The sequence below is a fragment of the Sus scrofa genome, chromosome 5, assembly GCF_000003025.6.
Source record: "Sus scrofa isolate TJ Tabasco breed Duroc chromosome 5, Sscrofa11.1, whole genome shotgun sequence".
NCBI classification, from domain to species: domain Eukaryota; kingdom Metazoa; phylum Chordata; class Mammalia; order Artiodactyla; family Suidae; genus Sus; species Sus scrofa.
The window spans coordinates 57,346,207-57,475,551 of record NC_010447.5 but is presented as its reverse complement, the minus strand read 5'-3'; the positions used below and the strand labels follow the sequence as shown (position 1 = coordinate 57,475,551).

The window sequence follows — 129,345 nt, the reverse complement described above, 5'->3', positions numbered from 1 at the left end:
GACTAACTATAATATTTGAAGTGAGAATATAGTGGCTGACAGATAGCAGTGTTCAAATGTTAGTAAACATAAGATAGTCCTCCCTCTGCCATGTACTAACTGTACCCCTGTATTCATTTTCTATTGAACAAATTACCATTAACTTAGTGCCTTAAAACAACATTAATTTGTTATCTAACAATTCCGGAAGTCAGAAGTCTGACACAGGTCTCACTGGATTAAAATTGAGGATCCAGCAGGGCTGTGCTCCTTTTGGGGGCTGTAGAGGAGAATACAGTTGATTGTCCTTTGCAGCTTTTAGAGGCTCCCTTCCTCCTTCCTCAAAGCCACCGATGGTGGGTTGAGTCAGCATCTCTCTCGCCCTGCTTCTGTCATTGTCACATGTCTTTCTCTGACTCCAGCCAAGGAAGGTTCTCTGCTTTTAAGGACCTATGTGATTAGATGGGACCTGCCTGGACAATCAAGGCTAATTTCCACATGGGAAGGTCCTCTACTAATTCATACCTGTCAAGTCCCTTCTGCCAAGTAAGGTGACATAGTCACTGGTTCGCAGTAATGAGGACCATCATTCTGCCTACCACAGTATCCTTGAATGCATTTTCTTTGAGTCAATTCATTAACAGTAAATTGGACATATATGATCGAGAGGCTTACCTTGAGAGATTTATGAATATTTAATGCATAATTTTTATTTGAGAGTAACAATACCACAATGAATAAGATTTCTTGCCTTTATCCTATAGCCATATGAGAAACAAAAACTGATTATCGAAACTGTAAACAAAAATTCTATCAATTCTAATATTCTGATAAAATTTTTACTTTTTCTTTTTTTCCTGCACTTGTCTTTTACCTCATTGATTACCTTTCACTTTAGTGCTTTACTGATAGCACTTACATTCCAAATTCAAATTCCTGGTATTACTTCGGAAATAGACCACAATAGCTACCACATATTTTAAGTAAAATATCTCATTTTCCAACTGTTCTACCCCAAAAGTTTTTTGAAATTTTATATGATTCCTAGATATTAAAACTTGATAATGAGGTTAATTCCATATTCTAAGATTCTTAAAAGCCACAGTTTATTGAGCTAGTCCTAAAATAAACTAATGCTATAATTCAGAAGCATATATATATATATATAATATACCTATATATATATAGGTACGTTATGCTTCTCCATTAGGCATATAGACACCAGTTCTGCTCAGTGCATCAGATATCAGGGATAACCAATATGTATTATACTTTAATCTGCTACATTCATACAATATAAAGCAATACTTCAGAATTTTGATTTTTTTTTTTTAGCCACACTCACTGCATGCAGAAGTTCCTGGGCCAGTGTTAGAACCTATGCCACAGCTGTAACCAGAGCTACAGTAGCGAAAACGTTAGATCCTTAACCCACTGAGCCATGAGGTAACTCCCAGAATTTGGATTTTTACGGTCAAAAATATCGAAGTTTAACCCTTGCTCTGTTGTTATTTACTAGCTGAACAGCCTTGGGAAAGTTCTACCATATATAAACTTCATTTCTTCACCTGTTAAATGGTGGCAATATCTTATAGGTTTGATTTGAGGATTATATAATGTATGAAACATATTTATCCCAATATCTAACACACAGGAAGCACTCAGTATTTTATTTTGTATTCAGCTGTATTTTATTTTGTCTTCAGCTTTCCAAATGGCTGATATAAAGAAAGTGGGAAAGGGGAATAATTTAGATTTATAGTAATAAATGACTTCCTATGTGAAGTCCCAAAGACACTTATAGGTAGCTTACATTGTGAGTAAATTTTAAAAATATGTATAAATGATTTCCAAGTGTTTCCTTTTGTTTTCCCCATCAAAGTCTATTTCAGGAGTTCCTGTCCTGGCGCAGTGGTTAACGAATCCAACTAGGAACCATGAGGTTTCGGGTTTGGTCCCTGCCCTTGCTCAGTGGGTTAACGATCCGGCGTTGCCGTGAGCTGTGGTGTAGGTCGCAGACGCGGCTCGGATCCCGCGTTGCTGTGGCTCTGGCGCAGGCCAGTGGCTACAGCTCTGTTTTGACCCCTAGCCTGGGAATCTCCATATGCTGCGGGAGCGGCCCAAAGAAATAGCAAAAAGACAAAAAAAAAAAAAAAAAAAAAAAGAAAGTCTATTTCAGCTTTCCTTTATCAGTTTCTTCCTTTTACTGCCCACCAAAAGAAAAGCCTGTCACTTTTAGATTTGTCCTTTGAGCTTTCATAACTCAGAATCTGGGGAAATGGGCAAATGGGAGGAGAAAGAATGGGATATTTTTTTTTTTAAGGAGCTGCGCAGAAATGTACCAGATGAGCTCTACTAGGAGTAAAAAGAAGAAAGAGGATTTTAAAATGTACTATTGTGGATTATGTATTCACTTCAAGATATTAAGAAACATAATAAGTCATTACTTTGAAATTAGGTTTTAGTTAAAAACATTCATTTGCTATATGGAAAATTGGGATACGCTGAGGTCACAAAACAGTAGGTATTGAGAAAGGAAAAGACTGAAAGAAAGAGTGAATATGAATAGGGAAAGGGAAGGAGAAGGCAAATTGCTTATTTCCAAATTCTGACTGAGGTTGGTCAAACTCTGCAATGTGAGCTGGCGCAGTCCATATTCAACTGTTCAGAGTTCATGTTCAAGGTCATATTTTAGGCAAGGCAAAAACCACAGATCAATTTACTAACCTCAGATTTTAAAGAATCTTAACAACTGGTTTATTTTGGGTCCCGTGGAAACAAATGACTGGCTTTGCCAAAGGGACTTTTTTAAGCAGGCTGCTTTGGCTCTGTGGTCACATCTAGAATCAAGGATCAAAACCAATCCTGATTGTGACTGAATGGATGCAGACGTGTAAAATAAAAAGTGATATTTTCATCTTGGACAGAGATCACAGATTATGTGCTCCTGAGGTTTAAATTTTGGCTTTGTCATTGGGTTATCATTCTCGTTCTGGAATTTTAAGTTGTCCCTTTTATTTTCACTCTTTTCTGAGAACAATGGCAATTTTCCTCCAGAGGCTGATTTTGTATTCAAGCAGCCAATATCTGATGTCTCCTGTTTGTGATCAGGTACTCAGACACCAGTTTGATTTTTTTAAGCTCCTGGTCGCATCCTCAGAAGCTCATTAACATAGAAGGTAGAAGCCATGGTATCTAAAAATCAAGAGAACTATTTTTTTTTTTTTTTTTACATTTTCAGCTTAATACACATATTGCAAATTAGTATAAAGCTTTTAGAAGAGCTTGTCCTCAGGGCTAAGGAAACCAAAATCAAACAATGCAAGGCTCCTATGGTTAAATGAATGATCATTTGGTTCACAAGACTGACAAAAGCATAAATCTCTACCACGCAAGTTGAAAAGTGATCATTGTAAACCAAGTAATCTGTGAATACAAAGAAGGAAAAGGTGAAAGGTCAGTGAAACATGCATTAAAAAGATGATATTTGGAGTTCCCATTGTGGCGCAGTGGTTAACGAATCCGACTAGGAACCATGAGGTTGCGGGTTCGGTCCCTGCCCTTGCTCAGTGGGTTAAGGATCTGGCGTTGCCATGAGCTGTGGTGTTAGGTTGCAGACGAGGCTCGGATCCAAGTTGCTATGTCTATGGAGTAGGCTGGCGGCTACAGCTCCGATTGGACCCCTAGCCTGGGAACCTCCATATGCCGTGGGAGCTGCCCAAGAAATGGCAGGGAGACAAAAAAAAAAAAAAAAAAGATGATATTTAAGCTGAATCCTTAAGATTAGGTTGTATTTGTTTTTAATACTGTCTATAGCTTATTTTTCTTATCCTGAAAGTTATGCATATGCAGGTTGTCTGACAAACACCAAAACCAGTCCTCTGCAATCCAGTAAAAGACAAAGGCATTAGCATTTTATTTTAAGTTTTTTCTTTTTATGCATAGTTTTTACATGGTTGAGAATTATCTGAATTATTTATATCCCATTTATCTTTTTTAAAATGTCACAAGCATTTTCATATTTTTAAAAATTTTGTCAGTAATATTTAATGTCTATGTAAACTGCACTTGCCTATACTATAATGTTAAACAAATGTCTTATTCCTGGGTATGTAATGACTTCCTTTTTTTTTTTTTTCTTTTGTTTGTTTTTTGTTGTTGTTATGAGACTTAGTGCAATTACCTTAATACCTTTGGCATTAAGTCCTTGCTGCATTTTCTTCCAGTAGTTTTCTGGAATTAGACTCTTGAGTGTAAACACTTGAAGGCATAAAGGGACAGGGACAGAAATAATGTTCTAGGTACAAGGAGCAGCATAATCACAGGCAGACTGTTTCCTGGTTGTGAAAATGACTGTGGAAATATAAATTTAATATAGAAAGATATCTGTGAAATGCAGAGATGATTTTCCACAGAGGTCATATGTTATGTGAATACAGGGTCCTCTATGTATGAAAACAAAAACAGAGCAGGAGCCTGCGAGCATGTTTTAAATTATAAACAACCTTATGAATCCCTGAATGTAGAAACAGAGATGAGATGTCTCCAAAAGAGAAAGAGGAAATTTACAGCTAGTCTGGGTGGGCAAAGGGTTGTAAATTATAAGTAAAAAATGATTTTAAGTTGAGACAGTCTATTAGTTATGTGACTTGCTAATAGAGGGACTCTAGACAGCTAAACACAGTGTAGCCAGAGATGCTGATTCAAAAATCATGAAAGGAAAAGCTGATGGTGAGGCACTGGACAAACAAAATTTATACAGAGAAACTAAAAAAGATCTTATTTTTCTAGGGGTGAAATGGGGTCTGGAAAGGGCCCTAGAGGCCACTAATTTTGGTTAGAACAGAAGGATCACAGGAAGAACCTTGGGAGGAATTTCTGGAGTGCTTTTATAGGGAGCTGAGCTTGGCTGCTGAGTGACAAGAAACCTCTTCAAATCTCACAAGGATATTTTCACCAGGTCAGGAATCACTGGTGTGGCCCACCCAGTCACAAAGGATAGAAAGTTGAGAATCCTTGTCTACTAGCTGGTGATGGCCATAATAGAGGAAACACCAAGCTAGGCTATGTTCTTTAGCCAGACATGGTCCCGTTCTACCTCTGGGTGACAGCAGCAAAGAGAAACACATCTGTCAGCATATTAGCAGTTTCACACAGAGCTCCATTTTATTTGCTTCCATGTTTAGAAACAAACACACACCCAGGGCTACATCCCCATTCTCCTAGAACTAGAACCACGCTTTCTTATATGGAAACCAGTGCATGTCATCTGGGAGCAGCTGATCTTTCCTCTAGCCAGACGGGTTAACAGCAAACACAGTTGTGAGCAATTAGAGTTCCCAAGAGATGGGGCACAGTGAATGGATTGAGGATGGGTCTAATGCGCATGTTAGGACCATCAAGGTCTATGGAAGTTTTTCCCAGTTGGAAACGAGAGACTTCGTTAGAAGCTCTGTTTCATTGTCTCCAGGAGTTCTACAAATGACCCAGGTGCTTTTGTCAAAGGTCTTATAACTCTAAGAACATTGGAGAGCTCTGCCTCTTGCACAGTAATGTGAAAGTGTGGCATATCCTTTTGTAGGGTGCCAGAAAATGGTTACAATTTAAACATACTTCCCCATCTCACAGGAGTCACCAATTCTTCAGAAACCGTCTGGTGAATGTTCTCTTGTGGCACATTGGGTTAAGGATCTGGTGTTGTCATTGCACTGGCTCGGGTCATTGCTGTGGCATGGGTTCAATCCCTTGCTGGGAAACTTCCACATGCAGCAGGTGCAACTCCCCCCCAAAAATGTCTTGGGTACGCTGATGTATATAATGATCACTTAGGGCGCTGGTTAAAATGCAGATTTCTCAGCTCTGCTCCTATATATTCTGGTTTAATAGGTCTGGAGTCGGTCCAGCATTTAAATTTTAAACGTGCTTCCCACATGGCTCTATTTTAAGTGTTCCATGGGTCATTATTTTGAGAAGTGCTGCTCTAGGGAATAGGGTGTTCAGCTGTGTCAGGATGGCCCAGGGATGTTTACAGTGCCCCCAGAACACACACACCAGCCTATGAGCTGTGTAAAGATGGGATATAGTACGTGGCTGTTAGTGTGGCTCCAATAGGTTTTGACTAAGACATTTCCAGGAGAAACAGCTTTTTACTTATGGGTTTAGATCTCCCCCACTGCCACGATTCACCTTTGATTCTTTTGCAAGACATGATTTGCAACTTGGAAGTAACATTGGGTACATTGGTGGTCCAGTGTAGCTTAGTTTTAGTTCATGAAGAATTCAGACACAGCAATATGGTTTGTTGACAGGTGCCCAGTAGTTAGGGTTGGTGAGAAGAGTTCCAATCTGTTTCAATTGCTCATGATATTTTATGGTCATGATCTGATCAATTCTCACTTGTCCAGCATACTTTTTGTTTCCCACTCTGAGCTGTGATTTAAATGGATTGTTTCTGGCCAAGGTGGAGGTTGGTTGGTTCACTTTAATTAATTTTAGCTGGAAAGAGAATCACAGCAGCATATCTCCTGTTGGGATTTTTTTGTCATTGTCCCTGAGATACCTGGATGGGTAGGGCTTTGCCTACTTTGTTCTCACATATCCTTTGATTATATTCCTTTTGTCCCAGAGAAGCTTTCATTTGGCACATTGATTGACTTGGATGCATCATATTGACTATCAACTTGGGATTAGAGTAATAAAGCCAAGCCAGCAAAACTAGAGACCTACTTTTTGCAGAAAGCCAATATGGATGTGAAATGTCCCAATTTTCCTTTGAAAAATAGTTTGATAAAGATTGCATTAAATCTCAGTTTGCCTATTAAATGTCTTAATTTTTTCATATTTCTGTTTTTACCCTCAGGGCTAGTAGAATGAGTTGGCTAGAAAAACAACAAAGTGAGAATTTTAAAATTCAAGTTTTAAATGATATCATTTGGCTTAGGGACAACAGCTGAGCAGATGAATGGAAGCTGGATGCCCCTTCTCCTGAGAGAAATGAAGAAGAACCAGCATATTACTGGTTTGGCTGTGGTTGCTGAGTTTATTATATGTTTGCACTGCTGACTTAAGTACTTTATACATTGAAAAATGCAGCAACAGACAAGAATTGCTCTTTAATCTATAAAATATGCCCTGTCTTTAGCTTGGCAATAAAAATTAGCAGGTGGTACCACTTTATTCAGCAGATAAAGCCTGGAAAATTTGTTTGCAAGTTAAATTCTTATTTTAAAGAATCCTTAGCATTCCCATTGTGGCGGAATGGGATCCACAGAGTCTTGGGAGCGCTGGGACACAGGTTCAATCCCTGGCCTGGCACTGTGGATTAAGGATCCAGTTTTGCTGCAGCAGTTGTGGCTTAGGTCGCAACTATGGCTCAGATCTGAACCCTGGCCTGGGAACTCCTTATTGCCACTGTAGGGCAGGACCCCCCTCCCAAAAGAAAAAAAAAAGGCAAAGAATCATGTATTAAATTTTTTGGAGGTGGACAATTTTTAAGGGCAACTCTGTAGTGATTATTTTTTAAGGTAAAGCCAGTAATTATTTCTATAAATTCAATTCCTAATGTTTCCATTTTAAAACAGTATGTATATTGGGGCCAGGAGAATGTACCCTGTGTTCCAATCCCACTGCTATTTCATTACTTTACATTGCTGAGCATTGTATTAAATGATTTCTTAAGAACACATTCATGTTTAAAATTTTATGATTCTACTTTCAATTTTCTAGTGAATGGATTTGTTGAAAATAAAGGAGGATTGAGACTCAATAGATGCTAAACTGTTTTAAAGCTGCAGCATCCAATATAGTAGCCACTAAACACACGTGGCTGTGGAACTCAAAATATGCTTGGTCCAAATTGAGATGTGATATAAGTGTAAAGTAAACAGTGAATTTCAAAGATTTAATAGAAAAATGTGAAATACTTGATGAATTAATAATTTCTTGATGATTGTATGTTGCAATGATTATATATTGGATATATCAGGTTAAATAAAATATATTAAGATGAATTTTTCATGTGTTTAAGTACAAACCTTTTACATTTAAATGCTTTAAATTCAGACAATTCTAATAAATTTAAGGTAGAAAATTGGAACTTCCATATCTGGCTCATATTGTTTTCATTGCACAGGACTATTCTAAAAATAGAGCCTACAAAGGAACCCTCCTAACTAGCAGGTAACTCTCCATTACTGATGGAACACCTCAATGATGTAGAAGAAATTCTTTGAAGGTGTGATGAAAAATTTATTTCCTAAAGTATAGTTCATTGAACATTAGTTCTGTAAGGTGCATTACCATAGCTAAGTGAGTTGAGCCAACTAGTACTCATTCACAACATTCATTAGCATAATACTAACGCCTAAATGAATAAATTAATAATGCTTTTCTGATATTAACGTACTGCTTTCCAATCATTTGAAACATAGTCCTCTTTTTTTAAAAAGGACAACTACTAGTAGTCTATAGACTCAAGAAATCTGTTATTGTGAAAAGATTGTTGGATTAGATGGTCACCCAGTTCCTTTTGTTCCTTGAATGTTTACATGAACTGTACTTGTTTCTGTGTATACTAGCTTCTTTTCTAAAAAATCCTTTCCTTATTTTTCATAAAATATTTCCTTTCAGTTTTCTAGGCTATTTGAAATATCACCAGTTAGATATGTTTAGGTTACCAGTCATCCTCTCAAAAAATTCCTGATTTGCCCCATTCCCCAAAGAAGGGATGTGTAGTGAAGGGTTCAAAGGACAGGAAGACACTTGAATCTGTGGGAGAAATAAGAGGATGTTAAAAAATTATATATCCTTTTTGAAACATTATGTTTAATATATTTCTCACCAAAAAAAGTGCTATGTTATGGGTTAATAGGTGGCTGTGGACAAGTTGGGGAACCTAAATGTGATTTATAACCCTGTTTTCCAGAGAAATTGCATTCAGCATCCCAAAAAGCCAATTTACAAGCAAATGTTAGGAATATAAATTGTAGTTGGACACTTCCATTGTATAGATTGATTCAGAAGCTCAGGGGACAGAAGCAATCAATATCCTGTATTTGTTTCAATGCCCTACCTTGCTTTTCTCAATAAGCACTTTGTTGCTCATAACAGTGAGAAGATGGAGAGCATGATACAACAAAAGTTTTTATAACAATGTTTACAGTATCTCATTAATCACAAAGGAGCATCAAGAAGGTATCAACATCACTTTCCTAGATTACTAAATTATCAGGTTTTATTACTATAAGTACTCCTTCATAGAATAAACCAAATTATTTTCTTCTCTCATAAATAATACAAAGATTACACAGACACATATCCATATGCACGTTTCCAAACTCAATAAACCCATTCACTCATGCTTCCTAAGGAAAAATAAAATAATCTTCGGATTCACAAGAGAACAGGATGACACATTTACTTGCAATGGGTCTCTAGTAATTAGAGGTACTTCAGGTCAAGGAACCTGAAATGACCTCAGAGCATGGAGTATTTAAATTAAGCTGTTGTTGAAAAACTACTGATACTTTATTAAGAGTGGAAAAGATGAAAATCAAGCCTATTCTGAGATATTGAACATTTGTTTTAAATAGATTTTGGGATGACTTTCTTTGACATGCTCTCCTTGCTGAATTCGCAACTGAGAGCTATGTTTCTTTTTCTGTTCAGCATTTTTGAGATGTAATTCACATACAATACATCAATGTTAAGTTTACAAATTGAATGAACTTTAGAAAGTGTATCTAGTCATATAATTACGATAGCAATCATAATATCAGATAGTGCCGTTACCCTAGAATCCTAATATCAGATTGAGCCCCTCTGTGGTCTCTTCTTACTTGCTACATTCAGATTCTGATGAACACTGATGTTTTCCTTTATAGAATTTTGTATTGATAGAATCACCATATGTAGTATCTTGTGTCTGGCTTCTTAGCATAGTGCTATGAGAATCATCCAATTGTTTTGCATTGTGTAGACATACCATTTGTTTACGCATTCATTCATTGATGGGAAGCTGAGTTATTGCCAGTCTTTTGGCAATTATGAATAAAGCTACCATAAATGTCAGCAGACAGGTCTTTATGTAGACATCGATTTTCAGTTGTCTTTGGGACATACTTAGGAAAAGGATTGCTGAGTTGTATGTTAAACATGTTTAACTTCATAATTAACTGTCAGAGAGTTTTCCAAAAACCCTGTACCATTCTGTATTCCCACTGGCTATGTAAGAGAGTTCCAGGATGTAGACATCCTCACCAATATGTGCATTGTCAGTCTTTTTTGAATTTTAGCCATTATGCTCGGTGTGTAGTGGTGATACATTTGTGGTTTTAACTTACATTTCCCTAGTCTCTAGTATGTTGAGTATATTTTCATGTAATTACCTGGCATTTGTCTTATCATGTAATTATCTGTTAATTATATGCCAGTTTTCTTTGGTGAGTTATCCAAAACTTTTGCTCAATATTTTAAACAGATTAGTTGTCTTGTTATTGAGTTCTAAAAGTTCTTTATATATTCTAGATATACTTTCTTAGTAAGGTATTTGTTGCTGCTGTGGTGTGGGTTTGATCCTTGACCCAGAAACTTTCACATGCCGCAGGTGCAGCCCCCCCACCCCCAAAAAAGGTTTTAGCTCAGACAACTGAATTCAGCTTTACTCTGATTAAATTTGGACAAATGAACTGGCTACTTTCTTATCAAAGAGGGCATAGGCCAATTTCAGCTTGGTTTGTACCATATTTATAATGCAAGATGTTGTGTGTATGTATATGTAAATATTACACATATTTAAAAGAAAGGTCTTGATTAATGGGTCCCTTCCCTCAGTTCTGTGAGATACATGAGTATAAACACAACATATAGAAAAAAGTTTTTAGACTCTTGAAAGAAAAGCAGTTACAAATAGCAAATGTTGTGACAGTAGCATGGTGATAACAGCTCTTTATTTTTATTCAAGAGCACATAGGTTTCTGTCACTAAAATACAGTTTAAAAAAACCTTGTTTATAGTCTTCATTTGTGGAGAAGCCTGAGGCATGAGAGGAATAACTAATTTATATTTGTGCAGTCTCATGTTCTTCTGTAATTACCAGTTGGGACTTTGGCCAGTGGTTGTACGTTTAAACAGGTCTGGATTTGTAAGTCTATATCTAAGGAAGTTGCTGATGTTGGTGACTGAATTTCGCTTCCTTAATGTTTGACCTAGATGGCATCCAGGTATCACACTACATCTCGTTAGGAGCTGGATCTTAATAGGAACTGGCTGAGCTTCATTCTCAAGTAAAATATGAGAGAATGAAGGAGACTGCATGAGTAGAAGATGACATTTTTAAAACCATTTAACTCCATTTTAATTTTCCCTACCCTGTCTAAATGGACATTACTGAAAATGAATCACAGCTATATTACCTAGTTGGGTTGATATGAAGCTACCTAAACTGGCAATTTTATGAATTGTCAATGCTTTTTCTTACTTCCAAACCCCTTATCCTTTTTCTTTCGCTTAATCCCTTCTCTCTGCTTCACTTCCCTTTTATTCCTGAAGAACGATATGTGGGACTCTCTAAACTCTTTTCCTTACCACACTTACCATCACTTTTCATGTCTCCATATTTCAGCTTCATTCTGCTCCTTTTTCCTAGATATTTTTACTATCTTTCTTTCCTGGGTAACTTGTCTCTACAGTTGAGCCTTGATCAATACAGCTTTGAACAGGGCGGGTCCACTTATATGCAGATTTTTTTCAATAAATATATTGGAAAATTTTTTTGGATAGTTGTGACATTTTGAAAAAACTTGCATCAAAAAAACCCACATAGCCTATAAATATCAAAACAATCAAGAAGAAGTTAGGTATGTCATGAATGCCTAAAACCCGTGTAGATACTAGTATATCCTTATTTAGGCATTAGGTGAGTGTCTATACATAGACATAAGGTGAGTGATGTTTAATATAAAATTAATAATGTGTTAGCTTTCTTTCCATTTTTTATTTCATTTTATGACTTTGTTTTCAAAGAATTACATTACCATACAGTATATCTCTTTATTATAATTGAAGAAACTGTATATTAGTCTATCTTCACGGGTATATTTTTTTTAATTTAATGTTTCCAATACTGTATTATGAATGCCATAAAATTTTATAATGATTTATTCAGTAGTGTAAGGCTATGCTGCTAGGAAGCAACGGTATTGATTATACTAGGCTACAGCAAAGCAATCATATTGCTGTTTCTTCGTTATTGGTGCATGAATTGTTATACCTGTAAATAAATGAATGAATTTCTTTTTCACATTTTTGATATCTAGTGTTAGTGGTACATATAACAGCTACAATGTTTTGTATCATATAAGACTGTTGATGTAGGTACTGATGATTCTTCTTGTAAACACAATGTGAACTTACAGTATTGTAAATATATTTTCTCTTCCTTATGATTTTCTTAATAATAATTTATTTCCTCTAGCTTACTTTATGTAAGAATGCAGTTCATAATCCATATAATATACAAAATATGAGTTAATTGACTATTTTATTGGTAAGGCTTCTGGTCAACAGTAGGATATTGCTAACGTTTGGAGGAGTCTATAAAAGTGCCTAAAATACCACCTAAAAATATTAGCTACTATTATGAACAAGTACTTATTTTCTGTATCACGGTCACTGATTCATCAACTCTGCAATCCAAGTCTTTCCCAAAGTCTCTCCTAAAATGACAAACTTTTCATGTTATCACAAGAAAAACTGCCCAAATATGATGGAATGTGAAAATTATGCTTTTTATTGTATTCACATAAAATAGTTACACTGAGTCGTCCAAATGCATTGGTGAATTAAAGCCTCCAACTCTTACAAATTTTTATACATATATCTATGCATTTATAAATACACATATATGTAAAAGATATATATTTTTTCTAAAATAAAGTGCCCAAATTTTGATATATGGGGCCATAGTAGGGAAAAAAGAATCATAAAGCTTTATTAGTTATAGACTGTACTTTCACAATATAGGAATCTGTTTTATACACATTTATTCAGGTATAGTGAACTTTAATCATTCCTTCTTTTCTGAATCCTCCTAACAAATTAATTTATCCAAAATATTAGAAGTCATGTTGCCAACTTAACAAATCAGTGGCTAATTCTTCTTACTGTGCCTGGCACAGAGCCTGGACTCCCCAACGGAAGGGTAGTTAAGTTTTACTCTTAACTTACCTGTTTTTTGGAATGTTGTCTTTCTGCTAAGATGATAATCAGAGAAAGAAATGAACTAGACACTTCTGATTCTAAATCCTCTATTAGCATTCAATAAAATCAGCATTTGGTGCAAAGATTCCTATTGTCTTTACATCAGCCTGGGCTTGGTGAGAAATGGCCCAGCAAGGTTTGAATTGAAGGGTCCTGCTGCCTTTGCTATATATAATTAAATCTTTCTGGAGCCATAGAGAATGAGGGTACAATGATCAACAGACCATAGAAATATTGAAATGAAACTCTCTAGGACAATGTAAAACTTTGAGGATGTGTTTGAATTTAAGAGCAAAACAAGGGTTAAAGAAAAACTAGATAATTTAAGATAGTTCAGGAAATCCTCACTTCAAATAGGAACTAAGGCTCTATTCCCCAGTCCAACATCTCCGCTACTCTTCCTGTGTTTTTACTGCATCCTCTATTATTTTGGACTTTTGCAATGATCATTTGTAGACTATGACAAAGAAGGGAATTTAAAAATGCCTCTGAAAAGACTTCAACCTATTGAAGCAAAGTGGAGATGGCTACGAAGAGCTTAATATGAACCCAGCCATTTCAGAATCTGGTGATTACATGTTCAAGCTACAACAGAGCATATTTTATTCAAGCAGGCATAAGAAAGATTGTCAGCACTGAAACTGCATTGAAACACTCTCTAACTTCCCAACATATGGGAGGCTGAGACCAGACATTTCTGAGAGTCGCAACAAGGAATGGAATATTTTCTTATTTGGGGGGTGAAAAGGGCAAAAGGGCAAGAAAGTGTTTCCAATTACCAGACCCACCTGAACAGGACCTTCACAAGGACAGAGCTGCCTAACTGCTGATTTTAGTGAGCATCTTGTTAATGGCTTGCTTGACATGTGTGGTGGAGCTGCGTCGCCTTGTCTTGCCCTGGACCATCTTCCGGCGTCGTACCTCTCGACACAGCTCGTAGAATATCTCTGTGATGTTCCCTTCTCCGGTGCAGGCAGAACATTCATAAAAAGCACATGCCAATTCTGTGGCCAGCTTCTCCCCTTCTTCTGTACTAACCTGTCTAGAGTGGTCCAAGTCAGCCTTGTTTCCAACCAAGATGAGAGTCACATTCTTGGGCTTTTTGATCTCATCTAGGATGTTCTTAAGTGGCAGCACTTCTTCAAAACTTCCTCGGTCAGTAATGTCATAGACCAGCACAAAGCCTTCCCCCCATCGCATGTGTCCTTCCCTCTGAATGGTGTCTTCCTGTTGGCACGGAAAAAATAGCAGTTGAGAGACCTGGAAGTAATTGCAATGTATAGATGCTGCAAATGTTAACGATGATCCCTTAATGACTATTCTTTATGTTCAGTGTCATTAACATTTCTTGGTGGTCTCCCTGTACAGGCTTACCTTCTCAACCAGTTTTGAATAGAAGCATTGCTTAGGAGACTAGACATTTTCTAACTGCATAGAACCTTTCTGCTTCTCATTTTTTCTTGCCACATCATTAAATCTGTAATTCCAAGAATTTAAAGAAATTATCCTCTTAGTTGAGCACATTGCCTCTGTGGTTTTTCATTACAATTGAATTGGCAAATAGGTAATAAGACAAGTTGACCTTACCCATTCTCTAGACATCAGAATTAGAGGCATGGCTTAATGAAATGATTTTGGTTTTGTTTTGTTGTTGCTGTTGTTTTAATATTCTCTCTTCAGATTATAGAAGATTATAGACAATTAGCCACTAGGGCAGAAAAACAGTGAAAATTGTGTAGAGAATTAAACTCAAAGCCAGGGGGGTTTGGCTTTTTTTTTTTAGCTCAACACCCCCCCAAATATTATGTAGTCTTATTGATACTCATTTGAAGTGATACTCAAAAGGGTGATCACTCCTTCCTAAGGTAGCATGTGTGATTTGAAAATGCATAGCCTTTGTAGGCTCAAATGACTTCTGTAGGCATCTGTTTCCCTGCTGTTTCTTTCTGTAGAATCGGTGCTGGGTGATAGGTGAGAGCATATGTAGGAAGGGGATAGTGATGAGAAGGAAAATATATAATTAGCTGTCAGAATATTCCTTTGATTACTTTAAATTCAAATCTTCTTGGGATCCCAAGTAGCTGAAAAGTACCATGAAATCCTTCAGCTTCGTAACTCAATACTTGCGGTCATTCCTATTCTTGGGAATCAAATATATTTATGAACCTGCTTATAATTTCACAACTGACTGGCTGCAAAGCAAATTTACATTAGTTTCCTTTTTAAACAAGTTACTGTTATTCAATGATGTGGCTCAAATTTTCAATTGGATTTGGTGAGGCTTGAAAAGAATATTAGAGAAGATATTCCTAAAATAAAGTACTGGAAAAAGATTTTGAAGTCATATAAGTTTAGAATATAATATATAGTAAATTTCTTAAAGAAATTCATATAGTCAGTTTATACATAAGCATATTAAAGACTGAGAACTTCTGCAGTAAAGATAACTGTTTATCAGAGCATTCCAAAACATTTATCCATGAAAACATATTAATATCTTGCATCTCCCCAAAATATAGGTAGGCAATTCTATTCTAGATGATATCATGTGAGTTTTATGGTATTTTCAAAACCCCCTTGGAGTACTGTGTAATTTATGTAAGGATGCATACACAGGCTATTACAAATATGTTAATATATAAAGTAATTAGGTAATTAAATAAAAAGTCTTAGTTAATTGTAGGAAAGTGTTTTAATTTTGTTCAGATTGTGCAGGTCCCTTTTTTATTTGATCCATAAAATGTTTGAGCAGAATTCTTTATTCACCTGACCAGCTGTATCTAGTATCTCCATGGTGACAACTTCATCATCAATGGTTGCTTGGTGTCGATAGGTTGATTCTGGGGGAATGAGCAAAAGAAGAAGGTAAAAATGTAAATACATGCATGATTTAATTCGATCCTTAAAATTACAAATTAGGCTGTCTGTTTTTAGAGCATAAGGGAACGTGCATCCTAGGAAAGAGAGGGTGGATGTGGAAGAATGTGCCATCTGTATACTCTTAGGGCTTCTGGAAGTAACAGGTTCCAACATGCAGACACACATGTTCAAGATACATTATAAGAGAGTCTTTTTGCCTCTTATTTTATTCTCCTATGATGCCAGCATCTTGATGCTCTCTTCCTTCTAAAATGAAGCCTCCATATCTGAAAATGAAAAAATGATTCCCACAAGTGCATTTTACCTTGATACTCCTAAAAATCTAGTTTCTGGAATATGTTATTTTCTGTTCTTGACAAGATGGCAGATAGACAGGAGGTGTTCATTTCTATCTAGACCTCAAGCCTAGAAAAGTAATAAACATTAAAGAGAAGCAGATGGCTGTCCATGTAAAAAATGACTAAAGTTATGAGGAACTCTCGGGGCAGTAGAAGGAGGTTGGACCCCAGGGTCTGGGGGTTGTGAGGAATAGTTACCCAAAGTAGAGGAGGGCTGGGCAGCATGGAAGGGAGATGGAACAAAGTAGAATTCTCTTGTTCATGTTATCTCTTCAAGGTGGAAAAATGACAGCAGCTCAGTACCAGCTAGAGGCTGGTAGGTTAATGTCAGAGTAACCCCCAACTCTGCTAGAGTGAGGAGAAGTTAGTAGAGGCAAGAGCACTAGGTGACTCTGAGTGTGCCCTTGACATGAAATGGAAACCAGAGGTTAACACCTGGTGCTGCTTTATATGAAAACTGGAACTATTGACATAAAGCACTCAATAAATGATTGACTGAGTTGACAAAGTTCAGGTTGAAGAACTCTCCCAGAAAGTACTAGTAAATGATAAAAAAGAAGGAAAATGTGAAAGCAAAATATAAGAGATACAGATAACAAATAGACATACTTTATAAAATGAGCCTCAATGAGAGAATAAAATACAAAGAAGCATAGTTGAGGTTATAGTGAGTGAGAATTACCGAGGGTGAGAGGCATTGAACAACTTCAGATCAAAAGTACTAACAGGACACACAAGGAAAAAGTCCCATATCTCAACCTATTACAACCAACTGTAAGGATATCAATGACAAAGAGGAAAAATTTAAGGGATCTAGAAGAAAAAAAAAATATAACCTACAAAAGTGTGTGACTACTGATGGACTTCTCATCGGCAAAACTGAATTCGAGATCCTAATGGAGTCAAAGCAGCAAAACTACACCAAGAGCAATCCAGAATTACAATTCTAGAAAATATCAATATATGAGGGTGGAGGTGAGGGAAGAGACCAAAGGCAGTTTTGAGTGGGCTGGTTTACTTGTCTTATCCCAAATAATGACATAATAAAAAGAAAGACTAGAAAAAGATGAGTCTCCAACTCAACAAATTAGAAGAGGAAAACAGAATAAATCCAAGAAGATATGAGGAAAGAAGTAAAAGAGAAAACACCAGAAAATAATTAGATAAAGTTAACAAAACCAAAAAGTATGGTGCTTGAAAAGTTTTTTAAAAAGAGGTGAATGGGGGAGAGGTAAAAATCTGGCAATACTGACTAGTAAATTAAGAGAAAATGTGCCATCAAATAAAATTTAGCATAAAAAGAGGAAATAATTACACAGTCTGATCAAGTAAAAATAAAATAACATTATGAATTGTATGCCAAACACATTTCAAACCCTCCTAAATTCTGTAAGAAAAAAATGCACATGGAAACAATCCAAATGTCCATAGACAGATGATTAGATTAGGAAGATGTAGTATAAATACACAATGGAATACTACTTAGCCATAAAAAAACCACAAAATAATGCCATTTGCAGCAACACGGGTGAAACTAGAGACTCTCATACTGAGTGAAGTAAGTCAGAAAGAGAAAGATAAATATCATATGATATCACTTATATCTGGAATCTAATATATTGAAATGAACCTTTCCACAGAAAAGAAAATCATGGACTTGGAGAATAGACTTGTGGTTGCCAAGGGGGAGGGGGAGGGAGTGGGACGGATGGGATGCTTGGAGTTAATAGATGCAGACTATTGCCTTTGGAATGGATTAGCAATGAGATCCTGCTGTGTAGCACTGAGAACTATGTCTGATCACTTATGATGGAGCATGATAATGAGAGAAAAAAGAATGTATACTTGTATGTGTAACTGGGTCATCATGCTATACAGTAGAAAATTGATGGAGCACTGTAAACTAGCTATAACGGAAAAAAAAATCATTATATAAAGCCAAAAAAAAAAAAAAGAAAAAAATGCACATATTGGTGCGGAGAGAAATAGAACTTAAAGAGATCAATAGCCAGGAAAGAAATAAAAATGAGAGTTGTAGATTTCTCCTTACCATAAAAAACTACACCCAACAGCTTTATAGGAGACTTCTATTAAATATTAAGAAAGCTGTTCTAGGGATTAAAAAAAAAAAAGCATAGCTACCCATTACATGAATTCCAACAAGAAGTGTTACAAAATTAAAAAGAAAAGAAAAAAAAATGTAAATGCATTTCATTCTTGAATAGAGATTCAAAAATTCTAAATAAGATATTACCCAATTGCATCCAACAGTGTAATAAGAAAAGTACTTCATGATCCAAAGGAGTTTATTTTAGGAACACAGAGTATTTATAACTATCAATGCAATCAATGCACTAAAAGTCTAAAGAAAACAAATCACATGATTACCTCTATAGCATGATAAAATGTATACAAATTTAAAATATATACATATGTGGAAAAATACTTTTTTCAAAAGATATGTAATAGCTAGCACATACTGCTTACCATTCGAACACAAGTTATTTTAAATGCTTTACTTATGTTAATTCATTTCATCCTTACAAGCATATCATGCAGTATGTGTTACCATCAGCTCCACTTTGCATAAAGACGCTGAGGTACAAGAAGATTAAAGAAGTTGCTGAAAATCCCACAGGTAAATGGTACAGTTGAGAGTAGAACCCAGGAAGACTACCTTTAGGAATTCAGGCTTTGAACCACTTCGCTAAGTATCAACCATAATAGATTATGTACCCATGGGAAATAGGAGGGTGGTGGTGTCAGAATAGGGGATGCAGGAAAAATAATGTGAAATAATATGCAAGCTTCACATACACATGGCATGGTGCCAGGAAAAGAGCTGCATGATGAACTTAAGTATTAACTCAACTAACTCAATTATTTGCACCTAAAGTACCCAACTCACTAACCAGTCAACTAACTACATAAACCTAGAAATTTTGTTCCCATCAGGGTAGCCAGGGAGCCAGTGCTTTAATTTTTTCCTCCCTGTCTATCTCAGGTTTCCTACCTTCAGATCATCAACTATTTTATGGTCCTTTTCTAACAACAGTTTTGTGTTACTTTGCTGTAAATCAAATATCCTACCTAGAAACCACAGGGAGGAAGCTTAATTAAGTACCACAACTGGCTTTCTACTTGTCATCAGCACTGTGTAAGGATTATTGACACAAGTGGCACATTGTGGGTGGATTTTCCGAAAAATAAAATTTGAAAGTCAGAGAAATTGGCATAGCATTGTAAATCAACTATACTTTGATAAAAAAATTTTAAAAATCAGGTTGTGTTTGTTGGGTTTGTTTTTTCAGACACCACATCTAAGTGATAAAATACAGTGTTTGTCTTTGTCTATCTGACTTATTTCACTCAGCATAATACCCACCAGGTCCATCAATGTTATGGCAAATAGCTAGATTTAATTCTTTTTTATGGCTAAGTTATAGTCCATTGTTTGTATATGTGTGTGTATATTTATATATAAGGTTACACACACACACACACATATATATGTATATATCTCACATCTTCTTATCCGTTCATCTGTCGATGGACATTTAGGTTGCTTCTACATTTTGGCTATTGTCAGTAAGTGTACAGCACAGGGAGTATAGCCAATATTTTACAAGGGCTCTCTATAGTGTGTAATTTATAAAATACCAGATGACTATGTTGTATACCTGAAACTAATGCAATATTTTAAATCACTATTTTTCACTTTGGGAAAAGAAAATGAGATTATGTTCCACATAATAAGTGTATTTTACATTATTGTCATTCTCTGGTACTATGTAACCCTTACACAGTATGGGCAACAATTCTCAATTCTAGTCCATTCCATCTCCTTTCTCTTTTATGTTAGATGGGTGATTATTGCTTTGTATAACTGAACGTGTTAAAATATCATTTATAGCCACTACTCATGTATAAGCGCTCTCTCAATTATCTCCTTTTCATCTTCGATGCTCCAGGCCTGAACAGGAAAGGCCCAGAGGGCAGCACCCATGCCAGGATCCACACCCTTTTTGTTTCTCCCTCTACTGTTCTGCAGTGACCTTTGTTCTGCTTTCCCTTTTTAAAGGACTGGCTTTAGCCCTGGAGCCTGGAAAACAGAATTCTGGGCTCTGGTCCATCTCTTTGCACCAAAAGTTGTCTGACAGACGGGGACATTTTTCTCAGTTGCTTCCATGATAAATAGGCTATGTATTTCAACCACAGAAGGCCACAGTAGGGGGGAAATAAAATATAATGAAAATGGTATGAAGTTGTGTGATTCTTTGGCTGTTTGTTAACTGAAACGAATGATGAAAGGCAGGAAATGAGGGAATGTCAGCCACAGACAGAGCGGAGGGTGGTAGCAGGGATTTCATCTAAGCTGAATACTGGTTTTATGCCATTTGGAGCATTTATTTTCTTTAAGCCTCTTCTCTCATTAGGAACCCATGTCTATGTGTAAAACAGTGGAAGTATTGCTTACAGAAGCAAAACCCTATACATCCATGTGTTAGGTTTCCCGAATATAATTCTAAAAAATGTACTAAGTTCTTTTGGAATGAAATTCTACTAGCCATTCTAAAACTTGAGATAAAATGTGTATGTGTTTGGAGGGTAAAAACACTTTCTTTTTGTTCATACCAACAGAAAATAATGATTTTTAAGTCTTCCCTGTTTTTTTTTTTTTTTTTTTTTTAAGGTTGGGGGATGATTATTTAAGAGCTACTTCAGAATGAAACAAATATTGTATACTGTAAGATCAATATTAATTTCAAGATGGAATTAGGCATATTAAATGTACGTATATTAAATGTATATCTGAAGTTCACCGCATGATTTAAAACCTGCATTTAGTACCATTTATGAATAGAAGTATATTTTGTATACTAAGAGAAATTGATGCTCAAAGGGTTGTTTTGTATGACTAATCCCTTTACTAATTTAGCTCTTTTGCAAATTTCAACATATTAATATAGAAAACTAGCCAGTACAGTAACAATAAGAGTCAGTAATGTTGATTTATGCTGGAGTGGGAACTGTCCTGACTTGAGTTCTGTTGCTAGTCTAACCATGAACTAGCCATATAATCTTGGATAAATTTACTTCATTGGACTTGTTGCCTTGTTTGCCAAATGACAATCTCAAAGTTCCTTGCTGTGCCAATATCAAATAGTTCTGTGAGCTGGCAAAGCACCTCTGCTTTAATATCCAATTGAGAGAAGGTGTTCTGGGTGTTTCCCTCTCTTAGTAGGAGCCTTTCCAAGCAGAGGGAACTGTAAAATAGGCAGGAAGAACCAATCACAAAATCAAAGTGCCAGTGGGTCCAAGTGTCTCCGATTCCTACCCTCACTATAGTCTGAGCCTTTACTAACCAAACAGAGACACCATAATACATTCAAACACAGAGTAGGGTGCCTCTTATGTAGTAGCAGTGGTGACAAATGCTGGAACGAGGTCTCTCACTTCCTCTACAAATGCTCCCAACACACACAAAACTGTACATGATCTAAGCCTCTGTCTGTATTCTCTGCCAGGATCAGCATTTTCTGAGGGTAATATGAATGATTCTTGAAGGCAGAGATTCAGTTCCTTCTTTTGGAATCTAATCAAAACACCGAAGTTGTCATTCTGCAACCAGAACCTTGCTGCTACCGCCATCCATCAGGGGAATTTCCTGGTTAGATGGTCCAGGTCCCAAATCTTATAGGTATCAGTGAAAGTTTTCAAGTACAATTCATAGATCAGCTCTTCCCTCTAACAAAGATTTCACTGGTCCATGGGAAAATGAGAAAAATGTAAGGAAAACTGAAATTGTCCAATGTTTAAGGTTGAATTTTTCTTAGACCATATTCTTCAAAACACTTGAATATTAAAAATATCTCCTTCTTTTAGGAAATGTAACTGCGAGTAGAATGTGAGTTTAATTCTCCTGCACCCTCTGACACTTGTATCCCTAATTGGTATTCCTATGATAATTCCTTCCCTTAAAAAAAAAAAAATTCTAAACGCTTGGGACTCACTAGCTATTATAGTAGAAAGCATGTTCTTTATAAAATTATTTCAGAGCAATACATATGCCAATGTTAACATTTTGAATGATGTTCATTGCCTTCAGCTTCTCTGTAACAATAATTCTGTTACAGGTTGAAAAACAGCCCCATGCCTTTAAGGAAGGCTCTGAATTCAGAATTCAAAAACGTTTTTTGCAAATATGCCACTTTGCTTTCTAAGTTAGCTTTCCCTTGGGGTGTTGGGTTTTTTTGTTTGTTTGGGGTTTTTAAAGCTTTATTGAAGTATAGTTGATTTACAATATTGTAATGATTTCTGCTCTATGACAAAGTGATTCAGTAATATATACACACAATCTATTCTCTTTCAGATTCTTTCCCCACATAGACTATCACAGAATATTGGGTAGAGTTCTCTGTGCTCTAGAATAGGTGTGGTGGTTTTGAAACTCAACAATAGCATGAGGTTTTATGCCCAGGAAATGCTTGGTTCATCTTGAATCAAATGGATTGGGAGCTCCTGCAGGCCAGAACATTAGTGACTTCTGGTACTCCTGTGCACACACACCTACACACATACATCAGGTTTCCAGGGTGACTGAATGAAAGCATCACTTGGGAGTGAGTCATCTGTCTGATACTCCTGCATCTGAGGAGAGCTCTTGTTGCCTAGCAGCTGTAGTCCTTTTGGAGCAGCACAGTACAAGGTCACTGAATAAAGTTTCATTGTTCTTTGTGAAGGAAGCCTGAATTACAAATAAGTGATGCAGGAGATTTCTATTAATAGCAGTCATTTTTCCGAGGGAATAAAACCAAAGGGAAAATGGCTCACCTAAGACTAATTAAAATGTAACATTTAGTTATCGGAACATATCCAGAGAGGGTTCAAAAATTTTATGAGATGATTTTTTATAAGCTTCATCTTTCGTTGAGATATACTGGTACAGCTACATAAAATTAGTATTTTTCTATTAAACTCCCATAAATCATTAAGATTCTCAGGCGCTATAATCTTTATAAGGCTTACATAAGGAATAAAAATATGAGGAGGGTAAGCATGTGGTTAGGTGGGCAAACAATAGATAATGAATGATTTTTTTTATTAACCAAGTGCCTTTTTTTTTTTTTGGTCTTTTTAGGGCTGTACTTGTGGCATATGGACATTCCCAGGCTAAGGGTCAAATCCGAGCTGCAGCTGCTAGCCTATGTCACAGCAACACAACATCCAAGCCATGTTTTTGACTTACACCACAGCTCACAGCAACACCGGATGCTTAACCCACTGAGTGGGGCGAGGGATCGAACCCACATCCTTATGGATACTAGTTGGGTTCATTATGGCTGAGCCACAATGGGAACTATTTTTTATTTTTTGACTGTACCCATCATATGCGGAAGTTCTCAGACCAGGAAAGGAACCTGTGCCACTGCAGTGACAACCTTAATCACTAGACCACCAGAGAACTCCCCCAAGTGCACTTTTAGATCCAAACACATCATTTTAAGATTAGATTGTGGCTATATTAAAAACATGTCAGAATTATTGATGTCGAAAAACTTTTTATTTAAAAGCAAAAACAGAGAACTAAAGATAAATGAAGAGACTTGCTATTCCTTAGATTAAAAGATTGAATATCATAAAGATGTGAATCTTCTCAAAGTAATTTATAGTTTTAATGTAATTCCAATGGAAATTATGTCATGTTATAATAGAGTTTTAAAAATTGAGCTGGAAAAATAAAACTAGAGACAGTAGCCAACATAATTGTGTAAAAAAGGAAAGCAGGAAGGCTTTCCCTATTGGGTATCAACATGTTCTAAAAAACATAAAATTGTCAAAAGTGTGTGGTACTGGTGTTGGATGTGAAAAGCAAATCTAGAACCACATCCTTGTCTAAATGATCCCATGTATTAAAAAGAGGCAGCATAGGAAGTAGTGGGTAGAGGTGGGGATTATTTAGTAAATAACAGGGGGATAGCTGGTTAACCACTTGGAAAAAATGTTGGGTGTTCACCTTGTACTTCTCACTAAAATAAATTCCATAGATTAAAAAGTTAAAAATTAAATAAAACATAAGATCACTTTCTAGCCCCTTCCCTGTACAGTTTCCCTTCATATCACTATTTGACATCTATTTATTTGTTTATTGACTCTTCTCTCTTCATTAGACAGTAAGTTCAACAAAAGCCCATGCTTTCTCCTTCTATTGATTTATCTTCAGCACCTAGAAAAATCTGACACATAGGAAGCATTCAACATGTATTTGTTGGATGAATGAGTAAAATCAAGGGAAAAGAGCAACTCCCTTTTAAGCTAAATGTGTATAACTTTGTAGTGATTCTCAAAGACAAAACCCAAAACACAAATCAGCAGTCATCTTTGACCGTTTTATCGTTCTGAGTAAGGCTAGCTCTGACCAGGACATGGGGCCTGGTAATGAAATCATGCATGTCTTTTCCTCTTCCTCTGGATTTCAAAGTTGGTGGCTGTTCCAAAACCAACTGGGGTACTGAAGCAAGACAACCAAACACTCACAGGCTTAATTCAGAGTCAAAGCTTAATTTGGAACCCATGGATTTTCAGTGTGATTTTGAAGATGAGAACTAAATAGATTACTAGGAAGTACGCTGCTTCAGACTATGGAAAATACACGAGACGAATACTTTATCCATCAGCATTGTGGCTACTTTCAGATCCACAGATACCAATTTTTGCTGCTTCTTTTTAATTTAAAATTTTTTAAAATTTTTTATTATTATTATTTTTTTCATTTTATCTTTTTGCTTTTTAAGGTGCACCTGCAGCATATGGAAGTTTCCAAGCTAGGGGTCAAATCAGAGCTATAGCTGCTGGCCTATGTCACAGCCACAGCAATGCTGGATCTGAGCCATGTCTGCAACCTATGCCACAGCTCATGGCAATGCTGGCAATGCTGAGTGAGGAGGCCAGGGATCCAACCCATATCCTAATGGATCCTAGTCAGGTTCGTTAACTGCTCAGCCACAAAGGGAACTCCCTCTTTTTTATTTTAAAAATGGCTTACATCAGATTCATAGGAGAGAAGAGGAGGAGACACATAGTTTATTTATACGTCTTCCCAAAATGGGCATTCACAAGTTTTGTGTTTTATTCTCTTCTCTGTTGCCATTTTCTCCTACACCAAATTAGCCATGTCCACTGCATCTTTTTTTTTGTCTTTCTGTCTTTTCTAGGTCGGCACCCGTGGATATATAGGTTCCCAGGCCAGAGGTCTAATTGGAGCTATAGCTGCCGGCCTACAGCACAGCCACAGCAATGTAGGATCCGAGCCATGTCTGCAACCTACACCACAGCTCATGGCAACACTGGATCCTTAACCCACTGAGCAAGGCCAGGGATCAAACCCGCAACCTCATGGTTCTGAGTCAGATTTGTTAACCACTGAGCCGAGACAGGAACTCCCACTGTATCTTCTTTCTCCCATTAGAATTTCCTAATGGAAGAGCATCAAGCTGTATCCACTTCTTTCTTGGCTCCAGTTTGACCTGGTTTTTTTGTCTATGCATTAAAATCTGGCAGGGTTCTAAGGCAGATGTGGCCTGCAACCACACATCCATCTTTTTACAGGACTTCACACGATTTGATAAAGCACTTCCCAAACAGCTGCGGGATGCTTAAAAATGTTGCCACAGAAAATACCATTTTCTCTTTTGGGTCGTAAACTTTGACTGGAGAGGAAGATGAAACAAAATTTGACCTACCGAGGGTGGGATCATATTCCCAGATGAACCGTTTGGTCAAAAATCGCACTACAAGAGCTGTGGGGAAAAAAAGAACAACATTTCAATCCGATTTGTTAATTTTCTCATTGTTCTTACCTTTATCAGGAAAGAGAAAGAGAAATAATCCATACAAGTATATGTATTTTATATGTCCTTGCATATAAGCCTAATGTATTTATTTATGTTTATTCAAATATTTAAAAATTTTTATATTGTGGCCTAAAAATTCGTGTAATGTTTTAATGGTTTATTGTGCACTAATGAACAGCTTAGATTTGTTAAAAACATCATAATGTAAACATGCTCACATATGCAATTTTTAGTAAAACAATGAATTAAGCCATAAAGCAGCACAATATGGATGTCTAAAATTTGAACTTTGATCATGATTGATAAAGGTGAGTTAAAATGTCACAATTTTTATGGTAGTGAAAAGATACTTGTATTACAAAAAACCTCTGAAAATTAAGGATTTTATTAGTGATTCATTAAAGTTCTTCAAAAGTAAGGGTGATTAAGAACTTCCAGGCAGGGTCAGGATCTGGAACCATGCTAAGCATGTCACCTCATGATCTCCTCAATCAGCACTTCACCCCATAAGGCAGGTAACAGGATTGACCTCCTTCTTCAGAAAAAGAACCTGAGGTTCTGAGAGGTTAACTCATTTAACTAAGCTCACCTAGCTAGTTAGTGGCTGAGTCAGGATTTGAATCCAAAAGGGTTTCCAAAGCCTATAATTTATCCATTGTCTAAACTGAATTTAAGACCTAGCTCATTTGGATAATATTTAATAGAAGGTGAGTCAGAGAAAGAGCAAGGCTGAGACAGGTGAATTCTACTTGTCCTTAAAAACTGATGGGACCCAGGCTGAACATTTTTCTATACTTGTATTGTAATTGAAAACAATGGGTTTTTTAATCTTTAGAAATTCTTTTTGGAAAAGAGTCTCACAGACACTTTAAAAACAGAATGAGTTTTCACTGTGGCTCAACAGCTTAAGAACCTCACATAGTATCAGTGAGGATGTGGGTTCGATCCCTGGTCTCAGTGGGTTAAGGATCTGGTGTTGCCTCAAGCTGCAGTGTAGGTCACAGCCATGGCTGTGGCTTAGGCTGGCAGCTGCAGCTCTGATTGGACCCCTAGCCTGGGAACTTCCATATATTGCAAGTGTGGCCATTAAAAAAGAAAAAAAAAGAGAATGAAGCTTTGGACCCTTTCCCTGGAAAAATGTACAGTTTAGCATGTAATTTCAGCAGGCTCAGTGGCCCTCTGAAGACCCTTGATGGTCCTCCCGGGATCTTATTGACCGTAACTAAAGAATCAATATCAAAACTGTTTATTAGGGTAGTTTTATTTTTGCTGAAATGCCCTGTGGGTAGTAGTCTAAAGATATTTCTTGAAGAAACAAGACTAGTTAGTTGAAAGTTACCGGAGGTCTCTCTGTCGATTGCCTCCACTAGAATCAACAGAAGTCTACACCCTCTACCGCAGGGGCTTATGTGAGAGATCACAGCACAAATGACCATGAAAGCCTCATACAACAGACCACAACTATATGTGGCTTGGCTGGAGACTGAAAGCAGCAATGTTCTTTCCAATTACAGAGTGTGAGGCTGGATTTAAGCCAAAATGTTTGCAGTGCCTAAAGGAGCAAGGCCACTGACCCTATGATACTTCCCACAGTGAACGTACTTGTGGTTTTATCTTCAATTTGCATTCTGTCACTGCTCACTCTCTTGAGACTGAGTCTTTTTTGTTGTTGTTGCATGTAAGAAGTAGCCAGTGCTAAGCAGATATTTTTCTCTTTTTAAATTGCCAGTGTTAGTAAATTGAACTGCCTGCCTGGAGGATTCAAAGAGTTTCATCTTTGGTTAGAATATGGAGTTTTAACTCCCAAGGTTGTGACCTAGAAAAATTCATTTATTTGGCATCTTCAAGCAACTGAGCTTTTAAAATTAACAAAATTTTTTACATAACTGAAGTGTGAAGCACTCCGTTCCCAGACCATTCAAGCCTTAATTATTTCTCTTTATAACTCTTTCTGAAATGTTTTAGAAACGCCTTTCAAAACGAGGATACTGAATATAACCAAATCATTTTTAAATGTCTGGATTTTAGTTAAGAATCTTGATTAGGGCCCTGAATAGTTATATGGCAATACTTTTAGAGGCTGTAGAGTGGTCGAGGCGAAACAATTCCAGAGGGCTAGGGCTTTTGACTATTTTTAGTTTCGGATTATATAGATATATTTTTCATATACACATATATAATTTTTTCCTCCCTCAAATACCATGGCTTTCTCTTTTTGCCTTCGTTCTTGAGCCCACCTCTAATAACCTATCTGCCCATCTACTTGGTTACTTTTTACTATTCCAATGACTGATAAGCCATATTAACAAGCTTGTTAGAATTTTGTCTTAATATTGGAGTAAATTAGCTCCAGGGTTTGGTTCTAAGGAACTTGTTCTATGAATATAAAAATGATTCAGGTACACTTTGAGAGACTATTTTCTTGTTGATAACTTCTTCCCGCTGACTTCTGGGTTATTGGCTCAGTTTCTTACAGTTACTTTCCAAAGAGCAGTGCTGCTGGGCTTAATCAATGAAATCAATTTACACATTTTTGGTATTCTTTTTAAGAGACCCACATCCTATGTAAGGGTTATTTTAACAATAGAATCACACATTTTTCAAAAAATTCAATCTACTTCAAATGCAGTAAAAAACATCAAAACTTCCTTTAAAAAACTGACGTCACATATTAATTCTTTGAAAACATGTTTTTTTCTCTTTCTCACAGATTATTCATGGAAAAGGCAAATACATTTTATATATTTTTAAGTTTTCAGTAATATAATGCAAAATTATTAGTTTAAAGAGTGAAAATAATTTTACATCTGTGGAAACGATATCTGCTAAAGGCTTTCTCATTATGTAAAGTGGCTGGGGTACTTAAGTGACGGTCACCATTTACTGATGTAATTATAAAATTCACCAGTGTTATTAGCCTCCAATTTTATTACAATTTTATTATGAAATGCAATTTTCATTTTCTTACCACGTCTCATCTTCTCCACCATGGCCACTTTCATTACATGGTTTCACCTCTTCCTCAGCAGTGTCCCTGCTTTAACTACATTCCCCAGAACTCCCTTAAACCACTCTTCACACAGCAGCCAGTGATTCTGTTAAAACTTAAACCGTCTCTCACATCTATTCCCCTAATTCTCTCTGCCCTCACTTCATTGAATAAATATTTATCTAGTGCCTTTTCTGCACCAGGTTCTGTTTTAGGTGTTTATAATAATCCAGTAAACAATTCAGACAAAGAGCTCTGAACTTATCAAGCTTATATTCTACTAGGAGGAGATAGATTAAAAAATAAAAATAATAAGTAAATTATATGGTCTGTTAGAGATGATAAGTGTGATGGCATAAGAGAGGAAGATCAAGGGGATTCAGCATAGGAAGATAAGGGTGTGAGAGCTAAGATAGGGTGACCAGGGTCATTCTTATTGAGAAGGTGATGAAGAAAGAGATGAGGAAAGATATGGGAAGGGAACAGTGTTGCAGGAAGAGGGAACAGCCAGTGCAAAGCCTTAAAGCAGGAATGTGTACTTGATATACTCAAGGAACATTAAGCAAACCAGTATGGCTAAAGCAGAATAGTAAGTTAGTAGTTGATTAGATTAGTTCCTGTCAGTCAGCCTTCCCCTTCCATAATGCTACCACCACCACCACTACCAGCATCCCCCCTACTACTAATAGTAATTATTTAAACAAGAAAATGCTCCTTTGTTATTATCATTATTGTTACTATTTTACTCAATTCTTCCTTTGGAATGTATATTCCTTAAGGGTATGGTATCTGTTTTATTCATTACTGTTTTCTAGTGTTAGAACAGTGTCTGGCACAGACTTCAAAATATTTGTTGAATAGGTGGAAAAGAGGTACCAATTCATGTCACTGTTCACTCTTCTTAACAGTTAAATAACAACCAGGCATTGAGAAAATAAGCAGAAAAATTAACTCAAGAAAATTTTCAATAGAACAACGCTATAATGTTTTTCTAAAAAGTGATATAAATATATAATCTGAATTGCTTATTTTACAATCCTTATACAAATTATACTTCTTTAAGTTTATTAAAACTATAATATATGGGTAGTAATATCACCCTTGGGCTCAGAGTTGATTTTTAAAAATTTAAAAATTTAAAAATTTTTACTTTTTGGCCACATCCATGGCAAGCAGAAGTTCCCGGGCCACGGATCAAACCTGAGCTACAGCAGTGACAACACTGCGTCCTTAACTGCTAGGCCAACAGGGAACTCCCAGAGTTGATTCTTTTGCTGCTTCTGGATCCTCACATACTTCTGCAACATGAATTTCAATCACTTCCCACAGCACTCCTTACATCACTGCACCAGACTGATGGTTCTGCTTATGAACATCATGCATATTCATCTCTTAATGCCTCTGATCCTGTTGTTACTGCTGGCTTGAAAGTCCTTATTCAACTAATAAAATCCTAATCATCCCTCAAAGTGTAGTTCAAATATAACTTCCTCTTTGAAACCTTTCCTTTCTTCCTTTCTTTTTTATTTTTTATGTATTTATTTTTATACATCTCATTTATAATGATTTTTATTTTTTCCATTATAGCTGGTTTACAGTGTTCTGTCAATTTTCTACTGTACAGCAAGGTGACCCAGTTACACATACATGTATACATTCTTTTTTCTCACATTATCATGCTCCATCATAAGTGACTAGACATAGTTCCCAGTACTATACCAGTTAGTGAATCACCATGTAACAAATATATCCCAAAACTCAGTAGCATATAACAAACAGCAATCATTATGGGAAAATTATCATGTGCTTATAGAACTGTGGCCAACTGATTGTTTTGGAAAAAATCCAGCTTAAAGGCGTTTTAAATGGCTACCTTAGAATTTTTAGGATATGAAAAGAATTTCTGTATCAATTAAGAGTACTTTAAGAAATATTATTTTTCACCTGCACATTTTTACTACCTTTTGATCTTGCCTTGACCCTGATAACACACCCACTGAAAACCCTTGACTTCGTATATGCTCTAAGATGATGCTTATCATCTCCTACATTATATCATAACAAAAAATTATTACAAAAATATGTTAAGTGAGACATATGGCTTTCATTCTGTAATCTGCAGGTCTTTCATAAAAAACATATTTACTTCTAAAAACTTTTTAATAACTTTCCACAAGAGTCTACTAGTTTAGAATACTTATTTCACAGAGTTTTAATTATTGTGTAAAAAAGAAATGAAAGTTTTTGTTATAGGCAAAGAAGGCAAATGGCTAATGTCAGCACAATCAGAGTCCATTCTGGGCTGTAAAGATATTCACCACCTGTTATCTGAATTATTTTTCTCATTTGTTTACAAGCAGATCCTCCAATGTCTTATAGAAATGTTAAGGCTTAAAAACTATGAAGAGACATTATAATAAACTTACACAGTATCCTAAATGTGAAACTTCTCAAAATTATGATGCATAGAAGACAATCTCTTTTTTCCTTTTTTTTTTCCCCCTTCCTACTTCATTATAGTACTTAGAGTATAACTACTCGGCCAGAAAAAAACAAAAAAACATGCAGCAATGGTGTATTATTACCAGGGTTCAATAGGTGAAAAAAATCAATCCTAAATTGCTTTCAGTTTAAATTTTATGATCTCTGGGGAAAATGTCAAAATAAATAAAGTATTTGAAAAACAATGAAAAAAGAGAAGGATGAGAGAGTCTAATATCACCTGGGAATTGATTTCTCACTTCAGTAAGCACAACCTCAATTTTAATAATATTGCAAAAATTATAGTGGGAAAATAATTCAAAAAGAATGCAGTTCTGTTGGTATTGCCATCCACTTCCATAAACGGAGTGTGTGCTCTTAGGTGTGCTTTAGCTCCGGTGCTGTGCTATACCATTCCTTGTATATCTTTACTCTTCATTGCCCCACAACATAGCGTATACATATGTGCATGTGTGTATGGATACCCTGTGTATACACACGTGTGTACATCAAGGAAGAAAGTGAAGCTTGGGTTGTTTACATCTCTTCTTGAAAGATGTGCCATCTTGCCTGCCACCAGGAACCACTTTCTTTCAATGTGTTACCCTCACTCATTTAGTGGTACCACTGCTTTTTGCTGATGAGGAATTTGCCACCTGGAAGCTGAAGAGTCTTATCAGTGTATTCCTCTACTGTTACGAAACTCTTACTTTGAAAAATTTGAACTTTGTATGTATTTTGCATATAGGGTCCATTTTGAAGAAAATGTATTGTTTAATCACCCAACACTGCTTTTGTGATGACAAAAGGGATCAAAACCCTGGTCAAAATAAAGACTTAAAACATCTCTACAAAAAAATGACTTTCTAGACATAACACTTCTTTTATTGGTTCCATGTGGAACACTGACCCTACTCCTTTAATTCTGTAATCTGTGGTGGACTAACACACAGACAGTGCAATCATCCTCATGTTATAATTTGGCTTCATTTTAATATGGTTGGCAGTATGTTTCTTTAAGTGTGCCTTCAGGGCTTATTATTATTATTTTAAATATAATGCAGAGATCATTACTTATTTTGGGTGCTCCATAAATAATTTCCGGCTGATTTCTTTTTTAACTTTGCAACCTGGACAGTCCAAAGAAGCTAAAAACTAGTCAGCATAGTAAGTAGGTAATCCAGAACAGAACTAAATCAAAGAAATGGAAAAAAAAGATGGATTTAGAATACAGTAGACTCATAGATAATACTGTTCACCAGAGAACATTTCTACTAGTGAAGAACCACCTTAACTTCTAAGTCTTCCTTGATCTTCCCAAGCCATTAATCACTTCCCCAGGTGATGTAAAACTGTCATTTGTCTCTTCTCTATTATAGAACAGGCACAATTGCCTTGTAAAATACTCATTTGCATTCCCATATGTCTTACAAATTCCGAGTGATCTGAGGTCAGAGGTTAAGCCTTGTTCATCTCTATCTCCCATGGCTGGCGTACTGTCTGACATATGATACATCCTCCATAAATATTTTTAAAATGAATGAGGAAATGATTAGAATCTGAATAAACTCTTTGCCCCCCCCCACATCACTATTGTACTCAGGTCTGTACTCCAGTGTGTTTTTATTATTTGAAAACATGTTCTTTACAGCAGAACTTCCATTGAATATGTCACTATTTCTCAGGTTCAATACCTAGTTCAGAGGTCTATTGAAAACCTGATTGGTCAACTCACAGGACCCCACAGGCCCCTTCTCTTGGGCCAGAGAGAACCACTACCCTTGACCTCTTACTACTATCAGCCCTAAATTTAACCCCAAACTTTCAGTAGTCATTAACTTCAGAGAAATAAGAATTAACTTACAAAAAATAGAGTGAATTCTACCCTAAATCTGTAGAGATGGTTTACTGCTGAATAAACTAATTTTGTGGAATGAAGTACCCATTTAATAACCATATTAGGTGTTGGATTAGAGTGTATATCATCTTAGAAAATACCATTAGGTAAATTTTAGTTATGACTTAAGTAAAAATACTAATGGGCCTCTGGAATGCTGTCAAAAGGGGAGTTTGAATACTGACTATAAGCTTACTTATTTCTCATAAATACTCTCAAAAGTGTTCCTATGTCTACACATGAGAAACCTGAACTGAAAGCTGAATATACCTATTTTGCAGAGCTGTCAAGTGAATAACTAGATTAAATTTGCTTACTTTATGCTGGAGGGGCTGTGGAGAAAAGGGAACTCCCCTGCACAGTTGGTGGGAATGTAAACTGGTACAGCCACTATGGAGAACAGTTTGGAGATACCTTAGAAATCTATACATAGAACTTCCATATGACCCCGCAATCCCACTCTTGGGCATCTATCTGGACAAAACTCTACTTAAAAGAGACACATGCACCCGCATGTTCATTGCAGCACTATTCACAATAGCCAGGACATGGAAACAATCCAAATGTCCATCAACAGATGATTGGATTCGGAAGATGTGGTGTATATATATACACAATGGAATACTACCCAGCCATAAAAAAGAATGACATAATGCCATTTGCAGCAACATGGATGGAACTAGAGAATCTCATACTGAGTGAAATGAGCCAGAAAGACAAAGACAAATACCATATGATATCACTTATAACTGGAATCTAATATCCAGCACAAATGAACATCTCCTCAGAAAAGAAAATCATGGACTTGGAGAAAAGACTTGTGGCTGCCTGATGGGAGAGGGAGGGAGTGGGAGGGATCAGGAGCTTGGGCTTATCAGACACAAGTTGGAAGAGATTTACAAGGAGATCCTGCTGAGTAGCATTGAGAACTTTGTCTAGATACTCATGTTGCAACAGAACAAAGGGTGGGGAAAAAAATGTAATTGTAATGTATACATGTAAGGATAACTTGATCCCCTTGCTGTACAGTGGGAAAATAAAATTAAATTTAAAAAAATTTGCTTACTTTAAAAAACTCATGCTTTTTGGAGTTCCCGTGGTGGCGCAGTGGTTAACGAATCTGACTGGGAACCGTGAGGTTGCAGGTTCGATCCCTGCCCTTGCTCACTGGGTTAACGATCCAGCGTTGCCGTGAGCTGTGGTGTAGGTCGCAGACGCAGCTCGGATCCTGTGTTGCTGTGGTTTTGGCGTAGGCCGGTGGCTACAGCTCCTATTAGACCTTTAGCCTGGGAACCTCCCATATGCCACGGGAGCAGCCCAAGAAATGGCAAAAAGACAAAAAAAAAAAAAAAGAATTCATGCTTTTTATAATATCCAACATTTACTACTACATTTTGCTATTTCTATGGATATATTTAATTCTGAATGGTGGAACTTGTTTTTCATACGAGCTTACATCTTACAAAGAGGCATGTTTTGAACAGTGCATTTTGTGTTCGTGACTAGAGTTTTTTCATCATAAGTGGAGGGAATATCCATGACCAGAAACCATGGCAACACAGAAAGAGAATATGAATTTCAGGATGCAAGAAGGGAATTTTATATAAATACGATTTTGGTTTTTCTCTTGAAAAGGTCTTCAAAGATGAGGCAAAAGAGGAAAACAAGGATGTGCTGACATAGACACAAAGTGGTGCGTGACAGTAACTACTTTCTTACTGGTTTCCTCAGTCCATTAACATTTCCTTCTAGCAACACAAACTCCAGTGTCAGGAACCATTTTAGGCAGGGAAGAAGACAGCAAAGAGAATAAGACAAAATTCCTAATCTTGAGGAGCTGAGAAGGTGCACATTTGAATGTTCCAGGAAAAAAAAAAAAAAGCACGTGAATAATTTCAAATATTATCTAGTTTAAGCGCTGTTATGATGGCACGATATAAGAAGGGAGGTCAGATTGAGGTAAGTCTAATTGACTTAAGTGCCTCAGAGGGAGAAAACCTAGTGTTTTCTGGAAAAGAAAGTATACTAGACAAAATCAGAGTAATATATATAGTCAACTGCTGCTATTCCAAGGGGTTTGGCTAAAATATGAGGAAGTTCAGTTTTACCTTCTTCCCTTTCTCACTGGGAGCTCTATCATCCTTGTATCAAGTCAAAGCCTCCGAATCAAATTTCCCTCTTCCCCCATCCCCCTGCATCTGACACTTCTGGTCTTTTGTGCCTTATTCCTGAGCTTCTCTTCAACCACCAACCCCCAAGTTCATGTCCTTCCTTTTAGCAGTCTACTCTTTCTATAATTACACCAGCATCTTCCGAGAAACATGGGCCATTGTGCCTCAGATCAAGGAGTGATCTACGGACATCTCAGCATGGCACCTTGGTCTAGAAGGACATGCAGGGGCCAGCACAGCTCTTTGATGTTTTCACTTAACAGCCACAAGAGATGGTGGAAACCAAGAATGTGGCATTTTTGGAATTACAGGACCCCTAGTTGAGGGGGCTAAAAGCTCTTTCTAGACTGAGAAGCTTAACTGAAAGGGGATGGAAATAGGCTTGACTGCAAAAGAGATGTCAAAAAGGCACCAGCAAATTGTGTGACCTAAAATGTCAGATCTTAAGGAGAGGAGCTCAGAGCAAAGCAGTAGTCAGAGTTCACAGAGATATAACGATATTGAAATTTAATCACTTTCAAATGCTTCCCCATTTGGCTCTCTCATTAAATCTGTTTCTCCTCCCTACACGTATGAGATTTAGACACATTTATTTAAGCAATAAGTATTTATTGATCACTGTGCTAGACACCAAAGAAAGCAAGACTGAGGATTCCCTAAGATAGATCTCTGCAATGACTTCATATTAGACCTAAATTATGAGCTGAATCATGGATGAGTTGAAGTTTGCTAGCTGAGGGAGAGCATTGCAAGCAAAGAGCTTCATGTTCAAAGGCCTAGACATGGGAGACCCTGGTTCATTTAGCAATTACATGAGGCTCAGGGTAGGCTGACTGATGTGTGGGTGGAACTATGTGGGGAGTAGTGTGTGAGGTTCTCCAGATTTCAAATCCCATATAAAGGAGCTTATATATCAGATTAAGGAGCTTGGATCTTATGTTAAAGTCTATGGGTACACAGAGATTCTGAGTAGGGGGTTGGCTTAATTTGAGCTGGTTACCTATAGAAATTATTCAGTGATTAGATCTAGAGAGGGATTGGTCCATGTGGAATAAAATCTGGGGATAGCATTATTCTCTGAGGCAGAATATAATGGGGAGATGAGTTAAGAGCAATAAGGCTGAACTTGAACATGTTGAAATAAAACATTAGTGAAAACATCCAAGTAGAGAAGTACCATCTATCCCTCCCTCCACTCATCTCTATCCATCCATCCATCCATTCATTTATCTTCCATCCTCCTATTTATCCACCCATCTATCATACGATCAACATACAGTTACTGAATGTCTGTCATGTCCCAGTCACTGCTAAGCACTGTCCCATAAGGCAGCTAACATCACAGCATGAAACTGGAGAGGGTGATGACTGCCAAAGTGATACTTTATAGTAGCTGGACAATGCAATGGGCATGGTTAAGATGCCCCAAGTAGACAGTTTAAAGTAAGAAAAGAGGCCTTAGCACAAAACTCTATTTTCTGTCTCATCTCATAGTAACCTCTCTTGCTTCCTACATTATCCTCCATCTCAGTGCCTTAAAATTTCTAGCTGAACTAAAAAACTTAACAGATCAAGACAGGGAACAAGCATTTGTTCATATAGGGACTTACTATATAACATAGGGAACTGTACTCAATATTTTGTAATAACCTATATGGGAAAATAATCTGAAAAAGAATGTGTGTGTGTGTGTGTGTTTGTGTGTGGGTGTGTCACAGAGTCGCTTTGCTGTATACCTGAAACTAACCCAGCATTGTAAATCAACTAAATGCCAATATAAATTTTTAAAAAATCTGTTCATACAGCTACTGCTTCTGAAGCAGTCCCATCCCCCATGCCCTACCTCACCTGCTCCTTGCTTTATTTCCTGTGATGGTTAAAATAAATTGACATAAAAACATTTAGGCCTCATAAAAACATGGAAATTGAGCAATTTGATGGAAATTTTAAATTAGTGCAATGTAAAAGTGGGTGCTTTATAAAGCCATAAGTTCAAATGAGAAGTAAATTAGTTCCAGATGGTGGTCTGGGGATTGCTTTTAAATTAATGTTTGTTTAAGACTGAACATTTTGACTTGTCCTGCAGTTTGACAAAAATATCACTCTGAGAAAGAGTTACAGAATTAATGTCAGTTCTCTGAGCAAGGAATTTCTTAAAGATAAATGGTGTATTCTCCAAGAATTATTAGGGAAATGCTTTTGTATCTGAAAACCTAGCCTCAGAGTCTAGCTTCAGTGCATTTTAAGTCTTGAAAATTGACTTATTTTGCTGTGGAATGGTAAAGTTAGGATTTGGTACTGACATTATGGCTTTAGGATGACAAATGAGAATGGGAAAAATGGCAGGACCATGACTTATAATTCCTAACATGTTTGATATGGAGTAGGGGTTTGAGAATGCTTATAAAGAAGGCAAAATCAAGGGAAAAAAAACTTTATTTTAAATTAAAATTTAACTTGTATGATTGAATAACAATAAATTCTTCCTGAATTTAAATTGAAAGTAAAAACAGGAAAAAATAAAATTTGAAATATGGTAACCAACTGATTTGGTTTTGTCTTTTTGTTTGTATTTGAAAATCAATAAGTCAAAAGCTATAGGTACTGTGCCCAGGGATTCATACCAGGTTATTTTATTTTATTTTATTTTATTTTTTTCAGGGCCATACCCGTGGCATATGGAAGTTCCCAGGCTAGGGGTCAAATCAGAGCTGCAGCTGCCAGCCACAGCCACAGCCACAGCAATGCCAGATCCCAAGCCACAGCTTGTGGCAATGGCGAATCCTTAAGCAACTGAGTGGGGCCAGGGATCTAACCTGAATCCTCATGGACACTAGTCAGGTTTGCTTCCGCTGAGCAACAATGGAACTTCTCAAATCAGTTTATACAAGTTGAAAAGTATTATTCATTTTAATTATGAGTAATGCTTAAGAAATAAATTTCTGAAATTAATTAACAAGCTAGTTTTAAATTTATGATTTGTCATTATTTTCATTAAAAATAGTATTTTATACCAAGGCATTATATTTAAATAGAAGTATCTGTATTGCGTTAAGCAGTTTTCTAAATCTTTCAAGGGATTGGATATAAAATTTGAATTTTTAATTTTTACCTTTTTCTGGAAGAGGAAAACATGTGGTGTTAGTATCCGAACTCCTTTTCTTATGCTGATATTACTAGAATACAGAAGACACCAGCAACTGGAAACATATGAATGTGTTGGGGCATAAAAATGATTCAGAGTGACTCAGTATCCCAGACAAGCAGAGAAATATCTCCTATGATCCCCACTGAATGCCCTCTTTTATAAAGAACCAAGGATCTTACAAGTTACTCTGTTCACAACGGCCTCTGCTCCAGACTCATTTTACGTCCTGTCTATACGGGTACAAAAAGATTTAAGAGGCTGTGCTTATGCCTCTTGTCTGAAGGGATTTATCTCTAGCAGTGGGGTGTCTCCATTTGTAGCCTCCTCCCTTTCTGCTGTCTTCATAACCTCATAAAAACAAAAACAAAAACAAACGTGGGATCTCAAAAAGTCGCAGCGTGTATGGTGAAGGAGATCCTGAAAGAGTAAGGGTGTAAGTGAGAGGAATTGTGAGAGAGTGGCTGGAAAAGTCCCCCATTATAAACAGCTTATAAGCTGAGCTAAGACACTCCTAATTAGGCTTAAGATGATCAGAAGCTATTAAAGTATTAGAAACACATAGATGACACGATCATCTTTTTGTTTTATAAAGGCCACTGCTGCTTTAGTACCAAGATGACCTGGGAGGATGTAAGTAAGGCTGGAAACAGGAGGACTAGCTAAGAAGCTATTCTTGAACTACAGAAGGAAAAATAAAAAGTTAGGCAAAATGGCTGCTTCTCCACTTCTATCCACCCATAAATGTGTCAAGTCATAATTGGAATTATATAGCACGTGGCTTTTTCAGTCTGACCTCTTTCGCTTGGCAGTGTGCATTTAAATTATGTCATGTCCTGACTTGAGAACTTATTTCTTTTTTGTGGGTTTTTTTTTTCTTTCTTTTTTTTTTTTTGGTCTTTTTAGGGCCACACCCATGGCATATGGAAGTTCCCAGGCTAAGGGCTGAATCAGCTGCCAGCCTACACTACAGCCACAGCAATGCCGGATCTGAGCTGCCTCTGTGACCTTCACCACAGCTCATGGCAATGCCCGATCCTTAACCTACTGAGTGAGGCCAGGGATCGAACCCATATCCTTGTGGATACTAGTTGGGTTCATTACCACTGAGCCACAAATGGGAACTCCCAAGATCTATTCGACTGATCACTAACTGAAGAACTTCTTGGAGGCTTCCAATATTGAGCAATTATATTTTGGGCATAAATATTTGCATGAAGGTAATTTAAGTAGACCTAATTATTCAGATAGGTTGGGTGAATACTTAGCAACATGATTGCTGGGTTATGGTAAGACTACATTTAGTTTATAAGAAACTGCCAAACTGTTTTCCTCAAAATGACTGTACCATTTTGCATTCCTACCAGAAATGAATGAATGTTTTCTTGTTCTATATCCTTGTCAGAATTTAGTACTGTCAAATTTATTTTTATTTTTAATTTTCACCATCCTATTAGGTGTGCATTGTTACCCCGCTGTTCTTTTCTTGTAATTCTCTAATGACAAATAAGGTTGGGAATCTTTTCATGTCATCATTTGCCATCCATATGTCTTCTTTGGTGAGATGTCTATTCAGATTTTTGGCATAAAAAAAAAAAAAAAGACTGGATTTTTTTTTTTTTTTTTTTTTTTTTTTGGTCTTTTTGCCTTCCTAGGGCCGCTCCCACGGCATATGGAGGTTCCCAGGCTAGGGGTCGAATTGGAGCTGTAGCTGCCAGCCTACGTCAGAGCCACAGCAACGTGGGATCCAAGCCATGTCTGCAACCTACACCACAGCTCATGGCAATGCCGGATCCTTAACCCACTGAGCAAGGCTAGGGATCAAACCCGCAACCTCATGGTTTCCTAGTCAGATTCGTTAACCACTGCGCCACGACAAGAACTCCAGACTAGATTTTTTTAGAGCTGTTTTAGGTCTTTTGCCTTGTCATCTTCCCCTCTTTCCTAACTGTGGGCAACCATGAATCTTTTCACTGTCTCCATAGTTTTGCCTTTTTCCAGAATGTCATATAGATGGAATCATATCTTATATAGCCCACTCATCATTGTGTTTGAAGATACCATTGTTAATCACACAAATTTAGTGATATGTTCAGCTACTGTTTAGCAGTGGACCTAATACAGTTTGCATGTATAGACTAGAACAAGATGACAGAAAGTAGTAAAATGAAAGTGGGGAACAATGTGGTGAAGCATTTATTCAAGTGTTGTTTTTTAAGCAGAGGATTTCTTGGAGTTTTTCCCTATTCTTTTTTCCCCTTTAAGTTAGATCTTGACCTTAACTTTCCCAAGGGAAGGAAAGCCAGAGCACAAATACAAAGAGAAACCAGATAGTTATTCCCGGATTTTATCATTCCAGGGGCCAAGATTTTGGGCATTAACAATTAGATTCTAGCCAGAACCCCTTGTCTATACCAACCCCCAAACACCCCATCCTTACATGCCTGAGATAAGTGCTCTTTCTGGGAGACCAGTGCCTTACCCATGAGGTGACTGGGGCTTCACAAGCACCCTTTCTAGACTAGGATGAGAGAGGCCCGAGAGAAAAGTACGTGAGAGAAATTCTGATGAGGACCTATATCTCTTAGACTGAGCCAGAGATGTTGAAAAAGTGCCACAGGAGCCCCTAATTACCTTTAGGAGGGTTAGAATAAGGGGAGACCTCTCCTCCACAGCCTGTCTTGGTCCTCAAAGCCCTCTCCAAATGCCTGGTAGTGAAGAAGGAACAGTAGGAGCAGCCCATGAGATGAGTAGGCAGATGGAGCTCAAAGAGGGTTACAGAGCCACTGGAGGACCCCCCAAGGGACATCCAAAACCTTGCTCCATGGCCCTGAAATGCCAGAGGTGTGCCATCAGGAGCCAGTGGGCCTGAGCATGTCCTGTAGTCTGACAAGGGGATTTCAACAGCAGATGTGTTCAAGTTCATCAGTGGGTGGCACCACAGAGGGATGACCTTGCCTGAATCCCAGTGCCAGCAGAAGCCTGCAGGGACAAACATCGAACTTCTGATGCTCAATGGAAGCCCACGTCTCTTATACCTCATACCAGTAGACACAGAGGTGACAGCAAAAACCTACAGCGGACCATGAGCCCACTAAGAAAAATCTGAAGCTTCAGACTAAACTCATAAATAATTGACTATATTAAGTTTATATTGGAACACAGAGTAAGCCTTGAGATTGAAGTTAGGTTGTTTTCGAAAAATGTATGCCGTCCGCATGAGCCCACAATTACACAGAAGTGTGTTTATAGGTTCTTTGGGAGAAATTGTGGTATAGGGAAATAAAATACACTATACTTGAAATGGCCAGAATTGGACTTGAGTCCCACCTCTGCTACATTTCCAAGAATTTCAGGCAAGGTAATTATGATCTCGGAGCTCTAGTGCTCTTATTTGTAAAATGAGAACAAGGAAATATACCTTATGAGACTGCTGTGATTATAAAATGCCACAGTATAGCCACAAGTTTTTTAAAAAACCATAAATGTTCTAAAATAAAGGAGAAAGAAACAGACACCAGATTGATGCTGCAATGTACCAGACTTCTTATATTATGGTAAATATATTATGTATTTTATGTTATATTGAATATATTATATGTAGTAACCATATTATGTTATGTTATGCTATGTTTTTTTGTGTTACGTTATGCTATGCTATGCTGTGCTATGTTAGATGTTACGTTATGTTATGCATGTTATTATTCCTGGCTTGCCCGGCAGAGTCTTATTTTACTGCTATTGCCTTGGCATAATTTTAAAAAATGCCCCTTTTCCTCTCAAAAATAATTTTGGTTTCAATGATAAATTACATGGTCACCCTGTATATACTTTTCATACAAGCTCCTTGCATGGAAAGGAGGTATTTTTATTTTCTTTTCATAAAGTTTAAATGGCTCGAGCAATTTACCTACACTCTCACAGTAGGTTATGCTGCTTTATCAGCAATCAAATCTAAGCCCACCCCCTTGAAAGGTCAGGCTATTTTATCTACTCTTCCATCATTTAAGGTGCACTATTACTCTCTTGATTTGTTTTAGAACTACATGCCTGTAAACTGAAGCAATTTCTCTAAGGCATAGAGGATGGAGCCCACTTAGACTGACAGCAGCAAGTAAAGAGCGCAGCGAAGGCTAATTCTTGAATTCCTGAGCAGGCAGCTTCTCAGATCCTGTTTACCTTTAGGGATTTGGCCTTTGCATTCAGTTGGCAAGCAGTATAAAAACATGCAGATTAGCTTTAAGCAAATCAAGTTAGAAATATGACATTAACAACCTCTCGCATAAGTTTTATTTTTCTTCTGGTTTTTGTCAACTATTCTTAAAAGAAAATCTCCATCTCCCTCAAAGCGGCCTTTTCCTTGGTATTCTAAAGCTTTTAATTGTGTCCAGTTGTAAATCTAATTTGGTGAAACTTCAAAAAAAAAAAAAAAAGAAAGAAAAAGGGGGGTATGTTTGCTTCAGTTAAGCCTGGAGTGAGTTTCATTGCCAGATCTCATTTTAACAAAATGAATTCACCATCCCTTGGTAAACACTGGATGAAAGTTATAATCATACTGGTGACCAGAAAGACTCTCCGACTTTGGTTTACAGCCTTCTGTGACCTTAAGTTAATATTATAAATCAAAAAGATGAAAATCTGGGTCTGAAAATGAACTTTATTCATACTGTAAAATTTGCTCTAAGCAAAAGAAGTATTTTGTAACCTTTTTTTAACTAAAACTGTGTCTTTACAAGTCAGACAGGGTGAATATTTGGGGGAATGGTCTTTAGTTAATTCCAGCTGAAATAATCTGAATAATGATGGAGGAAAAATGGAATCACTTCGTAACCGTAATTGTGCAGATACATTTGTTTTTCAGAATGGCAAGTGCATAAATTAGCATCCTTTTATATTGATAAAAGACAGGGGAAATTGAAACTTTAAAAAAAAGTACATGAACATGTAGAACCTGTATCTCAAGTTATACCCACTGACCCAGAATACCTCTCTCAAGATGTGACGAACTGTTTAGCAGAATTCAACGTCAAACAGAGAATTGCTCTAGCATGATGAACAGAACACAAGATCTAAATGCATTAGAAGGTAGATTGTCAGAAAGTCATACATTAAAATGCTGAACAAGAAAAGAGAGACCACTGAATTGATTTCCATTTGGGAAAAATGTATGTTTCATAAAATTGGGACTAATCCTTCTCTCATATCTATAAAAATGAGTCTCCAGATTCAGAGAGCATGTCCACGCATCTTGATAGATACCAGTAGTCTGTGAACATGAAATATGTCAAACATACATGTAAAGTACATCCGATTCCCTCAGAAAAACATGGAGGCGTATCCAGATCTGGCATCTCCTCTCTTGGAGAGAGTGGTTAGGTAGATCCAAGAAAACACTGCAAAAGTTGAAAGCATTTGCACAACCTAGGGAGTGAGTAGAATATCTTCTTAGATAATTGAAGTGAGAGAAAAAAGCCAGAGGGAGAAGTTTTCCAGAAGACAAGGTTACAGGTGTATTCAAAACAAACTGTAAGTGAATTGTAGGTTACAAAGCCAAAGGACAGAAAGCTGGGCACACTGGCCATTTTGGGGACTCTTTGGATTCCCAAAAGGACAGCTGAAAATGCTAATTGGGATAAAACAAAAAGTGAATAAAGAATGTAGAGACCAAAACCCAAAACGATCTTAAAAATCCAGCTAATGATGGGGAATGCTAGTCATGGTATGCTTTAGGGAACCTCCTGTTTCTGGAAGGATATAGAGCTGAGTGCTGCAAGAATCAAACCTAAAGACACTGGAAAAATGCTCTAGGATGTCAGGACAAAAAACTTCGTAAGAATTAATCTAGGAGTTCCCGTCGTGGCGCAGTGGTTAACGAATCCGACTAGGAACCATGAGGTTGCGGGTTCGGTCCCTGCCCTTGCTCAGTGGGTTAACGATCCGGCGTTCCGTGAGCTGTGGTGTAGGTTGCAGACGCAGCTCGGATCCCGCCGTTGCTGTGGCTCTGGCATAGGCCAGTGGCTATGGCTCCGATTTGACCCCTAGCCTGGGAACCTCCATAGGCCGAGGGAGCGGCCCAAGAAATAGCAACAACAACAACAACGAAAGACAAAAGACAAAAGACAAAAAAAAAAAAAAAAAAAAAAAAGAATTAATCTAAATGTAAGGAAAAAGCTTTACTTGATAAGTCAGCCACTGATGCCAAGGGCAGAAGTTCTAAGGGGACATGGAGTGAATCAGAGAAAGTCACTTCTATCAAAACTGCAGATTCCATAGAGATGTTTAAATACTCCAACGTTAATGCGTCTGTTTAGCTTTGAAATTTTGGTCTCAGCAATACATATCAATGCTCTGGACAATGATTCCATTAAATTCATTAGTGGCCCTTTAACTGTTCATATTGTCCTTAATAGCGACTGAGAACAACAAGGCAGCGTGTGTTTATTTGTTCTATGCTACAACATTGAAAAATGTCTCCCCTGTTTCATTATCTCCTCCCAGGCTTTCATTATCTAAGTTGAATTCCGATACTTTTTTCTTAGCATTTCTTCAAAATATTAAAATGTCTCATTATTACTTAAAACATAGACATGCCTCCATATCTATTATGGAAAAAAGAAACTTCATACTAGGCATTGTTGGATGGGGAGGGGGATGAAACACAGAACTTATATCCCAGGACTTTGCAGTTCTGATGGGGAGATAATTGTTCACTGACCATAGTACAGGGCCGAATGTTCCCAGTGTTACTTGTCAGCAGGGCAGAGTTCTGCTCAGAGATTTAACACTAATGGAAGAACTGCCACTTTTAATAATTTATTCCAAAGAATGTTTTGAACAAATACAGAGAGAGAGAGAGAGATGTACCTAGATGATTCATATATCAATATTTAGTCTATCTCTACTGAATAAATAGCTATTTATTTGATTGTGCCAATGTGTCAATCACTCTGTTCTTGAATTTGGAGTTAACAGGAAATAAAATATTTAAAAGAAAGTATTTAGGAGTTCCTGTTGTGATTCAGTAGGTTAAGAACCTTATATAGTCTCCGTGGGGATGCAAGTTCAATTCCTGGCCTAGCTCAAGTTAAGGAGCTGGTGTTGCCATGGCTGTGGCTGTGCTGTAAGCCAGCAGCTGCAGATCCAGTCCGACCCCCTAGCCCAGGAACTTTCATATGCCTCAGGTGTGGCCATAAAAAGAAAAAAAAAAAGATATTTGGGGCCAGACTACAGACCGTCTCTATCCCCTTCTGTGCCTGTGACAGACATTACTAATAGATCACAGTGTACTTTGCTCTGTACTCTCACCATGGTCTTATGATCCTTCCTTTTTGACATATTGTTCCTGAGAGCTGCTACCAACTGATTGAGGTGGCATGAGATGAGTGCATTTTATCATCCAGGATATAGGCTCTTGTTCTAATGCTGTGCTCCCCAGGATTGTCATCGTCTGTGGACTGCTATGGGCAATGTAGGGAAGGCAGTGCAGGTGGAAATCCAAGGCTTCTCAGTTTTGCTTCTGCCACAGCAGCTCTTCTGGTTAACATTTTGCACTTCAGCATAAGATTTCTTTGGGGCAAAGAATTTGCTACTAAGAAGTTGAAAACTATTAAGACTTCCTAATGTGGTCCCTTTCTGTTTTTGTACAATCTCCCTAATGAATAAGGACAAGATCCCTGATATTGAACAGCTGCTTCTGTGTGAAACACAGAGTTTATGGATGACTATAGAATAAAGACTATATACACTTCCCAGCACAACAGCAAACTATCTAGTTCTTAACCCACTGAGCCACAATGGGAACGCCTAAATTTCCTTTTTTTTTTTGTCTTTTGTCTTTTTAGGGCTGTAGCCGCAGCATATGGAGGTTCCTAGGCTAGGGGTCAAATCGGAGCTACAGCTGCTGGCCTACACCACAGCCAGAGCAATGTGGGATCCGAGCCGTGTCTGCAACCTACACCACAGCTCAAGGCAACGCCAGATCCTTAAGCCATTGAGCAAGGTCAGGGATTGAACCCGCAACCTCATGGTTACCAGTTGGGTTCGTTAACTACTGAGCCACTATGGGAACTCCCTAAATTTCTTGATATTTCATTCATATTATAGTACTTATGTCAAAAAATGAGTCATTTCTATTGGGTTAGTCAATTTAAACTCCTGTGCTTTAGGAGCAAATGATTATAAACTGATTTTATTTTTCAAATCAAAAAATGATTTAGGAGTTCCTGTTGTGGCTCAGCATTAATGAACCCAACTAGTATCCATGAGGACATGGGTTCAATCCTGGCCCCACTCAGTGGGTTGAGAATCCAATGTTTCCAAGAGCTGTGGTATAGGTCACAGATGTGGCTTGGCTCTGGAATTGCTGTGGCTATGGCTATGACTGACAGCTGCAGCTCTGATTCGACCCCTAGCCTGGGAACTTAAATATGCCACAGGTGAGGCCCCCCCCCAAAAAAAATTTAGATCAAACTATCTTTTGTTCTAATGGTTTTAAAAATAAAAAGTGGCCTCAAATTCTCTTATATAGGTTACAATTTGACTCTCTAAGAAGTGTAAATTGCTACAATTATTTCAGAAAAGTATATGATAATAAATACTAAAGCTAAAAATGTGCTTACTCTATGACTGGACAATTCCGTTCCCAGGGATTCATGCAATGGAAAGACATACATATGTTCACTGAAAATCATGATCAAGCATTATCATAGCAGCAGTATTCATATTGGCCCCAAGCTGGAAATCTTCCAAATGTTCAAGAATAGAATGGATACATTGTGATGTGTTGATGGATATAACACTACATAGTAATGAAAGTGAAGGAACAACTTGAATAAATCTTGCAAACATAAAATTAAGTGAGTGAAGTCAAACACAAAAAGGTTGCCCTGTATACTTCCACCAATATACAGTTGAAAAACAGGCAAACCAATGTATGTGTTGGAAATAAGCTTGGAAGTGACCACTGGAGGCATCAGTGTCTGAATGCAAGTACAGTGACAATTTCGAGGACCTGGCAAAGTCATAGTGCTGATGCTGTAGGTGATTTTGCTTGTGAAAATTCGCACAGCTTTAAGTTTATGATTTTTGTATATATACACACATACACACACACATATATAATACTCCAATAAAAATTAAAGAAACAAAGTAATAGATAACCCACCACATCCAAAAAAAGATGGTGAGCTCAGGCTTTATTGACAGTCAGATCCAGCTAGGATTTGGGCTCTACAGGTAACCTGCCATGTGATTTTGACAAGCCATTAAGGCTTTCTGCTTCATTTTCCTTATCTGAAACAAGGAAAAGAATATCTAACTCATGGGATTGTTATGAGGGTTCAATGATATAATAACAAAAAGAACTTAGTATAATGTCTAACATGTCATCACAAAATAGTCATAATAAAAGCTAACAGTGAAAGAGTGCTCCCCGTGTGTCCAGTTCTGTTCCAGGGACTTAATTTTCTCCTAAACATCATGGGGCAGAGCTTCTGTCTGACAAAGGAGGAAACGATAATATAGACTTTAGCCTCATCCAAGATCACACAGCTATTAAGGGGAAAAGCCAGAATTAAAATTCAGTGGGGCTACATACTTAACTACTGAATTATAGTGTAATAAGAACTCAATAAATGGTAGTTATTACCATTACAAGAACAAATCCTAGCAGAGATGTGGGAGGGTATAGGGAAGAATTGAGTTTGGGCTAAATTGCTATTCTCCAGGAGACAAAGGGCAACTCTAGGGTTAGGCTTCAAAATTTCTGCTAAATAAATAAATGGCTGCTATTATTATTATGCAACTGCCAGATCTAATTTGAGACAGAAAATGAAAGTAAACAAATGCAACATTATCCTTGCACTTTATAAATTGAGAAAACAGCTGCAAGGAAGGTTAATGACACGCTCACCCTCAGTCCATGACATCCTGTTCCCTTAGGATATGCACCCCAGGGAAGCAGGCTACCTTGTCAGACTACATCTAAAATCTGTCTTGGCTTTGGTGGAATTCCAGGTGATTTTTTTCCTGTCTTTTCATCGTTGTCTATAATGAACATACTTTATTTCACAGTGGAAAATTCACTTTAAAAATAAAATGAAGTGCAAACAAAAACCAATCTCTGTACAGCAATAAGAACCACATGTCTTTTAAATGGAAAACATGCTGATTTTTTCTTTGTTTCTTGGAAGCAGCTTGCCAGATGCACAGTCCACAGCTTTGAACCGTTTACATAAACACACCCATGCCAAGGGTTTGCACGCAACAGTTAAATTGCACCCTTGTTGACATCTGAATGGGTAAAAACTGGAAGGGTAAAAACTGGTATTCACTTCAGTTGAATTCACTATCTCTTACAAACCACACGCCAGAAACATTTGTGGTAGACTGTAACATCCCAAGACACTTTGAAAGAAAAGCCTATTAGGGCTGAGATGGGGGAAAGTGCTAAGTGGTAGCAAAAGCTACAAATCCTTCAGGTGAAGTGCAATGTCCACAAATTGAGGGATGCGAGATGATTGTTACCATCCACCAGAGGGCACTATCTGTATATACAAAACTTTCTCAGGAACATCCCCCTCACCACCCCACCCCCCTGCCCCCAATTCTAAGCAGAGAAAGTTGATGGGATTAGGTCAACAAAATTCCACTTTTACTCTGTTTGCTCTTTCTGCGTAAATCAGGTAAGGTTTCTTCTCTCCTTACGAAAGGATCGACGGACTACGGATTATCCTTACTGTTACGACCCCCTTAAATCGCTGTCATCGTTTGATTGCAAAAATGTCATTTTATGATAAACATTGAGTGTTTCCCATGTGCTAAGTCCTGAGCTTGTCACCATGGTGGTATAATTAACTATGAGACACCCCTCTTGTCAGCAGATTGGCGATAAATAGCTTCTAAGAAAACTACGAAGCACGTGAAATAACCTAGGACTGTGAAATATAGAAGGTTAATGCTATTTTGTTTTGCACTGCTAAATGCTATTGTTCAGTGATGGGAATATTGGCCACAGTCATTTTGGAAAATGACTGAGGGAAGCACAGAAGGTTGTGCCACTAGAAGAGGCAGAAAGGAAAGCAGAAACCAGCATTAGCAAAGTCATAGAAGTAGAAATTTCATTCTTAATGAAAATTAATGCCTTTCATTTAATATCTCTGGTTGTCTACACTGATTTAGAAAACTGTAAAACAACCAGTCCACCTGCCTTAGAGACCAAGTGATACATCTGTCCCACCTACTGTAATAGGTGGGCTTTTCATATTTTCTGAAGCTGTTATCTATAGCGTTTTATTTTCCCAGAGAGAGTAGACTCTAAAGCAAGCCACCTCTTAGAGGCTGAAGTTCTCACTGTGTCCTGCCTGATCCTGTACACAGTAGGGATTTTGCTCCAAGAACAAAGAACACATGATACCACACCATTTGTTCCACTGAAATTCAGATCACGTAGCCAGGCCCTGGGAGTGAAGTTTAACACTGACAACTTGATTTGAGAAAACCAATCCAGCTGGAACACCTCTCTGTGGTTTTCCATGTCCTAGGAATAGAAATTTGCTATGAACAAATACATTTTTAAAAAGTTAATTTTCCCATAGTATTAGGAATTTAATGGAACTTTTTTTTATTGGAACCAGATCTACACACATGCTCTTAGGTACTAAAGCCTAATACAATAACATTATTATTGGGGAAAGAAAAAGGATTCTTTTGTCATAGTAACTTTTCAAAGATAACACTGCTTTTTCCTTATATTGAATTATCCACTGTTTATGTTATGCTACTTAGGAAAGTGTTATTTTCTTGGTAAATTAATATGTGTGGACAAGCATTTACTCACCACACGTCAACATAACCTCCTTATAAGTCATCACTCTTAATATTTATGGTCTAAGAATGAGGTAGTTCGGGTGAGTCACAGATTTATACTTAGCCCAGAGATTAAAGAAAAAAAATTAACACTACAATTTCCCTTAAGTAATGGAAAAAATGTGACTGGTTACACATTTATTTTCTGGGTCAGTATTTTTCCAGCCATTCCACAGAGCTCTAGGGTCACCCAAGTTTTCCTTAGGTTTTCTTGAAAGGAAGAATGGGGGGAGTTGTGATGGGTGTTTCATTTTAAATTTGATTACAATTGTATGCTACTTTAAGAGAATACAGCTAATCTCTGTGAAGGTTACTGTCTTGGATGACAAAAAATAGGAAGCAGTGGTACAGCCTTTGAAGGGTTCAAATGAATGAAACTGAATTAAATTTCCCAAAATAGCAGGGCCCCAGACATGAACTTGACTTACAAAAGAGATCCTTTGCCCCACTCTGTAAACATTTGCTTATCCAGCATAAAAGAAGGAGCATCTAGTGCTTATAAATGAAGGGAATGAAACAAAATTCAGAAAAATACCAACAAGGCCTATGAGAAAATAATAGAGAACCACATTCCTCTGGACAACATAGAAATAATTGAATAGCATTGATAACTTATAGACACAATTTGTGGTGCATTACTTTTGACCTCCTATCCTCCAAATAAGACATCCAGAATAAATTAACTACCTGAAGGCACACTATAGGACTCACATAAATTTTACCAATAAGTATAAACTATTTGGTGATTTTTCAAGATAGATTTTGCTATGGGTGGAATTAATAGTGATATTGAAGTCCTAACTGCCAGTGCCTTTGAAATGTGACCTTATTTAGAAATAGGGTCTTTGGAAATGATCAAGTTAAAATGAGGTCATTAGTGTGGGCCCGCATCCAATATGACCACATTCTCATAAAAAGGAGACATTTGGATACAGAGACAGAGGGAAGATAATGTGAAGACACAAAGGGAACATCATCTACCAGCCAAGGAATGCCTGAAGCTACCAGAAGCTAGGAGAGAGAGGCTGGAACAGATTCTCCCTGACTGCCCTCAGAAGGAACCCACCGTCCTGCTGACATCTTGATTTAATGTCCTGCCTCCAGAGCTGTAAGATAACACGTTTCTGTTGTCTGAGACACTTAATTTGTGATGCTTTGTTGTGGCAGCCCTCAGAAACAAATACAGATATATATTCCTGACATCTGTCTTTTGGTTTGCCATTTACCATGGAGTCTCTCTGGCAATCAACAGAGCACAGAAGTTGCATCCAGATTGCCTTACATTGGACCACCCGATCCGGTTTGGGACCATCTCACAACACCGTTCACATAAGGCAAGCTCTTTTGAATACCGGCCAGAGCAGAGCAATCTGGAGGGTGAATGTGTTGTAAAAACCCACATAGTGTGTTAGGAAGTCAGGCAGATTCTATTTTGATTATTGCGCCTCATGAAGGAAGCAGTGGCCCCAATAACTAGAAAAGAATCAGGGGTAGATTGTGTTTCATTGTCTTCAAGGAAAATTTGGCCAAATACCTGGAGTAGTGTGATTCAAGAGAATTCTGCAGAATGTAAAAAACATTGGAATTACAAGCCATCGTGGACATCCAGTGGTGGCCAAGTGCACAGCAAGTCTTCAGGTGCTCTCATAATTTAGCAGCTCATTGGCCCCCTGCCCAACAGGGCAATAAGCAAGTTAAAATTTGCCTCTGTCAAAGTCAGAAATCATGTTTATGAACATTACCTCTGATATCCCTTATGTTAGATAAAGACTTAAAAACACTTATGCAAACAGGATTCTTTTTTTTTTTTTTTGGTTTTTCTTTTTAGGGCTACACTGTGGTGTTGGAAGTTCCCAGGCTAGAGTTTGAATCAGAGCTGCAGCTGAAGGTCTATGCCACAGCCAGGGTGATGCTGGATTGGAGCCACATCTGACACCTATGCTGCAGATTGTGGCACCCTGGATCCTTAACACAACCGAGCGAAGCCAATGATCAAATCCCATCTTCATGGATACTAGTCAGGTTCTTAACCTGGTGAGTCACAACGGGAACTCCTAGAGAAGCCAATCTAAATGCGATTATAGAATCATACATTTTTATATTTTGAAATATAAGTTACATGTGCTTAGGCATGTAGACACTGATGTCACACTGTCTTGATCTTTGCCTCACAAAGATACTTGGAAAAAATATTGAACAGTACATGTATAAGATGATCAGTTATGATGAGAAACTCAGCTAAGACATATTCATACTGAAAAAAAAAAAAAGACCTAACAAGGAAACCTAGATAAAGACTATATAAAGCAAGCAATTACCAAAAAAAGGAAAGGGAGTAGGCATGGTATAAGAATATATAAGGTAATATAATACCACTAATTTTTTTTCATCTTTCATTTTCCAGGAAGGGTCTATGATGCATTGTAACTATCAGAAAAATATGCATGCACACCTGGTACCACCTGTGTAGGTGTGATCAGAATCCACCTATTAGAAAATAAAGGATTAAAAAACATGAAATTAGAGAAAATGACACATAAAAGGACAACTTTGGTTTCCAGCAAAGTAAATATATAGCTAAGTTGATCAACCCTCCAGCATAGTCCTCCTGGGCTGTGTTTTCACAGGAAAATGAGGGTGGAGAGAATCACAAAAGTCTTGGCTCCAATCCACCCCCGCAGCCTGCTAACACAAGCCCTGCTCCCCAGAGCACTCGGGTTGTACTGGAGCTGCTCCCAGAAGAGCTGCTTTCATTAAAATTGAGTAGGAAGGAGTAGAGGCAGTGGGGTTGGGTAGAAGGATCACTGCTCTACCTCAGGGGACCTGTGAGGGGTTGGGGCTAGAGGCGGGGGAGGTTGCTGAAGCCCTGGGTAGGGCGGGCTTGGGAGTACCTAGCAATTATCTTGTTCTAGCACTTAGAGTTTTTCTCCATTCCTGGGGTCACTGCAATGCCCCAGGGGACTCTGAAAGCAGGCAGTTGTTAAGCTAGGGTATCCCCTACTCAGGCTAGGATGGGGTTTATGCTGCAGAGCAGAACTCCTAACCATTTTTGTACTGTGGGCCATTTTGGCATAGCTCCTAAATCAATTTTAAGAGTACTATTTTAAAATATATAATAGAAAAAGTATAATTACAGGAGATGCCTGGTGACCTAGCAGTTAAGGATCCAGCATTGTCACTGCTGTGGTGTGGGTTCTATCCCTGGCCTAGGAACTGTCGCATGACTCAAGTATGGCCAAAAAATATATATACATTATATATATATACACACACACACACTCTCTCTCTCTCTCACATTATATATATATAGTATAATATATATACACACACATTATATTACTTATATATACAACATATATGTGTTGAAATGCACTGTTAAACTATTTTAAAATATTGATATACTGTTTTAAAAGTATTTCTAAACAAATTTATGATATAGCAATTACATGCCTCTTTGTTAACATTTTCAATAAGACCTAATCACAAGTTTAATAATTATCTAACCACTGTCATAACTTCAAGATAATTATGAGTGTAAATGACATTTGAAATAGTAGCAGCAATTGATATGATTGACAGTATCTGTGGTTTCTATTGGTGACAGTCACAGGTATGGCTAATAGCACTGTGATTTGTATCAATATTCACAGTGGAAGACAGGACTCAATTTTACTTAAATGAAATTTAAAGGTTAGTGAAGATGAAAAGGAAATGTATTCCCATCCAAGTTGAGAGACCCTCTAAAATCTACCCATGGACTGCTTGGTAGGTCTGGACCTCAGGTTAGGAAGCCTGCCATAGAGGTTTGTCCGTCCTGATGCAGAAATTTGCCACAAATGCCACATCAATTTTCGAGTAACTGTATTATGACTACCCACTTCAAAAAAGTGTTAACTTAATCTCTGTCTCTGATAATTCAGAAGTCAATTCAAAATCTTATGGTATGCTGGAGTTCCCGTCATGGCTCAGTGGTTAGCGAATCCGACTAGGAACCATGAGGTTGCGGGTTCAATTCCTGGCCTTGCTCAGTGGGTTAAGGATCCTGCGTTGCCGTGAGCTGTGGTGTAGATTGCAGACATGGCTTGGATCCCACGTTGCTGTGGCTCTGGCGTCGGCCAGTGGCTACAGCTCTGATTGGACCCCCTAACCTGGGAACCTCCATGTGCCGCAAGTGCAGCCCTAGAAAAGGCAAAAAGACAAAACAAACAAACAAACAAACAAAAAAACCTCTTATGGTAATGCTGAGAGGTAACACTGAGGATCAAATACTATCAGGCTCTAAGTTGGATGAATACTTGTTCATCAAGTCGCTGGGTTCAGAAAACTGATGATAGTCGTTAGTAATTTCTTTCTAAACCAAGATATGCAGCAAACTGCAAGAGCAAATGACATTGTTACTGTACATGAGAAGGTACTCACTCCAGCTCGGAAAACAGGATAGAGCGAAGGAAGACTGAAATCAATGAGCATTTCATTCAGCTCTCAACCCTACTGCTCACATTTGGGAAATCATTTTACTTCTCTTAAACTTCAGTTATCTGAGCTGCCAAACAGAGATAAAAGTACTGCCCATCTCAGAAATATTAAGGGATGAAGGGCGATAACGCACAGTACTTAACTGGGCTAAACCAATGTCTGCCGTAAAGTATCCCTCCCCTGTCGTGAAAGGAGAAAAAGATTCTTTTTTTTGGACCTGGTCTGGATTCTTCCCTTAGAAGATAGGTTCTGTTTTTCATTTTATTTGACCCGTAGACCTCTTTGGTTCAAGAAGGCAGAAGAGAAGAGGCCACTTAGACTGCCTATAAGGCAGATGCGTAGGACATACCAGAATAGATTAAAACTATTTGTAGTCAGCAGATAAGAGTCTAGGTCTGATATCAGCTCCAAAATATTTTGTAATTTGGGGAAATAGTTTACAATCCAGCCACCCCCAGTTTTGCTTTGCCAAAATGTCATGAGGGATGTGCAAGAAGCTTGAGAACTAGCAAAATAATTGTTCATATGAATTCCCAGTAGTTCTGGGTGACTTGAAGGATGTAATTTATGGCCATTCTTGGGAAACAACCATATTCCTGTTTCATGAAAATATGGTGTTAAAATTGATTAACTGCTTTCTGTCCCTAAAGGTAGGGCTAAACTACCACTGTCCCATTTTTTACTTTTTTTGTCTCCCACCTTATTCTTAGGACGCAAAAAATAAAAACAAAATAAATTTTTTTAAAAATTCTAACTCCAAGGCACACAAAGATAACTGATGACTAGGAAATGAGTGCTTTGGCTGCTTATTTCTGGAAGCTGGACTTTTCTTTCTTATCAGAGTGAAATGCAAATGATGGCATCCACTGATGGGGAGATTTTGCTGTCCAATATTTTTGGTCAGTTTTTTGGAATATATTTTTCAAACTTAGAAAAAAGCTATGGAAGTAGAATAAATAATTCTCATATACTTTTAAAATTTTATTTATATATTTATCTTGACTGCACACACTGCACGCGTAAGTTCTCAGGCCAGGGATCAAACCCGTGCCACAACAGTAACCAGAGCAGTGACAATGCCAGATTCTTAAACTGTCGAGCCACCAGGAAACTCGTATACTTTTTATCAAGTTTATTACTCACTGTTTATGACGTGTGCCTCATTGGTTTTACCATTCTCTTTCTACGTGTGTGTGTATATATATATATATATATATATGCACACGCACACATATGTATGCATACATAAATGCATTTTTACATACCATTAGAAAGTTGGAGATATTGTGCATCCTTTCTTCTAAATATTTCAATTTATATACTTAATAATAACGATATTTTTGAATTACAATTATACAATTAACGAGATCAGAAAATTTGGAGTTCCCGTTGTGGCTCAGCAGGTTAAGAACCTGACATAGTGTTTGTGAGGATGCAGGTTCAATCCCTGGCCTCATTCAGTGGGTTGGGGATCATGTGTTACTGCAAGCTGTGGCTCCATCCGGTGTTGCTGTGGCTGTGGTGTAGGCTTGCAGCTGTGGCTCTAATTTGACCCCTAGCCTGGGAACTTCCGTATGCCACAAGCACGGGCATAAAAAGAAAATTTAACATTGATACAATAATATCTAATCCATAATTCATATTCAAATTTATTCAATAGTCCCAATAATGCCCTTTATAATTACTTTTTTTTCTGGTCCAGGATATAATCCAGGAGCACACACTGAATTTAGGTATTATACATCTTTATTTTCTCTTAAATTAGAATATTTCTTTTGTGTTCAAAAAATATATATTTCAAGCCTTTGACATTTTTGAAGCATATAAGGCACCCTGAAGAATATATGGTTTTTGAAGGAAGGCAGACTAAAATGTCACTCAACTGAATTTGTCTAGCATTTCCTCATGACTAGATTCAGTTTATGCATTTGGGGGCAGAAATGTCACAGAAGTGACAGTGTGTCCTTCCCAGGAAATCATATCAGATGGTACAGGCTTTTGGCTCATCCCACCATTAGTGAGGTTAACTCTAATCACTTGATTAAAGTGGCATTTTTCAGGTTTGTCCACGGTAAAGTTGCTGTTTTTCTGCTTTCAATTAATAACTAAGGATAGATCCTCTAAGACTAAGTACATATCCTGATCCTCATCAAACTCTTACCCATTAGTTTCAGCATCCATTGAGGACTCTGATCTTGATCAATTTGTACTATAATGGTTCCCAGATGATAGTGTCTAAATCTGTTGTTCTTTCTACACTTATTAGCTGGTATTCTACTGTTATTGTATATATTAACATAGGCCTGTTGAAATACTTGTAAAATATTCTTATTTTATTCAAGGTTGTAATCTGTTACTATCAATATTTTATCTCAGAATTGTCCAGCAAGTGACCTTTCAAGCTGGTTCCTATGTCCTTTTGACAGGCCCCAATTTTGGGGGCACAACAATAACAGTATTTTGTTCCTTTGCATAATTTACTGCCTTGTTAGTCTTTCTTTTATTTCTTACATAAAGATGATTTATTTTACCTTTACAAGAAGAAAAATGATTAATGATTGATTTAGCTACATCTATGTATTATTAAGTAGTATGTATTTGGCTTTTTTGGACTTGTGGTTTTCTTTATGTCAGTTATTTTTTTTTATTTATAGATACAAGAATAAATTAGACCAAAACCAAAAGAAACAACAAAAAATTCTAACCAAGTTTATCTTCGTAAGAATGAAAAAAGAGAGACTTAGTGGCTTAGAAAGTTAGCCAAGGCCTTAGACAATGAAAGGAAATTGTGATATTCCATTGTTCACATAAAAAGGGAGAAAGCAGGAGAGATTACCTTGAATGTTGGAAAATGGACAGAAAAAAATGGTCATAGATACTTGGCATCTATAAAAAATTTTTCTTTGTGTCAAACTGCAAATACGTTTCATTAGAATGACTGATAAACTTTCTCTGTAGTTGAGTAGGGTTTTTTGTGGAATTCTATATATAAAGTAACATGTTTACATCAATTTCATTTTAAATCCTTTTCTTGATACGACGCTGAAAGCAGCAGTGTTAGATTGTACTGATTTCAGTATAGTGATCCTTGCTAGGTGGCACAGTAACCCAGTGGTCCCAGGTTACCTCATGAGCTAGAATACAGCACACAAGGATATGCAGATACTACTGAAATGTGGCTTTTTTTTTTTGCCTTTTTTGGGGACACCCCCACAGTATATGGAGGTTCCCAGGCTAGAGGTCAAATCAGAGTTGTAGCCACTGGCCTACATCACAGCCACAGCCACAGCAATGCTGGATCTGACCCACATCTGCAACGTGTACCTCAGCTCACAGCAACAGCAGATCCTTAACCCACTGAGTGAGGCCAGGGATCGAACCTGCATCCTCATGGGTACTAGTTGGGTATGTTAACTGCTGAACCACAACAGGAACTCCCATAATGTGGCTTCTTAAAGCTCACATATTTGGAAAAATGTTTAAAGTCTTCATCCTCCATAAAATAAAAAACATAAAAGAACCATACAGTAGAAGGTATACAGAATTTGTTGTGTACCCTCAGAAGCATCTTTTAACCTTCTAATCAGAATTTAAACCCAGTCTGGCTCTGGAACCTGTGCTATTTGGTAAAGAAAGTAGGAGTTCCCATTGTGGCTCAGTAGTAACGAACCTGACTAGTATCCATGAGGATTTGGGTTCAATACCTGACCTTGCTCAGTGGGTTCAGGATCTGGCTTTGCTGTGAGCTGTGGTGTAGGTCACAGCTGTGGCTCAGATCCGGCATTGCTGTGGCTATGGTGTGGGCTGGCAGCTGCAGCTCTGATTCAACCCCTAGCCTAGGAACTTCCATATGCCATGGGTGTGGCCCTGAAAAGACAAAAAAATAAAAACAAAATAATAAGAGTAGAGGGCATTGTAGAAACATACTCTAACCCATGCTGGGGGTAGAAATGAAAAGCTTTCTTGAGGAAGTTGTCTAAACTGAGACTTGAAAAAGGAGATATTATCTTAATAGAAATGAATCTCTTATGAAGTTTCCGGAGTCCCTACACAGGACAATGGTAGGGGACTGAGAAGAGGAATGATTAAGGGCAAGAGAATCCAAATCTCATTTTTGTTTTCTTTCCTTAACCAACTAAGTGAGGCCAGGGATCAAATCCACATCCTCATGTTTACTCTATGGGGTTCTTAAGCCACTGAGTCACAATAGGAGCTCCTCAGTCTCACTGTTACAATGGCTCCCTACTCTGGTTATGTACAGAATGGCCCAAGGCTCATATATAGCCATGACAGGGCACTTCCACCAGGAGAAAGTACGGGTGGGACAATCAGAATACAGAAAAAAATGAATGGGACCAAGTTTTCCAGTATACTAAAGCTAAGATATTCCAAGCGAAAAAAGGTGGGAGAGCTTGGGTATATGAACACTAACTCCACAAACTGAAAAATGCAGAATCAAAGGCCCCATTAGTCTTTTCTCTCAGTCTTAGCCCTGCTTCTAGGGCAAAAGGATAATATGAAGGAAGCATCATACATTAAAGGAAAAAAGAGACTATGGATGGGAGTGTTGGAGTGGGAAAAGGCAGCAAAAGAAAAAGGTTTTCTTTCTTTGCTCATGACACATTTTTTTTTTTTTTTGTCTTCGAGGAGGGAAAATAAAGCATGAAGAGTAAAAAACAAAAACAAAAACAAAACAACCCCCCCCACACACAACCATATATACTATACAGTTATAACTTTATATAAAACCCACACACACAACCATATATACTGTACAGTTATAACTTTATATTTCTGGGCTCATAGAATTTATCTAGTCCAATTATCTTATTTTGCAAATTTGAAAATGAACCCAGAAAGGAAAGTCTTGCTTCTGGTCACATAGCTAATTACTGGCACAGTGAATAATGGAACCCAGGGCTCCTTATAATATTGTGCCGGATCTTGGAATCCTATAATATATGTCTCTATTGTGAGAAATTTAAATTCTATCATTAATGTAGCTTTATAGAGTGATACTTGTGTTAAACCTAATTTTTTGCTAAGAATTTCGACAAACTCTGCTGAAGCAATACAAGTTATTGTTTTACTTGAGCCCCTGGCTGTGTTAATGAGGATCACTAGCTTCGTGGAGACATGGCTTTTCTGCCTTTTGTTGAAATGTGACAGATGCAGGTAGAGATTATGAGACTCTCCTTTTGCTATGAGCCAACAATGCCGGAAGCATTCCACAAACTTGAGCGGACACCAGCCCTGCCAGGTGGCTTGATATTCAAATAGGAGAGAGGAATAACATACTAGGAAAATTAGATGACTCAGACAAGGGAGAAAAAGAAGAGATGAGAATTAACATTTATAATTTCATTTTGTGACTCACAGAGTCATTTTTCCTAGGTTGTATTTCAAACAGTGCCAGTTAATTTCAAGATGAATATACAGCTTGGAGATGAAAAGGACAGGATGACCCCCAAAGAACTAAAATTCAACATGGATGTGAAAAATAAGGCTAGAAAGGGGAAAGGTTTCCAGTAGAGGATAGAACATAAATCTAGAACTGGGGAAGGGAAATAACTTAATAGTCAGATGGTGTCTTGATGCAATTTCACATCTTCTCAATGGGAGTGTATCCTACGGTCTTGCCAGGAACACAGAAACCAGCCCAGTCTTTCAAACAGAGGGCATTTAATAGAGGGAAATTGTTATCCAAAGCAATAGAAGAACTGAGAAGCCAGTCAAAGGATGGGGAGGCAACAGCAGAAAGCTACAACGACAACTAGAGCTCATAGGACAACAGGAGGAAGTGGGTAACTGGGGTCTAACATCTGGAGCCTTCCAAGAGGAGCTGGAGTGAGTGGAGACAAGGCTCACGGAGGAAAGCACTTTTCTGAGGTAATTAGAACTCAGGAGGAAATGTTGTTAGTACAGGAGACACAAGAGGGAGCAGAGAGAGAAAGAGGGAGAAATATGGTGGTTTCCCCTCCTTCCCATCCTTCAGTCTTCTGTCATTGCCTTGCATTGGCCAAACACACTAGGAAGGCAAAGGAAATGGCAGCCTAGGAAATGCAATTCTATTTGATTTTTTTTTTTTTTTTTTGGTCTTTTTTGCCTTTTCTTGGGCTGCACCTGTGGCATATGGTGGTTCCCAGGCTAGGGGTCTAATCAGAGCTATAGCCGCCGGCCTACGCCAGAGCCACAGCAACGTGGGATCTGAGCCGCATCTGCAGCCTACACCACGGCTCACGGCAACGCCTGATCCTTAACCCACTGAGCAAGGGCAGGGATCGAACCCGCAACCTCATGGTTCCTAGTCGGATTCGTTAACCACTGCGCCACGATGGGAACTCCTGTGGTTCTATTTGAAATGGAAAAGAGCAGAGAAAGGACAGAAATGAATCCGGAATTACTCGGTTTGGTGACCAGAGCACAGAGCAGAGTTGATGAAATCTGATTCCAGCATATCCCATTCTATTGATCTCTGAGCCAATCTTAAGTGAAGCAAGTTTTCCATTAGAACATCTGTTACCATGGAGTCTGGATTTGTCCATCCTCCTCTCCAGTGCTTTTGAAGTAAGCTCCAAACTCACTGTCTATTTGCCAAATTTTAGTGTTTGCCTAAACAACCCAACCCTAACCCTGATGTTTGGGCCATCAGAGAGTCAACCGCCAGCTCATCACAGAGTCCATTCTGATCCTGCAGCATTTTTCTGAGACTCTAAAAGCCTATGCAGGAGTTCCCATTACGGCTCAGTGGTTAACAAATCTGACTAGGAACCATAAGGTTGCGGGTTTGATCCCTGGCCTCACTCAGGGGGTTAAGGATCCAGCGATGCCATGACAGACACTGCTTGGATCTGCCGTGTCTGTGGCTGTGGTGCTGATTAGACCTAGTCTGGGAACATCCATATGCCACAAGTGCGGCCCTACAAAAAGGCAAAAAAAAAAAAAAAAAAAAGACAGAATAAATAACTAAAAGCCTGTGCAGCTCTTATTAACTCCCTATTCCAAGGGATGTGGGGCCAGAACCTTCAAATTTGGACCAGTATATTGATCCAAAACAAGTTGATTGTCTGGTGCATTGGTGTAGTCACCCATGGGATGTCCTTGACCACCACCTGTGAGTGTCCGCAGACTGTGTCCCTTTCCGCCAGGTTGGATCTCCTTGATGTGGTCACAGCAGAATTTCCTATGTGGCGCCATGTCTTTGTGCAGGGGCTACCAGCCTTGGGGGCAACAGAGCCTCAGTTCCATGCCCTTGGTCCACAAAGCAGTCACATCCAGGTTTCTTTCTCTATCTGTCCTTTGATAATTTGCCATCCATGAAAGATGTTAATTACTGCAAAATCGTCAAAAGTGTATGAGAATAAAGGTAGACATAAAACTAAATTTCCTGTGGAAACTTGACCCTTAACCCCCTGGAGAGAATCGACAAGGGTGTTACTGAAGTTTTCCTTTGAAGTCCTCTCATCATGAAGCCAGAGTGCCACTCTGAACATTTAAATGTAAGAGCAGATTGTAAATAATCCTCTTGGCACTGAAGATCCTGCTCTCTCTTCAAGGTCTCAATCTGCTCCTCCAGAGTAAACTCTGAGCTAAATAAAGAGGGGGAACGAAGTGTCCCAAAACCCCGGTGGACTTGAGGACACAATCAGCTGCTTGGCCACAACCACTTTCCTTCTCCATATGGCACTTGAGAGCTGAAGACGAGAGGAAGGCTCCTTCCTGCCCTGCTGAGCCTTGGTGGCATTAGGCCTGGCAAGGCAGTGGCCACCTGGAGGCTGCAAAATTACAGCCCTCTGCCTCTGCCTATAAACTGTTCCAGTACCACTACAGAGACTAGATTGGAAGCCCATATACCAACCCCTTCTTCGAGCCAACAATCTTTTAACTTCTGCCAAAGCTTTTTTTTTTTCACTAAAATAAAGTTGCTGGGGCTCCAAAAATAACATCTGTTGCTCAGAGTAACATTTTCAAACACCATAATAAACTGTACTACCAGAAAATATACACTCTGTACTTCCCTAAAGGTGCTCACAGGATGGATGATGTGGGATCCTGGGCTCCCTCCTTCCCTGCACTGCCTGCCCTCTGGCAAGTGGTTTTGTTGTCATGGGTGGTGGTAAGAGTTACCATGTATAAGGTACCTCGACTTGCAGACTTGCAGCATGAAGTGACCAGAAGGGCTTTAAATAACAGCCTTACCCAATTTGTTGTGCAAGCCTTCACAAGTAGAAAAAAAAAATTTTTTTTCTAAACTGGGGTCATGGTGCCCTAGAGTTAGTACCAGGAAGACCCAAGGAAGTTATAAAATAAGGACAAAATAACCACAACACTCCCAGTTTGGTACATGTTTTAGATGCCCTGAAAGTTAACTCTGCTTGCAGAGATCAGCTAACCCTCTCACTCCAAACCCTCAGGATTACTCTGCAACTGGCTAATCTTAGAATCTTCTCCTCTCCATCCCTGTCAATCTTTTAGTGATAGAACGACAAAGCCAGGAGACGCTTGGATCACAGTTGGCTCCATGACTATAATGAGCTCTCTGATCATCTCCCAGGTGTAGGTCACTCATTGTAGGAGAACTGGGAGGGGATATGGAGGTGGTGTACAGGCCTCAACACCGCTGCAGGTAATTCAAAACACTCCTTTCGGTATGCACAGGGTGGAGAAGGGCTTAGATCCATAAGAACCCCTCAAGAATTCCTAAGTCACTTCTTTTGTTGTCAAGCTCTTAAAAACATGAGACAGTGGTCTGCTGTCTGCCTGGGTGAGGATATGTGGTCGAGGGACTGAAGCAAGGTGGTGGTGACCAAGGGCAGAGGAGCACAGGCGTCTTATTGAAAATGGGGAGTTCCCACTGTGGGGCAGTGGAAACAAATCCGACTAGTATCCAGGAGGATGTGGGTTCAATCCCTGGCCTCATTCAGTGGGTCAGGGATCCGGCATTGCCATGAGCTGTGGTGAAGGTCCCAGATGCTGCAGTGTAGGTCAAAGATGCGGGTTTGATCTGGTGTTGCTGTGACCGTGGCATAGGCTGGCAGCTGCAGCTCTGATTTGACCCTTAGCCTGGGAACTTCCATGTGCCACAGGCATGACCCTAAATAACAAATAAAAAATAGATAAACAAATAAATATTATTGAAAAGGAATATCCACTCTCATGGGCTTGCAAGGAGAGTTTTTACAAATAAAATATCACATTCATCCTATCCAATCCAAGAATTTAATCCAAGAATTAAATCCAAGAATTTAATCTAATTCTTTTATCCTGTGGAGTTGTGATGCAAAGAGGACAGGAAAATGTGAATTTGTCTTAACTCTCCCGTTTAACTTTGGGACCCTGGAAAAGTCACTCTGAGCTTCAAGATGATGATAATAATACCCACCTTCCTTAATACACAGGTTATCTGAAAATCACATTAAGTTAACATGTATGAAATTATAAAAGATGTTGTACTTTGGTATTATGGTCATTATTAATATTCATAATGTTATAATTAATCACCATACTGTAACAATGGGCTGGACCACAGGAATTTTAAGAACACTCCTGACCCTAAGATTCTATTATCCTATGGGCTCATGTTCTCTCTCAAGGTCAAAACACCAAAGAAAATATAACCTCTTGCAAGTAAGGTGAGGCTTATTAAGGAGACAATGCATAAGCAAGACTTGAATATCCCCTGTGTCAAGTGCAGAGGATCCATTTCCTTACCTAGTGTAGGGCATGTGTAAATGTTCCTCAGGGTTCGCCTGGCTTGGCTTTCTCAAAGCTGGGCCTGCCTGGAGGCTCAGGCACAGGAGAATTTCTCAGAGACTAGACCCAGCCTGGATTGGACGTGACCCTGTGCTGTGTTGCCCTGAGGGCAGCCCAGTCTCCACGACTGGCTCTCCCCATTTGTTCTATGGTGGAATCAGTGGGGATGCAGGTCCAGCATTGGAAGGACCCTATCCCATCCCCACGCCAATGCCTGACTCTTCCAGAGCAGTTGTTTTCAAAGTTCAGAATCACCAGAATCACTTGGAGAGCTTGTAACAGAGAGATCCCTGACCCTCAATTTCAGGGTTTCTGATTCGCTAGGTCTGGGATAAGCCTGAAAATGTGCATTTCCAAGATGATGCTGATCTGATGTTGGTGGTCTGAGGATCACATGTTGAGAATCACATTCTGAAGGGCCATCGTTTACGCTGGTAACTAAAATAATCCCTTAAGTGTGTCTCAAGGGAGTTCCTGCTGTGGCTCAGTGGTAATGAACCTGACCGATATCCACCCTGGCCTCACTCAGTGGGTTAAGGTTCTGGCATTGTTGGAGTTCCCATCGTGGCACAGTGGTTAACAAATCCGACTAGGAACCATGAGGTTGCAGGTTTGATCCTTGGCCTTGCTCAGTGAGTTAAGGATCCGGCATTGCCGTGAGCTGTGGTGTAGGTTGCAGATGTGGCTCGGATCCCACGTTGCTGTGGCTCTGGGGTAGGCTGGTGGCTACAGCTCTGATTAGACCCCTAGCCTGGGAACCTCTGTGTGCCAAGGGAGTGGCCCTAGAAAAGGCAAAAAGACAAAAAAAAGTTCTGGCATTGTCATAAGTTGAGGTGAAGGTCAAAGATGTAGCTTGGATCTGGTGTTGCTGTGGCTGTGGTGTAGGGCAGTAGCTGTAGTTCCAATTTGACTTGCAGCCCAGGAAGTTTCATATGCCATAGGCATGGCCCTAAAGAAACAAACAAAAAAAGTATGGATAATAGGTATAAACTTTTAAAATAGATACTATTATATATAAATTACATCTAAATAAATATTCTTTTTTTCATGTAGACTCTTCTTTTTACTATTTTGTTAGACACAAAATCCTCTGGTATCTTTTGTTTGTTTAATCTTTTTATACCCCTCTGGTTATAAAAGTGAATAAGGTTTTAATTGGTTCTTTACCCAAATGGAGGCAAAAGGCTTTCAGACTTCAAGACCGATTTACAATTTGTCCTTTGAAAGTTGAATACGAATTAGAAATTATGCCCTGAGAGAAGGTAAGGTCAATTTTATACCTCAGTTTTCCTGTTCATTAGACTTTCAAGTTTGGCTTATGATTGCTTTTCATCTAATTAACCAATTAAGCTCTTAGCCTTTCTGTTGTCACACTCAGAGCTCCAGGGCTCCACCTGAATAGTACACTATCTCACAACAAAATCCAGGTACTATTCCTGACTTTTCTAAACAGACTACATTTCCTGAGATTTATGTACTGTTTTCATGTTCAGTATTAATGATGTGGGTGTGTCCCCTATAGCTTCAATTATCCATCACAAATCAGAGTGAAGTAGAAGCATGGTCCAGCTTCTGCCTCACTCAGTCCGTTAGTCTGCTTGCCTTGTTAGCAGGTAAGCAGTCCTGTGATGACTGGGTCCTGTTCTGAATCTATAAAGACAATGCCTTCATCCAGCTTTTCTTTTTTTTTTTTTTTTGGCTGTGCCTGCAGTGTGTAGAAATTCCAGGGCCTGTGATTGAACCTACACCAAAGCAGCAACCCAAGTCACAGTTGTGACAACAGCAGATCCTTAACCCACAGAGCCACAAGGAAACTCCTCCTCCATCCAGCTTTAATGCTCACTGGTTCCAGACCATCAAGGAACCCCATGATTCCCCAGATTTTCCAGTTTTAAAATGAAGCCAATAATCTGTGCCTGGACTGCTTCAGAGGGTTGTTTTGATGACCAAAATAAGAATGAGATAATAGAAGTGAGTGCACTTTGGAACCTTGCCTTAAAAATGGCAAGGTTTTCTTCTCTGGGTGTCATGTTCCAGGAGCCCTATATTCTCATTGATGGATGGTTAGTCCGCCCTGGTCTGTGTTTGCAGGCTGCGCTTCTGCTCCCAGCGAGCAGCTTTTCAGATGTATGCTTGTGGCTGGATGAGAGGATTACAGCTCCAGGCCCACGGTAGTGCTGCCGTTTCTCTGCTGCATCATAGGTTCTGAAGTCACTTCCAAAGAGAGAACCTCACTTAATCCTTACATCCCTGTCCAGTTAATATCATTCCCCCCATATACAGATGAAGAAACAAAGATGCAGATTCTTACCATCTTCCCAATACAAAGTAAGGGACAGAACCCAGCCCTGGCAAAATGTCCAGGGTCTTTCCATCACAAGGACTTTTTTCTTCTGGGAAACCAAAATAAATAAAGCAACAGGTAGGTAGAAAGGTACTAGCTAGCTAGGGAGACAGAGAGATAGGCAGGTGCTAGGTAGATAGATAATAGACAGATAGATGATAGATGATGGACAGACAGATAGACAGATAGACCAACAGATAGCCAACCAAAGGATGTGTTCTGTTGATACACTAAAGTTTTCTCCTTTGTTTGAGAATATTATTATAATGACTTTTAGGGAGAAAAGATTCGATTTAGTTTACAAATCAAGGGGATCCCAAGGCAGAGAAATAAAACAAGAGAACGGGAGTCGCCTCTGTTTTGTCAGTGAAATGAGCCATAAGCCCAAACTTTAATCTACAAGGCTTGAAGTGGTGAGGTTTAAATGGTTTCAGCTCATGACAGGTTCAGTAAGAACCAACCTATAAAGACAGATCTGTAGTGTTTCCTCCAGCTATAAAAGGCTCCCTCTTAAATGTGTACAGATTTTTACTTTTATGAGTTCCCAGCCAGGTATTCACATGTCGGCAGTTCCTGGCCTGTACTAAACTTCCTCTTTCAATGATTAATTTACACTTCTTATAGAGAGCAGTAGGTGGGAACATTAACAGAAGCCAGACACCATATAAGCAGTGAAACAAGGAGGGCACACACACGAACACATCATCCACTTAAAAGTGTGTGTGTGTGTGTGTGTGTGTGTGTGTGTGTGTGTGTGTCAGGGCTCAGTGCAGGAAATGCTGAGGGGACCAGATTTTTTAAAACCCAGCTTGCAGCAGCTTTTGTATTTTTAATTGCTTTAAACCCCACCCAGTATAAAGTGAGACATAAATATACAGAAATGGCAATCCTAACTGAATTCAACTACTCTAATGATAGTAAGACTTAGAACCATTTTAACATTTTCATTTTATTTAAATACAATTAATGCTTTACATCTTTCAAATATAAATATTAAAAGAATGAACCCTAACATAAACTATGGCTTAGGCGACAATGATGTGTCACTGTAGGTTCATTGATTGTAACAAATGTACCACATATGGGAATGTCAACGTTGGGAAGGCAGTAAGGGGCAGGGATAGTAGTTTACATGGGAACTCCCTGTACTTTTCACTCAATTAAGCTGTGAACCCAGAACTGCTCTAAAACATAGCGTTTTTAAAAAGAAATATTCATAAATTTTTTTAAAGATATACTTTCTGGAGTTGTAGGCTTTAGGAGTGTTGCTGCGTTTTACCACTTGCAAGCGCCAATGGCACCCAATCTCTGAGTGCAATATGTTGGTCTGAGGGCAGTACTCTTGCTTAACTTTTAGTCTCAGATATTTGTTCTGAATGAATGCATTCTGTAGAGCACAAGATGGGCAGCCTCATTTTAAGGAAATTTGCAGAATTCTTCAGGGTTAAGGCACTCTGGGTCAAAATGACATTCCCAGCTCTTACTGAAGATAGCATAGCTTTCCCATAAGTTCTGCCTCCTAATGACTTTAGCTTCCTGGAGAGAAAATGACCCTAAACAATCACTTTTTAAAAACTGAAATCACTTCCCTACCAACCAGGGGAAGTAGAAATCACCTTTCTCTTTCACTATCTGACTGTGAGCATAAAGCTCTGCAGACAATTTAAGGAAGCTTTAGAAAACCGCAGTTATTATTCTCTTTGACTTAACCAACACAGAGGCTGTAATTGATGTATTTACTGAGTTTATCACTGTGTAACATGAACGAGGATTTTTCAGGTCTTTTTGGCTTATGAGCATCACTTCTGTATGATGCCACTATCTCTTTTTGGGATGTGTGTGTCCACCTGTTTGGGAAGCTGTAATCAAAGCTGGTGTTCGGCCTTCTTGCTGCACACATATGAATTGAATAATACTGTTGCTTTTCACTCTGCCTGGTGCTCTTCTGATTCCTCCCCACATACCAAGACCCTGAGCTTATAGTACTTATGATACATAGTAGACATTGAACAAATATTTTAATTGAAAGATTAAGGAACTAAATGATGGATAAACATCAGGTGAGGTCAGAGACCAAATAAGTTGAATGATTTAGTAAGAACAGCAAGTAAGACAGGCCTTTGGATTGGAGTTAGACTGTAGGAAATCCAGCCCAGCCAGCAGAGAAGCCTAGGGGCGAAGGGAAACTGAACAAGTAAAGGGTTCTCGTCAGACTTGTGTTTGCCAAGGGGAAATGGGAGGGGATGGGATGGACTGGGAATTTGGGGTTAGTAGATGCAAACTATTACATTTAGAATGGATGACCAATGGGTCCTATGTGTAGCACAGGGAACTATATTGAATCTCTTGAGATAGAACATGATAGAAGATAATATGAGAAAAATAATGTCAATATATGTCTGACTGGGTCACTTTGCTATGGAGCAAAAATTGACACAACATTGTAAATCAACTATACTTTAATAGTAAAAAAAGAAAAACAAAGAAAATAAAAATAAAGGGTTTGCAGGGGGCAGGAATACACTGAAAGCACACTTTAGTAAGAAAGTGGTTGGGAGCAATGATGAGTCAAAGTAAATATCTAGACATACCTACAAAGCAACAGTTCTCTCATTTAATTTTACACTGTTACTAAATTATTTTGAAATGGGTTTTAAATTAACCTGAAAACATCTTGAAATTTCAGTAAAATTAAATTATTCAGTTTCCTTGAGCTCATACAAATGAGTATTTTGTAAGTGATGTATTTCCACAGAAAATAACATTAACACATTCTAAGAGCACAACCTTCCTAAAATAATAGGAGATACTGGTTAAACATTCTAATGATAAAAATTATGCTAGGCATTAATAAAATTATGATTTAAAGTAGTCTAGTTTTCATGAAGTAAAATATTTGGCATGTGTAAGGCCTAAACTTTGTGTTTTAAGCTACACAAGAGCTTTTTAAAAAGTTTTATTAAGGAGATTATAATTACCACACCACAAAATTCACTGGATGCAAGCAAACAAATCAGTTCATTTCAGTGTATTCACAGAGTTGTACAACCATCAACATAGTCTAATTTTAGACTATTTTACTCACCCCAAAAGAAACCCCATACCCACTAGTAGTTATTCTCCATCCTACCTCACCCACCCCCAGGCCTAGGCAACCATTAATCTTTCTGAATCTACAGATTTTCCTATTGTGAAAATTTCATATAAATGGTATCATACAATATGCGATCTTTTGTAACTGGCTTTTTTCACATAACATAATGGTTTCAAAGTTCATCCAGATTATAGCATGTTGAGTACCCATTCCTATTTATTGCTGAAAATATTCCATTATATAGATACACCATTTTATTTATGTGTTTCATCAGTTTAAGGACATTTCAGTTGTTTTCCTTTGGGGGCTATTATGAATAATATTGTTATAAACATCTGTATACACCATTCTATGTGGACATATGTTTTCTTTCTACTGAATGAATACATAGCTGGAAGAATTGCTTGGTCATATAGCACTCTATGTTTAACATTTTGAGGAACTGCAATTGTTTATCCCCAAAGGGATACCCCAATTTATGTACCAGTCAGCATCGTTTGAGTTCCATTTTTCACAGCCTTGCCAATATTTATCATTGTTTGTGTTTCTCATTATAGCCATCTTAGTGATGCAAATTGATATCACTGTGGTTTTGATTTGCATTTCCTTAATGGCTAATGATGTTTCCTTTATATGCTTATTGCTCATTGTATGGAGAAATGTCTATTCAAATCCTCTGTCCATTTTTAAATTGGGTTATTCATCTTTTCATTATTTATCATTTATAAATTCTAGATACAAATCCCTTAAAAGATATTTGATTTGAATGTACTTTCTCACATTCTGTGAGCCGTTTTTTTTTTTCTTTTTTAACTTTCTTGATAATGTCCTTTGATGCATGAAAAGTTTTAATTTTGGTGAAGTTCAATATATCTATTTAATTTTTGTAGCTTGTGTTTACATGCCATATCTAACAAACTATTGCTTAACTGAAAGTCACAAATACTCCTAGTTTTTCTTTTTTCTTCTAAAAGCTTCTAGTTTTAGCTCTTTTTAAATTATTTTTTAATTAAAAAAATTTTTTACAGCTACACCTATGGCATACAGATGTTCTGAGACCAAGGGTGGAATTAGAGCTACCGTTACAGCTTACATCACAGCCATGGCAACACCAGATCCAAGCCCTACTTGCAACCTATGCCTCAGCTTGCAGCATCGCTGGATCCTTAACCCATTGAGTGAGGCCAGGGACTGAACACACATCTTCACAGAAACAATATCAGGTCCTTAACCTACTGAGCCACAATGGGAACGTCAGGTGTTAGCTCTTACATTTAGATTTATGATCTATCCATCTTGAGTTAAATATTTTATGTGGTGTGGTATATGTCCAAATTCATTCTTTCACACATGGATATTTAGTTGTCCCCAAAACAATTATTGGAAAGACTATCCTTTCTCCATTGAATTGTCTTGATACCTCTGTCAAAAATCAATTTGTCGTGAATATGAATTTATTTCTGGGCTATCAATTCTGTTTCATTGATCTATATTCCTATTCTTACTGCAGCAGTACACTTTCTTGATTAGTATAGCTTTGTAATAAGGGAATGCGAATCTCCAATTTTGTTCCTCTTGATCAAAATTGTTTAACTCTTCTGGGCCCATTGAATTTCTCTGTGAATTTAGGCTCAAATTATGAATTTCAGCAAAAATATCAGATAACATTTCAATAGAAACAGCAATGAATCTGTAGAACACTTCAGGGAGTACTTCCTTCTTGTCAACTTAGCAGAAATTCACCCAAAATATAAACATGAGTTATCTTTCCACTTCCTTCGGTATTCTTTAATTTCTTTGAGCATATTTTGTAGTTTTCAGTGTACAGGTGTGGCACTTATTTTGTAAAATTTATACCTAAGTGTTTTATTCCTTTTACGCTATCGTAAATGGAATTTCTCTTATTTCATTTTTGAATTGTTACTTGCTAATGTCTAGAAATCTAACAGATTCTTATAAATTGATTTGCGTTCTGAAATCTTGATATATTCATTTATTACTTCCAATATATTTTTTTGGTAAATTCCTTAGGATTTTCTACACACATGATCATGCCAGATGCAAATAGGTATTGTTTTACTTCTTTGTTACTCTAGATGCTTTTTTAAAAATGATTTTTTACTTTTTCCATTACAGTCGTTTTACAGTGTCCTGTCAATTTCTACTTCACAGCAAAGTGACACAGTCTCACACACACACACACACACACACACACACACACATATACATATACACATTCTTCTTCTCACATTATCCTCCATCATGTTCCATCATACGTGACTAGATATAGTTCCCTGTGCTATACTCAGGATCTCATTTCTTCTTTATTTATTTATTTAATGATTTTTATTTTTTCCATTATAGTTGGTTTTAGATGCTTTTTATTAAAAATACTTTTATATTGCCTTTTATATTTAGCTATGCAGTTAACTTTACCCATGCCCTTTATTTCTTCATGTGGTATCAAGCACTTCCTTCTGTCTTTCCAATTCTGCCTGAAGGTTTTTCCATAGTATGTTTTGTAAGGCAGATATGTTAGGGACAAATTCTCTGTCAGCTTCTGTTTTTGGGGGGAAGTGCCATAATTTATCCTTTTTTGAAGCACAGTTTTGCTGGATATTGACTTCTCAGTTGACAGTCCTTCTCTCAGCACTTTGGTTGTCTTCACTGCTTTTTGGCCTCCATAGCTTTGGAGGAAAAGTTCACTGTTACTTTTATTGAGGATTCATTACATACAGTGGATAATTTTTCTCTTGCTCCTTTCAAAATTCTTTCTTTGTCTTTGCTTTTTGAAACTTTGGCTGTGACATGTGTAAGTATATCTCCTTGAGTTTATCCTGCTTGTAGTTTGTATCCTACCTTGATATTTGGACTAATTTTTTTTAAATCAAATTTGGGGAGTTTGGGGACATCATCATCGTCATTATTGTGTGTGTGTGTGTGTGTGTGTGTGTGTGTGTGTGTGTGTGTGTGTGTGTGTGGTTCACACCTGCAGCATACAGAAGTTCCTGGACCAGGGGTCAGACCTGAACCACAGCAGGGATAATACCAAATCCTTACAGCTACACCCCAGGGAACTCCAGGCCATTACTTCTTTAAATAATATTTCCACTTCTTTCTCTCTTCCACTCTGAGATTTCCATTATATATGTATGTCAATATTCTTAAATGTGTCCCACAGGTCTCTGAGGCTCTATTTATGTTACTTCTTTCTTTTTCCTTTCTATTCCTTACATTGGATAATCTCAATGGACCTATATTCCAGTTCATTGACTATCGCTTCTGTCAGCTAAAATCTGCTGTTGGGCCCTGCTAGTGAATTTTTCATTATAGTCCTTATAACTTTAATTTTTTGTTGTTGAAAACCGGACATTTAAAATAATATAATGTGGAAATTCTGAAATTAGATCACCTTCTTCCAACCAAGTTTTTTGTTGTCGCTGTTGCTATAATTTTCTTACTGTTGCTGCTGCTGATGTCTGTTTTATAACTTCCCTAGACCAATCCTATAAAGTTTGTATTCTCTGTAGTGTATAACAGCTGCAGCATCTGTTCAGTTAACTTATTAATCAGCTAATGACTGGTCAGACTTCTTTAAATGTCTTGAGGAGTTCCCATTGGGGTGCAGCAGAAACGAATCTGACTAATATCCATGAGGATGTGGGTTCACAATCCCTGGCCTCGCTCAGTGGGTAGGGGAGCTGGGGTTGCCATGAGCTGTGGTGTAGGTCCAGATGTGGCTCGAATCCCGAGTTTCTGTGGTGTAGGCCGGCATAGGGGTGTAGGGAAGTTCTCCTAGCCTGGGAACTTCCACATGCCTCAGGCAGGGTGCTAAAAACTAAAAACTAAAAACAAACAAACAAACAAACAAACAAAAAAACAAAACAAAACAAAACCAACAAAAAAGTCTTGAAAAAAATAAGTCTCCAACCTTTTCTGTCAGAGTCTCTGTGTATGTTGGGGCACAATTTCAATGATCGGGCAGTCCATTTATAACTGCCTTAGACATCATTTTCTGCTTGCACAGAGCTTCAAAATTAGCCAGAGATGAGAGACTGAGGTCTTCTCAGGTCTTTTCTTAGCATGCATATAGCTTTGTACGTAAGTACAACCTTCTGGATCCCCAAGAACATGTTAGAGCTTTTCAACCTCCCCTGTGGACATCATATTTCTCTTATCTTCCTTTTAAGCTTCTAGTCAAGCTCTTGTTTGTCTGTGATGTTAAACAATCACTACTGATTTTTTCTGACAAATGCCCTGGAGATAGGGCTTTTCCTCCAGCAGGTGTTCTGAGTCAGATCAAATAACAACACTCTAAATGTGCTTTTTGGAGGCTGTGAAATAAGTCAAATAATAATGACAATGCTGTAGGTAGAACTTTTTGTGGAGCTCCAAACCTGCCCTGCCTGCCCCTCTAGTGACTCCAAAGTGGCCATTTTTCACAGCTACCCTGGTTGTGACTCTGCTGGTTTTCAAGGCTACTTGCAGAGCTGGGAAAAGAGTGATAACAGGAGATTAAGTTAAAATGCCACAAGCCCTATAATTCTTAATGACGTTCAACAATTTTTCCTGAAAAACTATTTTCAGACTGTTGCAAGACTTCAGTTAATTTCTCAAGGTCTAAAAGCTGATTTTGATGATTTGGCCAGTGTTTTCACTGTTTTTATGAAGGAGTAAATTCACAGAGGCCCTCACTCTGCCATTCCAGAAGTCCCCCACCATTATTTATTCTTAAAGGGAAATAAGATGGAAACTTTTTGCACATTCTAAGTAACACTTGATCTTTGTTTTCATCTAATTTGATTAGGAAATTACATATTTTAGTTCAAAATTCATGAATTTATGACATGCGGCAGAAACCTAAATTTTCCTTCTTTTTCCCAGTCCACTCTTCCCATCACATAGTTCCTCGTATTATAAAGATTATATCTCCTAAGTGACCTTCCTTTCTTTCCCCTTATTTTGATTGTGTCTTTCTTACCATTAGTGCCCAGAAAAGAACACAATATTCCTATGCTATCAGACCTTCACAGAATATAGGAGGGCTTTTCCATCTCCCTGTAATAGGAATTGTGTTTATATTGCTGTTGTTTATCACCTGAGTATGTGAACCTGCATTGGCTTGAAGTGGACACTGGATAATGAAAATTATAAAACAGATGCTTAAAAAAGTTTTTCTCTAGTGGAGGTCAGCTACTTGGTTATCTTGCTATTTGAAGAAGGTCAGTCAGTAGGCTAGTCTGCTGAAACACATCTTTCAAACTGCTTGCCATAATGTCTAAATATTTTAGGCAATAATGAAAAGAAAAAATATCCATCTATATTTCATGATTATAAAGATCTAATGAAAAGCACCAGCACACAGGAGTTCCTGCTGTGACACAAGTGGGTTAAGGCTTTCGCTTGCTGCCTCTGTGACAGAGGTTGCAGCTGCAGATCCAATTCCATCCCTGGTCCAAGAATTTTCATATGCCATGGGTGCAGCCAAAAAATAAATAAAATAAAATAAAATAAAATAAAACAAAACAAAATAAAATACTAGCACACACAAAGTTTTACTTGGTACTTTATTTTGTTACTCTTTAAAGATATTTATATATATATATATCTATATCTTTAAAAACTAGATTAATCTAGTTTTTTCTTCCATTTCTTCTTCCACTTGGGAATGCACTAACTTAAAGTATCTTTCCTTTTTTAGGGGGGTGGGGGCTGCACCTGCAGCATATGGAAGTTCCCGGGCTAGGGGTCTAATCGGAGCTGTAGCTGCCAGCCTATGCCATAGCCACAGCAATGCAGGATCTGAGCTTTGTCTGTGACCTCCACCATAGCTCACAACAAGACCAGGTCCTTAACCCACTGCACGAGGCCAGGGATCAAACTTGCATCCTCGTGGATACTAGTCAGGTCTGTTACTACTGAGCCATGACAGGAACTTCTAGAGTACTTTTCTAATATTTGATCTTTCAGTAAAAGAACTTATTCCCCTTAACTAAATGCCCCCACACCTTAAATCCCAATAACATAAAGAAAAAGAGTAAACACATTTATTTGGCTACTACATCTTTATGATATCTTATTAAAATGTTATCATAATGTATGAAAACTATTGATATTATTGAAAAAGTCATCACCCATTTCTACCTCTTAATGATATACAAGTGTGCATAATCCTTTCATTTACTTTCAAATGAATTTAAGAATAGGGAGTTCCCGTTGTGGTGCAGTGGAAATGAATCCGACTAGGAACCATGAGGCTGCAGGTTTGATTCCTGGCCTTGCTCAGGGGGTTAAAGATCTGGCATTGCTGTGAGCTGTGGTGTAGGTCACAGACATGGCTTGGATCTGGTGTTGCTGTGGCTCTGGCGTAGGCCGGCGGCTACAGCTCCGATTGGACCCCTAGCCTGGGAACCTCCATATGCCATGGGTGTGGCCCTAAAAAAGGACAGAAAGACAAAAAAATAAAAGAATATATTTTAGTATGATAATTTCTAATTTCTTAAAAACTTTAAAACTGCAAAAGAAAAATTCTACCTCTATAATTTAGCCAACTTCTTCATGAATTTCTTCTGAGATTCATACCACTGCTTAATAGAGCACTTCAAAGCGTATTTCTTTCTAATAAGTCCAATGGCTTCATGTTTGAACATGAAAGGCAGCAAAAATAATATCAGTATTTTAGAATTAAAGACACCTAAGCTATTAGCTTAAAGGGGCTTTTTTTCAGCCTCCTATCCTATAAACACATAAGCTACCACTAAAAATCTAGAGCAGACACACACACACACACACACACACACACATCTTGAATGAAGGACATGAGAAATAAAGGAGCAAGAGACAAAATGAATGAGCTAAAATTGTGTTCTCTTGATTCCATCTCTTTTTCACTTGTATCATCTATTAAATTACCTTTGCTGCTTAAAAGCATAGCACCAAACTTAACTGTTTGTGGTATTAAGCAGAAATGCAAAGCACATAGAACAAAGGGAGTCCAAAGGGTCCATTTAGATGCTTACATGCTATCAACCCCAGATCTGCCCTTTTCTGCTTTTTTCCCAAACAGGGTGAAACCCTTCCTTGGATAACTGAGGGAACACATCTCACATTTTTACTGCCAGACGGGAGCAGGAAAGGGGAAAGCTAAATGGTATAATGAAGAAATACTCTACAATTCTCTCATTTTGACTGTGTATTAAGAACTTAATTCTGTAATGAAATAAATTCAAGAGTAGCTTTAAGTTTTCTAGAAACTCACAGACTCTATTCTTATTCATTTCAACCACTTCTGACCAAAACACGCTTCTTTGTCATTACTTAAAAAGACACCACTGGGTTTACTGCAACATTTAGAAAAATATGTTTTTTGGGTCTGCAGTAAAAATATGAAGACTAGGACCTCAGCAGTAATGAATAGACTGGATCTTTTCTCTGCAAGATCAAAGAACCAGAAAGAAATGATCAATACAGTATCAATGAAGGTACACAAGACAACATCCGTCTATTTGGTTTTTTTTTTTCATTAATTTTACAGACTATTTGGTTTGAGATAAGACTATGCCTAGAATTCATGGAAGCCTAAATCTGAGTTTCAAGTTCATTTCTTACTACAAAACTGTGTGATCTTATGCAAGTTTACATATTATCTTTGAGCTTCAATTTTCTGATCTGTAAAAAAGGTATAATGGAGGAGGGCCAAATGACAACAGAAATTAAATGACTCCCCTGAAAGAAAGTTTGACTCCTACAAACCTGCAAGACATCCATCCAGGACAGGTGCACCACGTTGTCCGAGTCCCTCAATTCACATGGAGATCCAGTAAAGGGAGGATCCCATTAGAGATGTGAAAACAATATGCTTTCCTGAAGAGGCTTCCCCATCAGTCAATAACTGTTTTCTGGAGTTACAGTTGTATTAAAAATCCAGTCAACTCTTATCTCAGTTATAAAAGGTGAATGCCTACAGGAAATGCTTCTTAATTAATTACTAAGTGTTTGCACTGAAATTATAACTCTACTGTTTTGGTATGTTGCCTAAAACACAATCATTTCTTGGTGCCCCAGTTAAATGAACGTTCTGGATATCAGAAACGTAGAAGGAAAAGAAAGAAGGGAAGAGAAGGGAGAGAGCAGGAGAGGATGTGTGATTATGGGGTGAGGGGGTGGTGGTGAGGAAGACTGGGGGCTAGGAATGAGTGTGTATGTGGGGGAGGTGGAATAGCTAAGTGGCTACTACTTAGCTATCCTGGGACCAAGTTAAACTCCTCTACTGTCCTTTCATCAATACAACTGCTGCTAAAGACAGCAGAGATTTTTCTTCTTACCTGATTGCCCATAACTTTTCGCAAGCTCAAAGGACCAAAAGGATCTCCAATTTGGAGAAAAGCTGAAAGCTAGGGCTCTGCCCTGCTTTTATCATCTAAATCAAACTGTAGAACTGCATTAAGGTCTCTGCCATCAATTACTGTTCAAGTCCAGGATGAGAGTTCTGTACCTGCTCAGAAACGATCTCCTGCCCCACTGTGCTGTAACGAAATGTACAGATTTTCTGAATTTCCATCAGAAAAATGTTGAAGTATCTGGCTTATTTTGCTGAATGCATTATCTTCCATATTTAAGCTGCATCGTTCTCCAAAAAATTGTTAGGAAACATTTGCTTGCTGCCACGTAACATCCAAAAATATCAAGGCATTAAAAGATGTGTGAGAAAATGCCTACGGGTTTTCTTATTCTAATTGCCTTTGCTGAAAGCCACAACACAGTGACTCATTGCTTTTCGCGAAGAAAATTACCAATCAACAGAGAAAGCAAAATGAGACACGGAGGGATATAGTGTGGGCAGCTCCAATTATAGCCATGCTTTATCACAGCTTCTTCACTGCATAGCTGGAGCTTCAAAAGAGCACGTCTGGACTTCACATAGAAGCGCCTAGAACAGCACTTCCAAGCTTGGACACCGATCATCAGGGTCAGTGGCCAGGCCAAAGTTGTAATGAAAAGCAGATGGGCTGAGTTTAGTAGTTCGGAGAAGAAGAAAGAAGAGACATGAAATTTGCACATATGAACCCATTTGGGAGTTTCCAGTGGAAGAATATTAAAGAAAAAAGATAACAGGATTTCTCAGCTAGGAATTGAACTTTTTCAAAACTGAAAAGTCAAAAACTATCATGTAATACTATCCTTTCAAGCCAAGAGGAATGATATTCCACAAGCAATGGGAACCTTGGAATTGTACTGCAAAGGGCTGATACAGGAAGTGAACAAAGGTTTAAATTACAAAATTAAAAATGCATTAAGAGGGATAAACCAGGAGGTTGGGATTAACAGATACACACTACTATATATAAAAAAAATAGATAACCAACAACGACTTACTGTAGAGCCCAGGGAACGATACTCAATACTTTGTAATCACCTCTAAGGAAAAAAAAAATCCAAAAAAGAATATATAATATTCCGTTATAAATAAATAAAATTGAATCACTTCTGTACACCTGAAACTAACACAACATTGTAAATCAAATATACCTCAGTTAAAGAAATAAAAGCAGGAGTTCCCATTGTGGCTCAGCGGTAAGAATCTGACCAATATTCATGAGGATGTGGATTCGAGCCCTGGCCTTGCTCAGTGGGTTAAGGATCCAGTGTTGCCGAGCTGTACTGTAGGCCGCAGACGCAGCTCAGATCCTGCATTGTTGTGGCATAGGCCAGTGGCTGCAGCTCTGAATTGACTCCTAGCCTGGGAACTTCCATATGCTGCGGGTGCAGCCCTAAAAAGCAAAAATAAATAAATAAGTAAATAAACAAATAAATGAAAGTAAATAAAAACAGAAAAAAAAAAAAAACCAAAGATATGAATCCACAAGGACATCCATTTTGAGTCCTGAGAGCCCCTGCTGGGGGCCATTCGGTCCCTCCAGAGCCTTCTTTAAACTACTCCTTCCTGTCCTTGAGTGAGAGGTAGGAAAGCTGGGGCCATGAAGGGGGAGCCCTGAGCTACCGGCTCTGGATCTGGCAGCAGGAGGAATCCTGCCTCTGCAGAGGCCCCGCAGCCAAGCTTCCTGTAAGCAGTAGCGCCACAGACTGTGGCCAAGAATGTTCTAATGCAAAACTCCACGCCCTTGAGGCAAATCTCATAAATCATTCCCAGCACCCGCTAACGGGAGGCCCCCAGCTTTGAGACTGAAGTCACACTGGCCTATGGCGACAGGGAGGATGTGGAGGCCCACCCCCCCATCTACTGGAAACACAATGACTCGGAGCCACCAGCTGTTCTGGGTACTCCTGAGCCAGTCAGTCTCACTCAAGACTCCATGCAGACATAGCTCCCCATTCTGATGTGGTAAGGGACGGAGGGGGAGCCCCGAGCTTTCGGAATAGAAAGCAGAATTTTCCAGTATTCTTTATCCAAGCCAGGAAACAAGACCACACAGGTTGCTCCTAGTTGTTAGGGAGACCATGAATTACAGAGATATTTCATGTGTTCTCAGTCTCAATTCTTCTATAACGTGTACAAATGATTAAGACCGACAATTCCATTACACCCAGACATGCATTTGTTCCACCACCACCCCCGCCCCCGCCTTGGGAGGAAACCAAACACAGGCATCAATAGCTTTGAAAATCTGTTTTCGGTTCACCTTCTGCATCCGAGACTCTGCTTTCGTTTAGAACCAGCACATACACAGCAATCCAAATAAAGCCTTCAACCTTCCTAGGACAGTGGAAGCCCTATAATGACTTTCCTATAATGACTGAGTCATGTGGATTTAACCCAGGAACCCAAGAGCCAGCAAGGGAGTCTTCATCCTGAAAAATCTTAATAATCCAAACAATATGTGACATGTTAAAGTAGAACACGTTTATGAAATTCCACATCCAATTCAAAAGCTGGCATGAGGCTTGTTTCCTTGTTTGTGTCCACAGATGTGCCATTCATCAAAACGGCTGGGCTTTGCAGACTTTTTTTTTTTTCTTTTTTAGGGCCGTATATGTGGTATATGGAAGTTCCCAGGCCAGGAGCGGATTCGAACTGTAGCTGAGGGCCTAGATAGCCACAGCAATACCAGATCTGAGCCGCATCTGCAACCTATACAGGTTGCAGCTGCAGCACCGCAGGATCCTTAACGTAATGAGGAAGGCCAGGGATTAAACCCACATCCTCATGGATAGTGACTGGGTTCTTAACCTGCTAGGGCACAACGGGAACTCCAGCTTTGCAGACTTAGAGAGCAATGAGTATTTGTAAGATCATGGTGCCAGGTGTTGGCAGCCAGGGCTGCTAGATTTCAAATCCTGGTTATTCGACTTACTTAACCTCCTCTTTCAGTTTCCCCATCTACAAGCAGGGATAATGTTAATTAACTATTCCATAACATTTTTATGGATTTAATTAATATACACAAAATGTTTAGAACAATTCCTGGAACATAAGACGAGCTCAATAAAGGTTAGTTTTATTATTACGTCTGGGTGAACCTACTCTCCATCCCATATAGGAAGAAAGAATTGACAAAAGCCTGCAGGCGTGGCCCTCTAAGTTTCATCATCAATGAGGACAGAGTGGAGAATGGAGAAAAGAAGGTGAGAAGTGAGGTCACACATACAGCCAGGTGGAGAATGCCCTGGAGGTCCTTGCAAAGGTGTGACCAAATGGCTTGGCTATACAGTAGACTCTGGAAGAATGTCATAATGACCATCAGTAGGAGGCACCAAGAAATTCAGTCATTGTCTCTTTTATACTTTGAAGAATTAAATTACAGTTCAAGAATTAAATTAAACTACAGTTTTATCCCAGAAGAGGAAAACAATTGGCAGATTCAGCTTGAAAAAAAGTCTCCTGGCTTCTTGGTAGAAGAACTATCCATCTACACCAAGAAATCCCTCCCAAGTGTTAACTGTAATGGAACCAAGGGATAGCTGTTGGCTAATAAGAATTTCAGAGCTTAAGCGCTCCTGTTGTTGCTCAGTGTTAACAAACTCGACTGGTATCCATTAGGTTGTGGGTTTGATCCCTGGCCTCGCTCAGTGGGTTAAGGATCCAGTGTTGCCATGAGCTGTGGTGGAGGTCACAGATGAGGCTTGGATCTGGTGTTGCTGTCGCTGTGGCATAGGCAGGCAACTACAGCTCTGATTCTACTACTAGCCTGGGAATTTCCACATGTCACGAGTGTGGATCTAAAAAGTGGAAAGAAAAAAAAAAAGAATTTCAGAGATTAAAAATAATCAACTATTGACTTGAAGAGGTAACATCAATTGCACCATAAAGCACACGTCTTATTTCTTCTCTGTTCATCTAAAGCCATTAAACTATGTATAATTCTAAGAAAGACGAATCAACTGCTAAATTGCAAAACGTGCTTTCTGCATATACATGTTGATTCCAAAATGACATCAACATCAAGTGATATAAATGTTCGTCTTTACATTGACTTGACGATCTTTCACTTCCTGATGACTTAAAAATACTTCACAGACATTAGCTCCTTAAGAAGGTATTAAAGGGATATTCCTGTCCAAACATTATGAAAAAGTGGGATGTAAGCTATGTGGACTGGAAGACATAAATGGCAATGAATATAGTAATAAATAACTGGAAATGTAGTAATAATAGTATGTAATAATAACTCATAGCACCTTTAATGGTTGAAAAAATGTTTTTTCTTTCATGACACCACTTAAATTTTAACATTAACCTGTGAGACAGCCAGAAAATACATAATTTGTGATCAAGAAAGCCCTAGAGGATTAAAATTGACTAATTAACACAGTTTAGAATTTTAAAAAGTAAATGTTAAATAAAACTAATTTTGTTTACAAATTTAAATACGTGATGGTATACTTATTCTCCACCATGTTTGCAACTCAAAAATTTGTGTCACCTTCTTGAAATTTATACTGATAAAGAAAAATCTTTCTTTCTGGCAGCCAAAAAAAGTAAGCATCTATCTCAATTGTTAGTGAAAGAAAGCCAATGAAAGCATGAAATATGGCATCCCAGTTCAGGTGTACAATTTCTAACCTAAGAATAATATTTTCCCTGATGTTATGTAAAGTTTTATGCCTTGCAGCAGGTTTATTTTACACTGTGTCATTCTGAGATGTCAAACATTTAGAAAGCAATTAGGAAGATGTTTTCTTTAAATAACTGACCTTCATATTTCATTTTAGAAAAATTATTTTATTAAAGTTTATCCTAGGTCCATAAAAAGCACAGTTTTTATACAGGCCCATGAATGGTGTAGAAAGTAAAGGCTCATCTTAACCCAAAACTCATACATTTCAGGGTTAGCCTGCCATGAACCCAGCTGGGAATAATGCCCAGTTTTAGTTCAACTATGTATCCCTTCATCTTCTCTGAAGAGCATAATGAGGAGCCTGTGAGCAAACACTTACTATCTCTGTCCTCCTATCAAATATTTGCAGGAAGCCAAGTAACTTTTCTAAAAGTAAAATGTGTGATGTGAATTTATGGAAAACCCACTCCATGTGCTGTCACGCCTCACCTCCTGGAACCAAGACCTTCACGTCAAACCCAATGACATTCATTGGAGCACAAATCAGACAAGGGAAGAAAAGGGCTGGGAATCACCACACCTTTAATCCCATTGCCTCATCTACACCCATAATCTCTAAAGCATACAGGGAGGAAATATTCAAACTGTTGTTTCCTATTAATTTTACTTATTTATTTATTTCTAGTGCTGAACCCATGGGGTATGGAAGTGCCCACGCTAGGGGTTGAATTGGAGCTGCCGCTGCCCACCGACGCCACAGCTCTTTAACCCACTGAGTGGGACCAGGGATCGAACTCGTACCCTCATGGGTACTAGTTGGGTTCATTACTGCTGAGCCACAGAGGGAACTCCTTTATGTTTTTTTTTTAATATAATTGATTTACAATACTGTGCCAATTTCTCCCATACAGTAAAGTGCCTCAGTCATACTTACATATACATTCTTTTTAAAAATATTATTTTCCATCATGGTCTATCCTGGGAGATTGGATATAGTTCCCTGTGCTACACAGTTGTTTCCATTAATTTTAACCTGTTCTTTTAAAAATGTCTATACTTGGAGTTCCTGTCGTTGTGCAGTGGTTAACGAATCCGACTAGGAACCATAAGGTTGCGGGTTCCATCCCTGGCCTTGCTCAGTGGGTTGGGGATCTGGCATTGCCGTGAGCTGTGGTGTAGGTGGCAGATGCAGCTCGGATCCTGCGTTGCTGTGGCTCTGGTATAGGCCAGCGGCTACAGCTCCGATTGGACGCCTAGCCTGGGAACCTCCTAGAAAAGGCAAAAAAAAAAAAAAGACAAAAAAAAAAGTCTATTTTTTTTATAATGCAAATAATACATCAGTACTGTAGTGATAGTTATTTAATCCAAACAGGCCTAGTCCAGACAAAAGGGAAAGATGTTCCTTTGTATATAGGACTAGTTTTGAAGGAAAGTAGGTCTCATTTATCCTCAAATGGATGTTACTTGTTTTTATCAACTTTCGGCTTGCTTCTTCAAAAAAAAATATGACCCATGAAATTTTTTTCTATAGATGATATTATAAGCCAGAATGTCTGGAACTTTTTAATCCAGAACTTACCCATGCATGCCAGATGATGTTATGGGCCTAATTTATCAGGACTGCATAGATATCCAGATCATTATTACAAGCTGTAAACATAGGGAGAGAGTCTGTTTGAACTGGTGAATTTAATAGCATCCAGTGCCAGCAAATCAGAATGACATAAAAGCTGTCAGAGGCAAATTGTGAAAAACGCATATCACCAAGTCACTTTGGGGGCGACTGTACTTCTTACTTCTTAAGTGGGCCACCCCTCAGGAGTTTTTTCAGAATATGAACTGAGGGACTTATAATGTCTCCCTTAGGTGGCATGATTTGAAATATCACCAGGAAGGGTAGAAGCAGGCATATAGAACAAGATTCTATTTTACATATCATTTTGTTTTCCCTTAACCTAATATAACACCCTGATGGAAAATGACAGAAAAGCAGCTCCGGTAATTTGTCAAACACAGACGAAGCACTGCATAAATAGCCTCCATATAATTCCCCAACATTTATTGCATTCCTAAGCAAGCAAGGTCTTAGGGAAAGGGGTATGCCACTGATTTTTTTTTCCTGATGGCTATATTTATATAATATTCATTCCCCCCAAAAGACTTAGATCTTATGTTCCTTGCAACAATTGCCAGAATATGCATAAATTAAATCCAAACTTTGCAATGTTTCAACAACTAGAATATAGAACACAAAATATTTAGTTTCTTTGCTCTGGAGGTATGGTTTATATTCCTAAAATAGTGTCCTTTACCAACCTAAACCCCCGAATGCACTCCTTAAAAAGGAATAGTGTGGGCTGGGATAGAATATCAAGCTGTAGGTCACAGAATTCTAAGACTTTCATTATAATCTCCATGTGAAAAGATGTGCCTCTTTCATCTTTTTGTAGAGAGGAGAAAAGTCTATGTTAATTAAATTACTTCAATTTGTCTGATTATTTTTCCCTGTATATAATCTGGCCCTGGAGGATTCAACTGGAGTTTCACCCTGCATATAGGAGTTCATACTCGCCAGTGAAAATAAGTTATACTGTTTTCAGATAGGTTGCTAAAATTCCAGAAATTGAGTGAAATGAAGAAGGATTTAATCTTGGTGACTTCATCTTGGGTTTAAAGGACACAGACATATAACATAATCTCATACAACATGATCATTCTTTAATATATAACACGGTCACTCTTTTGAATGGAACATATAGGAACTTTTAAATACATGTGTAATTTTACATTTACACCTCTATATAGTAGATGTCAGTTGTTCCCATTTTACTGGCGACAAAACTGAGTCTCAGAGTTTAAGTATCTAGTCCAAGGTTATGGAGCTGCACAATTGCAAAGCACATTTATCCCAGTGTTTTCTGTTTTACTCTACACTATGCCACCTTTACTGAGTTGGTTCTAATAAATCAACAACTCAGTAAAATGCTTATTTGGAATTTTGTGATCAATGCAATACATAGTCACACCAATGAGTTACAACGTGTGTAAACCCCTCCTCTCACACATCTTTGGTGCAGAATCTGTGACTGGCTTTGAACCAATGGCATATGGCAAAGGTGATGGGATGTCACTCTCATAATCATGCTACATAAGACTTGGATGAGACAAATTCCCTTGCTGGCTTTGAAGAAGCCAGCTACCATATTGTGAGGAGGCGGTGCAGCAAGGAACTGTGGGCACTTCTGGAGATGAGAAGGAGGGAAGGTTCCTTGGCTGACAGTCAACAAGGAAATGGGGACCTCGGGCATACAGCTGCAAAACAGTAAGTTCCGTCAAAATCCTAAATGAGCTTGGAAGCAGATTTTTCCCTCATCAAGCCTCTAGATGAGAATGTACCCCAGCAGACTCCTTGATTGAGACTCTTAGCAGAGAACACATCTAAGAGGATTCTGGACTCCTGACCCCTGAAAACTATGAGATCATAAAGAGGCATTGTGTGAAGTCATGACATGTGTGGAAATTTTTTTTTAATGTGGCAGTAGAAAAGTAGTACAAATGTCATCTATCTGTATAATATATGGGCCTTAGGTGCACAAGGTACTACATTAAACACCTGTAAAGATTCAAGAGTTAAACTGCTTCTCCTATGGTAATACACTTCTGAATGATGAGAAGTCAATCTCCTTAATGATATTCATCTATGACAATCTATAAGGAACAGCCTAACCACCCCCTCGGGGAATGCTGATGAAAGATGAGCTTTTCTAAGTTTCTCTCTATGGCATGCAAGTGCTGCGGAAGCCATTGGCAGGCACACACATGTTTCAACATGAATCCAGAAGCTCTGAAGTTTAGCTTGGAGGTCAGAATGCCTTGACTTCCAAGATGGTAAGGGAAGTCAGCATTGAAGTGGTACCCTTTCTTAATCTCGTTTCTACCTCACTTCCTATCTTCAAGTGTGCAATAAACATTCTCTTCCTTCTGGGAGCGAAGGTTATCTTGATCTTTGTGGATTCTTTTCTTTACCATAGGATGCTGTGGAATTCTACACTGACATCAACAATTCAGTGCAGAGCAGCAGTTTGGGGGAAAGCCGAGGAGCCTTTAGGTGCTGAACGGCCCAAGTCCTCATGGAACAATCATCTGATTGCTTTAGTAAGGGTGACAAAATATCTGAGCAATCAACTGGCTGAAACAGAAGGCCCCATCACTCTATCTCCCTCCCTGAATCACTACTTCCTGCCACAAGAGCTTTCGAGTTGTCTTACCACTCTAAGAACATAATATATTAATTTGACAGCAAAGATGAGCACACACAAAAATAGTAATAACAAACACTCATTCCCTGAAGCTACAAATTAGTTGCTCCTGTCTGTTTTGAAGACTTGTAGGGGTGATTAATTCAGCATTTGGAAAACGCTGCTATTTGCTTTCATTCTCAGCTATGATAAGCTAGGAAGGAATTGGGTAACGAGTGAAAGGTTTGGTTACATAATTAGAAAACAGATTGACAGAACAGACTCACAGACATAGAGAAGAGACTTGTGGTTGCCGGGGGGGGGGGGGGCGGGGAAGAGAGGGATGGATGGGGAGTTTGGGCTTGGTAGATGCAAACTATGACATTTAGAATAGATAAGCAATGAGGTCCTACTGTATAGCTCAGAGACTATATCCAGTCTCCTAGACTAGAACATGATGGAAGACAGTATGAGATATAGAATGTGTGTGTGTGTGTGTGTGTGTGTGTGTGTGTGTGTGTGTGTGTGTGTGTGTGTGAGAGACTGGGTCACTATGCCACACAGCAGAAATTGGCACAACACTCTAAATCAACTATATTCTAATTATTAAAAATACCTATATAAAAAAAAAGAAAACAGATCCTGAGCCTCTACCATGGGCCACCAGCTAAGCTAAGTTCTGTGTGGGGTGAAGGCTCTCAACATTGGCTTCTCACTGAAATCAGTCAGGGAACGTTAAAAAATGTTAATGCCTGGGTTTAGGATGTAACCTAAACTTTTTTTTTTTTTAAGCCACCAGGTAATTCCAATATGCCCTGACAGATTGAGAGTCAGTGACTAAGGGAAGCAAAATAGGTATAAAGCTCCTCAAAAAATAAAACATTTTTTCCTCAGCAGGCTAATGGCATTTGACTGCCCTCTTTTCATCGTCCAAGTTTCTTTTCTCTAACTGCCAGTAATCTCCACCTTTGGGGGCCCCGTTCTCCATGTCCTCCTCTCCCTTCTGACTCCTGACATCATTCTGGGCAACTCCAACCTTGTTTTTGTGAAAAATATATGAAAAGAACTCATTTGTTCCTTCATTCCAAAAAAATCTTTATTGAACACCTACTCTACTCTAGGTATCATGTAAGGCACTGGGATATGAAACAGAACCATTCAGTTCCTACCTTAACAACTAGAATCTAGTGGGCAGACAGACAGGGCTTTCAAACCTTCAGCATACTTTTAACCCTTTGCAAGGTATGTCCAAAGTACAGGAGGAAAGTTACCCAAGGAATATGTAAGTCTGATTTAGGGAAGGTGAAGAATGCTTCCACAGTGAGATACCAAGTTAAGCCTTGAAGGATAAATATGACTTTGCCAAGCAAATAGTTAAAGGAGGTAGTTTCTCAGGGTTAGATGGAAAATATCTATAAAATCATACAGGCATGAAAGACCATTGTGAATCCTGGACTGTAAGCTGTGAGTTTGTGGGAACAGAGGCACATGTATGTAACAGAAGCAAAGTACAGAGCAGTCATCATACATTAAGTTCTTGGGGAGTATCATACATTGTGTGTGAGTTTTACATGTGTTTTCTTATTGAAGTTTTGTGGGATACACACACACACACACACACACACACACACACACACACACACACACACACACACATACACACTGTTCCCCTTTATGGATGAGAGAACTGAGACTCGGAGATGTCACTTCAGATGTGTAGGTGTGACTCCGGAGCCTAAGCACCACCGGCTGCCCTGTTCCACCTCCACTGAAGGAGAAAGGAAGACAACCAGGCAGGGACCAGATTGGAACTGTGTCATCACTTGGTTTCCCATGAGCTCTCTCAGTCATTTTCCCTCTTCATTTGCTCCTCTAAAGTTACGAAATTAATCACGTCTCCCCATGACAATCCCCTCTCACAGTGGTCTTGGCAATGGCCTAGACATCAAGATTTTTAAAGCTCCCCCAACCTAATTCTAATGTGCACCCAAAGGCCGAGAACCAATTGATAGGGGGTCAAACATGAGTAGGAAGCTCTTTAGGGAGCTTACAATTCAATTCAGTGACCGTCTGCCCTTAGCACGCTTCATTCCCCTAGATCTCCTGGGACCCTGCTACCTTTTACTGTCAAAAAACCTCCATAACATACGTGAAAGCAATGGCATCACTTTGAGCAATAATATCTTAAGGGAAAATTCTGAGATCAAGCTCTCTGGAGAAAAATAACGATTTAAAATGTAAAAGGTCTTCCTGTATTATCATCACAGGGTAGTCCTTATTGCCACAATTAAGAAAAGACTAGCATAATGATAAGATTGAGAAGTGAAATTGCTGATTTTTTTCCTGTTCAGCTTTGAGAACCATCCACAGTCTGGAGGTCTGCTGAGCCAAGCATTCACACCAAAGATGAATCTTGGTGGGGAAAAAATGAAAAAGCAATGCACATTAAATTCTCAAGTTTTAAATCTTCTTCTGAGGAGGAAAAGGTTAGAAGGAAAATAAAAAGCCATGGCTATCCATCTGATATATTATTTGGAGAATCTATCTTTGAGCCAAAGAGACGATGAAGAAGGGAAGAGGGTGAAGAGGGGAGGAGAGAAGGAGGAGAAGGAGGAAGAGAAGAGAGGAGGAAAAGGAGAGGGAGGAGGAGGAGGAAGGTGATGGAAAGTGAGGGGAGAGGAGAAGGAAGAGGAGAAGGAGGGAGAGGAGGGAAGAGGAGGAGGAGGGGGAAGGGGGAAGGAGCGGGAGGGAGAGGAGGAGGGGAATGAGGAAGAGAAAAAGGCGGAGGAGGAGGGGAGGAGGGAAAGGAGGAGGAGAAGAAGAGGGAGGAGCAGGGGGAGGAGGAAAGGAAGAGGGGAGGAAAGGGAGGAGAAGGAGGAGGAAGAGGAGGAGGAAGAAGGAACCTGCTTGATTCAGAAGGAGAAGAGGAAGAAATAAAAAAGAGAAAAGATTTAGAGGCTACTTCTTCGCAGCCATATGGGATAAGTGACAAAGAACAGGCCCCGCTATTAATGAAAATACACTGCCAAAGTATAGGACCATGCAGAAAATAACAAAGCATTAAATTATACAGTGACACTTGCAGCGCTGGGGATTTCCCGGAGATTAATGGAGCAGCTGGGAAGAGTCGGTGGCCCTGGGGACAGCCAAAATGATCCCAGCCAATGAATAATACCCAGGAAAAGCCTCCTGTTAACTTTGCTATGAAGCAGAAAATAGAGAAGGACTTGGGCGCTTGGTTTTGCTTTCTTTTTTTTTCCCGTCTTATTAAAAAAAAATTAACACACAGGATAATTTGGTTTCAATGAAGTTTCCTACAGAGATAATTAGACTGCCTATTTCATCTCTTTCTCGTCGAGTCTCTTAACTATGGTTAAAAACGTTTCGCTATCCCAGGCTAAAATGGGAGTTTTGACCAAGATAATTTTTGGTGGAGGTGGGAAGGCGGAAGAATAGACTTTATGAAAATTGGGATTTCAAGAGGTAGTAGAGGAGTTCTCACAGTAGCACAGTGGGTCAAAAAGGATCCAGTGCTGCTGCAGCTGCATAGGTTGAAGGTCATAGCAGCAGATCAGATTAGATCCCTGGCCCAGAAACTTCACCTGCCTTGGGTGCAGCCATTTAAAAAACAGTAAACAAAAAAACAGAAAAAAATAGATGGTAGAATCAGCATTCCAGTCAACAAGTAGGATTAAGGTACCAAGATGAATCCCAAGTAAAAGACACTACTATTTCTTTCCTCCTTCCTTTTTCTTTCTTTTGTTCCTTCCTTCCTTTTTCTTTCTTTTGTTCCTTCCTTCCTTCCTTCCTTCCTTCCTTTCTTTCTTTCTTTCTTTCTTTCCTTTCTTTCTTTCTTTCTCTCTTTCTTTCTTTTTCTCTTTCTTTTTCTCTTTCTTTCTTTCTTTCTCTCTCTCTCTCTCTCTTTCTTTTTCTTCTTTCTTTCTCTTTCTCTTCCTCTCTTTCCTTTTCTCTTTCTTTCTTTTTCTTTTTCTATTTTCTTTTTGGCCTCTGTGTGCTGCAGCTTGATGTGGGGTCTCATTGCCCAGACCAGGGACTGAGCCAAGGTTGCAGCAGTGAAAGCACAAAATCCTAACCACTAGACTGCCAGGGAACTCCCTAAAAGACACTACTCTTTTTTCTTTTTTTTCTTTTTGGTCTTTTTGCCTTTTCTAGGGCCACTCCTGTGGCATATGGAGGTTCCCAGGCTAGGGGTCTAATTAGAGCTGTAGCCGCCAGCCTACACCAGAGCCATAGCAACGTGGGATCCGAGCTGTGTCTGCAACCTACACCATAGCTCACCGCAATGCCAGATCCTTAACCCACTGAGCAAGGCCAGGGATCGAACCTGCAACCTCATGGTTCCTAGTCAGATTCATTAACCACTGAGCCATGATGGGAACTCCAAGACACTACTCTTTTTGAAGAGCAAAACTTACAACAGACCTGAGAGTAAATGTATTATCTAGCACAACCAAATGCTAAATATGAATATATTAACACAAAATTTAACTATGATTTGACTGGCAGCCAGAAAGAGCTTTTGGTCTGGGGTTTTAGTACTATTACTAATTTGCTGATACTTCCACAACCAGCCATAACACTACTAGCTCTTAAGTTTGACAATGTTAGGTAAAAATGTGAATTAAAATCATATACATATACTGCTTCTTCTTGGTCTTTTGGCTATTTTTAATAGCAAAATGAAATACTGAGACATTGCTTTGCATTATTCTAGGGGAATTACATTGAAGTAAGACTTTATCATAATTTTATGAGGTTGCATACTGTTTTCCTCTTCATTATCAAGAAATACACAAATACTGAAGATACAAGCTTCTAGAAAATTTCTTCCCACAGGAGTAAGTAAGAATAGAGAACACCAAGCTAGTTTCTAGAGTTCCAGAGCTGGAATGGGTTCTTGGACAGGCAGTGGTCTTATTTTAAGGATGGGAAGTAAATATCCAAAGAGACGGATTAATTACTTGTCCAGAGTCACAAGGCTAATCAGTGGCCAAGCCAAGACCCAACTTCTGTTGCCTGCCTCTCCCCCAATCCAATGTTCCTGTACTTCCGCCAGTATTTTCTTTTTCTCACATGGCCAGCTTTAATGCCTCTTTGGTGAAGAGATGTTTATCTCTTAGGCTCTAACAGAATAGGATTTAATAAAAGGTAAGAAAGCACATTCTGCTCAAAGATCCAAGCCTGGGTAATCACTGTTACTTGAAGTTCACAGTGTCTCTACAGATACATTCACAAAGGTACCCAAACACATATACAAAGATTTCAAATCTATTAACATTCTTCTTTGATAGTCATGCATGAAGAAACGCTCAGAAAAGAGGCAGGACAAAGTATATCAATGAAAAGGGAAAGGTCTCTGAGATCAATTCTTGCTCTGAATTAGTAACACTAATTCTTACTTTGAACGTGTCATTAACTATTTTTTTCTTTTCTTTTTTAACAGCCTCGCTAGCAGCATATGGCACTTCTGGGCTAGCAGTCAAATCGGAGCTGCAGCTATGACCTGTGCCACAGCCTGCAGCAACACCGGATCCTTAACCCACTGAACAAGGCCAGAGATGGAACATCCTCACAGAGACGACGTTGGGTCTTTAACCCACCGATCCACAACGGGAACTCTCAACATGTCACTGATTTTTACTTTTTTTCTGAACTGTGGCTTGACCAAGAAATGAGGATATCCTTTACATACATAGTGTGGAAATAAAAACGAGATAACATTTAACTGTATTTAGAGAGCTCAGCAGGTTAAGGATCCAGCATTGTTTCTGCTGTGGCTCAGGTGACTGCTGTGGCATGTGTTTGATCCTGAGTCCAGGAATTTGCACATGCTGCTGGTGTGGCCAAAAAAATTAACAAGTCCTGTATTTAGCACATAATGGGCACACATAATGTGTGCTTATACCAATGTTGTGTTAAAATTGTATTTAACACGTAGTGGATGCTTAGTAATATTTTATCTGCTCTTGCTTTGAAGGGATTTTCCAGCCCAAATTGTAATACTTAGAGAACAATAAATGTTCTACTTGGGAAAAGGAAAAATCTATTATTCCTTCCACAGCTTTCTATTCTCCCCTGGCAAGAGTTAAGAGAACACCCCAGCCCCCCATGTCCTTTCAGAGTAGAGCATCCCTTGACCTCTTGACATCAGTCACCAAAAGCAGCCAAGGTCTCCCACACTGTCCCTCTTCCTGATAAGTCAAACAGAACTGTCTGTGATGATGCAAACATTCTATAGTTGCGTTGTGTCTACCTGGCTTATCGAAATAGCCTCCTAACTCATCTCTCTGTTCTTTGATTTCAACCTCTCTCCCCCAACATATACTATATTGTATTCTAAGTGTAGAAATTAGAGTGGTATTATAAAAACATAAGCCAAATCGTGTCATTCCTCTGCTTAAAATAGTCCCAAGACTTTTCGGGTCATCCCAGTAAGAGTCAAAGTCTTTACAGTGACCTTGACTTTCACCAAATATGGCTTCGGCACCCCCAAGAATCTGTTTGGCATCGTTTTCTTCCTCCACTCTTCTCCTCTCCTCTCCAACTAAACTGGCCTAGCTCTTTGGTGTTCTTGTAGACAGAAGGCCTTTGCACTCGCTGTTCCCTTTGCCTGGAATGCTCTTTGTTCAGATAACCAAATGACTTACTCCCTCACTTTCTTCAGATCTTTGCTTAGATTGCAATCTTCTTCTTGAAATCTCCTCTGATCACTCTGTTTAGAATTGCAATCCTCAACACTACTTCTCTTCCCATCTTTATTTTTCTCCCCATCACAGCTATCTTTATCTGAGATAACGTACATTGCAAATATTGATTTTATTATTATATCTCTGATCCTTTAGAATGTTAATTCCACTGTTTTTAACTAGTTTCTTTATTGTTCTCTCCCCAGAGTCTCAGTGACTAGCATATAATGGATGGTAAGTAGATATTGGTTGAATAAATGGTTCTGCAGCTAGAGTGTTAGAAGGGGCTTCTGGGAGAGAAATTTACATGACGTTCTATAAGTGACAGTTAAGAATTGGAGAGCTTAGTAAATCCCATCCTCAAAAATTATGAATAAGGCAAAAAGCCACAATCTCCTAGTGATGACCCAAATCAGCAAGGATACAAACCAGAAATCTTGATATTAAGAAGTCTGGGAGTTCCCATCATGGCGCAGCGGTTAACAAATCCGACTAGGAACCATGAGGTTGCAGGTTCAATCCCTGGCCTTGTTCAGTGGGTTAAGGATCTGGCATTGCCGTGAGCTGTGGTGTAGGTTGCAGACGCGGCTCAGATCTCGGGTTGCTGTGGCTCTGGCGTAGGCTGGCAGCTACAGCTCCGATTCGACCCCTAGCCTGGGAACCTCCATATGCTGCAGGAACAGCCCAAGAAATGCCAAAAAAGACAAAAAAAAAAAAAAAAAAAAAAAAACAAAGAAGAAAGAAGAAAGAAGAAAAAAGAAATATGTATGATTTCTTAGATTCTGTAGGTCCTCAAATATGCATTTTTGGGGGGGGTTACCCCGAGGCATATGGTGTTCCCAGGCCAAGTATCAAATATGAGCTACAGTTGTGACCACAGCTGCAGCAATGCCAGATCCTACTGTGCCTGGCTGGGTATCAAACCTGTGCCCCAGCACTCCAGAGACGCTGCCAATCCTGTTGCATTATGGTGGGAACTCCCAAATATACACTTTTCATAAGCATCTATCCATTTCCTAATATTAATTTGAAATGTTACATTTCTTAGTGAGACAGGGAGTAGCTGAGAGTGTACTAAATAGAGTCCAGTTTAGGGATTAGATTAGGGAGTTCAAAGAACCATAAGAATTCAAGCAGATGATGACAGCAAAGCTTCAAAGCACCTTACACCCACAGGGTCTATGGTAAGGGACACAGGAGGGCATGGAAAGGCAGCTTGGATCTACAATGGGTCCTCAGAGTTTAAACAGTGGGAAGACCTCTGGGCTGCTCCAAAACCTGTAAGCAAATGTCACTGGTTATGGTTTATGTACATAGCATAGTTCTATGGTTGTCCAAAGGTGGTAAGGTGGTCCTGAATTTTTAAGTTGACCCAGTTCTGGAACTAGAGCCAAGGAGAGTTTTTGGTATTTGGAACATCCATGTTAAAGAGCTGAAAATAAAAGGATAGATAAAGACCAGAAGAAAGATCCCTGGTTGAAGACCCTGATAATGGATAGAGTTAAAGATAGGACATATAAACAAGGGAATAATGGAATCTGCAGCAAGTTTATTTGTTGTTCTGTGGCCAAGTAACAAACTCACAAATGTGGTGGCTCAAAACACTCTTCAGTATCTCATAGTTTCTTGGGTCCGGAGTCTCACTAGCCTGCAATCAAGGTGTCATTTGGGACTGGTCTCATCAGAAACTTGACTTGGGAAAGATCCATTTTTAAGCCTCTTTCAGTTGTTGGTAGAATTCAATTCCTCATGGTTGTAGGACTAAGGTTCATTTTTTTTGCTGGCTGTGGGGGGTGCCCTCTCAGCTCCTAGAAGTTACATATAATTCTTTGCCACATAGTTCTCTCATAACAAGGCATCTTACTTCTTCAAAGCTAGTGGCGGGTGTGTGGGGGGGATGGCTCTCTCACTCCAGTCTGCTAAGACAGTCTTCCATTATGTAGCAATCACAGAGGTGACATCCCATCCCCCTTGCCATCTTCCATTAGTTAGAAGCAAGTTACAGGTTCTACCTGAACTCAAGGGGAAGGGCCATGACTCACTAGGGGTCAGATTAAGGTGTGTCTGTCATTATACGAGCATCATCAAAAATCTCCAGATAATCAGATTTGAGCCATAAGCCAATGCCATACAAGACAGCATAAATCAGAGTTCCCGTTGTAGCTCAGTGGAAATGAACCCAACTAGTATCCATGAGGATGTGGGTCTGACCCCTGGCCTTGCTCAGTGGGTTAAGGATCCAGTGTTGCCCTGAGCTGTGGTGTAGGCCAGCAGCTGCAGCTCTGATTTGACCCCTAGCCTGGGAACTTCCATATGCCTCAGGTGCAGCCCTAAAAAGGAAGGAAAAAAAATAAAGCATAAATCTATGTGCAGACTGAGACATGATTCTAGATGCAGATTTGAACATTCTAAATGGTAGATTCCCCCTCTCCCTCATCACCCTCATATAGTCAATCACTGGCTTCTGTTGATTATGCCTTCCTAGAACCTCTTAAATATGTCCACTTTCTGGCTCTGGCCATTGTATCAAGGCCATTAGCATCCCTTGCTGGGACTGCTGACTCCTGTTTGGTCTTCCTGCCCCTCTCCCTTGGGCTCATCCTCTGTATAATCTGGTCCATATAAGGAAGCCAGAGTAATTTTTCTAAAATGGAAATCTGATCACATCACCCCTTGATGAGAGCTCTTTTCTAGCTGCCCTTCACATTTAGGTTAAGTTACAAACTTCTTAACATTGTCTTGTGTCTTCTTCCCTTTTTAGCTCCTCTTGAATTCTGTGATACAGCTAAGTTGACTATTTCCCTGTTTTGCAAAAGTTCCATGTTTTCTCTTGCTTCCATTCTTTTTATGCTGTTTCTTCTGCCTGAAACACGTCTCTACTTCCCCCCAACCCTACACCCCCTCTCCAGCCAACCAACTTGTCTAGTTTGTATTCTTCAGCTCTGTGTTCTCTGATCCTTCAAGCCTCAGTTAAGGGTTGCTTCTCCGTTTTCCCATAGAACCACTTTCCTAAGTCCGGACACTTACTGCCTTGTCAAGATCTGTCTGGCTTGTTAGCTGCTAAATCCCTGAGACTAACGCAGTGATTCAACCTAGTAGCTTCTGAATAACTGTTCAACGAACATCTGCCAAGTATTCCTGTAAGCTGTTCTCTTGCTGCTATCCTGGATGCCTTACAGGCGTCTATCCAGTGTTGAAAAATAGAGAGAGATAACTACATATCACCTATGCAATAACTTCTCATTTTGAGGTACACTTAGACTTACAAAAGAGTTGTAAAAATAGTACCGAGAGTTCCGCACAACCTGCAACTACATTCACATAATAACATCTCATGTAACCACAGTGCGATGATCCAAACTAGGAAATTAGCAGTGATTTGGTACTATTAACCAAACCACAGATTTCATTTGGATTTCACCAGCTTTTCCAATGATGTCCTTTTTTCTCTTTCAGGGTACAATCCAGGATACCACATTGCATTCAGTCACCACATCTCTTAAGTATCCCTACACGGCGGCAGTTTCTCAGACTTTCCTTGTCTCAACCTTGACACTTTTATTTTATTTTGGCCAGTCCCATGGCATGCAGAAGTTGTGGGGCCAGGGATCAAACCTGCGCTACAGCAGCAACCTGAGCCACAGCAGTGATAATGCTGGCTCCTTAAACCCTGAGCCACCAGGGGACTTCAGTCTTGACGCTTTTAAAGAGTACTGGCCAGCTATTTGCAGAATGTCCTTCAATTTGAGTTGTCCTGTGTTAAACCATGATGAAACTAAGATTATACATAATTGGAAAAATGCCACAGAGACAATGTACCCTTCTCAGTGAATCATATCATTTCAATATGCCTTATACCTAGTGATTTTTTTATTTATTATTTGATCGAGTGGTTGTTTGATTGACTTATTTACTTACTTATTTAATTTCCCCTTTAGTACTCGGTTGAAGTGGTTCCTGCCAGGTTTCTTTATTGTAAAGTTACCATCTTTTCCTTTGCAATTAATAAATTTTATTTTGGGGAGATCCTTTGAAACTTTGCAAATATCTTCTTTCTGCTTAAACTTTCACCCATGAAATCCATCCATAGTTTCCTGCAGAAATTATTACGGCAATGTTCTAATGTTCTATTCCCCTCATTCATTCTTTTTACTAATTGGAATTGCTTTGTGAAGAAGACTTGTTATTTCTTCCTCTTTGATTTATGTGGTTAGTTGTTTATATAAGTGTGAACTCAAGGATACCATTGGGTTAAATCCATTTTATCCACTGGGCTATAATCAATACTATCATTGGATTTGTGTTGTTATTTATTTTGCTCAAATTGTTCCAACTCTGGCCATTGGGAACCCTTTCAGTTTCTCAGCACTTTCCTACTTCCTGGCACCACAAGATATTCCATGCTCATCTTTCACTTGCCTACTCCAGACCCAGAACCACTTCTCCAAGGGATTCGGGTTCCTTTAAAGGAGAATTATATCTGCCTCTCTGAACATTGTGATTGTCTTAACTCTGCACCCATTCCCATGCTTCCCACACTGAAGTCCCCTCTTCTGTTTTCCTCAAAGAAAGACAAACCTTAAATGACAGTTTTAGAAGCTCTATGGGTCCAGGACACAATAACTGACACATGGTGATACAGTAGAGCAGAAAGAGCGCTGAACTTGGAGCTGGGAGACATTCTGATCATCTGGCATTTTTGACCCAGTCTGCTTTGAAAAGACATTGGAAGTAAGGGAAATCATAAATTCCATTGCAAGTGAGCGAAATCTGCCTACGAACCCTTGGCTATTATTTCCCCTGCATTCATTCTCATGTTCCAGAATTTGAGAGGCAGGCAAAACTATTCAGGTTCTTATTATACTATAAAAAGGTGTGAATTGGTGAAAAGAGGCTTGCTTCTTTTTATTCTCAACTTTCCCACCCCGCCTCCAAAAGGATTTGAATCTGAGATTTCACTTTGCCAGCAAGGAAAAAAAAGTAAGTACCTTTATAAGAACAATCAAAACAATGACTCACAAACTTGGGGCAGGGATTTAAGACCATTTCCCTGTTTTGAGAATTTTCAGGGGATTGTGCTGAGTTATACACTGATGGGGGAAAAGGAGAGCGTATATATACAGCTGGAGGACATCCACATTCGCCTGACACACATTCACAGGATCCAGGCTGGACTCTTAACAATAAACACTGACTTCCTTCAATAGCACATTCCAGGCCTGCCGTGAAGGGAGCAAAAAGGCAGAAGACATTTAAGGATGATTAGAAATGATCATTCTGAAGTCACTAGAAATAGATCTCTTGAAATATCCTTTTCCTACTCTTTCTTTCACATATAGTCTGCTGCTCCTCAACCCCCCCAAATATATACATAGGTTCCCTCAGAACTTATGCTTTTGAAAATTGGTTTTATTAGACTGAATATTTTTAAGAAAAAAAAGTCTGATTTCCTGGAAAAAAAATTGATGTTCAGTGAAATCTGTACAAGAAAAGCTTTACTCTTTTACTAGCATTCCATTATTTCAGATGCATGCACTGTATATACAGCCTCGATGTTGTTTAAAAGCCTGGAGCCCATCTTTTCCAAGAATGCTTCACATGATGTCCAGTTGGCAGTTGCCAAGAAAGAAGTTCTACTTTACTTTATTGGTTAAAAGCTACTCTGTTGACAAGAGCAGGATCTCTTGCTATGTCTGTTTTTCACCCTCTGGTTGCTGCAAGATCCTAGGTGGATAGTCTGCCCACTGAGAACTAGATGAAATCCACAAAGGAAACCATACTGGTGAGGTCACTTTCTCCGAGTATGATTTCCACTATCTCAGCAAGGCCAATTTCCAGTTGCCAGATGGCACATGGCAACTTATGTCAAGGAATCACCCCTTTATATCCATCATAAGTGGAGAGAGGTTTCTGGTTTGGTTTGGTTTTTGAAGCATCCGCCGATATTATCTTCCAGAATACACTTTGTGGAAAAGTTTAATGTACCACCCAGAAAGCTAGAGAGCGTCTCAAATTAAAACTTGCAAAGTGACTTGAGTATAACCCTTCCGAACATTATCATAGTTGTGGCTAATGGACAAATAAACACTGGAATGGAAAGATTCTAATTAGCTGCCTGGAGATGGTGGCAGAATTGAAGAGATTTTCCACACTGCCATCAGGAGTGTTGCTTTGGGTAAGGTCCAATACTGCTGAGGATTAGGTTAAGGTGTCAAAAAATGAATGAGATGTAAACGCTCCAAGACCGCCTCTCCTCCCCTTCCCACCTTACACAGAAGGGGCATTGCCCTGCATGCCAAAGGTGCCTCATTAGGAAATGAAGAGTTGGATCAACAGAGGAAGGTCAATGTTAAGCTCTCAGTCTTTTCTGCCCACTTGTATTTCTTCTGCGAAGTAGGTGGCCTTCCCCTTGCCTCTCAGATGATTGTGTACCCTAGTTCTATAGCCACCCACAGAAAAAAATCTCTACTTAGCTTGTTAATGCACAGCTGGCTTGACTATGGGTTTGTTTGTATGTTTTCCCCGTTGGTTTAGTTAATTACTCAAATCCATCAGCATTTATTTGTCTCAAATTGAACTGAGGTCAAAAGAAAATCATTTCAGGAAGGTGGGAGGAAACCAGTGTCAGCTGCGATGGGGGCACCAAACTGAGGTAAGCAGATACCTAGAAGTTGCATCACTGAGATGAATGCACTGTTACTACGTCAGCCTTCTCCCTGGATGGCTCACAGCTTTGGCTCCCATCCTATGCTCCTGTTTCCAGATCATGGCTTAAATTGGATAGGTGAACAATAAGTTAAGGAGAAGAGAACAATTTAAGAACTGATGTTGGAGGGTTTGGATTTTGTGCATCGTGAGTCACTTTCCAGGCTAAATGTTCGAGCATGTGGAAGGGACATAGCCATCCACCCATGAAACCCAGTGGGCGGCAGATGTGGCCCATCCAAAGCTGAGCGCGTGCGCTCTGATCCCCATCACTGAGGTATATGTCCCATCACTTCCCTCCTTCTTTCAGGACATTTAAAAATCCAAGAAAGGAATAGCTGTTCCTCCCCAAGGTTATATAAGTGAGCCCTCCCTAGTCAACGATTTGGTGAACAGGACTCATCTTAAGTCAAAGGAGAACGTAGCCCAGGAGGAGAGAGACCGCAGGAAGGAGCACACCCCTTCAGCCCAGGGAAATGGCATGGAGGCAGAGCTTTTACGAATAAAAAAAGAACATGTCATTCTGCCAAGGCAAAGCTTTTCTGACTGAGGAGTTGACCCTGGTTTCATGGACAGAGATAATTAACATTATCGGCTTGTTAAAAGGTTGGCACAAACATGCTAGAAAATAACACCTTGTCTTAATCATGCTTTTCCCCCTGAGCAAGCATTTCTCAAAACAGATGCAACCCCATACTTGGCTTCACATTAGCAACTGTGCTCAAGTTTAAAGCCCTGGCATGAAGGTCAATCAGGTCTCCGCTGCTACCAAGACCGTGGACTTTGCACCAGAAAGATGTTAAGTGTCAACTCAAGTAAACACACCAGAGAAGGGAATGATTTTGATGGTTCATGAGCATTTAGTTTACACTAAAAACAAAATCCATGCCATCTCTTTGGACTTAGAAATGGTTTCGAAAGACCTTTAGAAGTGGTGATTCCACAATTACCGTCAGCAATTCATTCGGAGAAAGATATTTTATACAAATTATACCGGAGAGGAGAAGCTATTCTTCAGAATTCATAGCACCTATTTATATTGTATAAACACTGTGTAATCTTTAATTACTGCCCCTGAACTGAAACAGTCCTAGGTGAGAATGAGAAGAGAAATAAGAAAGGCCAAGAATGAAGGAGGAAGGTTCTAATCTAAAATAATCAAACCTCCTCTCACTGGCATCCAGAGGGATCACAGGCCTATTGGACCACAGACCAAGGGCTTTAATCTCATGTATAATAACAATCACTCACATGGGCTGAGCACTTATTAGTTGTCAGGCATGGTTCTAAGTATGTTCATAGATTCTTCCACTTAATGTTTACAGTAACAACTGAAGCAGTCTTTTCTTTTCCAAATATTTATCGAGTACCTACAATGTGTCAAATGCTAGTCTGAGGGCTATTGCACTGATCAAAACCCATACAAAGGCCTGCATTCTTTACTTAACATTCCAGTGTAGCCAGAGTGTGAATCCAAGAAGTCTAGCTGCTAGGCTGTAAAATCCATAGTTAATACCAGGTGTCACAAAATACAGCCTCTTTTGGAGACCTGAGAAAAGTGAGAAAGTCCTCAATCACCAATAGTTCAGTGTGAAATGACTGGGAGACAGCTGGGTTCTGTGACTGACATGGCTGGAGTCTTGAGATCCAGCTCTTCTCCATGGGGATAGTGGGGACAGGGCCTGAAACTAAAGAGCTGGCATTTGGAGTCAGCACCCCCTGGTTCAAGTTCTGGCTCTGCCAATTATTCCTTGGATGCTTTGGGCAAATTTGTTAAACCTCTCTGAGCCTCATCTGGAAAAGAGATTATAACAAGACCTACCCTACTTGTGATGTGGTGAGCTATTAAATGAGAAAATAGAAAGAAAATATTTTGTAAAGCGTCTGGCTTTATAAACTATTCTTAGGATCTGTGGTTTATGGGCCCGCAAACCCAGGAGGTAGAAGATCATCTTGGAATGTCAGCCTTGCAATGTCTAAATGATTGACTGCATGGACTGAGGCAGAGCAGAGGTCTCTAGCCCATCTGTCTCCAGTGTGTGTATGTGTGTGTGTGTGTGTGTGTGTGTGTGTGTGTGTGTGTGTGTGTGTGTGTGTGTGTGCAGTGAAGGGAGAAGGAAGGGTGCCCTGCATTATCCAGGGGCACCATTTAGCCTGACTTGGAAACCAAGTTCCCTGAATCAAGCGCCCTGGGTCTTTTATCCTGAGTCCCCAGCTTTGACTTCCTTAGGTCTCTGGCCTCAATATAACCAGGTCACCCAGGGCCCATTGAAAACAGAGATGGTCACAAACCACTTTGTCCATGAGGATGGTGCTTGCCTGACTGCTTCACCCCTGGTGCCTCAATTCTCTTCCGTTCATAGCTTTTGGAATCCATTCGTTCTCTGTCTTCCTGTCCTTCCACTGACCAGTCCATAGGGTTATGCCTCTTGGTTGCCTTCTCTCCTGTGTGTGTGGTTCTCAAAGGCACCCTCTCCTTCACTAAGAGGAGTGTAGGACCCCAGTCCACTGAGGGCTCTCCTATCTCATGTGATCACTGAATGGGATTCCCTGAACTTGGACACTGACCAGCTATGAGTCTTTAGGCTGTCGGTCATCCACATCCCCTTGGTCTCCCTCAGCTCTGATGTGGACTCCATTCCTGAGTTTCCATAGGCAATTCTGATCTTCAGGGTCAGGGAGCAAATGTGTGCACAGACTCAGAGTCCTTACCCTGTGAAGTGCACATTAACTCTTGGCAGGCTCTAATGTATGAAATCAAAGCTCCTGGGAGCCACGATCCATTTTCATGCATAAGAGGCCAAATGATCACAAGTTGAATGTTCTGAAACTACACAAATTTGAGCCTTCCACTTGTGTAGGTTAGAAGTCTGACACAGGTGATGAGGGCCTCTCTGGAGGCCGTTGGGGAAAATCCATTTCCTTGCCTCCTCCGCTTTCCAGAGTCTATCCATAATTCTTGGCTAAAGATTCCCTTCTTCTGTCCTCAAAGCCAGCAACATTTATCTCTGTGCCCAGCTCCCCTGACCTCAGCCTCTGACCTCAGCCTCTGACCTCAGCCTGGAAAGTTTCTTCAATATTAGGGAATCACATGATTAGGTTGGGCTCACCAGATAATCTAGGATAATCTTCCCATTTCAAGGTTCATAACTTCAATCATGCTGGAAAGTCCCTTTTTCCATGTAAGGTCACATATTCACAGGTTCCAGACATTAGGTCATGGACATCTTGGGATCATTATTCTGTCCATCACATCCCTCTCTCTGGTCCCCAAAAGGAATTCCACATGAAAATATATTCACGCCATCCTCAGGGCCTCAATATTCTCAATTCATTACAGTATCTACTCCAAGTCCCAAATCTTATTATCCATTGCAGATAAACCAAGTATGGCTGAGGCTCTCCGTGGCAACATAAGGTAACTTTTTTCCAAGGGGAATGTTTCAAAATAATTCGTGTTGTTTTTATAGTGTACACATGTTATCAAATGTTTCCATTTGGTAATGACATTCTGAGGGGGTATTTTTGTGTTTCTTTTTTTGGTGTTTGTTTGTTTGTTTTATGGAAAAGACCCTAAGTGTTCTTTCTTGCTTTCCTGCATGCCTCACCATGTCCATCATATGCCATTTCAATCTTCCCATTCTGACTGTAACTCTCTACTCCCAGGGTGGAGCTAGTTAACATGCTCTTCTTATATTCTTGTATTCTAGATTAGTGTTTGCCACATGTGGAGGAAAAAGCTAAACATGAGACTAAATATCATGCCCACTAGTATCTCAAAATTTTTTCAAGTGTTTAAAATGTAGAAAATATTGCTTTCATATTTGGTTGAGGTTCTGACCTTCTGGATTAGCACTCTTTAGCCCCCCCCCCCATACACAAACACACACACACACACACACACACACTCTCTCTCTCTCACATAAACATACTCACATACACATACTCATTAAAAAATAGGGATTTGAACATTATCTAATTTGATCTAATGGCTAGTCCAGTATCTTTAAAATATGGAACTTGAAGAATTCGGTTTTCTTTCTAACTTTATTATATATCTTTATAGAAAAAGCATTCCAAAATAAAAATGAACTTGGTATTTCTTGGCCAGTTCTTTTTGTTTTCATTTGTCCCTCAATAAAATGAAATCTTTTCACTGTCATAAGATTACTCTACAGTAATTTTAAGTCATTCAAACCAGAACGCATTAGAAATAAAACTTCCTAATACTGTGAGTGATACTGGAACTCGGTGCAAGGTGCATAGGACTAAACAATTAACTTGGCTGAGCAGACAGATAAAGGTATTTGGGAGAATAATGAACACGTTGTAGGTGACCAAGTAAGATAAAAGTGTTTACTTACTAACGATGGCAATGCTACACCGTATAAATAAAAGATAGCAAAAAAAAAATCTTGTTTCATTATACCTTAAATAAAACACACTCGCAAAAGCTCATGTTTCCTTGTGATGGTTATTTTGAGGACTTTCTTAATTTATACTGAACAAACCCTCCTTTTTACTGAATCTGAAAAAGTGACCTATGAAAACTATATGTAAAGTTTCCATATTGCCATCAAGGCTGTTTATACCAATTATTCACCCAAAAATAGCACCATCATAAAGCAATTTTGAATAATAAATTATGGAATAAAAAACAGTCCTCAACAATTATGACAGTGGTCCTTGGCATTTATAAGAGGTATCATAGCCTTCAATAATATTTATTGACCTAGAAGTCTCTGGCAATAATTAGTCATGAATTTTTCATAGCAGATAAAAGATCTCCAGTTATCTGATGGGACCCAATCCTACCCAATCTGCCCCCATAAAATGTTTGAAGCCTCTGGCATTTTGCCCTGTGTAGGAGCCTGATTCTTCCAGCTATTTGGTTCAAGGAACATCTTGTATTTCAGTAGAGGAAAAAAACATCCTCTTATTGTGATAAATAATGAAGAAATCACTGCAATCCAATATTCTTAACACATCTCATCATTTAAAATTTTTTACTTGACTATATATTTTCCTAATGTAGACATCCTAGGACTTTCACATTTTTAAATAGCTTCTGAGTTTTGCTTTTGGGGTGCTTCCAGGTCAAATTATTAATGTAACCTCCCTTTCCACTGAGGACATTTAACTAACACACGTTGCATTTTTCACATACTAAATGTTAAGCTCTCCCATCTTTCTTTACAACTTCCACCCTCCTCCTGTAATATCTCCTTCACATACCGCTGTGCCTCAAAAGCCCTGTAAGAGGTTTGAGCATGAAATCATAGGCAGAATTTGGAATAGAAATATTATTTTAAGAACTGAGCTGAAGAAAACTGTGTAATATAAGACTAGAAGTCCTGTTGGTACTTTAATCACAGTTTTCTCTGTTCTGGCTCCTCATTTTTCTTTAGTAACAGTTCAAGTGAAGTAAAGTACTTCTCGTAGATACTGATTAATCTAAATGAATGTCCCTAAGTAACAAGGAAGAGAAGACAAGAGAGGGGGAAGGGGAGAAGGCATTTCCTGAGCACCTGCAACTCTGCACTGGCATTTTGTTAGACATGTTCAGAATATGTGGAGAAAAGCACAGACACTGGAGGCAAACTGCCTGGGTTTAAATCCTCTTTCTGCTATAGTCCCATCTCTGCCTGTAAGACACTGAGAAGTTATTTACTTGCTCCTCAAGCTCCTCATCTGTAAGGAAGGGCTAATAATAGGCCAATTCATACAGAAGTGGTGATGATTATGTGATTTCCTATCTGTCAAGTCCTATAATAGTGATTGGCTTATAGTCAATGCCATAAGCATAATTATTATGATTGCTGGTTATCATCTGATCTCATTGGGGTTGGGTGCAAAACAGACCTAACAGAAGATGATTATCATCACCTGCATTTTACTAAAGATGAAACTGGAGTGAACCAAAGTTAAGTCAGCTGACCACACACACACAGTTAATATATTGACTGTCGGGCTCGAAACCCATGTTCTTGCCACAGAAGGAAAGTGAGACTGAAGAGCTGGCTCTGGGGAGCTTTAAAAGGGCCTTCCCTGCAACTGAGCCAGAAGGACCTCCAAAGCTCCTCTCCCTTCTGAAGCATCATTTAGTTACTACCTCTTTCCTTTATCACTTGATTGTCCTTTGTTCGCTTCTAGTTCCAATATTAATGACATAGATGAATTAGCATGAAGAAGACATCATAATTTTGAAAAACAAGAGAGAGAACCATAAAAATCCCACTGAACTTATAGTATCACAGTCTCATTGCCTCCCTCAAAACTTCTGCAAATATTTCCCACTGATTTCTCTCCGTCTCATTGACTCAGAGTATTTATGGCCTGAACTTAACTGCTGTGTACTGTATACACTTTAAGACCCACTAACTCTCACAGACCACAACATATACATTTCCGATCATCAAGAACTTACGGGCTTTCCCCTTTTGAAAACTCATGATGAGCTTTATCCTTTCTTGAAGTCTATCCTTCTGGATCACTCCCCACTTGTCTTTTCAAATGTGCCCTGAGCTTGAACTGAGTCCAAAATCAATCACTCTAAGATCTGTAGCTCTGCTGTATTCATGTCAAGTAACTCATACTGAGTTCATGTCAATTTCCTGGTTTTGATAATGCGCTGTTGTCATATAGGGTGTTATCATTGGGGACGCAAGGTGAAGGGTACACAAGGGCTCTCTGTCCTGTTTTTGCAACTCTGACAATTTTCAAATATATTTCAAGATAAAAATGTGTAGAAATCAATCACTATGCTGGAAACAATCACTAGTTGACTTCTAGTTGTACGTCATACATACCCAACAAAACACAAAGGTCCCTGAAGACAAAACAATGATCTAGTTCTCTGGAATCCCCCACCAATATTGGCATTTTGTTGGGAACATGGTGAGAGGATGCAGAGGCTGCAAGAATCAGGAACAGAGGGGGGATTTCATAAATATTTGTACATTGACATGTGGGAGACATAAGACAAGTGGGGTTAAATTTTGTGGCTCATGGTTATTCTGTCCTTGATTTCCTCTTTTGGAACAATGATAGAAAAATAAATTCAACATATAAAATATCTGAATGGAAAAATAGTCCCAGGAATTGGAACAGATAACCATTACGCATATTACCAAGTGTGGTTGAGTCTTCATTTAAAACATCTAACTCAACATGTATTGCCAAAAAACTAGGAAGTTGACTCAGTTGCTGGGTTCAATTGTAATTTATGAGATTCTTAATGTAAAAAGAAGTCAGATGCTTTTTAGACAGATAAATATTCACAATTTTTATTCTTTTTAAAATTTTTGGCTTCTCCTCTTAAATTACTACCCACTGGCATAACACAAAAGAGAACTTTAAAGAATACTTTCTTTAAAAAACAGGAAATGCATCATTGAGAAAAAGATGTTATCTTTCTATCCAAAACAGTGGAAATTTATGAACTTTTCTCAATATTGCAGTTCTGTCTACACAATCATTGCATAAGTTTTATAAATGCCACTGTCAGCAAGCGATTTAAAATTACTTTTTTTTCAAATGTTGGAGAAAGAACAACTCTCTTATATTAATATGGTTCTACATTAGCTTTAATTGACTGATGGCGCATGGTGTTAATAAGCTCAAATTTATTAGGTTTGATTCCTATGTGGTCCACTTAGCTTCTGTCAGTAGAATAGGTGGTACCATGGTCTTTGACTATATGTTTAACTCCCAGACTTTTAACACTAGTTTAGCCCAACCTGCCCCTACTATTGCCAAATAGCTCAAAGTATCATCTTAAAATCAAAGCTTAGTGTGTCATAGTCCTTGAAGCTTACCCCTCCTTTCTTTTTTAAAAAAACACTTACCTTTCTATGCAGTGAATGAAAGATTCCAGTCTTATAGAGCCACAGAAAAACCTCTCATTGGCTCTTCCCCAGCAGAGTATTTTTTGACTCACCCAGAATACCCTCTCCTGGATTGTTAGCTTTGTGAGGGCAGAGAGTTTGTTTGTTTTATTATCCTTGTATCATCGATACTCATGACAGTGTCTGTCACTCAGTGTTGATTACATGCAGCTCACAAAAAGCTATGTACTTTTTTAAAGCAGAAGACACAGATTTCAAATGGAAATTGGGTACTTAGCAAATTAAAACAATTGTTCCACCAATGTGGTTCCCCAGACAGGCAGCTACAGCACCATCTAGGAATTCCTAGGAATTTGTTAGAAATCCAATTTTTTTTTTTCGTCTTTTTAGGGCCACACCAGCAGCATATGGAGGTTCCCAGGCTAGGGGAGTCTAATCGGAGCTACAGCTGCCGGCCACAGCCAAAGCCACAGCAATCCCAGATCCAAGCCACATCTGCGACCTACCCCACAGCTCACGACAACGCACTGAGCAAGGCCAGGGATAGAACCCAAGACCTCATGGATACTAGTCGGGTTTGTTAGCCACTGAGCCATGACAGGAACTCCAGAAATCCAAGTTCTCTGGCCCAACTATAGACCAGCTGAATCAGAACCTCCAGGGATGGGAACCTGAAACATATACTTTAACAAGCTCTCCAGGTGATTCTGAAGCATGCTAAAATTTCATATCTATTGGTATAATCCAATGAAGAAAACTCTTTCCCAAATTCATCTCTGAGTTGCATCACATTAATTCAGCTCTTTTAGTACAGAAGTATGCATACATATCCTGGAATGAGACTCTGGAAAATGACTTTTTGTATAGAATAGATAAAGTTGGTCACTCTTATGTACTTAATATAGCAAGACACTTGAGTCCTAAGCCAAGAATGTGAGACAGAGACAAGAAATGTTTTTAAAAAATTATTAAACAAGGGATTATAATGGTGAGGTTTCCTCCCAGACAATTTTTTTTTTCATGGCAAAGCTAAATAGAACTTATTTAACAAATATGGAAGTAATGTGATACAGTGTTAATGTCCCTACACCAAGAGCCAAAGAACTTTGCTTTTCTTTGCTAGCTGTAAATTATCCAAAAAACTCACTGGGATCCTTCATCATTTCCATGAGCTAACTAATACCAAAGTGGAAAAATTCTATGATTCAATAAGAGCATCAAGGGCCTAAAATGTTCCAAAACCAACATATTTCTAGATGACAAAAAGGAGAGAAAGGATAATATACATGCTGAATCCAAAAGGCTCCTGGCAGGCCAGAAGAATAAATTAAATCGAATGAAACAGTATTCAAGAGGATAAAAATTAACTTCTACACCTGAATGAAACATACATACACTTAGGTATAGGTTTGGGAAGATTTGACTCTGCAATAGCATATATATTAAAAAAATAATAATAATAAGGCTTCATTTGCAGTAAATTCCCCATGAGCCAATCCTGTGCCTGCTGCCACCCTAAAAGCAACAGTGACTGCAAACATCTTAGGGGAAGCACAGTATCCAGCATCAAAACTACAGTTAGGAGTTCTTGCCATGGCGCAACAGAAACGAATCCTACTAGGAACCATGAGGTTGCAGGTTCGATCCCCGGCCTCGTTCAGTGGGTTAAGGATCCGGCATTGCCGTGATCTGTGGTGTACGTTGCAGACATGGCTCAGATCTGACATTAATACGGCTGTGGTGTAGGCCAGTGGCTACAGCTCTGATTGGACCCCTATCCTGGGAACCTCCATATGCTGCTGGTGTGGCCCTAAAAAGACAAAAAGATTTTAAAAAAACCCAAAAAACTATAGTTATGCTCTGATTTGGTCTGGACTTCCCACATCTGGAACAGCCGCATTTATTTCCAAGTCCCACACTCCATAAACTGCATAGCTGGAGTAGAACAGCAAGGATGAGTCTGTGACCAGTAATCTTAATCTCTGTACAACAAATGAAATAACTATGAGTAACCAGACAATGGAAAAGTCAGGGATGAGTGCTATCTTCCAATATGCTTAGGGCTGTCCTAAGGCAGAGGGATTAAAGCGCTCCATGTGACTTGAAGGGGTTAAAGTCAATGAGTAGAAGTTGTATGAACAGTCTTTGGTTCCAAAGAAGTAAAGTTACAGAAAGGAAGGGTTGTTGTGATAATTTCACGTGCCAATTTGGCTGGGCTCTAGTACCCAGTTATTCAATCGAATGTTAATGTAGGAGGTGCCATGGAGGTATTTTGCAGATGTGGTTAACATCTACAATCAGTTGACCTTAAGCAAGGGAGATTAGCCTTAATAATGTGGGTGGGCCTCATCCAATTACTGGAAGGCCTTTAATGCAAAAACTGAGGTTTCCCAGAATGAAAGAAATTCTGCCTCAAGATTGCAACATTAACTCCTGCCTGAGTAATCAGGTTGCCGCCTTCCTCTACAAATTTCAGTCCTGCCATCACAAATACATACATACATACATACATATATACTTAGATATATAAATTGTGTGTGTGTGTGTGTGTGTGTGTCCTATTGGTTCTGTTGCTCTGGAAGACTGTGACTAAGACAGGTGCCTAAATAGGATGGTCTATTTCCAGTCATGCTGAGTTTCTATCACCAGATTCAAGCACAGGTGAGGAAACCACTTTGGTTATAATAAAGAAACCATTAAAAATTTACGATTCTTCAAAATAACAGTGAGATACCACCTCATACCAGTCAGATTAGCCATCATCAAACTCCACAAATAATAAATGCTGGAGAGGGCAGGGAGAAAAAGGAACCCTCCTACACTGTTGGTGGGCATGTAGGTACCGTCACTATGGAAAACACTATGGAGTTTCCTTAAAAAACTAAAAGTAAAGTTACTGTATGATTCTGCAATCCCACTCTGATTGGAAAAGATACATATACCCCAATGTTCATTGTAGCACTAAAATATTTACAATATTCAAGACATGGAAGCAACCTAAATGTCCGTCAATAAAGGAACAGATGAAGATGTGGTACATATATACAACAGAATCTTAGGCATAAAAAGAATGAAATCATGTTATTTGCAGCAACATGGATGGATCTAAAGATGATCAGACTAAGTGAAGTAAACCAGACAGAGAGACAGATATCATATGGTATTGCTTATATGTGGAATCTAAAAAAATAAATAAATAAATGGTACAAATGAACTTATTTACAAAACAGAAGTAGACCCACAGACATAGAAAACAAAGGTTATTATTTACCAAAGGGAAAAGAGGGGGAGAGATAAATTAGGAGTTTGAGATTAACAAATACATCCTACTATACATAAAAATATATATATATAAAAACAAGGGCCTGCTGAATAGCATAGGAAACTAAACTCAGTATTTTTTAATAACCTATAAGGGAAAAGAATCTGAAAAAGAATATATTTATACATATGTATAACTGAATCACTTTGCTGTATGCCTGAAACTAACACAACATTGTAAATCAACTATACTTCAATAAAAAATAAAATATACAATTCTGGATGAAATTATAAAGGAGGCATAGACTACTTAGTCTTACTCAATTTGTTCATTTTATTAAGGACCCAGGCTGCATCTGTTCCAGGGGTACAATAATGAGTAAAAGTGGCAACTACTCTACCTTTTTGGAATGTACATGAACCCTGTACTATGTGCAAGTTATTCTGGAACATTGACTTGGTGCTTAACAGATATTTGTTGAATGGAATGAATGAATAAAAACATGGTTTAAGATTATAGTAAACTACGTAGATACATGTATTTATATGTATTTTTAAGAATTCTTTCTATCAAAAAGATTTAAATGTTTAAAAGCTTTAATTTTTTAACAAGAATAAGATATGATGATCAAAAAATTCTGTGATACATCATGCTTCCTTCTTCAATAAGGTGTAAGTCCAAAGTATTTTCCTAAATTCCCCTTTTTGCCTCCCTCTACCTATTGATCCTAAAAAAAAAAAAAAAAAAAAAACCCAAAAAAACAAACAAACAAAAAAACCCACCCAGACTCAACATCTATTCATTTCACATATTTGAAAGTGCAAATTCCTTCAGCATAGAATCTGCAATCTCAGGATGGGCTGTGATGTTAAACACTCAGCGGAGGAATACTCACAGCTGACCGCTGGTCTGAGTGTCTTCATGCAGCCCAGTGATGGACGGCCAGGGAACTGATCAAGCTGCTTTTCCAAACACAAATGTTAAGGAACACAGGGGAAGAGATTCATGGTTTTCAATAATAAGAGCATGATAGTATTAGGACCTATTTATACCACATTTATAATTTTTCAAAATCCCTTCATAGCCTATTCAACCTGCACCACTGTAAAAAAAAAAAAAAAAAAAAAAAAAAAAAAAAAGCAAATAAATGTATCATTTGACAGATAAATAAAAAAGAGAGAGACAAGGGTGGAAGAAGCTGAAGTTCAGATCCCAGTCCTTTCAGTCAATTGGGTTGAGTGCTTTTTTTTTCTTCTTTAGATCATATTGACAGAACATGGTGTATTATATACTCTTCTGATAACATGAAAAATGAATTCTTTAATGGAAGATGATTCCTCAGTTCTTTTACACTTGATCCAAAGCTATAAGAAATGGAATACTGTATTAGAGGGAAATTTCCGTATAAACACACAGGTTGCTGAGAATCTTGGCTGTAGTGAATGGCAACATACCTAGTACTCCCTTGGGGGCTTTGCCATGCATCAGTAATTCATTGGTTACAGAAATATATTATAAAAACAAAACATGTTAGTTTTTTTAATATATAATGTTCACATTACAAAATTCTAATGATCATTTCCAAATATAAGGTATTTGAAATGATCTGCGTTGAAGAGTCTGTGGAAAAGAGCAGACTGATACAAAATGATTACATTTAGTAGAAAAGTTGCAAAAGCCTTATATAGTCATAAACTGGGATTCTAGACTTGGCTGTGACACTGATACAGTCACAGTTTCCTCCGTCCCCATCTCGCCATAGCAAAGCATTGGAACAGCAGACGTCTTACAAAGTGATTAAAGTGGAAAGTACATTTTCAAAGAGAGAGAGAGAGAGTGAGAGAGGACTCAAGAGCATGCAGGTTAAAAAAGAGGGCCTGACTTACTCTGCAATAGTCTTTATACCCCACGATGCGACCTGAGTGGAAACCCAATTTGATCTTCTGATTGGTCTTGGGCACAATACCTTATTTGCATGGGCAACAGGTTATATAGGGGCAGGTGAGGAATGGGCAACATTCCTTCCTTCTCTAGCAGGGAGTGAGCAGCCCAAGCTGGTTAAGGTGGGGGAGGGGTATTACAATGAGACATGGCCAGAGGCTTTGGTGTTTAATCTCCTTGAAGGGGACTGGAAGCCTACCTATAACAATGCCAAGAAGCTGAGGGATCTTAAGAATCAATTTCCCTCTCTCTTTTCTCTTCTATCTCTCTCTTTCCCTCTCCTATGCCTCTCTCATATGTGTGCATAAGAGCTTTATATATCTGCTTATTCTAGGCTGAAATGACATAGTTCAGGCTGCCTTGTCTTCATAATATAAAGATCTTCATTTTTAATGGGATGGAGGAAATTATGGCTGTTTTTCTGAAACCACATCAATTTTCAAAGGCAGCTGGAGCAACAGGGATGCGTTTGCACTGGAATCTTGGCTTCAAAATCAGCACCACCTTGAAAATTTGGCTGATTTCCCCAAACCCATAAGTTGGAGAAATACCAGTAATAAAAAGGGGAATTACAAGGATGATTTACAATTTTCTTCACTCCCTTCTCTCAAAATTAGTTTTTGTCAGTTGCCAAGAAAACAAGTCAGGATCAAAATGGAACCAATGGGTGACAGATAATTAACTATAGGGAAATATTTCAAATGAATAAATTAGCTATCAGATGAAAAATAAAGGACAACTTAATTTTAACAATATATTCTAGCAGCAAAAAGCAGGGACAGAGATAAGTTCTTTTGACTCTGAAAAAAAACCAGTTCTTGTTTTTTGTTTTGTTTTTGTTTTCCAGTACTGTTTCCTAATTATATTTTTCTTCCTTCCTTTCTTCCTTTCTTTTTTGCTTTTTTGCGGGGAGTGCGGGGCCACACCTGTGGCATATGGGAATTCCCAGATTGAATCAGCGCTGCAGCTGCCAGCCTACACCACAGCCACAGCAATGCCAGATCCAAGTCGAGCCTATAGCCTACACCACAGCTCAGGGCAATGCTGGATCCTCATGGATACTAGTTGTGATTGTAATCCTCTGAGCCATAATGGGAACTTCCCTAACTATATTTTTCTTAAGAGAAAAGCTTAAGAACTGGTTACTACCAACATACCAAAATGTTTACCCAATAATAAATAACTGATTTTAGTAATTTTTATTTTTTCTTTCCCCTTCTTTCTTTCCTTTGCTTTTCCTTTTCCAAGCTCTCTTAAGCACCATTCTTCATCTTTGCTTTACTTCCTGGGCATGCAGAAAAGGTGAGCTCGACTTAAGCCTTGCATATAAGTTTGACTTTAGTACATATCCATAGGTATATGCCTGCAACTTGAAAACACCCTTTTATTCCTCTTGAGTTGGATGAATCAAATGAAAATCAACTCATTTTCATTGTCTGCCTCTTCTTGCTTTTCTGTCTTTGCAGGTAAAGGAAGGTATAAATGTTTGAAAGCCACAGGTAACCACATGACCATATTTTGTGACAAGGGAACAGCTATTTTTCCAGCCCCATTCAAACCTCTCTCTCTGTGCCACCTTCCTCCCTGTGGCCCAATTCATTAAAAAACAATTATTTCTCTACCATAAACGACACAAGGAACCAATGGGTTTCCTTTCTGGTAATCCTTGGATTTCAATAACTATTTAAGAAAGGCTTCACACACACACACACACACACACACACACACACACACACACACACACTTGCTTCCAGGAGCTGTGGAAATTCTGCACATACCTGAAACACAATCTGTCCCTCTTCTTAGCTAAACAAATATTTAAAGAAAATTTAACATTAAGATTATATTATATACTCTTAGGACAAAAATAAACAAGAATTTGAAGGGAATTTGTAGAATTTGTAGGTTAGAAGTGAGGTGCAGGACTGTTATCAATGTCCACATTCAGGTGAAATAGTTGAGGCGTTTCCTCTACTCATGATCCTGAAATTGGACTCAATGCCTAAGGGTTATTGAAACCACAGATTGAATTGCTATATCTTCCTGAAGAGTTCATTTTAGTCACTGATTTTGGGAGAAATTATTATTATTATTATTGTTATTATTATTATTATTTTGTCTTTTTAGGACCACACCCCTGCATATGGAAGTTCTCAGGCTAGGGGTCGAATTGGAGTTGTAGCTGCCGGCCTAAGCCACAGTCTCAGCGATGCAGGATCCAAGCCGTGTCTGCCACCTACTACACCACACCGCACAGCAACACCGGATGCTTAACTCATTGATCAAGGCCAGGGATAGAACCCACATCCTCATGGATACTAGCTGGGTTCATTACCACTGAGCCACAAGAGGAACTCCAGACATCATTTTTATATTCAAACAAACATAGACATATTATGGGTTGATGTTGAGTTTTCCCTATGTTTTACATAATTAGTAAAACTTGCAAAATTGTTACATGATTATGAGATGCTGACATTCCCCCAAGCCTCTAGATCTTTCTCCTTCTTTTATAAGCACTTTGAAAATAATGTTCAGTAAGCATCATTAATGAGAGGAACAAATTGATATATAGCTACTTGGGTAAAGAAAAAGTTCTGAAAACACAAAGATTAGCTTCATAGCATAAGGAAATTGACCTACCCAAGATGCTATTGATCTTGTTTTTTATTTAATATATATATGAGATCTCACAAACATAATTCAGCCATCAAGGACACACATATATTAAAGCAGTATCTGGTGCTCACTGGAAAAGTCACATTTTAAATCAGAACTGTCCCTGCCTGTCCCACTTGAAAATAAAATGAAAAAGAGTTTTTCCAAAACTTTTTATAATCTGGAGAGAGAGGGAAAAGCAAACGAGAATAAGAAAATGGAAGAAAAAATAAATCTTTTGGTTCTAAGGGAAACTACATCACACTCTTGTTTGTGTTTGGCACCCGATTTAGAGCCCAGCAATCTGAGGCTGTGAACTTAAGCCTTCAAGAATGAGTGCATCGATTGGCTTTTGAATTAGAGGATGGCATTACTCCATTAACTTTGAGACCAGCCCTTTCAAGAAATATGTTTAGCGATGGAACGCCATATTTCACTCCCAAAAGGAGAATGTCAACTGTGAAACGAAATTTAATATTTCAGTTGTTTTTTCCTCAGCTCTTCCCACACTTACTACAAATGTGAATAATGTGAATCTGGGAAGCACTGGAATAAATACGGTGTGCATTCTAGGTTTTATGGCAGTTCTTTTTGCTTTAATTACTTGGAGCCTGCTACATTTACTCTGCTGGGGCAAGAAAAGAAGGAATAGGTTGGGAAAGCATAGTTCTACACTTTGTAGCATCCACAAGTGCCCACCATGCTGAAACAGCAAGCTCGCTAAGCCGGGAAGCTCAGCTGAAGACAGAATTGCAAGAACTACGAAACTGGACTGAAGGAAGACAAATACTCCCCATTGAAAAGAGTCTATAAATACTGCAATCCACACACTGCACACACACACACGTACCTCACGTTGTATGATTAACACATTATTAAATTTTGCCTGTGCTGACACATCTAATGTCAGCCTGCCAAGCAAAGAGTTCTGGTTAGTGTTAAATTCTGTTTTAAACATGGAAGGCTTATCTATTACCTGGGCTAAGGAAGCCATCTACCACATACCAGAAGCACTTTCAAATTTAAGGGTGTTAATTTATTGATGACACCAAAATATTTCTGGCTGTTTTTTCCAAAATTTCCAAGATATAAGCCAGGAGAAGGATTGTTATGATCATCAGTGGTCAAGCTGTAATTGACATTAACCAGACTGTGGATTTAAGAGAAAGAGAGGGACAGAGAAAGTGCCGTGCGTGGGTGTGTGTGCGCACGCGCATGCGTGTGCTTGTGTGTGTGGGTGTGTGTGTTTAGGGTGTACTCAGCAGCAATACCGAATTTTTTTTCTTATTAGCCTTCTGATTTTTACTGAAAACCCAAATACTCACTTGAATGTAAATATATCTTTGCATGTTTTCACAAACTTACAAATTAAAAAGAGCATGCCTTGAAAAGTTGTAATAATATAAGCTGATATATAAGCACTTACTACATGCCAGCTGCTATTCTGAAACATCTGCATGTAGTAACCCATTCAGTCCTAACAACAACTCTTTGAGATAGGGACTATTGTATCCTTTGAACAATTGTGGAAATTGAGAATTTAAGCACTTTGTCAAAGGTGTCAAGTTCACACAGTTAATAAAGTGTAGAACTGGAAGTGAGACCTAATAGTATGACTCCAGGGCTACTGTTCTGACTCCAGGCTACCCTTCTCTCTATTAACAAATGGGCAACACGGTCTTATCTACTCCAAATTCCAATTTTGTATTGAGTGTGGGGGAAATCAATGGGCCAGGTAAGATGTGAAGTCTCTGAAGCAATTCACACAGACCCAGGTTCAAATCAGAGATGCTCAGTTTCTACCATTCCAAGTTCACAAGCTGTTGTGCCTCCATCCAGATGAATACTTCCCCTACTGGATGTTTGGAGAGAAACTGACTGAGCCCATGGGCAGGTCATGACCATTTGGAGGAGGCTGGAGTCACATTCCAGGAGGTATAATTTCTTGCAGAATTGGAGAAACAAAAGTCACTTATAAGACAGATATAATCTGCACAATACGAAGGTGAACTTGGGATCCAATGACAAGGCAGAGACAAGAGATAATCCACCTTAATAAAGAACTAGAATAAACATGCATGCAATATTACTACAGTCTGGTTTCAACGTTGATAGATACAAAGCACTCTGTTGTTGTTTTCATTGAACTCTGGGAAAAGGTCTCAGAACTGTTTCCCATGCGTAAGTCAGATGGGTACCCCTTTTTACATGTGAGGTGTGGTTACAAGGTCTCAGGAAAACAGTCTTATGTTGAAATAGGAAAGCACTGTCTGTTTACAGATGACAGACGAAAAGGCAATTGTTTAAAGGCATGTAGTCTATTACTGCCATTTTCACCTAAATGAAAATAAACACACACGGTAGAATATTTATAAGGTGGATAAAGAAACCAGTCCAAAGAAGATTCATTAATTGAGAATTACAGGATTTTAGAGTTGGAGAGGACCCTAAGGAAGAAACTCAACTTCTGCATTTTCCATAAATTGAAACCAAGGTCAGCAGAATATGGATTCTAATTACAGGTGTTATCTTCAGCTCTAAGGGTGAGACCTCACCCCTACAGAGAGGGTATTGAGTAAGAAGACCAAAGGATGATATGTAGAACCCTGGAGCCCTGATTTTTGCGAGGTGGGCCAATGAGAAGCAGCCCATGGAGATGGCTGCTTAGGGTCAAAAGGGAGGTGGCAGAAAAGCCAAGCATGTGATGTCATGGGCACCTGGGAAGGAAGGAGTTTTAGGAAAGAATAAGCAGTTGTGCTGAATGGTAACAAGAGCTCTAAGAAGACCAGAACTGGGAAATATCCATTGCAGGGTTGGTTATTGATTGGCAGCAGCGGTGACCTTTGAAAATGCAGTTTCAGCAACATGATCTCAATGGAAGACTGCCATGTTTTAAGCAATAAAGGGAGGTTATAAAAAACTTAAGACGGTAAAAGCAGAGCCCACGTTCAGTAAGTTTGGAGAAAATAAAAAGATGCAGTAGTGGGCTTAAAAAAAAACTTAAAGGAGAAAGGTCAGTGGAGAATGAGAGGAATCACTGAAACAATCACTGAAACTCTTTCAGGGAAGACAAAGGAAACTGAGGTCTAAGCTCCTGCTGCTGGATCAGCCTTATGAGGGAAAGACACCCAGCTTGTTCTGAGATCATACAGATGAAAAGGGGTTGGGAAAGCATACATACAGCCAAGTGGTTCTCTCAACTGGATTTTTCTTTTTTCTATTATAGTTGATTTACAATGTTCTGTCCATTTCTGCGGTACAGTAAAGTGACCCAGACTAGATACATATGTGTGTATATACATATACATGTATATATATGTGTATATATATATATATATATATGTATACATATATATACTCTTTTCCTCATATTATCCTCTTTAGGTTTTACTTCTCAAATCATGGAGAGTTTATTTTGGTAAATGATATAAGGTTAAAAATTCCCCATCTCTTATTGCCTGTGTTAAATTTTGAACAAATGCATGTTGAACAGTGAGCTCTAGGCCTAGACCCCTGGCTTGTGAAAAACTCACACCAGCTATTGTTGGCAGAGGGAGAGCCTTCCCACACCCTCCCTCACCTTCATCCTCCACTCACTGGAACAGTTTCCTCATTCTCCAGATCCTTCTACCAGCTTCAGAAATTAGGTTCTCACGCCATCAGGAAACACTGAGGAGATTAATAGGGAGGAGTTTAACTAATCTTCAGTCTTGTGAAGGCTGGCAGTTTCTTAGCTTTGCCAACCATCTATTTTCTTGGCTTGGTTTCTGCCAGAGGCCAGAGCAAGCAGCAAGTTGAAGAAAGGGTGATGGCAGAAAAGAGCCCTCTTGAGAAAATTAAGAGAGAGACAGAGACATAAACAGAGACAGAGACTTAGAATGGGGAAGATTTACTGCTGAAATTACCCCAGAGAGCTGGTTCATAAAGAGAGGTTGGTTGCAGAATTAAAAGCTGCTCGTGTGTGTTTGCTGAAGATTATGCAGATTGTCCATTGAACTGGGTGATCCGAACAGGTTTCCCTCTATAAACACACACCTACTAGATGTCTGTTTGAGTCCTTTCCTGAGAACCAAAAGCTCACAGTGCAAAGTCAATTATGGGTCTTTCCTCCAGTAAGAGATTCAAGCAACAGTATCTGAAAAGCCATGTCGCCCTGACATTTTAGCAACATCCACTTAACATTCGTTAATTATAAAAGCAGCGATGCATTTTTCAAATTGCATTAGATACATTTTTAATACCACCTTGTTGCTCTTAAGCTTAAAGGTCTGCAAACCTTTACTCGGGTATGGACAACAAAAGCCTCTGAATTACAAATGTGGGTCACAACTGGATCATTTAAATTCACCCCAGAGACATGGGGCAATGGCTTTCTTCCTTAAGGTCAAGCACACGTCAGGTTTCACTGGACCTCCCCAAGTTTGGAAGTGTTGGGCGATAATATATTTCTGCTTCTCGTAAAGATATATTCCCTCAGCAAGCCTTTATTCAGCACCAAACACAGGCTTGACATCGAGTCGGTTGTTGAGAATATCAGGATTGATGAGATATTAAACTGGCCTCTGAGGATCTCATACAGAAACAAAAAGAGCAAACATATTTTTTAATTTCCGCAATTTGATTTCTTTGGATGTTTAACATCCTCTTTCAGAAAACCAAGACCTGACATAACCATTGCCTTGTGTGTTATCAGCAGAGCTACTTTATCATAAAGAAGCCAAGAGGTACAAGAAACCTGGTTCCGCACAATGAAAATTCTAGAGAAAGAGTAAGAGGCTTCATCGAAAAGAGCAGCTCCTGAGAATGGGAGAAATGCCAACCATCCTCTTGCTCAGTGAATAATAAAGCACAGTAACAAAGACACACACATACATACACACTACAGCAACCACAACAAAAATCTTACCTGACTTGCCCACGCCTGCTGTCCCAAATACTGCCAATTTGACCTCTGCACTTTTCGCCATGCCGGGTGTTGGTAGACAATTCACTGTAGTTCAAACTAAAGAGCTGAGAAGATCTCTTTGGTTTTGGCCTTTGGAGTCACCATAGCATTGTAAACCCGCAGTTCTTAAACAAAAGAGATTTGGGAATTCATAAGTGACCAGAAAAAGAAATTCATATTTACTAAGCATCTCCCATATGCCAGCACCGTTCACTTAATCAACATCTTCCTTGCTGATCATCACCACACTCTTGTGAGAGGGCTATAGCAATTTACTGTAAACTATTTAACGAAGAAACGACAGATCCAGGACTTGCACTTATATCTGTTTGGTTCTAAAACATATGCGTTTTTACATAAGATAGTCTTTTCTTTTTTTAAGATTCCACATGAGTGATATCATATGATATTTGTCTTTGTCTGGCTTACTTCACTTAATATGAGAATCTGTAGGTCCATCCATGTTGTTGCAAATGGCATTATTTCATTCTTTTTTATAGCTGAGTAATATTCCCATATATATATATATACATATATATATATATATATATATATACACACATATATACCACATCTTCTTTATCCATTCATCTGTCAATAGGCATTTAGGTTGCTTCCATGTCTTGGCTATTGTAAACAGTGCTACAGTGAACACTGGGGTGCATGTAAAAGATAGCACATTTAAAAGTGCTTCCTCAAGGAATGTGTTTTTGTCAGTAATTAATAGCAATACCTGATGTATGTAAATACACGTCCTTACCACGTCTCTGTAAACATCCAATAAATATACACACATGATGGGGAGAGGCACACTTGGAACTCCATTTCCCTTTGAGCTGAATAATACACATTCATAGGAGTCAACCCCATTGTAATACAATTGAATTTGCATTTCAAGGTTTAAAGTTTATCTATGTTCACACTAGATCACAGGGTCAAGTCATGTGACAGATACCCATGTTCCAGGAATGGTTATATAACATCTAGATTTTATGTTTTCTGGGCATAAGGCCCTCATACACATAAGATAAACACCCTGTGCTGACTTCTGATTCCTTTCCTATGACAATCTCAAGTAAATTAGTTTATGGTACTGTCCTGACACTTGGGAAGTGACATTACATACAACATAAGCACATCGTATATACGTGGGTGCTTTAGGAACAACACTTAGATTCTTGGTATCATGGAAATGAAAGGTTGGAAATAGCCTTAGTAGTCAAAGAAAAAATCCTCCAGGAGTTCCCACTGTGGCTCAGTGGGTTAGGAAGCTGATGTTGTCTCTCTGAGGATGTGGGTTCAATCCCTGGCCTCGCTCAGTGGGTTAAGGATCTGGTGTTGCTGCAAGGTGCAGTGTAGGTCACAGATGCAGCTTGGATCTGGCATTGCTGTGGCTGTGGCGTAGGCCGGCAGCTGCAGCTCCAATTTGACCCTTAGCCTGGGAACTTACATATGTAGCAGGTGTGGCCGTTTAAAAAAAAAAAAAGAAAAAGAAAAAATCCACTAGCCATCACTAGAATTTTTCCTTTTTATCAGACAACCATCTAACAACCATCCTGTGTCTGATTTACCACTTCCAGGTATAGGGGGAGAAGGGGCATTAAAGTAACTTTTAACTCGGAGCCTTCAAGTAGCCTAGTAGCTATTAGGAACCTTTGCTCTGTTCAAGACTCCTGCTTTCTAGGAAAATGAGACCTGGTGTCTTCCTTGTTCTTTATAGGACGTCTGTTCTTGTTTATATTTTTTTGACCCTCGCCTTGACCATTAGCAGCTCCCACCTCTGGCACTTGCTACTTTACTCACTCTAGAAGCCTGGCATCTACTGCATTTGCCCCTTGAGATGTGACCTGACCATGACCCAACAAAAGTTTCATGAGATTCTTCCTCTTTGTCATCTGGGCACTGGGGGTATATTTCCACAGTAATTCATACTAAGGCTCTCCAGTTCTGAACTTCTGCAATCAATGTTTTCAACTTAAACCCAAGACTTCACTTTCAAGTCTGTTATCTAAACAAATGAACTGCTTCTGCCAGCTTGTTGGCATCTATAAATTTTCAAAAGGAGCTTCTCCGGAGCAAGAAAGAAGTAAAGGTTCTTTTGAAAAAGTGTTTCTACAAAGAAATTGTTTCCTTCATGCAATTGTTTCCTTCATTATGCATCTAAACCATTGATCTGTACCTGACAAATTTTGCATTTGCTGATTTCTACAGTGCCAGAGTTTCCTCGGAAGGACAAAAAGGTCAATACTAACATTGGCTGTGGTTTACTTCATCCCAAATGAAAAAACTCCTTAGAGATCATTAATAGCATAAACCCCAGAAGGATTTAACATCTGTAATTTGTCTAGTCCCATACTTTTGGCTAAAGATAAAAGAATTTTATTTGTCATTTTATATGCATTCATTAAGTAAAGGCCTCTATGTTTAAGGTTCAGAGCCTCATCACAGAAATATCACAGAAGCATAATATATCGAGATATATTATCTAAATACCTTCTAAATAAGAATGGCAAGCATTTCTTTGAAACATAGAACATGAAAGTGTCTGGAGCTTATATAAACAACAATTTATTTCATGCAAAACTGTTCATTCCCATGCACATAAAATCCAGATAATTTACTATCTGATTTATGCTTCAAGAAAGTAGCCATCAAATGTGATTAAAAAAAAAATTGCTAAGTTAATTTTTCAGTAACTCCCAAATAGCCTCAGAGGCATAGGAATTTGACATAAGAAAGGAAAATTGTGTGGATTAAATTTTTCATATGTACCTGAATCAGGATACAGCTAGTTACTGCCTATCTTATGTTATGTTTAGAAACATCCCTTAAAGACACAAAACGGACATACACCCTTCAACATTTTATTTCTCACATGAAAATGTGCAAAGTTACATTTGATAAATGTATAAAACAAAGATAAATGTGTACATTATTTTAATAAGTGACCTGTTGCCAAGTCTCTGATGTTCTAAATAATTCATGATCCAAGACCTTCCATAACATGGATCTAAAAAGACATTCGTTTTCATGTTGTTGTGCAGAAATATTCTGGCTGGGTCTTGAAGCTGCCATTCACCTTTTATATGGATAGTGCTTTATTAGGACAAAAACTTCTTAGTTCCTATCACTCCTAGAGCTAAAATCACACTTAGATATTTCAGAGATTAAAGGTGTATTGATTTTTTTCCCCTAAACATAAAGATACCAAAATAACGCTTAGAATAAGAAAAAAAAAAAAAAAAAAAAAGCCAGACTCGAAATTCTGTGTTACTATTAATGCATGCATTGATTCATGCCACTTTTATGCTAATCATAAAAGCGGCCACCTTCAAGGAGCTTACAATCCCATAGATGTATGACATTTGGTTCACTAATAAGCTGATTTTTAAACTTATTTAAAAAATAATTTATGCATCATAAACCATTTTTCAGACTATTATACTTATCAAGGTCCATGCTTTCTACTTCCTCTTGGCAAAAAAAACAAAACAAAAAAACAAGCATCTTGATAAGGTATATACGATTTATAAGATAATAGTGTTTCTAACTGCTGTATTTATGGTCTCATCAAAATAAAGTGCAGGTGTTTAGGGAAGCAAAGAATCTAGTCTGGTCGTGGGAATCTAGTCTGGTCTTCCGGCTGCTACTTCCCTAGCTCTGAAATCAAGTTTTCCTGGTCTCAATATGAGGAATTCTCCCGCATTTTATCACAACGCAGCACGCACAGGGATGAGTACCGTTGTAAGAGACTCCTGGCTATGGCGTTATTCTGAAAGCAACAGGTATCCTGGAACGATAAACAAACCCATCATGGACTGCGGGTCACTTGCTTTCAACCTGGGGAGCAAACGCTGCCTAAGTCAAAAGGGCATTCTAGGTCTCAGCTCTGACCGAGGGCGCTGTCAAGCTCGGGGCACCAGCGCTTACATCTCCCTCTCGGCGACCCCCAAAGCCCTGGCTGAGAGGACCCCGTGGCCAGGAGGGCCGCCCCGGAGGCCGAGCGTTCAGGGGCTCGGAAGGGTCTTCAGGAAGTCATCCCGAAAAAGCCACCTGGGCACGTGCGTGACACTCACCTGTTCACACTCTCCAGGCCCAGAGAGCCGCGGTCCCCCTGCAAGTTCAGAATCAGTCCCCCGGGACCGCTACCCCTCCCACGCTGCGCGGCCCAATCTGTGGGTGGCGTTTCCCGGCTGCTGGGCTGCGACTGCGGGGGGCAGCGGCAGTAGCAGTAATAGCTGGCGGAGTGGCCCGGGTCTCCCCGCAACCACTCTCTCCGACTAGCGGCGGATGGACTGCGGCAGGACGCGGGCTCCGGCGGACGAGGCCGCCGGGATGCTGCAGTGTGGCGCTCGCGCGCCCCCTACTGGGGCTAGCGCTCGGCTCCTCCAGCGAAGCCGCCTCCAGGCTGGATCATTCAAAAATCAGTTTTCGAGCTGCACTCGGACAGGCTTCCCTTTTCTCCTGCTAGATTCCCGGCCTCTAGGTTCTCGTTGAAGGATCTCACTCCTTGGGTTAAAACATTTGCCTGTAAAAGGATCAGTATGTGACCTTTTCGATTCCTTACTTCAGAAGGTCCTCACAACATCCCTTAGAGGTACGTTTAACTTTCCCCATGATTCCCACGAGGAAACAGAGGATAAATCACTTGTCCAAGGCTAGTAAATGGTTGGAATAAAAATCCAGGCCGATTGGAAGCTGAGATGCTAGGAGAGACATATGTACTGCATTAAATTGAACTTCATATCTCTATACTGGAGAAAGTTCCAAAAGATTCACATTTCCCCTTACAAGATCAGCATTTATAACGTTCGAATTGAAATCACACTCAATCATCCTCAAACCTAACGAAAATGATTAATATTTGTGCTGCGCTAGACTCCCTTTCACATCTCTCATCTCATCTGATATTTACTCCCTTCATTGAGGTAGGCACTCATTAAAATTATTAGCCTTCCGTGATTTCCTATTGTGGCTCAGCAGAGAGCCCACATTGTCTCTCTGAGGTTGCAGGTTCCATCCTGGGCCTTGCTCAGTGGGTTTAAGGATCTGATGTTGCCATGGTTGTGGTAGGCCCCAGCTGCAGCTTGGATTCAACTCCTAGCCCAGAAGTCCATATGCAGCAGGTGCAGCCATTTAAAAAAAAAAAAAAAATTGCATTTCAGAGCCAAGGAGGTGAGTTTCAGGGAGATTAAAAGATTTCCCAAAACTATGAAACTTTTGATGAGAAGCACGAAACACCCATATTATTTGTTTTCCTGTGAAGCCTGGTGTTCTTAACAAGACACCCGATGGCCTCCAGAAAACCACTGCCATGTCGAATAGACTAAGTGAACAGTGGTAGGTGAACAGTCTGTGTCCCTGATGGAAGCGGTGTAACAGGGCAGGCAGTTTCCAGGACCAGCTGACCTGGAAAGCCACCAGTTGTGAGCCATGCTGAATGGAGGAGCTGTGTCTGCACAAAGCTAGGAATTAGCTCCCTGAACAGGATCTTAATATATTTACTCACCTCATGAGATATTTTACCTTAAAGGTTAAAATTATTAGTCGCATAATAATTAGATATGTTAAAATTACTTATTACATAATAAAGCTACCTTAAGTAAAAATTATTAATTGCATATTAATGACATCTTAATTCATTGTGTTTAACCATATATTTGCTTATATTTAAATTTAAATGGGTTTTTATATATCTATATAATTTTTGTTTAACCATATATTTATTTTAGTCAATGTTAATTGACTTCTTGCTGTTTAAAGAGGAGGAAATTAGCCTCTTATTATGTCTCTCATGTTCCCCTCCTTCATCTTATATTTTTACTTTTTTTTTTTTTTTTTTGTCTTTTTAGGGCTGCACCCACAGCACATGGAGGTTCCCAGGCTAGGGGTCAAATCATAGCTGTAGCTGCTGGCCTGCACCACAGCTACAGCAACGCCTGATCTGAGCCACGTCTGCGACCTACACCACAGCTCAGAGCAACGCCCTATCTCTACCCTACTGAGCGAGGCCAGGGATCAAACCTGCATCCTCATGGATGCTAGTCAGGTTCATTTCCACTGAGCCACGATGGAAACTCCTGTTTATTTATTTTTTTATTTCTGTATAATTTTTATCGATTTATAATATTTGATTTGTTTCGTAGCTTTAATTCCCAAAGTTCTTTAAAACTTAGTTTTTTTAAAACTTTATTCCATTTAAATGGAATAAATGTATTTAATTATTTTACCATAGTTCTACTATTCCTGATTATTTTGATTAAGCCCTTCATTTGTTCATTAAGTAATTTTTTTTTTTTTTGGTTACATCCCAACACTGAATCCTTACCCCTTAGACCACCAGGGTACTCCAAGCGATGTTTTCAAGTAGGTCTTCTAGGTGCTATCTTGTTTATTTGAGAATATCCACCTTTCCTTGCTGTTTTTAATTCATTTTGCCTTAACCCTTCTTTGGCTTATTATGATCTTTTCCTCCTTTATTTCCTTCATAACATTTTTTTCTATTTATTACGTGGTTTATTTTAATCAGATATCAAATTTCCTGCAATATCCATAATAAAGGAATTCTTCTTGGCTCTTTTCCTCCCTTATCTGAAACCTTTGTTTTCACTACAGAGCAATGGTTTGAGGGCTGAGCATTTCACTCTGTCTACCATCCTGAGATGAGAAGATAAAGCAAAGAGGAGAGGTCATGCGAGTCTCTGCGTAGCCTTGTTAATGACCTTGTACCAGGATTTAATGCAGGCAGTCAGGATCAGACACTGTTCCAAAGAAAAGAATCCCTTCGTCTTGAGATGCTCCCTAATTTGTTCTTGGAATCTTCTACACTCTCTCCTAAGCCGTTTCCATAAATACACTCAATCGTGTCCCCTCCTCCTGTCAGAAAAGAAGGATAGTTACTCAATTCATTTCACTCCAAATTTAGAGGTATTCATTATTGGTGAAAAGAGTGCTCAGGATTTGATGACTCATCAATGCTGCTTCTGCAAGGCAGAACCTTTATACCATAATCCTTTATTCCATTAGAAGATTTGTTTTGAAGTTTTAGAGCAAGAAGTCAAGCCCATCTCCTTGTTTTGGTGCTGCTAATGATTTTTTTGTTTTGTTTTGATTGGGGTTTGGGGTATTATACTCTTGTTATTATATGCTTAGTTAGATATTAGGCAAAGGAAAATCTGTTTTTGGCTATGATTGGACTTTCCCTCTGACTGGAGACAAATCTACAAGCTTGCGAAGGATAGTCACAGAGATGAACCCAGATAGTTACACAGAAACGGACGTGGGACCTTGGTCATTCCATGTGCTCACTGCGTATTGTCTGTGAGTCTCTGGGAGACTTAACACAAGAACAACTGCTTAGGGTCTGAAGGCTCGTTGGAGACTTCAGAGATCTCAAAGCCTCAAAAAGACACTAGAGTTGAATTTAGCTGGAGTTCAGAGACCTTTGTGAACTTCCTGGACATTCAGTTGAGACCATATTCCAGGAGTGAGGGCCATGCTTAG

At 38.8% G+C, this 129,345-nt stretch overlaps 1 protein-coding gene across 3 annotated transcripts; it reads right to left on the bottom strand.

The window, feature by feature from the left end:
* Positions 12,739–126,166, bottom strand: RERG (RAS like estrogen regulated growth inhibitor). 3 transcript variants are annotated; one of them, XM_021092305.1, is made up of 6 exons: positions 125,919–126,165; positions 121,804–121,967; positions 85,119–85,189; positions 26,198–26,254; positions 16,003–16,076; positions 12,739–14,463 (listed from the first exon to the last, which is right to left on the bottom strand). In XM_021092305.1, exons 3-6 carry the CDS (start codon positions 85,120–85,122, stop codon positions 14,056–14,058), a joined length of 543 nt encoding a protein of 180 aa, XP_020947964.1. In that variant the 5' UTR covers positions 85,123–85,189; positions 121,804–121,967; positions 125,919–126,165; the 3' UTR covers positions 12,739–14,055. The 3 variants fall into 3 exon arrangements, with proteins under 3 accessions (XP_020947964.1, XP_003481729.1, XP_020947965.1); XM_003481681.4 differs by lacking the exon at positions 85,119–85,189 and having other exon boundaries at positions 125,919–126,166; XM_021092306.1 differs by lacking the exons at positions 26,198–26,254; positions 85,119–85,189; positions 121,804–121,967; positions 125,919–126,165 and adding an exon at positions 17,137–17,167.

Coding starts and splice junctions, on each gene's coding strand:
- RERG (XM_003481681.4), bottom strand. CDS start 121,864: ATGGCGAAAAGTGCAGAGGTCAAATTGGCAGTATTTGGGACAGCAGGC. Junction 26,255..121,803: donor AGCAGGCGTGGGCAAGTCAG/GTAAGATTTTTG, acceptor TTTTCCCCACAG/CTCTTGTAGTGCGATTTTTG. Junction 14,464..16,002: donor TACTAGATACAGCTGGTCAG/GTGAATAAAGAA, acceptor CCGTGCCAACAG/GAAGACACCATTCAGAGGGA.